A 144,179-nucleotide genomic window follows, 5' to 3' on the forward strand; every position below is an offset into this window, starting at 1 on the left:
GGGAATTGTTAATGGTATGTCGTGATGGTGAATGGAAGAAATGTTGGCAGCTGTATTTGGGGCAGGTGGCGTTAGATGCGGTTTGCTTGTTAAGTCTTTGAAGACAGTGGTATTATGAAATTAGTCCTGGGTTTGGAGATTGTTAAAGGACCTTAAAAAAAGAAAGTTTCTGATATCACATAATATTTATCAATAGATGACTATTTCTCACTGTCTCATGATAATTTTACGACAACATTCGATTCTTTAAAAAACTTTATCATAAAAATCGATGTTCCAAGCACTCGCAGCTTCAATAAAATATCACCAACACAAAAATGAATGACAGAATATCTCAGAAGTGACACAAAAAAAATTGCACCACATTGAAAAAGGATGGTCCAAAAACGATAAAAATTCAAGCGATGCGCAGTCGTGCATTAATCAAAATGTGGATCGCAAAAAAATGTTGTGTCGTGTGGGCGAACTTCGATGTGCCCGAAAAAGGTTAATTGTGAAATTTTTATTCCGAAGGGTTCCGTATAGTAACTTTTTGTAATTTTATACAGGTATTTTAAATATCTTGGCAGGGTAGGTATAGGCAATATTATATCAAAATAAATATTTTGCTATCATATTATAACAACTTTTAAATTAAGTTACCTAAGTACCTACATAATGAGGGATGACAAGCAGAAATATAAAAATAAGCTCAAACCATGAGATCGTGATTAAATAACGACATATTATCCTGAATTCTAGAAAATCTAACAGTTAAAATTCTAAACGTTTAGGTATCTATTAAAGTATGTAAAAAGTTAACGCATGTTGCAAAACCAATAATGCAGGAATATGTATTTATTCTAATGGAACCCTAAAATAAACTTTTTTATTCTGTTATTTTTTCATCTGCAACGTCCGTTGCCCGCATTTTTTTATCATATTACTTTGAATTGGGACAACAATAAAATATAGAGCAAAATATTAGTTTCATAAATAATGGTGCCTTTTGGAGCCATATTGTCTATGGTTGTTTTTGAGAATTCTTTGCAATAAAATAAAAACATACTTCAGGTAAGGTCCAAAGGTGAATAGTGAAATATGGTTTTGGGTTGAGATGGGAAAAATAATGTTAATTGTTATTAGATATACCTAGCTAGACTGTTAAACTATCAAATAATATTAGGTAGCAATAATATTAAGTATCTAAGGTTAATCATTACATTGTTCAACAATTTTTTATTTGCTCAAAATCATCCTACAGGCCTATGTCGCTGAATTCTTTTGAAGTTTTAAATATTATCCATGTGTTAAACAATTTTGCATTAAAAATTAAAGCTACAGCTGTTATAGTAATTACTTGTTTACTGAAAGAAAACATATTGACAACCTATTTAATTCTTATTGAACTAACGGTAGCAAGTCCTACCTTAGAATAGCCGCACACTGCAAACTTTTAGTCGGCCGATAGTTTGTGTAAATGAGTATTACAAAGATCAGGTATTTAGACTGTATCAGACCGACTGAAAACTTTCGACTGCAATCACGATTTTCTATAAAATCATTTTTTTGCCGACCATCAAGTCAACTATCGGCCGTCTGTTTAGTCGGCGGTCTGTCGGTACTTTTAATTAGTCTTACACTTGAAACCCGCTAGCTATTAAACTACTTTGTCCATGATCCCTAGCGACACAGCAATAACATCACATTGTTTATAATCCTCTATCCAGATCGCAAGCGCATATGTAAACAAAGAAAGTTTACGACGTTGTAAAGGCACAATAAACATGTAATTATAGCAATATAAACATGATGAGCTTACCGTGTTTACAAGTTACATTAAAACTATGACAAAGTTTGTCGCTTTTCATACTGGGATAACGATGGTTTAAAGAGTAAGCGGTTGGGACTTTTCGCGTTAGAGTTGAGGGCTTATTTCATGTTCTATGGCGGTAGGGTAAGAATATCTACAGTTTTCGTCAAATTTTCCCGTTTAAAGTCTGCGGCTTATTGACTGTAATATAATCAACATTTACCTACGAACAAAACAATAAACTACAGAATTTACATTAATAGGTATTTGTACTTACAAGTTAGAAAGAGTTTTGCAGATTTGTTTTTGCTTTTGGTTTTATTTTCGGAATTCAATTTACCCCTATTACTCTTCCAAGTTCATAATGATATAAAATAATATTTATAGCTCTAAGTCCAGAAAGTTTATTGTAAAAGTAGATCAATAAGATACCGAATTGAACATTTTTGTTACCTACCTATGTCAACACTTATTTTGCTCTCGTCAGCACATAACTTGAACAGTTGCATATTAATCCTTACAGATGTAATAGCAGTAAGTCGCAGTTTTATATGCGCGTGGGCAGAAATAGTGCAGTTAAAATTATCTCTATATAAAACTGAGGATGTTTTCGCAATAATTACTTTTATGTTTTGCTTCCTTGAAACACTTTTATGGGGTTTTACATGCCTAGATGTGAGCAGAAACTTTTTATTTGATAGGTTTAAAGGTAAAGATGAAGTTATGTTAACGAACTTGTTTTTAAGAGACTAATAAAGGTGCTCGTGGCAAAGTGACAGCCGTAAGGTTGATAGAACAGAGCTAAAACTAGAAATGCACGTTCAATTATTCTCTGCAGTCATTTATGTATCTCCATCAATGGTTACGATCAGTTAGAACTGTTAGAAGCTTGAAAGTCAAAAAATCTAAAATAGAACAAGCTATTCAAACTATGGAGTTCAGTCCCTAGCCATTTTATATAAAGTAAAAAAATACTATAGCTACCCAAAATCTCAACTTGAAAAGGTGGTGTACCCGAAACACGATTGTAGCAATGAAACGTGACTACTAACGCCATCTATCGTCAAGCGGTTGAACCACGTCGACAGCGTGCAAGCTTGAGTGACAAGTTGACGTGCGTGCGCGCATCCCAACTAGAATTTCGTTGAGTACCTAATTAATTGTTGCTATTGTTTCGTAATATTTACTGTGGTTTATCTTTGATTTCATTTGATATTTTATAATGGCATGTAGATTACCTAGTATGGTTCATAAAATTTTCGTTTCCATTAGGAACCAAAGTGTACTAACTAGAAACGGCTTTTAATCGAAATATTTTTCTCTTTATAATTTTTTGTCACGTCCTAATTAGAAAACTTATTTGATAAAGTCTCAATCAATATTAATAAATAAAGACCAAACTATCAAGTTTATTAAGATACTACGTACTTAAATATAAGTATATTATGAATATTATTACATCTATGGGAAGAAGATTTATTATGATAATACTTTTTAATGGGTTGATTACTTAAAACACTCTTGAACCAATAAATAACAAACGCGTGATTATACAAAATCGTATTTTATGAATTAAGATAAAGCGTATAGAGATTTGAATTGGAAATCTTAATTATTCTTATCGGAATGTTAAAATAACCGTAAAATAACGTAACACTGATTAGAATATCAACGTTTGAATTAAATAAGCTTGTGAACCAAATAGTAAGCAAAAACGTTTACTTTAACGAAGGCATATATTTATTTGAATAAAATTGTGGGAATAACTATAGCTTCAAATAAGTTCATGGAAATTGTAACAGGCTAGTATAATCGAAATATTTTTCTGATGACGTACCTAATGGTACGTGGCATTTCATGTACCACTAAATAAATTGATAATCAGTTGAATTCATACTAAAAACAATTAAAAATAACAAAATCCCGCTATATCAAAAGTTCGATTTTAAAACTTCCTGCCTCCCAAACTGGGTTTGCGACAAAAAAAACGCGAGTCGTCGGCAATTTGTTGCAAGCGGCCGGCCCAACGATAAACCCTTAAATGTTCTTGGCGACAGATTGCCTACCATGTTTGAAATGCGATTATAAAGTAGCGTCCTTTGTGTGGCGTGGCTGCAGGCAAGATTGGATAGATGTTGCCTTTAATTCTAAATGATCATTGGGAAAGATTTTAAAGTTAGGATCGGTTTTGCGTGTGTTGTGTGGTGTTTTGATTACTTAGGATTGTGGTCAGTTAGTTTAGATATGTTGGTATTTATTATAAGAAAAAAATTAGGGATAGTGTATTTAACTTAAGTATTTCATAGTCAAGTATGTCTTATGCCCAGCTGATAAAATATAAAACCTAAAGTTCATAATTTCTTCCTGCAGAATCTGCAAGCTGACAAAATGACCGTGATGGCAGCTTATTCAGAAACAATCAAGTGGAGACCTAGTTATATCAAACGTGAGCGTGAACGTTCAGAAATGCACTGTAATGAGACAATCAGGTGAGTAGTCGATTTTTTCAGCATCTTTTTAATCTGGATGGACTATTTTATCTAGTACCTATATGTATATGTAAATTGAAAGTAGCTAGCGTTTAGCTCAAGTCATCTGTCGAGCCTCTTCAGATGCTGCTGACTTTCTGACCTCCTCAACCTTTGGCAACTCATAAACCCCGTACTAGACTCTACCGCAGTAAGACTGATTGTCAGAATTTTTGGTCTCTTGACTATTCGTAATTATTCCCAAAGCAATACAATATCAAAGTACAAGTGTAGCTGAAAATAGTATTAGATTGTGTTACCAATGTCAACTAGATGATATGACACCCACAACGTAGAAAAACAGACCATCTGGCCAAGGTCGTCGGGAATCGGTGGGTTGCTAAAGATCGAGCAAAGTGGCGAAAATTAGGGGAGGCTTTTGTCCAGCAATCGAAGCCTTTCAGTTGAAACGACGAATATCAAAATTCCAACTAATTTCGTTTCTGCTATTCGAGTTAGACATTATCTCATTCCAGTAAGAATATACAACTTGTAATGTTTTTATAATAAGCAACATTCAAACTGCAATTGCGTTTGAATTCCTTTACCAATAAAATTATACCTATTTGAAACTTCTTATTAGAATCTTCTTCTGTATGTACTTGCGTTAAGTAGTTTACTATTTTATGCACCTGCATATGGAAGATATCATTTTGTGTCAACTAGAATTGCTAGAGGGGCTGCACTTATCGATAAATGTGCGTATCGATACTTACTTAGGCTTGAGCAAGTTTTATCTTTGATATTGATTGTATCTTTGGGCAAAGGCAGAAAATAATTCAAGCATTGTTGCATTGTTATTGGTAACATTTTCAAGTTTTCCGTTTTAATTGGATCTCTTGTATAACTTTTACGGTCTGTCCTCAATGGTTACAGTATCGTAGTAAATGATTTAATGCCTACGTCTTTACAAAATTATGGATTGATTATAGCAATCCCATATAAGAACCACACCCAATAACAGTTGAAACAGCAATTACAAAACTACATTTACGGCACTTTGATGTGCCATAAAATCTAAGGCAATTGTTCTTCCTCAATCCAGCGCTTAGCACCTCTAAATATCAGGTTACATCAACGCATTACCTAACTAAATGCTATGTGAGATGGTCATTGGACATAAAACCTAGAGTGTGCGACCTCTGACATACATTGAGGCAACGGAGCACTAAAATCCAGCGCGAATGCCATTAGGCCTGTTTAAAAACATGCTGTAGAATGTTAGTAACTCTGTGACCTTTTGAGATGGCGAGTGTTGAAATTGAAGTGAAATTTTTATAGGTTTTAGTTTTGTGGTGATTTTGAGTGTGAGTGTAAAATCTGCTTAGTTTATTGAAAAGTTATGGTTTAGGTTTGTATTTAAATTGATTGCTGGGCTGTAAAGAAAAAATCGTTTCTTTTGTTTAGTAACAATTGTATACTGATAGCAATTTGTAGTGTCACCTAAGTGTCGGTAATATTATTACTTCCGTGAAATATTAATAGGTACCCATTTAAGCTATGATACGTATATTTAACGTATTCCCTATTTCTGAGCTAGTCTTTTTATGTGTGAAGTGCAGTTTAGAGACCAGTGCACCCGGGAAGGAAAAAATAATTCCAAGTCCAGTTCAAAAATCTATTTTAATATAATTTCAAGAGTTCTTAGTAGTTTACTCTGACCATTATTGTGATTCGATTAGACAAAATTGAAAGTGAAGTCACCTAGATGACTTTTATGTCTCTGTAGGTAGTAGGTACCTAACACCTTTTTTGTACACTTCGTTTAGCCTGCAATAAACCAGTATTTAGACATGAAATGAAGATGAATAGCAACTTCAGTACAAGTTTCCTTCTCACTAAGTGATATCGAGTATCAACTAGAACCCAGTAATGTATTCGGTTTCAAAATACTTGACGGAGAAATGTTAATCGTATGCATATGTTTGTGATTTGTCTTGTCTAGATGTTATAAAGGCTACCTATGGTAATGTAGTGGGCCCTTTTGCTATCTATACATTCCTGGGCAGTTTGTTCCACCATTTCTTCTTCCTAGCTAAAACCCATAGGAAGTGGTGTCTTTTGTAAACCTAAAAAGTGCTAATTTTCACTGCACTTTGACTTTTATTATTATTTATCTTTTTTTCTAATGCCATAAACCTATGAAGATTGAAAAGTGTTTGTATGACTTAGGAAGTCAGATTCATGCTTATGTTCATAATAACATTATGTCTAGTAAATTCAACTAGACATTTTAGTGGATTGTTGTAACCATCCATTTATGCAAAAGATGTGATATCTAAGAGGTCAAGAGTTCACAACCTGCTAATTACAAAAGTGACTCGACCAAACTGTATTTGCATTGTCGTGTTTATGCGACTATAATAATACTCTGCCAGTATTTAAACACCGATTTATATGCCCACGTTTTGTGTTTTCAGAATATTCAACTCTTGACGGAACGAACGGTCATTTCAATCAATATTTGCTCGAACTAATTAGTATGTACATCGGTACATGTCGTTCATAGACAAAGTAAATAACCGAATCGTATTTACCGCTAACGGTAACCGCGACACGTTTCCCTTGTGATACATTTGCTAAAATCACATCAAGTTCTGTTCAATTACTTTATGTAGGTCACGACAGATCCACGTTATATGTAAATATATTAACGACGCATTATGAAAGGGCCGTGAACAGTTTTAATTAACCGGCGCATGGCATATGTCACAAGTCTCCACCAATTACGCGATGATCCACAAATCCCCACTTTTAGGGGGGCAGTCATTGCCCCCCTATAACGGTACAGGCGGGGCCTGCGCGGGACACGCCAATCGGCGCAAATGCGGCGCGCGCGCACGCCGATGATCTAAGCGAATGATCTAGCGTGCTTGTCATTTCGCGAGCACCGGATTGGTCCGTGATAAAATATTTCGTTACGCGATCACGATTCGGCGCGATCTAGTTTCGCTCGCGTGTTATCTTGTTTTTTATTGATCGTTAATGTCTTGTGGCAATTGACATTTTTGCGATATAAATAAACTTTGACCTACTTAATTTCGTTCAAGAAAAAGTCATAAATATAACGAAACAAGGGAGACTGTGTATTAATGTGTGATATAAATCATGATTACAAAAGAACGGCGCATAAATAAATTGAGGGTGCAGCACCTGTGCATGCGCAGCAAACAAATAAATTAGCCGAGCAGCGACGAGACGACAAAATAGCTGCTCACACTGCCATACGGTACGTGTTTTATGGTCGTACAGCATAGAGAAAGTAACGGTACAGGGAGCACGGCCTTCCCACCCGATGTCCGACCGCTAACTGACTGATGGGCGAAGCTTAACCTCTGATAATAAGAAAGCGGGACGGCAATAGAGTGTGCGCGCGCGCGGGAGCAGGACGCGCGATGTATCTTCTTCGGTGATCGTGAAGTGCAAGATGAGTACACAGTCACACAGTCACATACGGACCACATCCGAGTGAGGCCCGGCTTCGGTTTTTAAAAAACGAAACGCGCGATCCGCGGTGCGCGTACGCACGGACGCGCGAACTAATTTCGGATTCGCGAATTTTATGAAAAACTTTTTTTTAATATGACGTTTTGAACTGTAACAAGTGATTTTGTTGTGAATATTTTTGTGTAGTTTTGGAGTGTAAATATGAGAAGCAAAAATTAGGATTTGAGGAGAACTTACTGTAATATTTTTCGCAAAAATTGAGGAAGTTACGTTGTCAGCTGTGGGAAGAAACAGGTGCCAAGGTAAGGAGTTTTACAGTAGTTTTATACTTGAATCTTTATTGATTTTTTATATGTTTACAATATCATTTAGCGCCCATTTTCAAAGAAGTTAATAATGTATTTAATCGATACGAATTTTTATTTTTTATTTGAAAATATATTTTATGACGGTAAGTTACAAGTTTTCTTTTCATATTTTATGATTACGTTTTTTAAACGTTAGACTTTTACGATTATTAGCCACTATTTGACATAACTTTTACATTTTATAGTTTTGTAAAAACTTTGCATTTTAATTTAACAATTTAAAAATATATAGTTTGATAATTTGTTAGATAATTCTTGAGATTTTTGCGATATGAAAAAATAGTACATAGGTATAAGATTAATTTCCAAAAGTTATTTTAAGTACTTTCCAAGCAAAGTGCAAGGTAAGTACCCAATACGAATAGGTAGATGCAATAAATTGGCTTTAAGTAAGGGGTATAGGTATTAGTATAATAAATAATGGCTGGAGCTGAAAAATAATCTTTTAAACTTAGTGTAAATAACTTATTGCGGGCTTAGCGGTGTTGATGTGCTAAAATATTATACTAAAATAAAATAAAACTTACTGCGTTCTTTTTTTTAAATGTGAGCGTATCAGTCTTAATTTCAGACAGTGAAACATTTGTAAAGATCCTCTGTACTATAAATATTAAACAAACATGAAAACTGGGAAGAAACATCTGAAGTAACTGTTTCGGATCAAACATTTCCATATCAATAATATTGACGGGGTATAATTTTATTAAATTAGTATTTTTTTATTATTCAATTAGCAGCTGACAGCGGCATACTAAAACTAAAAAAGTTTTGAGTTGAATGCAACTCTAGCTACAGGTGAACATTGCATCAAAATCCACACAATCATTTTTGAGTTTATTACGAAGTAGCTGTGTTCCCGCGGTCTCACCCGCGTCCCGTAGGGAACTACTACCCGTAGTTACCGGAATCAAATAACGCCTTTACTTGCAGTTTAGGAGCTTTTTAGTGGTGAAAGAATTTGGTAAATCGGTCCATTAGTCTTTTAGTTTATTGTAATACAAACAATACTAATTTTTCCTGTTTATAATATTGCGAATGCAAAATGAGGCAAATACCATTCTAACAATTTTCTACCCACCCATAAAACCGAGACCCAGTTCACACCATCCAACTAGTGATGTTCTAACCAACACAGTCGATCACATCGATAAAACAATTGATTGGCGCCAAATATTTCCGTGAAGCCGTCATTAATCTTCCTCAAGTGCTCGGCATTCCGATCGAGATATCGATAGGAGATCAAAGTTCACACCTAGCCCATGCTTATTGTTTTTACTTGTGTGAACAAGTGGGAAAATAAATATGTGTTGTTTTTGTGTTGGCTTTTTGGGTTTTGTGTTGTGGTTTTCCGTGTTGGTTTTTAAAAGAAAGAATTACCTATGGGGATGTTCTTTTAATGAAATAGTATCATAAAATAAGTTAGTTCGTTGAACGTGCTAATGGACGTGAACGTACTCAAAAATTATAGGACAGATTTGTTCAGTAGCAATTGAAGAAGTAGTTAAGGGGTGATTTCCGTGCCGGTAGGTATAGATGTTTTGGTAAAAAACTGAAAAGTTGGTTGGGTTGAATGAGCTGATCTTAGGACGTATTGATCAGATATGAAAATATATCGCCCTGTTAAATAGTACAGTATCAATTAAATTTTAATAAAATTATAGGCCAATAATCAAGAAGTATTAATCAACACGTTAATTAAAGGTTTAATACCGCGGAAATAATGCAATTGATAGAAACAATAATGATAGACATAAAAGCCCTTATATTTGTTTTAACATCCAAAATTCATTTCCGTGTACAATGTTTACATTGATTGGAGTGTAAAATTACTGATGATGCTATTAAAATGCTGAATTGACAATACAAAATTAACACTACTCATAATTATTTAGTGGTTAGCTGCTGTAAAACCTTTATTTACTCGATATTTCTTCAGTTTCGAACGTAATTAACAAACACAGTAAAGTTTTAATTGTTTATATCAACGATTGTATCAGTAATTAAGTTTCAGGTGTTTCATTAAGTGCTAACATAAAAGGCATTAAGTTCAGCCGTATTTTCAATGTTTATTTTGTAGTCGGTTCATAAATATAATACTTTTATGACAACGTACTTCTGGTCGGCTGGGTTCAATGCGTAGCTATATCTACCTATCATAAAAATACTTAAACTATGCAAAACCAGAAAGTAATATTCTTGATTTTTCTACAAAATGCTCATCTGCCTTTTAAAAAACGGTGGAACTCATCATAATAATTTGGTCCATTTATCTATGAACCTACCGCAACAAGCGTAGGTACTTAAACATTATAGACAGGACAATATCAGGAACTCTCAAAAAAAAGCACCAAGAGACAGTTAACTCACAATATTTTCCAAACACATAAAAACAAGTGACAGCACGTTCATAAGCTAGTAACTTTCATTCAGTTTTTATCGCCCTATTAACGACAGAGTAGGATATCGGAGTAATATCCAGGCAATATTCAATTATGTGTTCAGATAATATGCTTGATAAAAAGCTATAATATGAGCCATTTGTGATACCCCGTTTATTATACTAGAAGTCATTTCTTGTGACCGCTTGGAAAAACTGGATGCCGCGTCTATAGAACTTTATGCTACATAGTATCCCAGGGTGGTTTTATCTTCTTATCGAGTGAGCTGCAGGTTTAATCACCTAACAAGTCCTAGTGACAGAGTTTTCTCAAATCCACCTGACGACCTCTGACGTGGAATTGTAACAAGGACTGCTACTGTGTAACAGACGGGGCGCCGGCTTTACCTACGTGCTTTCGTAGGGTTGCTTTGTGAAAGCTTCTAAATAAAAATAGTTTGAATACATCTTAAGGGAAACAGATTTTTTGAAGAATTTTTATGATAATTGGGGGATAATATAATGGAGACTGCTACCACTTCTAATCTCTGTTGTAACTTGATGGTTTCAATTTATCATACAGCTTACGGTCGCTTTAAAACTGCTTCTCATTATATTTTTCATTATTCTTTAAAAGTACAACCTAAGCTTAACATTACATCAACATCTCATACTTAAAGTAACTCCGTAAGTACTCGTCATGAATTTACTCAAGTATGTACAATAAATAACTCAAGGTCCAAAACATCTTGATTATTAAAACGATCGTGTGAGTATCTTGTACTATTAAGACCGCGCACACACTACAAAGATTTAGTCGGCCGATAGTCAATTTTTGCTCATATATCAGTATGAAGATGAATGGAGGTACACACGTAACAACGATTAGGTATTTGTTCGGTATCAGACCGACTAAAATTTTTGAATTCAATTTTTTTTCCCTACCGAGGGCCGACTAAACAGTTTGCAGTGTGCACGCAGGCTATCATGAGTGAGTATGTATATCTAGGTGTGTGAGTGTGTACATGTAAGTGTGTGTGTGTGTTAGGTAATCAATCATAAATTGTGATACATCTGACACATGTTAGAGATCACATTCATGTTTTCTTGTCACGGATGTTTGTATGTTTTTGTTCTTGCATTTTAGAGTTCAGTAGGTTATACGTAGTTCTATTTTATTAGTTGATCAAGTATTAAAAGTATATACCTGCAACGTAGGTAAAAGACATCAAGTCGCCTCCTACCGATAAAAATGAGTTATGACATTTATATAGAAAATTATATTAATATTTGAATATATTATACACAGTTTAAAAATGTGGTGGCTATAAATTTGTGGTATATGAAGTGAGTTCAGAAAAAAATGTAACACGTTTCATATGACTCATCAACCGATATAACTTTGTATTATGGAATCCACCTGTTTTACCTACGACTAGTCCATTTTACTTATTAATAATTCATATTATATTTGTACTTGTTGAAGTTCAAACATAGTTTCCAATTTACTAAAGGCAACAATTTAAGTTACATTTACTTCTAAGTTTTCCATAAAGTTCAGTTTTCACTACTTATCTTTGTAGGTTTAGTTTAATTCCTAGATTTTAAGAAAGTCTGTTTCTTATCATCACGTGCTCCTCGTAAGTAAGACTTTTAAACTAAGTACAGTAGTAGTAGGGAGTTTTGATAGTCTACAATGTAGATCCAAAGATCTACATTGTAGACTATGAAAACTCCCTAACACCATTACACAATTCTCTTTTGAGAGAATTGTTATATGGTTTGTTATATGGTTTGTATTATTATATTTAAGTATACCTAGTTCCAGTCAAATTACTTTACTCTTCCGAAGTTAGCTATTAGCCGCCGCGCGCATGCGTAAGAGTTTAATTCACTGTCACTCGCAGCCAATTTCATACAAGCAAAAGCTACTCGCCAAAAACTAACAGTCACATTTTTGTCACTATTCTAATTACTATATTTTATCTCTCTCTCTTATGTTTAATGTAAATTATTTCGCAAAAATACTTCTCTGCTTAACCCCACAACCGTAAGCAACAGTAACATAAAACCCTATGAACAACAAAACTATAATTAGATGTCAACAGTACACGCTGGTCTTTCAGACCGCACAGAGTTTTATGTCAAAGTGGACGCGGTACAAGTCATAAGCTTATAGCGATTTCACATTTTCATAAATCTTTTTGATAAAAAACTCAACTATTGGTATTTATAGCCACATTTTACATTTATCATATATTTGTAAAAAAAATCCGCCTGATACTCTTAGGTATAGCTTAAATCTTCATTTGATTGTAAAAAACACAAACTGTAAAAAAACGATATTATAATATTTTGTGAGAGTATTAATGGTGAGAGACGTGTACATAATTATGTGTAGTGTAGAAATGCAAACATAATAAGAAAATCATTCTATATTTGGAAATAGCTGGTCAAAAGACACAAGTAAAAGTGAACCATTTAATGGCTCATTAACTCAAAACTAAGTTCACTCATGGTTCACTCCAAAACGCAACAAAACATGTCACCATGACGTTCCAAATTTGAAAACCATAACAGTTTGCCAACAAGCCAGAAAGACGCATCGTCATGACAATTTAAAAATAAATTTGACGATTAAAATCAATGAGTTTGTTTCGCAATTCTTTTGAGCGTAAAAACGATTTTTCTTGTTACTAAAGTTATTTAATTTGCATTGAATGTGAAGTACATTACATGCGCAAACTGGGTTATTACTTATTAGTATTTATCGATTTATTCTTTGTTGCTAGACTGATTTGTTCGTGTTCACAAAAACTTTGATGGGCTCTTCAGATTAATTGACGCTCTATAATGGATTGACTGAACATGTAGACAGGTTTAACGTTCAAATAAAGAATTTTGAGTAAAGAGTTCAACTATTTTAAACTATCGGATCCAATATTGTAAAATATAAATCGATTTTTGTACAAATAAAAAGCAAAACGTTTGTAATAAATGGCCAACATCAAAAGTACCACAAGAAATAATTTTCAACTTAAAATAAACCATTTCACATAAAGTTACTATTGTTTCCGTTAGTTATTTTAAAGTTTAATTTTGTTCACTCCTGCCGTTGCATTCTACATTACCACCAAAAAGTAAAAGTACACTCCTTTCTCAAATCGCTGTCAACTTATGACTTAAAACTCATCTTCGAATAAAGTAGAAAGTTAGGAAACGAGTATGGTTTTTACAGCGGGGTGTGTCTGCGGTCATCTAGACAACCGATGGTATTTTCACCTCTGCTGATTTAATGGCAGCCTGTCTTGCAATTGTCTGGTTAACTTCTGCTTGCGTGTATGCACTTGCGAATGCAACGGGGTTTAGTGCAGTTGCGTTGATGTAGCTTAGATTTTGGTTTGGTTTGTTGGCGTTTTGGATAAAGTATAAATTATGAATTACTTTTTAAATTTAGTTTTAAATACAAATGACTTTTCTTCGTTCATCATGAATAAAAATATATACTTAAGTTGCTTTCGGTGTTACCGATGCCCCGAGGGAATTTCTTAGAATTTCTAGAATATAATTTAGTCCGAGTGTTATACTGATCAGCTATATTGATGTAAAAATTCATCTAAATCCGTACTTCGAAGGAATAGTGTCGGAGAAAGAATGAAACATTTAAAAATATACTTTATTTAGGTAGTAATAAAGAGTGATTTATCTCACGCATTTATAAATAAACACAAATCACATTTGGTACCTCCACAATACAGATAGCAGGTGTTAATAGTACAGCACCGAATAACACTGCACCAATTATACTGTCGCCTTATCAATACTAAGATATACAACCTTAAAAAAACTTTCGTTAAAAAGTCTTGGTCCTTTTATCCGAACACACGTTCAAGTGGATATATCCGACTTCTGTCATCTCTGTAACGGTCCGTTTTACGTACAGATAAATTTATTTCGTAAGCTAAAGTATATGGGTTCACCGTATTCAAGATTTCATCGTACTGTACTGCCGATGTCAACACATCGCGTGATTAATAGATTTTGAGGTTAGAATTAAAATGAGATGGGACCGTATCGGCTTTTTAGGGACCTTTCACATTTGTGTAATTTTTTTATGTTTTTTAGATTTTTTTTACTTTTATGGAGGTATAAATTAAATGGTGAGATCTTGTTTTCTTATCAATTAAGTTGCGTGTTTATTTTCAACACTAATAGGAGGTAATGAACTTGACCAGTAACAGCGGATATTATATCAATTCCGATCATTGCTATCACCTTAAAATTCCATTTGAAATAATAAATACGTAATGGCTTCCTAAAATATAACTCGATCACAATTTTTGCATATTTTTGCAATTAAAAGTATTTAAAAATAATGAATGACCGTCACACTTAATTTGAAATAGGAACAAGTGTTCAGCTAATTGGTTATCGAACAGTAAAAAAAGGTCTGATTGATTCAATCAGATTCTCCGATTGACATTTGAAGGTGAGAAAAATAAAACAAAACGATAACAAGTAGAACAAGCTACTAAAATACAAATTAATAAAAATCGATTTTACTTTTGCACTTAATTAAGCTTAAAGACCATGTTATTCAATCAATGTCGTTATGCGTCAACCATTCTAGATATGGCTTTTAATTATCAAATCGTTAAGTTTTACTTTCTTGTTTTTTATTATCAATTCAAATAAACAGAGCAACATTCAACATGAAACGTTTTAATGATCGTACGTAATTTAATTCACAGATTATATTTTGTACGATTACTTAATTTAAATTTCGTAAAAATAAAAAAAAAATCTTAAAAAAAGATAAAAATAGCTTCTAATGTGCATTCCCTCTAAGTGACCGGTAAAGTACAAGGAATGCGCCATCTGCCTCGGCCGGTTAATGAGTGCCCAGTTAAGATTTATTTAACCTTATTCTTTTACTTTTTACTGCTTATCTTAAGTGAAAGCTTCATTTAATGTGTTATAGTTAAAACATTACTGTGTTGTATTAGTACTATTTTATCGATCTTTCTAATTATATTTTTGAATAGTCAAAATCAAATTAAAAACACATTCAAAACTTGAAAAAATATAAAAAAAATATTTTATAGCTAAACAAAAAACAATAAAATTGCACATCGCAGTCGTAAAAGCACATTCCAGTAATTAAAAAAGAAAAAAGTGTTTTATTTCTCACGCTGTTCAATGCATTAAGATTAAACATACGACTCATTATATATACATAATCGATTTAACTAAACTGTCGATAGTTCATTAAAAATCGTGGGAATGCTCTTAATTTCTTTAGCTGTTACATTTTTACTGATAAACGGTAATTTTTCACCATAATTCTGCTATTAATCTTCACTTTCTCACTAATATTAATAACGCGTAAGTTAGTTTGTACGTTACGCAATTACAGCAGAACCGATTATGATGAAATTTGTCACAGTGACTAACACACAGTCTGCCTAACCTTTTCCTAACTATCATATGGTGGGGTTGGCTTTCAGTCTAACTGGATGCAGCTGTGTACTAGTGTTTTACAAGGAGAGACTGCCTATTTGACCACTTTAACCCAGTTACCCGGTCAACCCAATACCCCTTGCTAAGACTGGGGTGTAAGACTTTCTGGTCTCTGACTACCCGTGACACCAACACATATCTGGTGAAGGGAGTAATTTCCCCGGCACGCGGGTGAATCCGCGGGCGCAAGTTAGGAACAAATAAACGAAAACTAGATTAAACAGTAATTAACAGCCTTTATAAGGAATTTTATGTACCTATATGAAACACTAAAATGTTTTATTTCCGTATAAATATATAAAGTAATAGCCGTAGTTTAATTAAAGTTATTTGCTATTAAAGCGTTGGCTATTATTTAGTAAGTTAGTTAAAGTTTAGAGTTGGACTTAAGTGTCATATTTATTATCTAATATGGATTGATAGATTGTTATGGTCTTTATAATTTCGATGTATCGAAACATTATTGAAAGATAAAAGCTTATAAGGAAATTGTAAAAGATATATTAGGGAAGCTTGCCCAATTAGGTTGACGCTAGTACACATTTTGTTTAAAAAAAATATTCAGCCCATCGCGATGCATCAATGGTAAAAAAAAAATTCATCAAAGGACATTGGGCAGATTGGTATACCCCACCAATAGCGATGTCATACATATCATTGGATAGGCCTTTTTATGTAGAACAACATTTACTATGACAGCTTTGCTGAAATGTTTGTCCGTTCTGAGATATAGATCAAAAACTGTGCATAAGTTAAACTAAAGTTAACTTAATAATCTATTGATGTCTGAAGTTTTTAGAGGAAAAACTAAGTTCCACTAAGTGTAAGTCTCCTGAGTCCTAGCTGCTGTGCCCGTTAGGGTCCATAATTGTTACTATTATTTAGCATTTCAACCTTATACTGTACCAACTGGATATTGAGCATAATGTTAAACCCCACCAATAACAAAGTCATACATATCGATGGATAGGTCTTTTTAACTGGAACAACATTTACTATGACAGCTTTGTGCTAATGTTTGTCCGTTCTGAGATATAGATAAAATACAAACTTAAAATTAATGCAGATTAAGTGTTTAAAGGAAAATCTATGTGTCTTCGATGTACTAAGTACCTAAACAACCTATCCATCGACTCGATGACTTTGTTATTGGTGGGGTTTAGCATTATGCCCAATATCCAGTTGGTACAGTATAAGGTTGAAATGCTAAATAATAGTAACAATTATGGACCCTAACGGGCACAGCAGGTAGGACTCAGGAGACTTACACTTAGTGGAACTTAGTTTTTCCTCTAAGAACTTGAGATATCAATAGATTATTAAGTTAACTTTAGTTTAACTTTTGCACAGTTTTTGATCTATATCTCAGAACGGACAAACATTTCAGCAAAGCTGTCATAGTAAATGTTGTTCTACATAAAAAGGCCTATCCAATGATATGTATGACATCGCTATTGGTGGGGTATACCAGGTCCCATATATTTGTGCCCATTGTCCTTTCCTACAAAATTATCAATATCCTAAATGTCTTTGAGATTTCATTATATAAGTGCTGATATATTTTGCTAATCTATCTTGATAAAAAACTATGTACCTCCCTCTACAGACAATTTTATATCCAAATTAGTTTATAATGAAAGTATAACACAAACAGACAGACAAGCTTACTTAATATTAGTGCAAATTACATAAGCCGAGGACCACAGTCTACATTTCGCACGTTGTTTGAGCATGCTCTATAAAAGCCAGCAGTAGCGCACATTGCCTGCGCTCTAGACGCATTCTGTGTCGGAGCCTCGTTTAGTGTTGGGATAGTAACTTGCTTTAGTACTAGCGTGAGAAATTTTTCACTGTAATAGCTCCATTCGAAGTTATAGCTAGGAAACAGTAGCATGGGTGATTTTATTTTTGGATTTGATGGAAGGTGTAAATATTTATTCAAAATGTATGACGTACTCTCGTAAAAATCGAAGTACGATGTAAAATCATCATTAGGTTTCCTTGTTTATTCAGAGCATTAAAAAAACCTCATTCAATAGTAAATATTAACACACCCACGTTCAGAAGCTTAAAAACCATATTAAAAAATAATTAACATAAGCCGTAAAAATTAATGAGTTTGATCTATAAATTCTTTCGTTTATAATTACCAAAACTGGACAGTGTCCATTGTGAATCATAATATTTTATTTCGCATATTTTATTATGTAATATTAAATAGAGCTACAAAATAACCCCACACACTGTAATAATCATAAAATCATAATTAAGACGACATATTTTTATGCTAGCAACGGATTATTAATTACCATTATGATTCCATAAAGGCTTTCACGCGTCAGTAATAAAAATAACATGTCTTCAGACGCCTTCACTGCGTCACATAACAAACTCATTATACCTACTATTTATATCTTCCAGTACGAGCATTCGTATAAAAACACCATCAAATGTAGGTGCAAAATAAATACGCACAAATTATATGAGATCATTCAAAAACCACAAACTTACGTGTTGAGCATTCTGATCGCGTTTTTTACACAAACGTCATTGAACAAAATACACATAACGGGGAACCCCATATTACGTATAAATCTACGCAATTTATTATATCTATGTTAACATATAAAAAAAAAACTGTTTATTTTAACAGAATTGATATTTGCTGAGACAAACGTAAAACCATATTAAAAAGCTTACATTATATGACTATAAGTTTGTTTACACGCAGGCAATATGCTTTCAAATACTGGTCGAGTAATAACAGCGAGTGGTTCAAACGCAGCACGATGGGCCCAGTTTTGTAATTACGTCCAGTGAATAGTGTTAACTAACCTAATACGCAACTGTCTTCTAGGAACACATACTGTTTGCAGAGCAAAACTTACTTGTCTTGATTATCTGCAGTTTTCCTTTAAAGAAAGATCGCCTCATTTGCGTAGTAATTACTGAATCAAGCGTTCGATTACTTTACTCGGACTGATTACTGGTAAAGTACCGGTAATGTAAGCGCTATTTCTTTTATAGTGATTCGAAGGGCTTGTTCCCATTTACTCCAAACCTATTGTTTTCTTTTCGCAAATTTTTCGTACATTTCTACCACTTGGGTCCAAAATTTTGTTGAGCAAAATAAAATATACCTTCAAATTCATTCCACATGGCTCCAAAAAATTTGTGAATCGTCAGAAAATTATCAAAATTTCGTCTTTGTACTTAAAATGTTTTGGAGCTCGGGGGACAAATTGTATTATTTTTAAAGAATCGTTTTATTCGCTTGGGTACAAAGCGAATAAAACGATTCTTTAAAAATTTTGAATTGGGAAGGAATTTGTGGTGCAAGTGGGAACAAGCTATTCGATGGCTGATCTTAACAAACATATTGATTGGAGTTCTGAGAAGAATCCTGTTTGTTTTATAATGTTGTTTGGTCTTGTTTTAACTATTGCAATGGTTTTAAGCTTAATGCTTAAAATACTTGTGTTCAAGTATTACAATACAATAGTAAAAACAATAGTTTTTGTTGATTTAGCAGGTTATTTACATAAAGGTTTAACTATGATTTAGTAATAGCATTTAAAAGAGAAATTAAAATTGATGATAGAATGCCCGGAGCTATAAACTTTTCTCAAATTTGTTTTTTCGAAATTGGGGTAGAAATTCAATCGGCAATAAAAATAAAACAAAAATACATTTTAATGCCTACTAATTAGGTATTAAAATTAAAACATTTAATTATTCACGCATAAAATCACTTTTTACGATATAACACGAACAATCACTCTAATCGAAATCCTTATGAGCTAAAAACCGAAAGAATTAAACACGCTACCGATTCAAAAGTCACGTTTGAATCGTAAAACCGAATATAAAACCGAATTAGAATCGGTTTTATTGGATTATTCTGGGTCACTGGTGTAAATAATTTAAAAAATATTGATATTATAATTTTAATTATTACCAGAAAATTATACATTAAAACATTTAATTTTAATCTATACCTAGATTTATACTATCTATACTAGTATGATAAATAAAGAGGAAACATTTTGTTTGTTTGTACCCGAATGGCTCAAAAACTATTGAAACGATTTGTAAAAATCTTTCACTGTTGGAAAGGGACACTTTTCCTGAGTAACATAGGCTATATTTTGTCCGGGTACAGGTAGAAGGACGCAAGCAAAACCGCGTAGTAAACACCTAGTAATGGATACACTAGATGAAAATGCGTTATGTTATTCTAGTATCGATATTAAGGCCTATATCTATTTACGGCCATCGTTATAACTATGTCGCTAATCGATTTAAAGACGAAAGCCTCTTAAAAACAGGTTTCGACTCAAGAAGAAAACACGTGTTGTTTTCCTATATTGTGACTCATTGCTATCCCAGAAGTTTCTAGGCCACTGAGTAATGTAATGTAGGTAAAGTCAGAGAGTTAAATACCTATTTTGCGAAGTAATTTTAGGTACTTTTTGTAAATGAGTATCTCTGTCTGTCTACCTCAGATTTTAGAAAGAAATATTTTATTCATCATATTTTACTTTGGATATATGTGAATAGCAGTAACTTTAAAATGAATAGACATAGTGAAATTTCGATGCGTAAATATGTGAATTGTACCGTCTTAAAAAAAATTGCATAGTATTTTTAAAGTGGGTTTCAAAGCTTGGCAAAGCGTTTCCCTCTCATGAAAACCTATTTTCTTAAATAGTTAGAGAAACGCTCTTTCACTGTGTTTTTGAATCACCCTTAAAAAATCTAAAAAAAAAACTATTCAAAAAATCAACCAAGAACCTAAATAACATTACTGGAGTGCCAGCTAGAATCATCAAAATCATTACTCAAGACTTTTGAACTGATTAACAGTAAGTCAAACAATCGGTCACGCTCACGCTTGACGTGACGATGACGTGATCGGCAAAGGTCGGGATGTATCGTGACTGTTCGTGACGCATCGGGCGCGCGGTGCACGAGGAGGTAGCGGGTATGCGTATGAGCGGAGCGATTTTGTGGGGTGTAAGTTGTGAGCGGGTAGCGTTTGGTTTTGTGATGTTGGAAAAAGTTATCACTTTTAAATTGGGTACTGTCAATTTTTATGCATGAGTAAGTTGTGATGAAAGTTTATTGAAATACTATTCAAAGCATTAATTAGTTAAGTATTTTATCTAAATTACGTATAAATTCGTCTAGAGTAGCGTATCTTGAGGTCTTAAACAGGTAGGTAGCCATAGATTCATTGCTCTTACAAATCACTTGATACAAATTGATAGGATTGTACAAAAATATATACTTCACCAGAATATAAATTGAACAACCTACTTATTTTGCCATGTATCTTGGATATTGCACCACAGTAAATTTTACAGAAATCAAGACGAAATGAAATAAACAAATTACACGCTAATTCCGTATCTAATTTTTGCATGCAATGATAATTGCACTACCATCACTCAACGTCACTCCTATTTTTACGATTTCAAAATATTCGAATAGCTCTTAAATATTCCTACATAAAATTAATATGACCACAACCTTTGAACGATTTATTTTTTATCACGAAAGTAATTAAAGCATTATGTTTTAAATGTTTATTTGTAACAATTTATCCGATGACAACATTGCAAAATTATTTATTTACGATTTAAATCGAGACTGAATCATTAGTCAGTGTTAAGATTTATTAGCAAACCGGAACTATTGTTGTGATCGAGAATCGATAAAAATATATCGATAATCGTTTGTCTGTGTAATAAAATCGAATTGATTGTGATATTGTAAATGTATTGTGGTATTGTTTAATTTGATTTGATTTGGATATGTGGTACAGTTATAAGCTTTGATATGTACCGATTTGATCGACTGCTGTTTTCATTAATGAACTAACAGAGCGTGGGAATGAAAGATATTCAATAACAATTATTACAGTTTAATTCTGAATCAATTTTTACTTCCGAGATCATTTGGATTTTTTGCGTATCTCAGCAAATAAATTCACTTTTTCCTCAATTAGAGTTTAAACATTATCTATTATTAATACTGTAGGTATTAATAATAGATAATGTTTCATTTAAATTGTAAAAAAAAAACTTTTGAAAAACTAATATGGCGGCTGTTTAAATCACGTTAAGAATCGTGATCCAATTTAAATTGTGTTCCATTGTGACGTGCGATCTTAACGAGCGATCGTTTCGGCTGTCATCTTCGGCTGCGCGCGGGCAAGTTGACACCGCACGTCAAAATCAACGAAGTAGTGACAGACGAGTTAATTTGAACCCAACACTTTAACTTTAATGTGATGGGTAGGGTTCCGTAGAGTAGGGAGTAGTTTAAACTGCAGTAAAATAAGGTTAAACAATTACATTTGATTTGAACAGTTTGAACTATAAAACAGATTTCATAGACGTTTGTTTTGTTTATAAGCAGAAACAATTGAAAATTTCAAACGTGTAGGTATTCTATGCGTATGTTAAAGAGTGAATGTGTCACCTTCAAAAAAGCACTTTACTTATGCGGTAGGTAGGTAAGCACCGCATTTCAAATATTGGAATGTACGATACAAGTATGTCGAAGCTTAGCACAAGTATAAAAGTAATCCACGGAACCACAATATTGACTCACCAAATTAACCAAACCAGTGCTATCCAGATTATGAAAGGTTTATTTTTTGGGTACCTTTTTGGGCATTGTCAGCCATAATAATGAGTTCCAAGTCATGTTTACAAAATAAATTTGGACGAAGAGATGCGCGTGGCGAGATGACAGCTTCTTGACAAACCTTTGTCTGTGTGTATGCTCTCACCTACATTGAAGGTTCCTTCTAAGAAAACGTAAGGAATAACATGGAAATCAGTAGTATAAATATGTAGTTCCGTTCATTCATGAGAGCTTACGTCGTGACCAAGAATGTTAAAGGTACAACTGAAGGTTGTGCTCTGAAGAGGTACTTGACGCAAAATGAATGTGTGACTCATTATAATTTAGATTAAATTAACAATTTTATGTGTGTGGGTTAGGTAAGTAATCATTACCGGGAACGTTTTTACCGGGGAGTCCCACATACCCCTCTCCCGTCCCCCGACGGGAAGGGGATGCGTAATAGCATTTTTAGCCCAGCGACAACAAAAAAAAAAAAGGTAAGTAATCATGAATTCGATGTCACAAAATCATCAACATTTTCATACTTCACTTATATCAAGTACACTTAATACATAGTACATTGAGTAGGTTCTACGTAGGTTGGTCTCCAGTTTTGCTACAAACTTCTTGGTCGTGACTAAGAAACTTGACTTTGTAGAAACTACGTATCAAAGGTATGATGATGATATGATTATTGCTCACCTCAGTGTGATGTCATCAGTAACAGCAGATCCTGATTCTCACGCACTTGAAAAATAAAGGAATCCAGTTTAATTGAGTCATATTTCAACCAATAGGTACGTAAGGATTATCAGTCAATGTAGACGTTTTGTTAGGATGTTTGACGGTCATTCTGATGATGGCCAGTCTGGTCCACAGTCGGCCGATATTTGACCGACAGTTTAATTTTACGGAAAATATATAAAATACAATCGTGGACGATTTTTGACTTTTTCGTCGGCCGTTTTCTTACCGTTGTAATGAGCTCTTAATCGGCCCACTAAAACTTTGCATCTACGCAAAGAATTAGGTACAACTTCAACAGTATTTTGTCTTACGCAACATTGTTTTACAAACACACATCTTAATACCAATCAGACAGCTACATTTACACACTACAAAATCAACAACTACCCGAGTATTTCATCAATGGGAGGCTTGCAGTTCTGAGCGTCATTTACGAAACGCCATAAACTGGAGAAATGGATTTCTTTGGTATTTACAAACATTGGACCATTTGTATGTAATTGTGAAGTCGCGTATGACTGTGACATTTTGCGTTTGGTATATGCGTTGAAGATTTTAAGTGTAAATGCAGTTTAGTCTAGGTTTGTTTACGTACCTACTTATATCTACATATGCCTACCAAAGTATTGAAGATAAGATTGGTTTGGAAAAGTTTTATATTTTCATCTAGCCGTTGGTTTTGGTTCATAAATAATGACGTAAATATCTAAGAGATATGGTTTATCTATAGATAAAGCTTTTACGCTGAGATTGATGATTGTTTTCGAGTATAAGGTGTCCAACTTTGTTTTTCATGAAGAACTAAATCATTACTTCCGCGAGTCTTTTAAAACAAAAGCTAAAACAGTATCTATTTTTAAAAGAGCTGCAGAATATTGAACTCTTTCTTTACTCCGAAAGATAAACTGAATTATATCATCCATTACACTGACATTTTACAGCACTTTACACTGTTTTAACACTTCCATTCCCGAAACGACTGTCACCGAAAATACGCGTTACAACGCCCATAATGTACTACTTTATCTCTGTGTTCCGCTGATAATTTTCAAAAATTGACAGTGTACACTTTTCACCTCAGATGTCAACCAGTGACCTACATATGGGTCAAAGTGATTTCCTTTAAGCCCACCCAAGAAGTGACCTCTAAACTCCAAGCTGCTGATGATGGGAGCAAGCGAAAAAAGCAGTTACTGCGGGTGGCATTTTAATGTCCGCGGTTCGGTTCTCGGCTGTAGCTTTTTTCGAGTTAATCTGGTTTTTATTAAATTGATTTTTCGCGGATTCCGGTGTGCGAAGAAAATTGTGGTGGCTGCTACTTTTTTAGTTGGGTTCTGGGAATGAGTTAATGTTAATTTTAGAGTTGCTTGAGGTTATAATTTAATCAATATTGACATAATAAGATTAGATTTGCCTTCTATTTAAATGATAATCGATGCTAAAACTCTTTGTATTTCTGAAGGGATCCTAAAAATATGTCACCATTAAAGGTGAATGACCTGATGTGCACTTCATGGAGAAACTTACCCATCGCACAGGTCATTGACACCGGACTAAATAAATCCACATTTTTGTACGAAACTGTATTCATCGATTGGATCAAGACGAAAGGTCAGGGTTCGAGTATTTTGAGGTATAAATTCTAGATTTTGTTTTTAAAATTTATGGTTCCATGGAAAGAAAGTGAAGCGTAGATTAACATTTTTGATATTATTCTCGTATTTTAGGTCACATATAGGTCTCTCTAACGTTTAACATACTGGTCTCTCAAACGTTTATTTAGTTAAATAAACATCGCGTTTAACATCCACGCCCTTAAAAAAATATAGAACTACCTTTTACTTTGTTTACAAAAATAAATGGTTGCAACACCATTTCTGAAACGTCCACAATGTAACTACAATACGACACAGGTACATCATTAAAACCATTTAAATTATGAACAGAATGCTATAGTGATGCTTACTAAAACGATGCGTTTTCTATAAAAATACTGAGCTTATTTCCATAGAGTTTCAGCTGCTATGATAGTCATCTAAACGACAGTTTAACTAAACTGCTCATAATGGTTAAGTCTAAGCAGGTGTTGTAGTTATTGCATTATTTTGTAATGTTTGAGCTTTGGTCATACCGAAAGCGAAAGCTGGTCCATTTAAAATGGTGAAAATGCACTTGCAAGCTGAATCGACTTAATAAGTTAAGATTTTCACATTTTAAAGCAAAAATAAGTACTAGGTAAGTACTCGTAGTGGTCAGTATTTTGGAGTTTTTTGACGAACATCGTTTAGCAAGTTATTTCAGACAAAAAAATTTAAGGAAGTTTAGCAGCGGAAATAATCGACTTTACCTAAAAAGGTTTCAAAGGTTTCATTTTGGATAATAGCGCAATACCAACCCACTGCTAGGTAATCCCGCTCTCTGTAGGAGCTCGCTTTACGTAATACTTAAACGTTTACGGTCTTACGCTATTTCATTACTTTCGTCTGTATTCCAATTGCTTGAAATTCTCAAATCGTAAAAGTTAGTGCGAGCAAAATGCATAATCATAACATTTTATTTCTTCAGTGAATGATCTATATTTATTATTTACCTTCATCTATACGTAGGTATTTTTTCGCGCACATATCAATTTATTATAAGTTATAGGTATGACTTCAATTAAATTGATAAAAACAAGGACGAAAATAGGCCCAAGTTCAGCGACAATTTAAACCTCAGTTTTCTTAAAACCACTGTTTACCATGTTTTTTTTAAGTAGATAGTTTTTTTAAGAAAACACATGGTTATGTTGTCGGTGATAATTGGCCCTAGTTAACATGAATTTAGTTTTCTTTCTAAAATTATCACCCAAATCCAAACAGCAATTTTGAAGACTTACATTAATCAATGAACTTAAAAACTTTATAAATTAGATAATAAGTGTATATAATTTTAATATTTTTAAAAGTGATGTAAATATTTCACTTACAATGACAACAGGAACTTACAAACTACAGTCAACAAAACTTATAGTTCTGCACAATATCATAACAAATCCATACTTTATTTCCGTGTTCCAACATAAACAGTAAAAGGCAAAGATGTCTCAATAGAAACCGAGCGTTGAACAGTACTTTTCCTAAGTTTTATGTCGAAGGAAAGTTGGTGGTTTGCTATAACTGAGAAATGCTATTGTTGTAGTTTCCCTACGTACAGTCTTTACTTACAATGTATGTTATGACTGTAGGTAGGAAAGTTTGTGTCACATTTGTGTGTGCTGTGGAGAACAAATGAGTAGCGGAGATGTCATAACGCAAAATCTTCTAAGATAGTAGCGTGCCAAAATTCGGGTGTACGGGGACGAAGACCACTACTAGTACCACCCTTAAACGTTTTCTATGGAAAATCCTAATATTTTCAAAATAAAATCACTAATCAATCAAGACCAATCTTTGAATTGGTTTTGTTCGACCTAAAAGAAAACGCCTGACCTATCTTCTTTTGGGCATCACTGCTATGCTTTCTTCCTACGTGGTGTCTCCTACGTATGTCTTTATGTTGCACTAACTTGGCCCCATGGTTTTACCCGCGTAAACTACTACTACTATATCCTACATCCGGTAAAATTAGCTGCGTGAAAAAGAAATAAACATTCATAGCATGATGTGAAAAGTGTGATTACTTTGTATTTTTTTTATTACTTACTTGCACATTCCAAAAATACGAATTATTTACTTATTAAATACTCTCAAAAGTAGATTTAGATATCTTGAATATAATAAAATAATACATAAATAATAATACATAAAATGTAATAAAGTAGTTCACATTAGTATCAGCGCAGACACATTATCTGGTCTCTGTAACTCATAACGGAAATTAAACCTCATAATTGTCACATAATAAATTACTCAGAAAGTGAGGTAGCTGCGCCAATTACTAGCTTCACATTAATTATTGACACTGCGACGTTTTATCTATATTTGATATTAAAAAGCTGGTCAATTTGTTTTGATGGATGCACTAATTTCTGGAACTACTCTGAAACTACTAACCCAATTTGAAAAATTCTTCAATTATAAAGGGCTGCTGTAAAAGGTGAAATATTTTTAAATTAGGATTTTTGAATAGTTTAATAGTAATAATTTGAATGATTTTTTTATTTACAGGTAAGGAAAAGGTTGATGTGTTTTTGGAATCTTGTCGAGTTTCAAGCGGTGAGTTATTTTTATTTCATTTGGAAAAAAAATATTTTTGTTTTCTTTTTTTAGGTAGGTTTTTATGAATGAATATGTCATCTTAAACCTACTTGCAATGTTTAGGTATAAAATTTTTAACAGCTATTGTAGATAAATTTGTTTTAAGTCCTAAGGGAAAACTACATTTAAAATTATGACACCTTTAGGTTTCTCCTGCAATAATGATTATGGACAATATCCTGTGATATAGTTTAATTTAATCAATTTTAATCCAAAGATTTATAACCGACCTATTTTAATCAGCGTTAACCAACCAATCATTAATTACAGTAATAATAATTAAGAGCGTAATTTCTAATAATTATCATAAAATTGTAACAGTAACCATTAAATTAGATGAACTTTGGTGATTCTGACTCTATATTAATCTAGTTCATTATAATAGTGAGAGTTAATGTTAAGTTAACGAAATCACATGGAGACGTTTTATGTTATGGTGTAACGGTAAAATGAAACATTTTGAAATTGACACCCGTACACGTATTTCGAGAAACTAATCTAATAGAGTGTTAAAAAAAAACTAGCTCTCGTCAAACATAAAACAAGGAGGAATTCATCATAACAAAATGATCACCCATCCATAGATCTATCTCGCCTAGCGTTGCTTAGCCTCATTATCAACTAGAGAGGCTATTATTTCGCCATATACTCGCAACAGTGAAAAATATACTAAAAATATGTGCTACAAAAAATTTAACTTTTTTCTTAGAATATTCTTACGTCAAATAGTTAACTTTGCTACAGCAATTTAGTCGCAACCTATACTTTCCCACTCAAATTGGCAACACCTAAAACCATAAGCATTGTACTACAAATTGTCTAATATTTTTCAATATTCCATAAAACGAATAAGCTTCTGTATATTCAATTGAGTTAAACATTTACGCCTGCGCACATCACATTCTAACAATATCGTAAAATGCTAACTTTACATTTACAGTATAAAACAATAATGGAAACATCAAATTGTTTACACAGATTCAATAATGCACGAACAGACTTTCATGTCCCTGTTAGTAACTAGGTGTTTCCTATGACTGCGCTCCTATTCTGCGTTTTATTGTTTTTTTCTACCAATGTAATGTTAAAATAAATATATGAATTCACTCACAATATACATAGCTCATACCTGTAAGTTTCTTAAATAAATAAATAAAACTTATATGTATAAATACATAAGCTTATACATTACTAGCTGGTGCCCGCGACTTCGTCTGCGCAGGTTTAGTATTTCGAACAATATGTTTACAAATTGTAGCCTATGTGTTATTCTGATGTATAAGCTATATTATTGTAAAGTTTCATTAAAATCCATTCAGTAGTTTTTGCGTGAAAGAGTAACAAACATCCATTCATCCATACATACAAACTTTCGCGTTTATAATATTAGTAGGATACATAAAACATAATCACTGTGTAAGCAATTAAACTTAACAAATAATTAAGTTAAGCCTAGCCAATATAAAGGAAAAAAAAATGACACACAGAAACTTTTGCAATGCTATTCATTTTTATCTGTGGATAGTAACAAAGTTTTATATAATCGAAATAGGCCCACAAATGCTGGTTTTACCCTACGTTTGAACAGATTTAAGGTGTGGACACATTATAATATTACTGTTTAGTATTAACTGTTAGAAAAACCACACCTTGTTTTACGTCACTTTACAAGATACGTTACCTGATAAATGTGGTACTATGGTACTGGATTACACATCATTATAATTTAATCTTCCACTTTATATGCGTTTTTGCTGAAACAATTAATAACTAAGATCAAGATAAGATTTTGAGGATATCAAACCTTAGAAAAAGTTATAATATAACGCTTTTATTTATTTTCATCAGTCATTCTTTCAAATCGCGGCTGAAATCATAGGATAAAGTTATAAATAGTTTACAATAGTTAAGCAAAATACGAAATATAACAAATACAGACTTTTGAGAGTATTTATTAAAATAAGTCGCAAGAAGTTTGGAACAGATTTTGATGAATCTTTACTTTGCATCCCTGTGTGCAAACTAGTTTCCTCGGAAGTTGGCTGAAGCCACGGGATAATACTAGTCTATCTTACATTCTGCACTCCACCTTACGCGTTGCATCAGGTGCATAGTGTCGTGTGAAATGAAACTGGTTCGCGCAGATAATTGTATTTCTAGTGATTGCATTAATTCAACAAGCAAATATAATTACTAATGTATTAAGTGCTAGCTTTTACATGCGATGCTTGATTTCGATATAAAGTTGTAGTTGTTCTAATAAAAATATTGCAAACTTTTAAATTGCTGAGGAGCTAGAACTTTATTGCTCCCAAAAATACTACACTAGATGTTTCACACGAAGTTTTATTCGTGTCTATTTTCCGTTACGGGATAAAATACAGCCTACGCTACACGGGAACAGCTTTCCAACGGTGAAAGATTTTTTCAAAACATTTCAGTAATTTTCGAGACTTTAGGATTTAAAAAAAAGGTTTCCTTTTTATTAAAGTTGTTAGAAGATAAATGATTAACTTTTTGATTACTTACTACACTTTGGTCATATTGCTCAAATTATTAACAAGAAAGGATCAATAATCAAATCAATAAAATAAATATTTATTAATACACACTTACACTTAACTCCTTATTTAGTAACAAAACTGGGTCATAAATGAAGCTGTGTAAAATAATAGCCATCACCTTGACTCCTAACCTCACTCAACCGTGGGCGTGGCTCATGGCTTATCGGTAAGGATCTGCGCATAAATAACACCTGGTATTGAAAGTTGAAGAATAATGGCTAATGGCTAATTACTACACGGGGGCTAATGAAGATCCTCGTCTGACCTTCTGTTGATCGCTTTCTAAGTTAAGATTAAGTTGTAGTTAAGTTTTGTTGGTATTCTACAGTTCATATTTTGTGATTCAATAAATTATGTTGGGCTAGATTTTGCCCGTGAATTCGTCCGTGTCCTGAGGCTACCTTTGCCTCCAGGGTACCAATTTATCTTCATGTCAAACATATACATATTTCAAAGCTCATTTTTGGCTTTCCATGGCTCTACCGTTTAAGCGTGAAAGCGTAACAAACATACATACAAAATTACTTTCGCAATAATAATATTAGGTAACTATGGACGGGGATGAAGTAAAGCTTCGTAATTAAATATTAAAAAAAAACTAAGCTTCGGACCTACGTACTCTAATATTTATTTACATAAATATTTTTTTTTCAACCAATGTAAATGTAAATACTGTCAGATCTAGGAGTTTTATTGTCTTTTAATTGCAGCAGAACCACAGAGTCCATTCAAGTAGCCATTGTCAAATTAAATTAAATATTTATCGAGGTCATTGTCATGGCTACCAAAATCGTAAAATACAGCTACATTTTAGTGCCCATTCATTGCAGTAATGTTTCGTAATACTAGGGGGTCCAATAAAACATGATTATCATAGAAATTGAGCATTTTGTATCGTAATATTTGTAATCTTTTGAGATATGCAACCGACATCGTAAAAGATATTTTCGAATTAGGAATGTCTACTGCTTTACGTGTAAATTTTTAGAGTACAGTAAAGTCATATAAAACACCTTTTAATTTTAAATTGCACATGGACTCTAGGTACATACACATTTTAAGGGCTGAAGTAAAGAAATACCTTTTATTTAAATGTTTTATAAAATAAGTAATTCTGTATAGTGTTTAATATATTTACTAACCACAGTGTTCCCATTATTGCGGTCAAAAATGGTTACTCAGTTTAAAATTCCTACGGACCCTTTTATCAATTTACTTAACTGGTATTTACTGTACCTATTGTAATAAAATCAGTTAATTGAAATGCAACTTTGTTAAAACATAGAGAGATATTAAAAACTCGTTTTGCATTTAAAAACCATAGAATTTTTATTTTTTGTTATAAACGGAATATTTTTATTAAGATTCATTCACTTAACTTTTATAACTTAATTTTATTCTAAATTGGAGCAGTGTGTAGGTTTTTAAGAGCTGAGTTAAACTTTTTTAATTCGAATGGCAGTAAAAAAAATATAGCATTTTATATGTTGTATGTAAAAAGTAGATAAAATAAAATCTCAATAGAGATATTTAAAATTTTACTACTACCTTATAGTCGAGATTTGATTAGGCGTCAACGCGTGCGCACTTTGCACGTCATATCGACAGATTTGGAGCAATTTGATTGTTAATCATCACGATATTGATCCGTGATTTTAATTATGTGTTTCTTAATTGTGCATAATTTTAGAGAGTCTTAATTTATTTTTTATAGGTCTTAATTTCAAATATATAAATAATACTAAGAAGAAAATTCCATGGATGTCTAGTTGAAGAACTTTAATTTTGAAAATTCTAACCAGTTTTATTTCTTCTTCTTTTATTATAACTAAGACGTCAGTGATTTTATTGACATGTTCACTATAAACGGTATTTTCTTACAAATAAATTAAATAAAACATTGCATACTAGTATTCGAAACCTGATACTATTTTCCAAGATTTTACAACTCTCGTGATGTGACAAAATCAACAGAATTTTATGACGCTGTCATAAAAACACGCAAATCAGACATTTCTTCACAATTTAGTGTTGCCATATAAAAAATACTGGTACTATTCAAAACCATAATGTCTTATTTTAGTGTTTATCTTATTAAAAGATCTAGTGGACCCTAGTATAGTACCAATGAAGTATTAATGGCTTAATATACGTTTTTATTAAGAGTTTCAATAAAAACGGAACCTAGAGTAGTAAAGATTTTAAGATAATTGACTCATTTTATATATTTCGTGTCTAGTTTCAAATGATGGTTGAAAGTTAATGTAAAATGTAAAGTTTTAATGTATTTAAACTTCTTAAAGACATCATTAAGTCTTTATAGTTAACCCCTTGTGTGTTAAAGTTTCAATTATTACTACTTGTCGGCCTACTGGCCTATAAACCAATTTGAATTTGGAGTACTTAAAAAGAATGAAATATAAAAAAAAGTGGTTGTCTGTGTTGTGTCATGTCATTGTGCTTTCATGAAAATGTATTTATAATTTTCTCCTAAATAAATATTATTGTGAATTCCATTGTGCGTTATTCTCTGGGGTGGGAAGAAGCTCCCACTAACAGGTTATGGCCCAGACGACGTTTACATCGAAAATTGAGAATTTGAATGGCACAAATTATGAAACCTGGAAGGTTCAAGTGCAGGCGTTGCTCACGATAAATCAGGTATGGAAATACGTAAATGGAACTATACCTAAGCCGGACTCAGCAGTGGAGTCGTGCGCATGGTCTGATAAAGACGATATGGCAAAGGCTGATTTGATAATGGCAATGTGTCCAAGTGAGCTTAAACTCATAAGAGGGTGTGAAACGTCGCACGAGATATGGAGAAAATTGGAGAAAACGTATGCATCTAAAGGTCCCGTAAGAAAGGCAAGTCTGTTAAAGAAGTTAACGTTGAGCCGCATGAAGGAAGGAGATGACGTACAGAGTCATCTGAATAATTTCTTCGAAGCTGCGAATATGTTAAGTGATATGGGTGTAGAAATACACGAAGACTTGATGTCTATCTTATTACTGTATAGCTTGCCAGAGAGTTACGAAAATTTTAGATGTTCTATGGAGAGCAGAGACGAACTACCAAACATAGAGGTACTAAAGATTAAGATCTTGGAGAAGGCAAATAGCTCGACTTGTACCGAAATGAGAAGTATTGAAGGAGCCATGTATGCGAAGAATAAAGGATTTAAAAAGAACTCGAACCGTAAAAATACAAAGACTAAATTTATATTTAAATGTTATAAGTGTCATGGAGTTGGACATAAATATTCAGAATGTAAAATGAATAAAAAGAATGATGACGCGAGATGTGCAACAGAATACAACAAGGAGGACAGTATTTTTGATATTCTTTTTAATTGTACAAACTTTTCTAATAATTTACAAATTAAAAGGAATGACTGGATCCTTGACAGTGGCTGTACATCGCATTTATGTAACGATTTATATAAATTTACAGATAATTTTTGTATTTTACAGGATAAACTGAACTTAGCATCAAATCTGTCGACGGATGTAAAGGGCAAAGGTGACGTAAGGTTGTCAGCATCAGGCAGGAGGCTTATTTTGAAGAATACCTTGTATGTACCAGATCTTCGTAGTAATTTATTATCTGTAGCGAGGATTGCAGACAATGGGTATGAAGTTCAATTTCATAAAGATAGGGCCTGTATTAATTCGTCAAACGGAAATACTGTAATGACAGCCGAACGTGTAGGAAATCTTTACGTTTTTAAGAGATTGGATGAACAAGCATATTTTATTGCTGATCCAATCGACATAGTAGAGTGGCATAGTCGCATAGGTCACTTAAATGGTAAAGATCTCTTAAAGTTGTTGAACCATTGCGGATATAATACTAAGGAGGCAGATTTACGTAAAATATCGAATTGTGATGTTTGTGCTAAGGGAAAAATGAGTTCGTTACCTTTTTCGAGATCGGGTGGTCCATGTAATGAATTATTACGTATTGTTCATTCCGATATAGTAGGTCCTTTAAAAACACAGTCAATTGGCGGAGCGAAATATTTTGTAACTTTTATTGACGACAGTACCCGTTGGTGTGAAGTATATTTACTTGGAAAGAAAAGTGCAGTGTTTAGCGCATTTAAGCTATACAAAAGTCATGCTGAAAGACTCACAGGAAAGAAAATTAAATTCCTTCAATCTGACAACGGCGGGGAATACTGCAGTCGTGAATTTGATGAATTTTTAAATCAAGAAGGCATTCAAAGAAGGTTGAGTATTTCGCGATCACCTCAAATGAACGGAGTCAGTGAACGAATGAACAGAACTTTACTTGAAATGGCTAGATGCATGTTATTATCTTCTGGTTTGTCCGTAGGATTTTGGGCGGATGCTGTTGTGACTGCGTGCTACATACGCAATCGTTGTCCAACGAGTAGTCTAAATGGTGGTATTCCATTTGAAAAATGGACTGGAACTAAAGTCGATTTATCCAACATAAGAAGTTTTGGAGCAAAAGCCTATATTTTAGACAAGACACCAAAGAAAGACAAATTCGATGCTCGTGCTAAGGAGGGAGTTTTTGTCGGGTATCCGAGATGTACGAAAGGATACCGAATTTGGATACCAGGTGAACATAAAGTCGTTGAAGCTCGTGATGTTATATTTGTTCCCAAAGAGGAACCAAAACAGTTTCATCAGAAGGTTGAACTGGAAGTTGAAGATACACATTCAAATGCGAAAAGTCCAGTTACTACTGAATTCTATACTTATTTACCTGCCACGCATGAGACATTGACAGGCGCTGGTGATCAATCCAATGAAAGAATTCATACGGATGTTGCACGTTGTGCCCCTGAGATTGATTGTCACGGGAATGGAGATAGTTGTCCTGGTGATGTACATTCAGAGGTCGAGCCAGCTAATGAGGGAAATAATACGCAACAAGTTATCCTGAAAAGAGCCGCTGGAAGACCGAAACTTGTAAAGGGAGAACGTGGTCGCCCAAGAAAAGTATATAATATGGTAGAAGTTCAAGAACAAGAAACTGAACAGCATGAAGAAATGCACCCGGACTCAATAGAACCTGTAGAAGGTATACAGGGTGATATTAATCAAAATGTAGATGATGAAGAGTTTTTCTCAGCGATGGCTGAAATATCACTTGAACAGGCTTTATCAAGCGATGAAAGTGAAAAATGGCAAGAAGCTCCCACTAACAGAGGGCTCAGAAATTGGAAAGCGTGCTAATAAAATGTTAGTGGATCTTCAAGCTGGAGGAGATGCCTGTCTCTTAAAGCGTTCATTGTATGGTTTAAAGCAAGCGGGACGACAGTGGTATATTAGATTAGATGAAACACTTCGTCGAATGAATCTGAAACCAAGCAAAAATGAACCGTGTCTATATTATCAGCGGAGGAAGGATGGAACAGTTTTGATAGTTGTTATATATGTAGATGACATTTTAGTTGCTTGTGATGATCTTACTTTGATACAAGAATTTAAGAAGAAATTAGCTGATGATTTTGAGTTAAAGGATTTTGGACCAGCCAAATATTGTTTGGGTATAGAGATAGTGAAGGAAGACGGTGTAATAAGTCTATCACAGCGTAAATATATCCAAGACGCATTAAAGAAGTTCGGAATGACGGACTGCAAAACCGTATCGACGCCTTTTGAGGTGGGACTAAATTTTGCAGCTCCAAAGCGTCACGAAGAATACAAGGAAAAGGAACCGTGGCCATATCGCGAACTCATAGGAACATTGATGTATTTGAGTGTTGCCACAAGGCCTGACATTGCTAATACAGTTTCAAAGTTAGCTCAATTTGCAACTTGTCCAAATCATACTCATTGGATTTCCGCTAAACGCGTTCTTCGATATCTAAGGAAGACTATTGACTACCGATTAACATTTAGAAAAACAGGAAAGTCGTTAACGGGTTACTCAGACGCTGATTGGGGTAACTCATTAATTGATCGGAAATCATACTCTGGTTACGCTTTTATATTAGGAGGAGCTATAATTTCCTGGCGATCGCAAAAGCAAAGATCAGTGGCTACATCCTCAACCGAGGCTGAGTATATAAGTCTTAGCGAAGCTATGAAAGAGGCTCTTTACCTCAGTAGTTTGTTGAAAGAAATAGGTCTGTTAAACTTATCAAAAACTACGATGTATGCTGACAACCAGGGGGCGATATATATTTCAAACGATACCGGCTACCATGCCCGTAGCAAACATATAGATATAAGGTATCATTTTATTAGGGATGTATTGAAGGGTGATGTTGTAGAGTTGAAGCATCTGCCGACAGATTTGATGTTAGCCGATGTATTAACTAAAGCTTTACCCGCGATTAAACACTATAAGTGTACTTCAGGCTTGGGGCTAGTATAGTAAAATTGAGGGGGCGTGTTAAAGTTTCAATTATTACTACTTGTCGGCCTACTGGCCTATAAACCAATTTGAATTTGGAGTACTTAAAAAGAATGAAATATAAAAAAAAGTGGTTGTCTGTGTTGTGTCATGTCATTGTGCTTTCATGAAAATGTATTTATAATTTTCTCCTAAATAAATATTATTGTGAATTCCATTGTGCGTTATTCTCTGGGGTGGGAAGAAGCTCCCACTAACATTGTGGTGTTATGATTCATTAGGAAAAGGGATTTAAGATATTCATCTATCTTTTAATGTTTAATTTCAATTAATCGTTTTTTATGTAAGCTTGAGGCTTATTTGAATCTCAACTTAAGATTCTCAAGGCTTATAAATACATAGCCAAAAATATAGAATTCGATACAGCGATTCTTCAAAATATAGAATCATATTGTGGTCACAATTCATTTGGGCAATAATGTGATTTTAGTATTCATCTCTGTATCAGTTTTTAGTTTGCCCAAAATACATATCATATCTAAACCAAAAATAAGTCATTCAGAAATAATTTAGCTACAAACCAGCAAAAAACAAAACTTAATTATTCAATTAAGGCAGAAGAATTAACAAAACGTCAAGCAGACTAATCAAAACATATTTAGTATGGAAATTATTGACAGTCATACACATTTACGAGTCGAGGCATCATAAACGTACCAACATTCCATTTTACAACAGAAAACTAAAGCTAATATACATACTGACAGAAAAGACGTTTCATAAAAGGCTAAGTCGTAAATAGATATAAAATTAACATGGAATTACAATTTGTAAGTGAACGCAGGCGACTAACGAACGATCGCAGTCGACTGCGACAAAAATGTCGGGAATGTGTGCTATGGTACTCATTGAGTTCAGTGAAATAATGTAATGTTCTGTTCTTGAATAGAAATGGCTGGTTTATGTTGTACCGTTTATCTGTTAATTAGTTTTATTTCTTATGATAAGGAAAATTGATGAGAAATTTGATCCGAGTGAAAGTTCGCTGGCTAATTTGTAACAGAAAGTTTTGTGAACAAAAACATCGTAATTAAGACAGTATAAAAGAAATAGAAGCTATTTATCAAAATAACAATAACATACTAAACCTATATATAAAATTAATTAAAATAAAAGATAGTTCCCTACTTTCGACTTTGCGACAATTCGCAATCGCAAACGCACGGATGACTCACCATCACAAATCAGTATTCTATTATTCAAATATCGAATTTTCATTCCGATCTTCTATAATCGGATTTGTAAAAGTCGTGACAATTTAAATCCGATCCCAATAATTTCTCAATCAATTTTGAACCTTATTGCTTGGGCCATAAGGTACGTAATTATTAAATTGGTTTTTGATTTAGTTACGTCTACTAATCACGTTTTAAGGCAGATATTTAGCGTTCATTATGGATTCGTGTTGTTTGAATCATGTTAGACGACTTATTTGGCGCAAGTTTGTACTTCGCTCGTTTGATTAATCAGCGAAGAACTGTATTTTGATTGGTGTGGAAGATAGTTTTCTCTTTATTAATAGGTTTACTGATAATTTGGTTGTGATCTGCGCTAGGTTTTGCACCTGTGTCTTCGTCATTATTATTTACTTGATACAATTAATTATCTCATTGATATGTAAACATTTCTTTCTCTTATTTTTGCTCATATTTATTTGGGTCTATTTTTTCTTGTCATATTCTCGATTGAATCTCATTAAATGCATGAAACCCACAGTCTCATCAATAGGTACTAATTACCTATAATCATCATTTAACATCAAAACATCATCATCATCATCAGCCAAATTTGCATCAAAACATAACACTGATAAATATAAACTGATATGAGGTCTTATAAGTATTAGAATCTGAATATCACATTTTACGTATATTTGACAGCGAATTAAGCATAATGACTAAATATTAATTAGATCATTTCCTTCGGCACTTCGCCGGACTTTTATCGTTAGTTATTATATTATAAGCTTTGGATTATTATCTTCTAAATGTGTTATCTGATGTTCTAGTTCTGTGTATATCTTGTTTTGTTTATCTTACAAATTAGTGTTGTTTACCGTTTTTTTGTATTATGCAGATCAGATTGTGTCTGAATTTGGTAAGATTGACGCAAGACTTTGGATTCTAAAATAATTAATGGATTCTTTAAATTTTGGTTTTAGATGTCTTTAATATATCTAGTAAGTGTATGAAACTTAATACTCAAGTATTTAACAAAATAAGTGGTATCATCGCCTGAACAAAATAAGTGTACTCCCCAAAAAAAAAAACGTGATTTTTTTTTATTCGATTTTTTTGAGTATTAGGTACTTATACTTCTAAATATCAATTAATTGATCTAGTTATCATCGAAGAATTTCTAAATTCGGATGTCGGGTCGGTAGTCATTAAGATATTAGGTTACTCACCTAATAGAGAGTAATATGGTGTTTTATTTCGTCATTAATTTGATCTCCGCCTTAAGATACCGTAATATGGAGGTTTTAATTTCCTAAACGCTTTCGTATTTATAGACTTATTAATAGACGGTATAGATCAGATTTTAATGTTGTTCGATAGAAAGGAAAAAATGGTAGCAGAACCCGAGTATGTACTTACTAAATAGGTACTTACTATAGGTTAGAAAATAATTTAAGTTACTTAATACTTATTCATAAAATTGACACCTTATTGGTTTATTTTCATGTCAGTTTATGAGTATTATTTTACATTAAATTTTTTCAAAAAAGTTTCATTACAAAATCGAAAGCATGACACGCTTTTAATCCAAAAATGGCAGATGACACAAACACGGCACTTCAAAAGTCGGAACCTAATCATCTCAACAAGCCGTTACGAATGTACGTCATATGCCAATCAATAGTTTGATATTGTACAAATTCACATAATGGTGAAATAGGATGAAAAATATCAACAATGGACCTGTCATGACATGTCAAAATTCACTTATTGGACATTTGGACACGCGGTTTTGATATTTAAAGAAATTTGTGAATTATGACAGTGAATTAAATGTGTGTGTCAAAAGTTGTGTTTGTCATTATGGTAGGTAGGTACTTATGCTTGGAGTTTATATGTGACTAGCTTTTTCCCGCGGCTTCGCTCGCGTTAAGAAGTACTATTATTAATTGATAGGTTCAAACTTATACATTTTACATCCTTCATCATCCCTTATTTTATCACCCGTGGGGGTTGAATGGGGGTTGAATTAATCAAAATCGTATTTAAGCGAACGTCATCATAAAATTCTGATTCGTCATCATTCTTCATAAAATCTAAGAAGATGTATACAAACTTTCATCCCCTATTTTATCCCCTTAGGGATGGAATTTATCAAAATCCTTTCTTAAGGGTAGCCTACGCCATAGTAGCTTTATGCATGCAAAGTCTCAGTCCGATCGGTTTAAAATTGACAAAGTTTCATACAAACTTTCATCCCCTATTTTATCCCCTTGGGGGTAGAATTGATCAAAATCCTTTCTTAGCGGATGCCTATGTCATAACATCTACCTGCATGCCAAATTTCAGCCCGATCCGTCCAGTGGTTTCAGCTGTGCGTTGATAGATCACTATGTCAGTCAGTCAGTCAGTCAGTCAGTCACCTTTGAGTTTTATATATTTTTTTAGATAGTGTATTGAAGTGACTGAAATGAGATCATGGTAGATTTGTGGTTGACACCGTAAACGTAGTACGTGCTATTTCTCCTTCACTTTTCAATTTTGTATGCAACCAGATATAAAACTTAAACTGCTAAATTCTAGGTAAAAAATGAGAATGGATATTTGACATTTTATATTGATAAAAATCAATAATTATTGGAAACGAAACTCGATCCTAATACTTAAATAGATTAGAAAATAGTGGCAAAAATTATGTTAACAATTTGCTGCAGTCGTGTTTAGAAATCGATTATTTATAATATATGAACATTATTCCTAAATCGCTATTATTTCGTGAATTATAACAGAAATCTGGGTGTTCCTTTATTTAATAATAATGCAAATTGACATTTGGACAGTATTTTAACTATTTAATTAATTGAAATTATATTTTATATCAAAATTATTCAGATTTATACGTAGAAGATAATCTTTCTAAGTTTATCATTAAGATCTGTGTTAATTGTTATCATTTAAAATAATTTTCAATTTATCGGATTATTGCTTTAATGTGATATTAATACATTTTATGGAATAACAGTAAAATATTAATTAAAAATGAAACGTATTTTTCAAAAGTAAGCATTAGAAATATTAATCGAATGTTCTAAAAAAAATGGCGAAGTCTATGAATATGGAGAGCAGTATTAAAAAACTAGTCCATCACTTCAAATCCCCTTGTTTATTAAAACTGCTTTTTAATACAATGCCGACCAAAACATCGACATTCATAATAAAAAAAAATCTTTCCCATATCAATGACATTAAAATACGTCATAAATCAAAAGTATTGTCTCAAAAATAATTTATTACATGGCACCAAGTTTTTTGAACCAGTTACACAATATTGACTTCTGGTATGTATCTCATTGTTCCATAAGTGGCATAATATTATAATAATAGACTTAATTTTTTGAAAAAAAAGTACTTAACCCTCCAATGGTGATGTTTGTATGGAAACCGGTTAAGTGTCACATTGGGTCATGTAAGCATTGTAGAGTTAATTGTATGAATGTAGATCAAAAGATATGCAGAAACATTTTAGGGTGATGACTGTATTAAAATTGTTGGTTTGTATGAGGGGGATAAAAATCAGAGCGGTTTTTGGAATAATTTTTGTTACCACGGAAACTGAAGGGCACTTTCCTACTACATTTTGAAAGAGATGAGTCTTACACGATAGGAAAAAGATAATCAAAACCTCCTTATTTTTGGAAAGTCGGTTACAAAGAACTACAGAACAGCATGAGTCGAAAATTGATAAAAAAACAACAATAATAAACACTTTTACAAAGTCACTTTCCTTCGCACTCCATTTATGCGTATCCAAACACGATCTAATAAAAATGGCGTTTGTTATAATAACATGAATATTCACACATTAACCCAATTAGCAATTTTTTTAAACAGTTTTACACAAAATTATGTAAATGCTCTTTAATTTAAATCAATAAAGTTGCGTGATCAAATTCTTTTGTTTTACTCTAATGTTTTAAAACAAGATAAGATCAGCCATTAACATTGAATATTTTATAATCTATGAATATGTTGGTAAAAAACGACGATTATAATTAGTCTTAATAATAAAAGAATCATCATCATCCACCTATCTTTGAAACTAGAATGGAATCTTCTTCTAGGCTAGCCGTATGCAGCTGATTACCAGTGTTTTACATGAAACGACTGCCCATCTGACCTCCACCTGGACAATATTCACCAGGCTTTCTGGCTGTTGACTAGTCGTTAAAACTACCAAAGGTTTTATAAGCCAAGACCCTCAATTAAACGTGCCTTACAAAACACAAATTAAAAGAGTAGCATCAAATAGTTTCCTTCACAGTTTTAAAAAATACATTTGGAATGCACCTACTATCAAAATTCCTCAACATTGAAAGTCGAAAATGCCTTCTTCATCTATTCCAAAACTAAAAACTGCACTTACCAATACGTGTTCGTTTCTCAAAATTTTATCACGTCCAAGAGTTTTGTGGTTCGCTCTGTAAGTGAAATCTTGACCTGTTGTGGTAATGACATTATAATAGTCCAGTGCGATGATGGGATCTAATGAGGCGCTCAGTTTTGGACCCATTGCCGTAATGATATGCTTTAGGCGTGATCTGTTATGCTGGTCAATTTTATTACGGTTTTTTACCACCACTTACGAAGCGGTGAAGTGCTAAGTTTTTGTGCAGATGATTATTTAAATGGGGTATCGAATTTTTGATTATGGTAACACTTTGATAAAGCCAGCAAATAAAACTGATAAAACAAAAGAACATGATGATACTGAACTATGAAATGAAGATGATTTTGATAAATCCTAAATAGATACAACCCAAACAGCTATAGTTTTGAATGAAAATTCCCCCTTACCACATGCCACAATATCGCTCAAATCTCGTCGCACCGATAAAAAAGATGTAACCATCAATCCTTTGGCCGAATTTATTTGAGAAACCCAACATAATGGGGTCGGTTGTTCGTAACAATTTATTATTTTACCCAACAATGGTTCACAATACTATTGTTAGAAGTTTACCAACATGTCGCGTGATTAATACAGTAACTGTAGTACGGGTAAGTGCTCCCTTTAAAGTTGGTCTTGAAGCCATGAATAGGGGTTTCGTTATCGCTATTGTTGATGTTTCAAGTGTTTAAATATTTAAGGGCTTGAAATTATTGAGTTGAAACAAACAACAATTAATTAAATAGAACAGCATAAAAAAATAATACGTGGAGTAAATAGGATCTTTCACATCTATTACGAAGTTAGGCACTGAAACTTTGGTACTTGAAGAAGAAATTTTACATCAGATATATTCACCATTAATATATAAGGAAATATCACGACAGCCGATGAAAAGTAAAAGTTGGTAATAAGATTAAATAACGTGATATAAACACAGCAATTTAAATGAATCAAAAACGAAATTGAGTCATTATGCCTGTTTATCTTGTAAGTGTAACACCTCAAACTACGCATAGACACACGCACACATTTCACTGACCATTGCAACATATCAACCGTTTTTTAGCTCCACTTATTCTTCACAAAGAAATAATCATAAATAAACATTACCAACGGTACACTTTAGATTGAGTTATATCTCATTGTAACTATTGAATTGATCGTGACTGATTCAAATCTGATACAATTCATTGATTTTATAAAGCGAGTCGACGAAGAAGATGTGATTAATGCTACACTGTTCAATATGGAAGGTACGTTCAAGTCTAATGAAATAGTTTTTGTAATGGACTTCTTGAATTCGTTTAGGTTGGTTTGATTGATTTTATGTCAATGAGCGTAAACGCAACATCTGGTTAACATGAAATATGGGTTTAGTTTCATCAAATTAGATAAACGATAAATTCGCTCTGAAAATCTATTACATCATTAACCAAAGCTTAAACATAATCCGTATATCATGTATATATGCTTTACTTACAAAAAATATTTTGATACCATTAAATCTAATTTTATTATACTCATGTTACGAATTTCCTAAAGACGATTAAAGGTTTGCTTAAGCCCCCGTCAAAAATCTGCATCATTAGTCACTCAAAGAATTTAAACGTCAATTGAACAAAAACAGACGAAGCAAACAAATTGAATATTCCCACATGTGAAGGTGAAAATCCAAGGGCAAATATGGGATCGAATATTATAATAAATGATGTTAGTAAAACTCAAGTTAAAATAGATCTTAACGTTGAAGTTATAGAAGCTAAAATAGAATGGGTAGTAGCAACTATCGTTAGTGAAGACGGTGTTAAAGTTTACAATCAGAACAAAGTTTTGTGTGATACAGTAAAAAGGCTATATCCACATGTGTTCTTCGTGATTAATGATCTAACTACCAAACTATTATCACTAGTGAAGGAAGCGGGACAATTGTCAAAGTAAGATCAGGACAAAAACCATTGCCAAAAGCACGAACCTGATGGGACTTTAGAATGCTTGTTAAAATGACCTTTATTGCGATGTACTTAAGTTTGTTTTGCATCAGCTAGGCTTACGTGCACTGTATATTCTGTAAGGAAGCGGGTTCTAATAAAAAAGTTAACTAATGATTCTGGTTTGGGATCAAATATTCATGCATTTTTTTCAGCGATCTGACTTGTTTTGTTCCACTTAACGCTTTTTATAGTGAGCATCTGTTGATGACATTAATTTTTTATCATGTTTGTGTTTACCGTTGATATCCTTTGTGAAGTTTGTCAGGAAGTTTTGGATTCTTTCCTTTCAATGAAGTGTGCTAGTATCAACTGCTATTATTTTTGAGTGCCTCTCCTTTTATATTTTGTCTTCTACTACTAGAGTCATATATTTGATCAAACTTTCATATATTTTCCCATTCACGTCCACAAGAAAAATAGCCCAATACAAATAAGTATGTATCAAATCATTACTATGTATTAGAAGCCCAGTTACCACGATCCCAGATTTACTGCCACCGGTTCTAGGATCACATTTGTATGATATTTATCGGTGCACTTTTGCACCTACGGGTGCACTAACGAACCAGTTGATATCTTACGTAAATAACGCTAGTTTGTATGTCTTTCTTGTGGATAATCAGATGGGATGGATGGAACTTGCTTGCCTTGATAAGTTATGTAGGACGCAAAGGTTGCGAAGAGCTTGTCGTTAATGTTTGAATCCTAGCGAAGATGATTCGAGAAATGTTGTTTAGAATTTTTCGATGCTTCGTTGACTTAGAATTTTTATGAGATAGGAGATACATTTTTAAAGTTATTTAATTATAACTGGGCGATTGGGATTTTTTTTATTGAAGGCTTGTTGTATTAAGAACGACTAGAGCTATCATTATGAATTATTTTTGTAGAGGAATTTTTGGATGAAGAAATAATTATAAGTTAATAAAACATTAAGTTGTAACACAAGTAATAATGCTGCTTGTCTTGCAATGAAACCCTTATTAAAATGACAGAAAACAACTAACATTTAAAACATTTGCTAAAATAGACAACCATACAAATAAAGCCAACAACAACACTTACTCCTAATAAGCAAAAATCAGTATCAACAAATCTTTTACATTATTATTTTCCCACAGAAATCTCGAGAAAAGTACCAGGTGCTCATAACCACCTAGAAGGTGTAAGAAAGCGCGAATAAGTGAGTTTATTATCAAAGCGTACGATATTCTATCGTGCTCTGAATTCGAATTAGGAATTTTATTACGATTGCCACATCCATACTAATCTAATCTCGCTTCCCACACGGCTGTTTGTAGACAGCGAGTCAGGGATTACGATTATATACGAATTTAGATGCAGTAGTAGGAAAGTTTCATCAATGGAATGTGTTTCATATATTTTTGAACGCGACTTTCCGTGTTGGATTATATTGAAAGTTCAGAATACAAAATAAAAGTAATTTCAAAATCATTTCCATACTAAATGTAAAGTAATCTAGGAATCCGTTTTAGATTATCATACCGCTTTGGACTTTGGTAATCACTGCTCGAGATTTTCCACAAAAGGCAAAAAATACTACAGTATCTAAAAAAAACTGTCTGAAAAGCAGCATTTTGAAACTAAAATTCTGAATGTCAAACCCAGTTTTTGCCGACTCTAAAATTGAACCAGTAAAATATTCCATCTAATAATCCACCCGACATTACAAGAAACACAGTACCGTCCCAAACACTACCGTTCGATATCACGAGCGCAATATTTACGAGCAGTCGCCGCGTGTAATTGCCCCCTTCTCATTATACTCACATTCGAATTGATGCATGGCTTTCCGTGTGGATACTTCTTGTGGATACAGAAGGCTTGGTTGATAAAGTTGAGAGAAATATAAGTATTTGATTGAAAAATATTTTTAAAGGAAACTTTGCATTTGAATTATCTGAGTTTTGCATATACCTATTCAAGAATAAAAAGGCTTCAAAAATCCTCTTCGTCGCCTTTTGCCACCTATAATGAAAGTGAGTACTAGAGAGCGACTGCAACTGACCAACCTAAATAACCCGATATCCCTTGGTAATCTGATCTTTTGATTTTCTGACTTTTGACTACTTAAAATTTGATTTCAAGACTTAAACGTCACGTTAAAGTCCAGGAATCTGAAAGTTTCGTTCAGATGTTTCGTTCTTTAGTTTACCTTCTGCCTTATTTTTTTATGTTAACACTGTCGAAACTAAAAGTTACTTAAGCAACATTTGAATATCTTAACCAGCTAACGAATAGGCTAAAGGTGCACTTTAATAAATTCAAAGAAAGTTTTCGAGATAACACTTTGTTTGTTTATGTGTTACGTCTGAACTGATGTAGGTTTGGTAGAACTTTGACATAGAAATCGAAAGATATCATATTTTTAACCGACACACATGATGTGATAGACGTCACAATATGTAGTGAATAAAAGTGATGAACAAAACAGTTCTGCTTGTGAGTGAGGTGTTAAATTGCTAACTTCAGAGACGAAAAGTTATTTGGTGAGAACTATATTTCAAGTCAGATGGTTTCCTTTGTAAATCCGAATATTTATTAAGATAAGCATTATAAAGCCTACTACTAGACCGCAATATTATTATTCTGCAATGACGAGAGAACCTAACAAGGCTCAATAGATACCAAAAAGATGGGTAAAAATACAATGGAAAAATAAAAATAAGTTCAAGTGATTCAAAATAAATAAAATAATTGATTCCCAACAATATATAAAATAACACCCACTTAAAACAAAATATTTATTATTATAAAATAACAGAGTTAAATAACTATGAATATGGATTTTATAGTAGTTTAACGACTTCGTGCACTATAATGTCGGTTAACGGGGTGTTTCTATGAAATCCTTGACTTTATGACTTTTGGAATTATTTTAGCTTTACCACTAGAAATGTGGAGTGAGAAATTTCATGGTGGTCGCCTAATTGAAGGTTATAAGTTCCTATTAAATATTTATTTAAGACATACTTTTACTGAAGAACTCGAAAAAGGGATTATGGAATGAAACTAAATGTTTTTCCTGAAAGTATCTGATGTCGTGACACAAAACACTGTGTAAAAGTTAGTCTAAAAAGTATGTAATACATCGTGTAACCCAGCATTTTTTTAAATTCTATTTATCAGTCAATTTCTTCTTAACTTAAAAAAAACATCTATGTAGGTAAATGATAAGTATTTTACTAGGCCACATAAACTTTCAATCGTCAACCTAAATTTAAATAAATTCCCAGTTCTTACAACATTTCCCATACACGTTTTACCAAACATAAAGGACCAATAAAACAAAACGATTTCACAGCTTTGGTCCTTATTGTCAATAACATTTTATATTTGTAGAGTAAAATTATCTGAAGGGTACTCGATACCTATTACGAAGATCTTGCGATATAAAGTCAAATTGCGTTTATGATATCATAAAATTTATAGTATGTGGCTATAGTTTTTACCTAGGTCCTTGGATGGTTTCTGTAGGCAAATAAATGCCTTATTTAGCGAGGTATGAAGAGGATTTTATTGATTTTTGAACTGTAAAACCTATTGCTGTGTGTGATTTGTTAGTTGTTGTGTTTGTTGGTGTCATTTGTGCTGTGTTGTGAGAAATTCTGTTTAGTCTTGTACCTATGTGTGTTATCTGTTGCCAACATTTAAAGTTAAACAATTGTTTTGGTCAATTTAAAAAAGTATGTAATCTTATTGAAATATTTACATTATTAGGTAAACATAGTTAATATTATTACATTTATAAATTAAAAACGAAATTTTTGATCCTTCTACAGTGGTCTTCATGGACACGTTAAACGCGTTAATTAGAAACATGCTTTGAAAAATGAAATGATAATTAGATTTAAAGAAAATTGATAACCATAACTTTCTTATAATTTTCTTCCAACCTTTCTTTAAAATATTGCATTAATAAAAAATATCTAAAGCCGAAACGGAAACATATATTTTTAATCAGCAGTATTCCCAAGCGATATGCTTTAGCGTGTCAAATCACATCATTTATCAAACCTCAGCTCCCGGCCTAAGTTTCAACTGCCACACACGCTGAGTAAAACACACAATAATGCTATTTTAAACCTTAAATCATCAGCAACAAAGTTCAAATTCCCGTGAACGTGAAACAGATTTTTGTTAAATACACATCACGGCTATTTTGAACCCTAAATTCCTATAAATAAAGTTGAAATTCCCGTGGAGTTAAAACTTTTTTTTTCATAAACTATCACGGTTTGCACAAGTATTGTTTATTGTAAAATTGTCACATACAGACAGATGCATCGTAAATACTTATTAATGATTTTGTTGAAGCTTAAGTGGATGTGAAAAATCGTTTTGCGAAGCGAGAAGTGCTGTGTCATTGTGGGTTTTTGTAGTTAATTTTTACTAAGGAGTCCTTTTGTACAAGACTTGGTACGACGACGACGACGACTTGATAAGACGAATGAATTTAGAGATTTTTGGAATATTTTAACAAATAAAAGGGATTTTACTAAAATTAGACTTCTGGGTCTTAATCTGTTAAAATCTCAGAGGAAAAGTAAAAAAAATGTGTTTGGGACATGGGCGTAGCCAGCTTTGGGCTCAGGGTGGGGCAGCAGTCAACCTATCCCCGGGGGAGGGCGGGGGCCCTTTGATTATTTGTATCTTGAGGCGTTAATTTCCTAATTTGAGAGGTTTATATTTTCAGGTACAGAAAATAAACATTCACACACAGGACAAAAGCCAAAAGTAAGGGCATGTAGTTTCTGAATACGCGAGCGAAGCGAGCAAAATTTTTATCGGACTTAAACCAAATATTACGTAAAATTTAGCCCAAACGTACTTAACTTTTTGTTTGTTGAGAAATGCAAAAATAAGGACATATTTTTTGAATACGCGAGCGAAGCGAGCGCGAAATTTTTATCGGACTTAAACCAAATATTACGTAAAGTTTAGCCCAAACGTACTTAACTTTTTGTTTATTGGTAAATGCAAAAATAAGGTCATATAGTTTCTGAATACGCGAGCGAAGCGAGCGCGACATTTTTATCGGACTTAAACCAAATATTACGTAAAATTTAGCCCAAACGTACTTAACTTTTTGTTTGTTGACAAATGCAAAAATGAGGGCATATAGTTTCTGAATACGCGAGCGGAGCGAGCGTGAAATTTTTATCGGACTTAAATAATATATTACGTAAAATTTAGCCCAAACGTACTTAACTTTTTGTTTCTTGACAAACACAAAAATAACACAGTTTCTGAAAACGCGAGCGAAGCGAGCGCGAAATTTTTATCGGACTTAAACCAAAAACTACGTAAAATGTCGCCCAAATATACATTTTCATGAATGGGGAGACTAGGTACGACACACCCAATTTACGTCCATACGAAAACCCCCTCGCTCGAGTTAGTAAAAAAAACATTGTTTAATCAGACACCATAGAGGTCAGAGCCAGGGCCCAGGGTGGGGCAAGTGCCCCAGCTTGCCCCAGTGTGGCTACGCCCATGGTTTGGGAATAATTCGTTCGAGTTATGAGTTATGCTACTACTTTGGGAAACCTCAAATTATGGCAAAAAATATGTAGAGGTATGTTACAATTTTAGTAGAAAAATAATAATTTTCCATTACTAAACAGGAAGTTGGTAACATTTAAGTATATATATAAACTTAGATACTGTCAATAAAACAAGTAACGATATAAACTCAAATATAATTGCAATTTAATACATTTAAATATTAAATCTGCAATAACCTTAAGTTATAAGACTAGATAATGTCTGATCTAGAAACAAATTATCTTTACAATATCAATAAAATATAATTAATACAAATAAATTGAGATCATAGGACGCGCATTGCTGTTTGTCAAGATCATTGAATATAAAGTGCGATGTTATAAACACTAAAAATAACTTAGATTATAAAGTTAATTTATATACATGTAGTAGAATTACACTTTTATACCTAAAAGCTTGTTTTACGGTTTTGCACTGGATTCTCAAGTTGATGGCCGGTCAAGTGCGAATTGGAGCGTGGTGCGTGTTCCGTAGGTTTTAAATAAACATTTTGTTCAAAGAATAAATAAACAAATATCGTACAAAAAATAAATAAATTTTAAGTATCAATTTGAAATTAGTCTTATTATAAATGCCTCCGTACTTGCTGCTGCAAAACAGACACATTATACATGGAATTGAAACCATTTTTATAAGTTACTTGCAGAGGCTCTCTAACAAGTTATCTTATTAGCAACACTCTTTTAAATGTTAGTAGAAACTCAACAATTCATCCAATATTTTACTATTTCAAAAACTTTAACCTTTTAATTTTGCACTCACCAACAATGACCACCACTATTACTTCTATAGACTACAGAACCCCAAATCCTAGCGACCACCTAAGCGTTGACCCAATTGGCCAGCGCACACGACGGATTAGACGCTCGTAAAACGCTCAGAGGACGCGGCAAGCTTTTAATTCGGCCTTTTGTCACACCGTTCCGTATCATTCTGTTATTTAAATTCATAATAAACTCGTTTTCAACTGGTTTGTATGTAGTATCATTTGTAATTCAAGTGCTTATGGGTTGTAAAGTTTGTGTATTACAGATTTAAGCTTGTTGTTGATTTGAAGATGTTTAGAAATTCTTGTGTTATCTAAACTGTTATCATTATTGTGTTGAGGGGAGATTGTGTTTACCTATATAACGAATAAAATAAATATTTTTGGCATTTGGCTATATTTTTACGAGACAATTGCTGATTTTTTTAGATAAACATAATATTTAAGGTTATAACGTACCTAATTATTTTCAGCTTATTTTATTAAAATAATGTATGTTTTGGAAAATTACGCCACGGTGTAAATGACGGCCTTAGTAGGCAGATAAAAAAAACAGAAATAAAATTTAATTTTATGCTGTTATCCGGATTCAGAATTACCGGACTGCTACATTTTTATAGTAGGACAAATTGACACAATTACAACCGTGGTTAAATTGTAAAATAAATAATTGAAGCCACTAAAATTAGAGTGAATTCAATTAATTGAATTTGTTTGAATTCAATTAGTCGGGTTTTTGATTTGTAATTTATTGGCGGTTGTGGGAAGCGGATGTAGAAGTTGGTTTTTCATTTGTATTGACTAAATACGCGGCTTCTTTGCATGATGAGCGTGGAGAAATTTTTTGTTTATTTTCTACAGTATTTTAGGGGCTTGTTCAGCAAATTAAGGTTTTTCAGACTTTCTGACTTCTGGGAGCACAGTCAAACGTACCTTTTTTAAAGTCAGAAAATATTCACCCATCCACGGTCTGACCACGTCAAGCATTTTTTTACCTGATTTACTTAGCCTCAAAAATTTCCCATCACCATAAATACATTCAGAATTTTTCCTTCAACATCCTTCCAACAACCTTATGATTTTTTCTTTCCCTACCAATGGAAAACTACACACATCAAAGCCCTCATTTTGACCGTCAACAACTCAACTTACTTCGTACTATTTAACATGTAATACAAGCAAAGTGAGCGCTAACTAGCGCTATCACTTTAAGTTAGTACTAAGTGATAAGTAGCTGTTATTTACACCGTTTGAGTAGTTAATGGAGAGGCGAAAGTCTGTCATTTGTATGAAAACAGACAAGTTTACACATACAGAGGAACTTGTATTTACTACGAGCTATTTAAACCTATGATAATGATTATCTATTAAAAATCTAGGTATCTCCGTACCAAATTCCATTTTAACAGAGTCAGCTTTCCTGTTAATTTTAATAGATAAACTCACTTTGTTTTTATACAAAGCGCAATCTTAAATGCACAATATGTGTACATAGTAAGATTTATTTACTAAGCCGTGTAAGAATAATTGTTAGGTGTATGCACTAAGGTAATGAAGAAAATACCCATAGCTCAAAGAAAAAGAACATCACATTCAAATGTCTCCAAAAATCGATACCTAGCAAACAGCACCGATTAAAATCGATTCAACACTTAAACGCTGTATGCATTATTCATAATCACCGATTTCGGTGCCGGTGATAAATGACTCGTAATTGTATCCGAGTATCGGTGTTTTAAGAAATATCGCCGAGTCATACAATCAGCATGAGCTTGGACTATCGATACTGCGATCGGTTTTACGTGTATCGATTTGTAAAAGATCGGTTTGTAATTAGAGCATTTTTTGGGGTTGGAATATGGTAATGAAGGAAATGGAAAGTTGATAGGTGTAAAAAGTAAACATATAATACTATAATTATACTATGTTATACTATATTGTGTTTAAAATAGTAAACTACAGACTAGCCACATACCTATGTTGAACAGTTCGTGTTTTTGACATAGATTTTAAAATAAGAGACACAGCTGTGATAAACACACAGTGAAAACTTCAGCAGTTACGAAAAATGCCATTTTTAGTTATTTTTTCTATTTTTTTACAATTTTAGTACCTATTTTTTCAGAATTTCAGTTGAAGGTATAAACAAAATTGTATCAAAAATGAAACGCGGAAGCTATCTACTTCTTTCAATGAACTGAGATTTAACCTTTTTTTCAGATTTAAAAACTACAATAAAGTTCCTGGTTGCAATGAAATGATTCCTATAATACAGATCAACATGTATTAATTACCGATATGGACAAAAGGCGCCATAAGAATAACGGGCGCGCCAAACCCATTTACCAATGTCTACCGATATTAAAATCGATTTTCCTGAATCGATCCGACGAGTAATTGTCGGTAATAATCCGAAATACCGAGCGAAGGTGTCGATGTAACGAGATATAGGGTCCGTTACTTGCAATATGCAGGTGGTCGGTGTTGCATCGATATTTTTGAACCGATACGCACTGAATCGATGATTCTGCACAATTTGATCGATCGCGATCGCTTTTTCGGTTGTGTCACGCTGTGTTTCTTTTGCTTTTGTTTTTATTCCTTTTTTGAATTGAGCGATGATGTTTAATGTATGAATTTGGTTTTCGAATAATGTTATCGGACAGTGCTCTTGCAACATTTGTTTCACAAAAAAGTCTTATTTGAAAAGAGTATGAATAACCAATATGTATCTCAACACATTTTAAGTACCTATCTAGTTAGAATTTCCATTCTCATATCCTGGGCGTGAAAGAAAACTCATTCCATTTCAGCGAGTCTATTAGCATAAATATCGTAAAACTACGGTTCAACTTACACTAGTTTCCCAATCCCTATTTGTTCTACCATTATAAGTTGACACTTCTATAAAGGTACAATACACTGGTAGATTTCTCTGGCAACTAATACTAAAACTTGTGTTTGTAGAGCAAATTGCGTATCGGCAAATTTACTGAGACGAAGCTGACTGTATGTATGGTATGGCTGAATGGCCGTTATGTTATGTTGGCTTTTCACACAAGCGCAGTTCGGGCCGAGCTTTGAACTGGACAGACGGGCGGTTGGAAAACGCTTTCAAGAATTTGTAGAACAAAATAGTAAAAATTATCTAAAATTATGGTTATTTTGCTTACTTGCTGGTTATGTTGTTTCTTGTAGGAACTTTATATTTATTTATCATATTTTTGGTAGAACAATATTTATTTCGATGCTAATTATTCAAAAAAAATAAGCGAAAGGAAATAAAGTCACATGGTTAAGATTTCTGCAAACAAATGAATTATAGACGGTCTATTTCTAAAATATCAAAACACAACTGTTCGAAATTCAAACAGCGAAAACAGCCAGTCTGTCCGCAAACAATTTGAATAAAGAACGCGCCTCAACAAACATTGCTTATTGCTGCCTTCGTGTTGACGAACTACAAGCTTCAAGCCCAACATAACTAGACCTGCGATGACCACTTCACACACCTATTTTAGTACCAAAAATTTCCAGTGAAAGGGACGAGAGGGGTCTTCTAACACTGGCCGTTAACTTTACATGTGTTAGCTTTTTAGAAATGGGATCGTAAGGTTGCGTCCATTGTTTGACATGCTATTACGAACGTTTGAAATTAGAATAATAAATGTTTCTTTGGACTTTCAATATTTTTATGGCAGACTCTGAATTGGTTTGTTTTCGCGCTTAATTTGACTCGCGGTATGAATAGAATTCCAATAGGTCATTGAATATTCTTACCGTTACGAGTTGTTGTTAAAATGGAAGTTAAGATTTTATGGGTTTGTCAAACTAAATATCTTATTAGGTCTCCTTAATTTATGGTATACTTTAGGAATTAGTCAAATTAGAAAATTGGTTTTATTGGGTTCCTTATATGAGGCTTATCTACTTCTAAAGAAGAAACCACTTTTCTATCAACTCAACCATAAAAGGGCTCATAATTTGGGAATAAATATGTTAATATCAAAATAATTTCAGCACACAGACTACATCAACCCATTTACACAAAATAAAACTCACTCAAGTGTTTTTAAAAAGATGTCGCAACAGTCCCTTAATTAACGTTAAAATCGCCTTAATAATCAGCTTATTGTTAACAAAACCTCCAAACGCATCGCAACATACATTTACATAATTCTAGTAAAGGTTGCTTAAAAATATGAACAAACATACACACAGTAAAGTTCAAAAGATCAAATGTCATTATCTAACATTATAATTTAATTAAGCTTGTAATTGACAGGTCTAAATTAATCTATGACCCTCTAAATTGGTGGAGCGAACTAAGCTATGTAATGTGCGAGCTTATATAATTATAATTAACAGTTAATTTTGTATAGAAGTTGAAACTAAAGCCGTTAATGTACTTAAGATAGATTAACTTACTATTCACAAAAATTATTCCCATCCCATTCAAACCCCACCAGCTAAACTGAAACTTTCAGAACACCTCCCATTTGAAACGCTTTTAAGTTATTTGACCAAGAATGGCCAAAGAATCATTATAAGAATCTTATAGAATTGAAAAAAAAAAACAGATGACTGTTAATTAGAACCTATTCAAATACTTGGTTCATAAGATGAAGATGACACAGATGAATGATTAAAGGTTCCATTACAAAGTCCAGTAGTAAACCATCCTAAAGTTCCCAGTTCAAAGGCCAGGAAATTCCCAGCTGAAATTCCAAATTATTTCTACACCTGCTTCAACGGATTGTCAGACTATCGTTCTCAAGTATTATAATTGACGGGCCCAATAATTATTTCATGACTCAGCAAGATTGCTTGAACGAATTGTTGCAAATATAATTGCTCTTTCATCATCAGTTCACTTATCATTATTTGTTATTTTATTATGTACTGGTTCATCTTCATCATCGTTAATGTAGGATTTTGTTTTTTCTCTGATTTTGTTATTATGGGTTGTTGCTAGAATATGTGTTTCAGCTGTTGAGTTAGGCATGGTTATGGTTGTCAATGGTATTGTATTTTGCTCTTCTCTTTCATTGATTTCAACTATATCTTCATATACTTCTTATTTCTGGTCTTATTTTTTTTCAACTATTAGTATATTATTCTTCTCTGGGAATTACAGGAAATATGAATTTCAGCAGTGTCTTCAGAATTGCAATATGAGTGGCAGTCAGTTTAAGTATTATGATTATAGCCATCAACGTCATCCTTCTGCCCTTATCCTAGCTTTATACGGCTGAATTATGTTTTCAAGTTGTCGTCAAAATTAAAATTATTTGTTTATACTGTAAAGTTTATTGTTAAATAAATTCTACATTATTCTCTACAATAATTAATACTTAAATTTCATTATTCATTATGTCTCACGGTATTTACAATAAGTTATAGCTCTGCATACGGAATATCTCTTTAGTACTTAGAACTGTGCGAAGACTTGTGTTTAAGATTATGTTGTAATTTATTATCTTGCAAAGTATTAGTTTCTTAGTTTAAAACAAAACTTTTAAATTAGAAGCTGATTAATTTAATACAGACTGAAAAATAACTTGTTCAATTTCTACCATTTGGTAGAAGTTTTTCTTCCACCAGAATATGTTCAGAAAACAGAGCTCGTCAACAAAATGTTTCCTGATACAACAGGTTTCCAATTTTATGCTTAATGACCCCACATCGCAACCTCACTTTAAACTATACCGCCCAACACGTTTACCCCTCAGGGGAGACCTACGAATCGAATGATTTAATATCGATTAGTCAAGAATCGAGTACTCGGTTAATTAATAATTATGTCGTTGATATGATATAGGGCCTTTTGAATATCAATTACGACTTCTGTAACAAGCAATATGTCATAACGATGTCTCCTTATGCCTGAAGCGTTCACCGTTGACAGCTAATGTACTGTAATGATCTACCCGCTAGATTGGGCAAACGACATTACGAAATAAAGGAATTTAAACCCAATCACAAGGTTATAAAGTTAATAATAGAACTGAGTAATTTTGACAGGTGGATAACCAAGACGAATCTCATAATATACCGACGTACATTATTAATTAATTTTCAATAACATCTATAAATTAAAAAGGGCGACTTTCGCTTATTAATTGTTTTCGTTCGTGACCAATCGGGCGGGTTCGTGAAACATCGGGTGTTTCCGCCGGCGTTCGTCTTCCCTCGGGCGCTGCCATGGGATTTGATTAATGGAGTTCCGTATCCAAAATTTGGGCTGTTTTCTTTTTAATCTTAACCCTGGAGGTCCATGAACTCTTTTTAGGGTAGCCGTTGGTAATTAGTGGTTATTGAATATAAAATTTTGACAGGTTTCTGAAGGGTTAATTGCATTGTTTCTTTTGATGTCGAGTTAATCTATTTTCTTGTTTATGTCCAGCGTTTGAGTGTTAAGTTTGAGGTGAGTGTGGTGAGAAATTTTAGTTTTTGACTGCCTCATTTTCATTGGTATTTTGCTTGTTGTCTTTCATAAAAAATGCGTTATATCTGATAATTATTCTAGTAATATGGATCTACTGATGTTTATATATTCCATAAACAAACAATAATTTGTTTTTTATTTGTTTTGATGAAACAAGAATAATTAACGGTAGATAATCTAGAATTTAATTTACAAAGCTAATGAGTAACACTGCTCAGGCTCTATAACATTTAACACTTACACAATATGGTTCAAAATCATAACATAGAACAGCAAAATAACTTTGTAAGGACAAGACAATATTTCACAAAACTGGTGCATAAAATCCGACTCAACTGATTGGGCGTTGACCTCAGATTTTACCGGTCCCAATATTGTCTAAGAAAAGAATTCCTTATCAGTAAATGTTTTTGTTAATTTCAGCGTATATTTTTGTGTTTCTAAACAATACGTTACGCTATGTGTGAATGGTTCGCGTCAAAATTCAGAGCGTGTAAATTACTGGCTCTTATTCTTTGCAATGCGGTGTAACCGTGGAAAACTGTAACGGACGCCGGTGTCTTTCAAATATTTTGACGTTTCGTGTGTTTTGACTTTAAGGTCAGTGACATTGCTGTCAATGAAACTTCTATTTACACTTTTTTTGGAGTAGCCCAAGTAAATGTGGAGATTCTAGTATATATTTAGAAGCGATAAGCCATCTTCCATCATTTAAAATTATATCTACTGTGAACCATACACTATACCAACCAATTTCGGTACATCGGAACATTACAATTGCGGCCAAAAAAAAGCACCAGCATAAATTCTGCACATCAACATTTCCAATTAAAACTGTCTCGCGCCCTTCAGCCGTACACTGCAAGTCCGGCAAACTGACGCACAAAATTAATTTAAATATTAAACAAACACAGTTAGTTCTTTACAGGTAACAAGCTTGTAATACCTCATTGATTCCTTTAAGAAAAAAATCTTTTTATTCACTTGTAATACGGTATGTAATTACGTTTTGATAGGTCTCTGGTTTCGAGGCGTGGTAATATTTAGCTGTCAGCACTTTCCCTTCGACTTCGGGTATATTCGGGTTGCCTCGTGAAGTATTCGTTAATTTGGATAAAGGTTTTTTTTTTGTTTGCAATTGTTTTTACTGTTGCCTGGCAACAGGATTGGCGTTTTCGGAACAATTATTTGTAATTACATTTTAAAGTGTTGTGTTGTAATTTGTTTTCTGTTTACAATGTGGAGCTTTGTTGATTTATAGTGCAATGTTTATTTAATTGGGATGGAAAGAAAGTTTCGGCTGGTGTTTTTCTGTGCCAGTAACGTACTGTGTCCTCAAATACTAGTGTATATTATCTGATTTATTTTTATCTCAGTTATTTTTATATTCTTTTATTTTCGGAACTGATGTCATCCTTTAATAAATTAGAATACTATGTAATTTAAAATGCTATGAAGACTATTTTAGTGCTAGCATTTAATTATACTGTTACTATGATTTGTTTGATAATTAAGTATATGTCGATAAACATGTATATTTTCTTTAAGAATGTAATCCAAATAAATGTATTAATTATGTATTTTGTGATAGCTGATATTTTGTAGAATCAAGTATAACTTACCTAATTTGTGAGCTTATAAATTTAAAACATCGACATAACCTAAAAAGATAATTTTCTCATATTTATTACTGAACATAAATTTATGGTTTCTATCGAATATTTTAGTAGTTCGAGATATTCCAGATTGAGAATAGGTTTTATTTGGTCTAAATGTCAAAACTCATTAATTATGCTTAATAGATTGGTCAGAAGCACGTATTTAAATGATTTAGTACGACTGAGGATTATTTAAAGATTTATTAAATAGTCGTTGATCTAGTTTCGAAATATCAAATTAAAAACTTGAATAAAATAAATATTGATTTTATAAGTAATAGTATAAACAATTGTTAAGAATATTATTGTTTGAATAATAGTAATAGTAAATAAGGTTTAAAAACTGCACCTACTAGTAGAAGTTTAATATACATACAATAACTTTCACTAAGAATAATCCTCAAAATAATACAAAATTAATTACATTTTCAAATCGCCCATTAAAATTGTCCTCCAGTGTAAAACCACTCAATTACTGATAACAATCGTTATTACACGATTTAATTTATTTCACTTGAAAATTATGGTAACGAGTTTATAAAACATCCATTTATGACGAAAAACAAGAAGAAATTCATTAAAAAACTTCATGAAAATTGGTTTAATTGGTGGCAAGTTATTTATTTTACGTAAAACTGCTTGATTGAGATGTCGCCGCCATGTTTTTTTATTAAAAATACATCAAGACATCGCATAAATTACACTATTAATTGTTACGTAGAGTAAGGTGTAGTCAAAAGATAATAATAAATTATTAACATGAGAATTCTCCGTTTATGGACATTTCAGAAAAATATTATTTATTAAAATGTAGAAGGAAGTGGGTGATATTTTATGCACTCATGTGTATGTCGTTGCTAGGTCATGATCAACTATGACACTTTGCAGTTAATATTTAAATTACATTATAATAAAAACTTACACAGTAGTAGTACACAGTCCAATGTAGATACTATGTCTTAGAAATGTAACAAAGAAGCAAGAATTTGCATCAAGAACTATTCACTTAAGAAAACAATTTATACCTTTCATCTTACCCGCTCATAAAATTAGCTTCTAACAAAAACAGCCCTAAGTTTTCCTAGTACAACATTAATTAGTATTTACTAAGGCATTTTACCTTTTTAGGGATCCGTAGCAAAGTAATTTATGCTTCCCGTCAACATCTAGACATATTGTCCTACAGGTAGATTGATTGATGACGATTGGTGGTTCTGTAGGTTTTTTCTTTGCTTGTCGGAAAAACTTGATCGGTAGTGATATGATTGTGTGAGTTAAGATTAGGCGCGCATTATGCGATTGGTTGTCTCATTAATTTGTCATGTCGCTTGTTTATTAGTTGGCTCTCGTGGTATTTCGTGATAGCGTAATTTTTAAAACAAAAATGAAGTAAAACTATATTAAAATGATGTTCATACAAATCGACCTTACTTTTATTTAAAATAGAATTTTCTCTTAGATATTTACACCAATAGAATTTTATTATCAATTGACAATGTTCGTTGCATTATTCACACATTTCTGAACAACGATCTAAATGTTTAACCATTCAATAAAGCAAGTTAGATTACGACATTAATACATTTTCGACGTACCATTAAACTGTCGATGCACATACGACACGACATTATCTGTCAACTTCTTCATCTGTACAAAACACGCAGTTAACATAACTTTGCAAACTCATTTCTTTCTATATCCATAAAACATCTCATCAATTATGAAATCAGAAGTGATCAAGTCGTAAGACTAACGATAGTGCGCGCCTAACCTTACTGGTGTAATATAATCGGTTTTTAATCGTTGCTTTAAGTTGGATGTAAGGAACTCTAGAACGCCTTTTTTGGAAGGATGTGGGTGCAAAAAACTATGGTACAGTAGGCCCACTTTTCACTCGAGGGTGAATAAAGTAAGTACGTCAGTGTGCTGTTAAAAACGCTGTATGAAGTAAGACAGATTGGATGATCTTTCTTAATCTGTCTGTGACTTGAAAGCGACACTAGATTTGTAAGATGATCGTGACTTTTTCTACTTATACTTTTTGAATACATGGTTAAACTCGGTCATGAAAAGTTTTTGCTTGCTAAGATTACAGGCACTAGGACCGTTATCCACGAGAGGTAGAGACTGAATAAAATATAAGTGGACTCTTGAGATAAAATCTGTGAGTCTTAAATCTTGTTTTCATGTAGGGTAAGGAATGAAAAGCAGTATGGAAAATAATCAAATGAACCCTTCTTCAAAGAGAAGAGCAAAGCGATCTTTATCAGTTTTTTTACCATAACCAGAAAGAGTCATATTAAGACTCAAATCAAAGCAGGTGAAATAAAATCGTTCATCCACACCTTCTGCTAACATTTTCTCATTGTCACCGCGCATCTCCTTTTACATCGTGATACAGATCGCTTTTATTTCATCTCATTTGTTTCAATATTTCAAATTAATGCACATAATACAGTCTATAATAAAACGACTTTATAATGTATCTTGCTCCAGAAATGGGGTGAGCAGAACGTGAAGTGACAGGTCCTGTGGCATTTTCAGCCTATATACAGTGGAAATGTAATTAATATTATGTTGTAAGAAGTGTATCTATAACAGCTGATTTTTTCTTTAAGTTCGGTTAACTATAGTAAAAATTCCTAGTTCAAGAAAACTCAAAATGTGGTGCATCTAGATAAATATTTTCCTGAAAAAGCTCTTAAGCTTCAGCGTATAAGAGAGAGAACTATTTAGTTACACTCTTTCCCTAACGTCTTAAACACCTTTTGAGAAAAATCCAAAAGTAACTCATCTACCCGATTCATACCCTGAATTTACTCTACTCAAAAACATCCAAAGAACAGGCAATAAATCAAAGAAATTCGTTTAACACTATCTAGAAATCGCATTCGATTCTTAATTATTGAGCGCGGAGTGCAGAGCTTACCAAATACGCACGAATATGCGCGAAGTTGCGTATCGACACGCCTTTGGGCATAATAAATATATTATAGCAAGGGAATCGAATTTAGTTCTGTTCGCGACAGGTGGTGAAGTATTTCGTGATCTACTTTAATTTGTATCAATAAATGGTAGTGGGCTTGATGATCTAGTTTTTGTAGTGAACTTTAAGATTTTTGATGAGGATAGAAAATATTGAGAAAAATAGACAAACTATCTAATATCATACTGCAATCTTTGATTAACTTGTAATAAAACTTAAAGGGAGAGAACTGTAGATGTTCTCAAGACTCAAGACCTTTCAGAAGCTAACCAAACCCTAAAAGCAACACAACTATTCAAGTAAACAAACAAAAAACTGGTCACACACTTAAGTAAACTGCGAACAGACCCGACACCAATAAATCTCAATTCAGGCCTTACTTAGCAAAGAAAAATCGCCTTCGATCGATGTAGAAAACACCCCATTGAATAGAAAGTCCGTCCGTATCACACAAACGTGCGTGCGACAATTTCCTTAGGCGTTTTTGATGGTCACCAATTGTAAATCCAGATGGTGTATGCAAAATAGATAGGTTCGACACCAAGTATAGGCAGAGAGCCTTAAATGGGGGTGAACACCTTTCCTGCAATGATGTGCTTTGGTTTAAGAGGCCAATACGTAGCTGTTTTTGTCGCTCGTGTGAATGTATGGTCGAAGTTCTAAGTGGAGAGAGTGTGAGTGATAGCTACTGAATTTGTAAATGTTTAGGTGTTGATGTTGTTACTATGTGCGAAGATTGGGGAAATCTGACAAATATATTTGTATTCTATCCAGCAGTTACATCTACGGGCCTGTATTTGAATAACGCATTCTATATTCAACACTTTTTTGGATTTCATAAATACTCCAAGATGTAAATATCTACTACTCAGTCAAACACCTACCAAGCAGATCATCTATTAAATTATGACCAAGTTTAATAAAAAAAACCTCACTATTTACAACATTAAGCCTACTTATGTCTTGTTTTTAAATTCAGTAGCTTCATAGACATCATCAAAAGCATACTACCAAGAGATACCTAATACTGGATCTACACCTAAAGCAAAAATCGCTTTAGAACAATTCCTTGCACCATTCCCCGACATGCTTTACAGCGCAACGTCGGCGCTACATCTCGGCTCGTTGTAAATTGTATACAGTTTTCGTCAATCAGTGTTCCGATTAGCCCCAAGCGACTGCTTAACGACTTCTGGTGTTCGGACCATCTTTAATACGTGATCGTATTGTTTTGTAGAAAATGGACCTTGATACTGTGGGGTTAGGTTACATTTTGATTGGTGTAAGTGGGTAGGTGTCAAAGATTTGCATTGTTTTAGAGTAGTGAATTGTAGGGTCAAGTCTGAAGAGGGTATTTGGTAAAGATAGCAAAAAAGCAAGGATTAAACAAGCAGATGAAAGTAAATTATTAGCTAGAGCAAAATACTTATGTGAAGATATAGTTGCAGTAGCAACAAGAATCGATGACATTAAAGATGAATTGGAAGAAAAAAATGATTATGTAAAAGTCATGACTGCTCAAAGCGTGAGAATAATGAGTCATAAATTACAGATCGAAATCAATATCAATCTCAATTTTCATAATTGCATATTCACACATCTCGTACTCAAGCTTATACTTTAAAATCGACGAGTCAAGTTGTACATTCACCGGCAATCGGTTACATCCATATTAAAAAAACATTTTGACATCGAAGATATTTCTCAAGACAAAGATTACGGTATTACACGCGTATGATAAATCGCAACAATTTGTATTTATACCCAAAATGGTGGATAAGTAAGGAAAAGAAACGATAAAAATCAACAATGTTCAAACTTTGCAAGAATTACTTAATTAAACCGTAATTTTAAAGGATCTGATAAAATTGTTGAGATTGCAACCCAAATATCGGACTTTGATATATCATTCATTTGGCGATTCCGGTGATTCCGAATGATAGTATCTCGGTGATTTATAAAAAACCCGTGGCGTGGTAAATTGATCCTCGTACAAATTAAGCAAAGAAATATGGTATGAAATTAATATTGCATCCAAATAAAAAGAACAACCGATCAGAATAATTTTCAAAAAATATTCATCGTAGTACTTAAGTTCCCTCATAAACTTAAGTAACAAACGAGAAACTGAGTTTTCGTAATAAAGCTAAACGAGCCACTTGTGCTCTGTAGTCCAAAATCCTTTCGTTGATTACTTTGATTAAGCATGTACTTACTCTGAAAATATTACGCTCAACCTTTCATTTATCAGCCTTTATTACCAGTAATACTTATAAAAATATCGAAATCAGACCAACCAATTCATTCCCGTCAGGGCCTGATGGAGTATCTTCACCCGAAAACATCAAAGATTATTCATAAGAGTTGAATCCATTACTTCGGACCCCTTGTCTTACAGACGTGCCCAATCCTTCATCGCTCGTTCGCGAAGCCCAAAAAAGGCACAAAAAAAATAACATTTCGGATATGTTAACAGTGCCCAGTCACGCCAACTTGTTAGCACAGGCCCAAAACATGTTATTATACAACATTTATTTAATTTTTTTTAAACATGCGTCCGTTTGTTACGAGAACGACGGAATCGGTTTAACAAAATACACAATTGCGCACGCGATGCCACGAAAGTGATTTTTTGGGAAATTCAAGCTGTCGTGTTCTGTCAAGTTGGTTCAAAAGTGGTGTGTCATTTTGTGTGTTTATTTGGCATTTCAGGATGATTTTGAAATTTTCGTCACTACTATAAAAAATATATTAAAATCTTAAAATAATATCGTCAGAATAGATTTTTTGCTAAATTGACGAACTTCATCATCAACTATGACATTATCGTTCTTCATTGATTCACGTCCAAAACTCCTCTCTTCAACAACTTTACCTCTTCTATCAACCAAATCAACCAAATCAGAATCACTTACACCGAAATTTACACCTTTCTTTACCTCTGACTCAATAGCAACCACACAAAGTCCAAACATTTCAACCACTTGGTCTGACCTTCTCAACGACTCTTCACGTTGTGACCACACTATTTATTCAGTAGGAGTTGGACACCCAATTTTTTAGCTCATCAAACCTCTTGATAGTCATAACACTTGAATCGTTTTCGGTAAATGAAGTTTTTGCTTTTGATTTTGAAGGCTGCTACTTGTGTGATTTAGTTCCTGTTGTCAGGTATTTCTTTTAGTATTAGTGAATATGGTTATTTTTTTTTTGTATGATAGCTATTTATTGTGTTTTTCACTCTAGCTACAGTCAATTCAAGTCTATCAACAGTTAAAGAACTGTTGATGTCTATCATACGACCTAGGTCAATTCAAGTAGTTTAGTATAATTTTTTCCTTCTTCAAACTAATGAGCTTTTTATCAGGAATAGTCCAAAGCTGATGATATTCTGACCGTTTTAACCGTTACTGTGTTTTTTTATATATTTAGTAGCTTTTACAGGGTTTTAACGCTTAGTTGTATTTATCTAATAAATTAAGAGATTTGAATCAACTGACAAACACCTGCTAACCCAGTGCCAATTGAAACACGTTAAAATAACAATGAGTAACAGTTGAGTACACATTAGTATTACGATACTTAGAACCACTTTTTGCGGTTTAACTAATAAAGATGCTTCCAAAGTTATCATAACAACTACTTTGAAGATCAGAAATCGTGAACATTATTATTTGACATTTTATCCTTCCTCATATCTTTTATGAAATCGAAAGTATTGTGGTTTCTATTTGACAAAAGCTAGAAAGACGACTTCCAAAAACACAGAAAGTACTACCGTATTTTGCAATAATACGTCACATAATAATGCATCCAAACTTCCAAACTAATATTATAAATGCGAAAGTAACTCTGTCTGTCTGTCTGTCTGTCTGTCTGTCTGTCTTTCTGTCTGTCTGTCTGTCTGTCTTTTCTTCACGCCTAAACTACTGAACCGATTTGTGTGAAATTTGGTACAGACATAGTTTGAAACTTGAGAAAGGACATAGGATAGTTTTTATTACAAAAAAAAAATAAAAATAAAATTATTCCGGACATATAGCGCCATCTATTGGTCAAATAAAAAATCTGCTGGTAGTCACTATTCCACGCGAACGAAGTTGCGGGCAAAAGCTAGTCATAATATAAAACGTGGTATTAAAGAGGTTTTAGTAGTAAGTTCAGCCATAGTTCTGAAAAGTAAATAGTTAAGACTGTATTTTTAAAGACCAATAAGGTGGCTAGACACTTACGATGTCAATATTTAGTAATTTCCTTAACTCTTTTAAAATCTACTTTATAACCAATAACATCGACTTTATAGGGTCCAGTAGGCTGTATAAATTACCACATTGCTTCCTTGTTACAAAAGAAAAAACAATCAACAAGAAAGAATGTTGTTAATTGATGTAAACGGGAAATGTCTTCTTAATAATTGACCATTGCTGGTTTTGTATGACATAACTTTCGATGTCTAGATGAAAACCAGCAATGGATGTTAAACATTAAAAGCAGAAAATTGTATAATTTTCGATTCTTTATGCAGTGGGCTATTAAAATAGTTTTTAGTAATTATGAAACAATGCAAGCTTACATGAAGATGAGTTAATTCACAAAGTAACAACGAGTGATATATTACTTTTAGTCAGTTAATTGTTTAAAGGAACATAAGGTGTTAATTAATTTAATTTGTGAGACTGGCTGTGAATTTATTGCTGCAACAAAGTGGTAATAGGATTGCAAATAAATGTGTTTCTTGAGACTTTGAAAACTATGTCTAGTTGGTGTGAAAAATGTCACCCGGCTATATTTAGATACGTTGGAAATATTTGTGAATTGTCTTACGATAAATTGAATTAGTATTAATTGAAATATACCGTATAATAATTTCTGTAGGTACTGAATGTTAGGATGGTATGTTTCTGTATAAGATCATGTTAACCATGTCGTGTCTGGTGGATTTTTGGCAGTTTTCTGAAAAATATTAAGTAGAATCATCTTTCGTATACATTCATATACATTCATAGATGTTTTAGTGTACTTTAAGTTTGACATTTTGAGTCGGGCTATTTGAGTTGAATTTATAAGTTTAGTTTTAAATCACTACTTTATTGTTCAAACATCCTATAACTACAACGTATCGTTAATAAACAAATAAGTTATTCTACTTGACTATATTTTATGTTAATTATTTGCTAAAAACATACCTTTTCTTGTTACAGATGAATCAACAATGTAAAGTGTGCGGCGAGCCGGCAGCGGGCTTCCATTTTGGCGCGTTCACCTGTGAGGGATGCAAGGTAATTAAACGCGTATTAATTAATGATTAATGACTTATTAGGCATTTAGCTGTTTATGTACGTGAGTGGTTGATTAATGATCGTACTGTTTACTTAGTTGTAGTAGTAAATTGTAGAGTGAGTACCGGAAAATATTAGGTATGGCTGTACGGTATTGATGAAAATGCAGGTGTATCTATTTATAAGTACATGCTTTTATAGTATGTATGATGATTTTATCAACCTCTCTTTTTCCGTGCTTCTTGTATGCCATAATAACTTAACGTTTCAGCAAAAATGGGTTTTGCTTTGCGTCATTTCAAGTCAATTAGCGCTTGCTAAAACTTTGATTAAATATCTACCTATCAATTTGAAATATTTTCTCGTTTTTTCAAGAAAATGATTCATCAGTCTGTTGTTTTAATTAAATAATCGTTTTTCGATTAGCATATTGCAATTAATTTGTTTTGACACATTTATTGGCTTCCTGAAGATCTTATCACTTGATGTCTTTATTAACTAAAACTAAACTTAATTGAATAAAATATCAATTAAAATACATATTATAGTTGAGTATAGAATTCATAAACAAGCTGTTTCCTGCGATTTTATACACGTGCAAAGGACCTTAGAATTACTACAATATTCATACTATTTATTTGAGAAAATATTTTATCGTGAATTAGCCTCAATCGCTCGTCCGCAGCTACATCCAGTCAGACTGGGAACATAGTTGCGTTTCATACCAACTGATCATTGCAAGCTGCGCTTTTCCATACCTCTCCGTACGATGAAACTGTAGGCCGACTAAAAGTTTGCAGTGTACTTTTAGAACTAATCTTAGAAGCGTCACCATCTTATTTCCACATGCCTTTTTCCTACGGCCGTGCCTTCACAGGCATCTAAAACTGCATGGTTTACGACATGCACCATATACAATGAAGCAGACCGACGTGTTCAGTCTGTCTCATAACTTCCTAATTCTTGGCCGTTGTTATTTCTGCACTTCCATTCATACACATAGGTCCTGATTTATAAACCCGAACAATCTATCGGCAGGCTAAAAGTTTGCAGTATGCTGGGTACCCTTATGGTAAGTCCGCACGATACCTATAGACTTTATGTTTGTACAAATATCTATACGAACTATGAGCAAAAATTTTGAAGTCTGAGTCGAAATATGATGACAAAATGTTTGTGCAGACTTGTAGCCCCAGACTAAATTCTATAAAAGTCTGTGTGAAATTAGTATCGTGTGCACCCAGCATTAGGTAGCGTCACCCATCTTATTTCCACATACCTTTTTACTACAACCATGCCTTCACAGGCATCTAAAACTGCATGGTTTACGACATGCACCATATACAATGAAGCAGATTGACGCGTGAATGCTGGATGCTGGGCCGGTGGTCCCTCGTAGAATAAATCACGACGGCAAAATCGCCTGATTGTTCAGTTCCAATGTATTGGTTATGGAGAGATGTTTAGATGGATGGCGGATGTCACTGGTTTGTTTAGAATGTTTTAGTTTATTTAGGTATGTTTTTGTCCATAAAACAAGAATGTAGTAAAAAATATTTAGAAATTAGGTAAATGATTCTCAAGTGAGAGATCCCTGAACCAAGTTTTTGTTGCGGTATTTTGACTTTCAAGTGAAATAAGTTGCAAAACTTCTCTAAACGATTTATTTTTTGTATAGAGCGTTAGGTCCCTAAATACAAAAATAAAGCTGATTACAGTCAAGCTATTTTTTTATCTGAAGTACTTTGATAGAACTGCCTAGGAAGTCAAACCTAAGACGTTGATGCCAATAGGCTAAAAATAGGCACTCCGTCCACAAAATTGAACTACATAAAGAAACTGCAACTGCCACATACCACCTCTGTCCACCCCACTTGTACAAAACAGCGTAAACATAACCCGACTTTAATATCATTGCTATCGGTCACATGTTATGTCAAATGATTAATGACAGCCACCGCCGTATTACGTGTCAACCTTCATAGCAATGACGTACTTGCTATTGTTAATTATTGTTTCATATAGGTCATGGAAATGTTCTCATTGTTCTGTTTTTCGAAGTTCATTACCTTGGTTTATTGTTTGTAGTTACCGGTGGTATGGTTTGTGATGTCATGTTTTCAGAGTAGCTTTTAAGGTCCATCAGAATGTGATAAGAGAGAAGTTACGTTTAGTAATGGGACATGCATAAAAGCATGTCTTTATTTCTATCTAATGAAACAGTTCCTGAATGTTGTCTATTCAGTCAATTTCCTGTCGTCTACTGAATGGATTTTGGCAGTAATACAGCGTGCATTTAACAGAATCACATAATACTTAGGCTTCTTTTTATTCAGTTGCTCGGACCGCGCGTGAAACCGCGAGCAAAAGCTAAGCTCCATCGTAAATGTTACTTAAATTTTGTAATTCATCAACATCTATCACTCAAGGCACCAAAGACTTCACAACAGCATCATGCGACTAACAACCTCAAAATCCGTAACACATGATAGCCATTACATATTCCCACACGACACGTAATACGACACTACACCAGCCAATCACAAATTGTCGCGCCCGTCGTCCGTCGCAATTTGCTACTCCGAATCAATTTGCGACGTTTTTGTCGCACGTAATGTCGCTCGATTCAATTTTCTGTTAAGTGCGTACGCTGTTTTGTTGCCAACTGAATTATGGACGTGAAGAAACTTATTCTGATTTCGTAATTGCATTTCGTATTATGAAAGCGGTTTAGCTGTTACCCGGTTTCGGTTTGGTGTGTGAATTTTGATTTTTTTGGGGGGTAATGAAAAATTACCTGGATTATGTTAATTTACTTTTCTTGTAACCAACTAAGATGGCTGATTAGCTATGTAATGTTGACAGTGTTCTGGACCTAGCGTACTCCAATAGTGCATTAGGCAAATTCACTTCAGCGTCAAATATGATCCATGAAAATATCAATTACTCATTGGTAACAAAATTATTCGGCAAAGATAAAGAGCTCGATGCCCATTACTATAAAACAATAACGACCAAAAAAGCCTATCAATAAATTCATCTTATTAAAATCGAAGATCACACCTACCCACGCGCTCACGAGTGAGTTTTTAAAATTCATAATTTGGCCTCAAAATAAGGCCCCGCCCAGACTTCGTAGTAGAAACGTTGCGATCAATTACAGACCACCCGCTATTAAGGCAAAGCGAATATGTCACCGGCTTAAAGCCTCGTTCATTATTAAGCTATAATATATTATTATCTTTGGCATAGTATTTTTTACTTTATTGGAAAGAATTTATGACGTGGATGATTTTTTTTTCTGATAGCCAACGGCCTCCTATTCGATCATCGATATAATTATGAAAGACAGTTGTTTTTTTAGACATGTCACTGTCTCAAAAAAAACTGTTTCGAATTATTTTATCCACTGCTGGTCTTTCCTATATTTTTATAAAGATTTCCTACCGATTATGAAAATTTTTGACTTTTAAATACGGCGCCATGACTCTAAAATAAAACACGGCTTAGATCTAAGAGAAAGAATTAGATACATCGACATGCAAAATACGTAAAAACTCATAATACGCAATGACTATGAGATATTACGTATCATTGGGAGGAGGTTCGACCTACAAGTAATTACATATCTTCAGACTACTCCGACGTATATGGTAACAAATTGACCAATTTATCAGTATTTAACAATTGCTTATTGATAGGGAAAAGCCGACGATAGTTCGGTACAGTCGCGAGCTGTTTTTTCTTGCGAAATATTGTTATTACGTTCGGGAGTAATTTATTGGTGTATGTGAGTAATTACGTGTATTATCGAGTCGGGAACAATAAAATTTTTATTAAAAAATATCTGTCGAACCCATATGTGTCCAATAAAATACAGAATTGTCTATGTCCGCGACATTTTTTTTTTACTTTTGTAGTTTCATCATGACAGCCATACTTGATACGTTCGATACAATTTTCGGAAAAAAGTGGATATTCATTCGAATTACCTAATTAAATAATACAATCTTCAAACCACGAAAGCAACAAACCATTGCTATGAGAACGAAGACTTGTGAAAGATAATTACAAATTCTAAGCCATAAATCAATATACAAATTCATTAATTGTTAGGGAAATAACACAGTCGTAACTTGAGATAAACGGTTACTGATGTTGTTTCATAATTGCTGTCCAGATCTATCATTATCTTTTGTGTTAGTGTGAATAATATTCATTAAATCCTATTAATATTATAAAGGCGAAAGTTTCGATAGAATAGAATAGAATAATTTATTCGCCATAAACATGTGTATACATACAGATGGATGTTTCTTCCTCATTCACACAAAATGCTTGATGATTTTTGATAACTCTAACCAGTAGGTAATATAACTTATACATCAGAATAACATACGGGACATTTTTTCCCTCGGGAAGCGGGAGAAACCGCTGTCGGGAACTAGGTTTTGAAGCACACAGGATCGATGGATTTATTAAATACTTTGGTCTCAAACACGCTGACTTTCTATAAACGTAATAATCATACCTTACGTTTCCCATACTTATTCAACTTACCATCTTGCTATGTAAGGGTTCATAAATAACATACTGAAACTTTCGACCCAAACAGTTACAAAACATTGATTTGTTATAATAATAGGTACAAGTCATCCCGTATCAGCCATCGATATATTATAATCAGATACGTATTAAACATGATAAATGTCACCAAGTTCGACATAAAACAAATATTGTTTTCACTATAATCTAAGATTATGTTTAGCATAATTATTAACTGTTTATTAGAATGACAGAATAAAACAAGGAGTGGGCGATGAAAACTGATTCAGTATGCTAATTTAACCCTTATAACTGTAACATTAAGGGTCAAAATACGTTGTGACGGTTTGTTTATTTTGTTAATCTTGTGTTTAATTGGTCGTGGGTGTTTGTTTGTTTTTCCTATCGTTAGTATGCAATTTATGTTTGGTTTATAAATAAGTTTTTTTCTTTTAATACCCATGAATTTACTAGCATCGTTTTGTTTTGGAGACAAAGTTATATACTTTTGAAATTCATGCTTAGTGGCTGCTTGAATAGGTACTGAAATTATGGAAAATAACTGAAGTTGAATTAGAAGATGATTCATAAAATATTCCATACTTCTGTAAATACGTTTATTATGTAACATTTCATATTATATTTAGATATTTAGATACCGTAAGCTTAACAAACGCGTGCCATCATAATATTTGTACGTCTGACGACATACCAAACGGTACACTACCTATTTTATTATTCCGCAACTCCCGTTCAATCTAGCATCAAAGCTAAACCTATTTCATAATATACCAAAGGTTTAATACCCAAAGGCATTTGCTTTGACATTTACTTTATTAATACGCTTTTTGTAAGAAATATTTACACAAGTCAAATTTAATTTACTTAATGTCTAATGCTGGTATTAAATCCGCTAAGTAGCTTGGTTATAGGCTTTTTATTGGAACCTTGAATTCAAGCAAATGAAAGGGAATTAGGGTTCAAATATTATTGCAGAAACATGCAGGTACTTGGATGACACCAAAAGTTTATTATGAAGATTTTACTCTTTGAACTGTAGCTAAGTAGTACTGCGAACTGCGGTCTCGTAAAAGTCACGATGGGCTTTCTAGATACTACGTTTTATGACTAAAAGAGTTTGCTATTCCAATAAATATTCATATTTTGAATGATAAAAACAAAAGAATTAATTTGTCCGTAAGGTACATTCTAAAACTCGAACGAACTTGATAATTTCTGATATTGTTTATTAAAAAAGACTTGCTGAACATTTGTACACTCAAAGTCGGTATAAATAATAAAAGAACCTAACCCGCTAAATGATATCAAATGAATATGATTAAATCATAAATATATCGGTGTACACTTGACGCATGAAAAACTGGGACATTATAAATTATAAAGAGTTTTGTACATGGCGTCGGGGTCAGTAATTCGGGCGGCCATTACAGCCGAATATTATCGATGACCCTATAATTTGCACACTTTTCAATAATCGACATCGTACACCATACTGATGGTACCGAGGGAAATTAAATTTCAAAACTGGTTGTGCAAAATGTTGGACGTTGCGCTTGATTATTGTTTATGAGTTCAGTGTTTGACGGTTGATGGAGCAGAAAAATGTTGGTTGTGTTTTTCGTTTTTTGGTCAACTTTTGTGTTCCTGAGTTTTTTCTTTTCTTTTTGCATTTCAATTCATTTGCCATTGGCTTATTTATTAGATCTCCAATTACACAGAAAAAGATTACTGCGTCATATTGATATTTTATAAAAATAGGAAAATTTAACACGGCTTGAACTGTAGGTACTTAATTAGGTATGCCTGCAAAAGAGAATAATGTTACAGAAGAAAAGAATTAAGCATATATAATTATACGTAAACTATACGTAATACGAAATTCTACATTTACGAAAATCCACAAAATGAATTATCCGAAAAATTAAATTATATTTAAAGTGCTGAACATTTTTTCTGACCGTACCTGTAATGTACCGTAACACGAACACACCGTATCGTTGGTTACGTATTTACGATCGCTTATGTATAAATTGAATTATTACCGACAGGCCATCTTCAATTCTACCGACACTCGGTAAAAAATGTACGACCAATTTAAATTGTACCATTTTTGGGAGTACTATATTTTGCAAGCAAAGTATTTTTCGATCAAAGTTCAAGAACGATTTTAATGTTGTACATTTTTTTATGTTTAAAATGAATTACAATTGTATTTTGAGATTACCTTGAAGGATAAAATGTATTTAAATAAAATATCTATGGTACAAATGTTTAACAAAAAATTTCAAAAATTAATAAAATCTTCAGACCAAGGCAGTATTTTACTGAAATCATTTTTTACTTAAAAATCATTTTAGAACCATAATAAGGTACATTAACTCGATTTTGCATTAATATTCAGAAAAAGTCCTTTTTAAAATCAAAAGTAACAAGAAATTGAAATTTAAAGACGCGGCGCGTCGGCGTCGCTTGCGCAGATATCGTAATGACTTATAATGCGCGTACGCACCATGAATAATTCATCGACATTTTGGTACATGTATGTATAGTATATGCAAATATATCGAATAAATATACGTACCTAAACTGGTCGGAGAAATTTTAAGCGAATTGTTTGAATAGTAAATGTACGCGGACAAATAAAGATCATTTTAAAATAAATACTTTATGTGGACTGGTATTTAGACTGAATTCTTTATGAGATTGCTTTTTATTTTCTCAGACATTATCTAAGGTTATGCTCCTAGGTATTTGAAAGCGATTGTTGAGTTTGTTAATTAACCGTGGAGGCAAACATCCTCTTTGGTTTCAATAATTAAAAATATTAAGACGCTCATTTTAAATTGCGAACATGACATTGCAGATTTATTTCAAGTAAAGCATAGCAAAAAATAAAAATACATACTTTCCGACCAAAATATACTTTATTATACCGTAATAAAAATATTTATTTTCTCGTTTACCTGTACTTTATAAAAGAGTAATGTAAGTGTATTGTCGAACCAGCGATCATGTGGCATTAAGGTTAACCATTTCCTTAAGTAAAAGAGAGTTTGTTCGTGAGAAATATGAGTAACACAATATAAGTTGACGGACCCGTATGTTTGGAAGATATTTTAATGCATAAACATTAAAGGAATACCTAAATGTTTTTTTTTAAGTTATATCAACCAATAAACTTGAAAAATAAATAATTAAATGATCACAAAAAACCATCATCTAATTGATATCGATTTTCGACACTTTGAAATCGATTTCCGTAGCAACTGATTCCGATTAATGACTACCTTTGAAGTTTGCTGACTTGAAGCTTATGTAATATGGAAAACTATAAAGTACACATAAAAATATATAGCTTAAAACAAACTTCAAATCAACAAACACCAAAAACAACAAAGTATTTCACCTCAATTGAACCCTAAATCCGAAGTGTTAATATAAAACGTAATGAACCAGTCAATTGCTCTGATTATGGCTCGAGACTTGTTAAACCGTTGGTTGTCGGTTTGCGCCTATTAATTATAGAACCATCCGTTTTCCGCTTACCAACCGTCGGTATTATTGACAATGAATGTCAGACTGATAAAAAGTATTTTTATGATCGAGATTGCAATTCGGACTTGTTTTCAAGGTTATATAATAGGTGTGTACGAGTATAAGAGGGATACAAATATATTTTCAAGAATATACCTAGTCAAATACCTATATTATATGTAATAGGGGTACCGAATTTTTTGTGACTGGCTGACAGCAATTGTCAACAACTAAAGAACGGTTAGACCATGGGTACATAATTTTGAGTAAAATTGTCACGACACATGGCAACATCACAAAACATTGTTAAAAAATGACATTGACAGCTCGAAATGTCAAATCACAAATCGCGCAAAGAGAAAGCAGGAAGGTTGACATAAAAGAGAATTCGCTACAGAATAACTGTTACTATTGGTAACATCTATCGCATAAACCAAATTTATACATCGTTAGCAGACTTAACACTTTCTTTTCTATTGTAAAACCGTCTTTGCACTGGACAAGGCGTCACTATGTCGATCATTGTATCGATACTGAATCGAGCGTGATTATAATCGATTCTATCGGTTACGAATATTGAATCGGTAACGGTAGTGCGTTTTGTGATTTTTTGACTTGATTGGGTCTATTGTTGGATTTTTGTGGTATCGAATTGAATGCTCATTAAAAGTTCACTCGGGATGTTTTGTGGTTGGTCCGAACAAAATGTAAGAAGCTTAGTGAACTAGCTATGATAACAAGATGTGTTAATAAAGTCTAGACGAATGCGGTAGTCGATTCAAAATCTGACATTTGACCGTAACACTCAATTAACGTCGGGTAACGTATTTTTGATCTATTCACGATAAGTATTTCTTGATCTAAGGCACCTATTTAAAGTTGAACATTTCGTAACGTAACTTTTATTTATTTTTGACATGTGACTCTTTGAAAATTAAACGTGTTTCAACAGTCGATATTTATTTTTTGAATAATGATTAATAAATGTAATTGTGCTATGATGACGTTGCAATTTTAAATGTTCATTTAATCCTGCTAAAAAATGCATAAAATTGCATTCAAGCGCATTTAAAATTAATAGATTTTAATACCTATGACAAAAAATCATCGATAATCTTTTTGCCAAATCGATATTTATTGTATCTTTATAAATCTGATTGGCGCTTATTTATTGACGCGTGCATCGTAAACGTCAACAGTAAAATATTAAAACGTATTTAAATTGATTCTACTGAAGATTTTTGGTCAATTTGTTGGCATTTAAAATGCAAAATCAACGTTTAATATTATTTGAATTGCCCCAGTTTTTTAATGACATTCAAATCTATATGTGACGTAGTATTACGTGTCTAAGCTTGAGGCATTGTGTTTTAAAATCTGTTTTCTAATAGATTTTGAATGATTGTTTCTTGAATTTACTTTGCTCTGTAAATACGGATTATCTCACACCAAACCTGATCAAAATCAAGAAATACAGTTAGGTAAAGGCAAGAAAATTATGAAAATGTCAGCTTAATAAAAACTTGTTTATAATTAACCTACCAAGAATTGAACTGTACATCTTTAATTCTTTGCCCTTTAACTTTTCCCGGTAAATTATTCCACCGAGCTTATTATAGGAAACGGTCATCATATAAGTACGAATTACGCACTTCAGTTTCAATCAGGCAACACTTATGACAGTAATGATCGTCAATAAAATTATTGCCAGCCCAAAAAAAGGCTCCCGATCCCGATGCCCCATAATAAAATCGATTTTCGTAGAAAACCTCCGTATATCCGAATGTAATTGGCGAATTGGAATCGATATCAAATTGTGTGCAATCAAAGTTTTGTTTATGTGCCGAAATGTTTGGTTTCTCGGTCGGTGGTCCGACTTATCACTCAGTTATTCGATTCTTGCAGTTCAACGGATCGATTCGATCACGCCCCCTACATGTAATGAAATCGATTGCTCTCATTCGTTGCACGTTTTTAAACATACTATTATAGTGTTGTGTATGTTAAAATATTTATGGTGTATTAATACTCGGATGGGTATAATTAAGATCTATTAAAGGTCAGGTCAGAGCAACAGTTTAGAAGCACATCACTCAAAACTGTCGGAAGGTTTGTAATAAACTTTTTCTTGGTTTAAACGCTTATCTTTTTAAATCGATCTGATAATTATATCGTGTAAAAATTAATTGACGAATTATTATCGAAATATTCCTTGGGGCTTTGTGCTACTGGGTTTGTGTGAACTCACTAACTTTGACTCGACTGATCTTTCACGATTTCGTTAGCTAAATTATCACCTTCCGTCTAAAAATCTTGTGTTACATATTCTTTTACAGCCCTCATCAGTAAATGACAAAACAGCATTAGCACATTATAAATCTTATTTTAATGCAAATATCGAACATAAATCACCACTTAACATTATAATATAAATTAAATCAATACCAGCTTTTGTGGAAACATGGAACCCAAAATCTATTTACATCTTTACTTATACAAGAAACTGTTCATATTTCATAGAATTGACGGGGAATGACAACTGTATAATTTCTGGTGGTATTTTCTCATTAAAAACAGGTTTCATTAATGAGATCAGAATTTAATGGGAATCGAATAGTGTCGCGCGTGATCGAGATATCGAATAAAACTAAAACTAAATCAGTTCTCGATTTTTGATTAAGATACCAAAAGTTCACTGTTATTTATTGTATGCTAATGGCTTTTAAAAGCGTGGATTAATTAATATTATTTTTAATCTATTTTAAAACACTCTATCACAGGTGGAAATGTATCTAAAGAACACGAATGACATCATTGATAATAATAAATCTATCTAAGTGCCTCCAGAAAGTCTAGAAAAAATAAGTCCATAAAACATTTTTTTTTTTCAAACAATGAGAATATACGATTTCAATAGCGATAACCTAAACTACGAGTATGAATACAAAACAGAAAAAAACTAAAACTAAAAAAAAAACTTTTAGTACAAATAAATTGGCGAACGTAAAATATTAACCTAGATCATGCAAATAGATGACACAGCTCACCTGACCTTTTGAGAGGCGCAGACGCATGCAGAAAAACATTATTAAAATTCTAAACGCACATTTTGTACGTTACAAAACTGTGCTTTATGTGAATAGGTTTTTGTGTTTTGAAAGCTATGTTCTGCTATGATTTCTGCTATTTTTATAAGCAAATTTTTTTATTATTTTCAACGTATGTAATTAAATATTTCAGATGTACACTTATGGGTTTAGAACCTAGTGTAAAGTTTGTCCTTTGCGTCTTGAGAAAGAATAGAATCCTTTTTTTGTTGAGTTGATTGTAGGTCTATACTTATCATGCATATGTATGCGGTTAGTTTAAGTTTTCAAAAGACCTTAAGGTTCATACTTTCAATTATGCAATATAAATTCAGCACCGTAAAGTTTCAGACTAAACTGCAAGGTAACCAATATCGTTTCTAATCTGCTCATTATTAAACCTAGAATTTTATCGCCTAGCATCGCTGCCACAGGACGTCCACCTGAAACTTTTACGGTCATAATATTCAAATTTACTCTTTAACCTCTGAACTGACGCAACGAGGCGAAATGCGATGTTTTCCGGTTTAAAATTGCAATATTACGTATTTCAATATATTCATAATTATACCACTTTATCATAGGCTTTATGATCTCGTTTTAAACGATCTGGAACTTCAAGAATGGTGGTTTTTAAATGTCGCGTAGAAGCGAGTTTTGTGATGTATCTTTGAGTAATTAGTGCGTTATCTTATTTTGTATAATTTGTGCAGTATTATTTTCTGTTAACTTTTTTGTTTTAATTTCTTGAGTTCGTGTTCGTGAAAATCAGCGGCTTCAGAAATATACCTAATAGCTTTCTTAAGATAGAAAAGATATTATAAATCTGAAAGTAAGTTATTATATTATGCTAAAACAGCTGAACTTATTTAGATAAATAATACATATAATCAGACGAAAAGAGGGAGTAAACTGGTAGCGTAGATAGGTTATTTTTTTTTTCGATTTAGTATGTAGTTTCCTAATAGGGATGCAAAGTCGGGAGATATCTATCCTGGAACATACGTAAGCCAGTTTTCCATATCCATGCTCTACACTAATTTTAATCAAAAGAAATGCCTCGATCGAGCGACTTTTCAATATTTACACGTCACAGCGGGTGCGTGAGCGCAGAAGCCTGCCGCGTATGCGTGGTAGGCGTCCATCCGCATTGATGATTCAGTTCTGCAAGAATTCCTTACATTATTAAATGGAACTTTTTTGAGAGAAAATTCTGGTCTGAAAGTTGTAATGAAAAGGGTTTTCAATTTAGTTTAGTTTTACGCAGTTGGTGGTCAGTCTGGCTTTAAGATTGTATTAATAAGGAAAGTGGAAATTGTTTGTATTAGGTAAACACTTAAATATTTTATTTACATTGAGACTAATTTTAACTAGACTAGATAGAATAATTACAATAATTCTAACTTGATAGAGTCTTAACCCTTACTATAACAGCTAGCCACGTCGCGTGAGAAATACTTCACGCTCTAGTAGTTCCTGAGATAAGCGCGATTAATAACAAAAAAAAAATATTCAGTTTTGTAATACTACTATAGATATTAATTACTTAACAAATTACACATAATAAAAACAACAAACCACTCACTTTCAAAACAAGTGTATGTATAACATAATTACACAGATCTCTATCATAATGCGAGTCAGTGTAGCGTGTAAGCTGCGCACGCGTCGATGCACACGACACAATGTTGTTACTTTAGTAGTAATGTGTCAAGATTCATTAATAACAATTAAAATAGATAGATAGCTATAATATTATTTTTTCTAAGTACACCAAAAAACAATTAAATTAGGTAGGTGGATAGAATATTCCTTTTTTAGGGTTCCGTAGTCAAAATGGCAAAAACGGAACCCTTATAGTTTCGTCATGTCCGTCTGTCCGTCTGTCCGTCTGTCACAGCCGATTTACTCGGAAACTATAAGTACTACAGTGATGAAATTTGATGGGAATATGTGTTGTATGAACCGCTACAAAAATATGACACTAAATAGTAAAAAAAAGAATTGGGGGTGGGGCCCCCCATACATGTAACTGAGGGATGAATTTTTGTTTTTCGATGTACATACCCGTGTGGGGTATCAATGGAAAGGTCTTTTAAAATGATACAAAGTTTTCTAAAAAACATTTTTCTTAAAGTGAACGGTTTTTGAGATATCAGCTCTCAAAGTCGTAAAAAGTATGTCCCCCCCCCTCTATTTTTATAACTACGGGGTATAAAATTCTAAAAAAAATAGAGGTGATGCATGCTAATTAACTCTTTCAACGATTTTTGGTTTGATCAAAGTATCTCTTATAGTTTTTGAGATAGGTTGATTTAACTGTAATTTACGGAACCCTTCGTGCACGAGTCCGACTCGCACTTGGCCGGTTTTTTTTTAGGTACACGAATAGGACAAACATGGTAGGACGTAACAAACAAAATAATATGCGTGATTACAAAAGGCGGTCTTATCGCTAAGAGCATTTTTTTACAGGGATATACCTTGTGAAATATCTAAAAAATATTATGTAAAATTATTGTTAATACATAAAAATGATAATATTAATTTTACCCACATCCCGAGGCATTAAAACTATAGCCTATTATTATTCTGAAGCTATAATTTAATTAGATTGGTCAGGATTGTGAAAAGTTTATAGGTAACAATATTTTCAAATAGTCAATTTATTTATATTCAAACGATAAACATTAGTGAGGATGAATCCGTCTAACGAATATAAACAGGAACTATTTTTTTGGCACCTATCTACACAATATTTTAACACATAAAAACGATGCTTAATTTACCTGTCCATACCTCTAAACTGTCAAAATGATTGACAATCATAACTAATGGTGATTGATAAATCTTCACCAATAATTAAAAAGGATATTTAATTTCTCAAATAATATTTGAAATGTTAAAAAAGTTTGTTCTAAAAATAAGCAAAATGATAAATAAGTTCGTGCACAAACAATTAATATTTTGTTGTAAGTTACAATTTCACGGTTCGATCCAAGGTGATTGAATTTAATCAATCAGTTTGTCAATCGGAAAAATATAATGTATGGTAATCAAAATAATTTGTACCTTCGTTAGTTTATGATTGGGTATCTCAAGGGTTAGTTAATTTATTAGTAGATTAACCTTCCAATAACCTTGGTTACCCTAGAGCCCGAGATTAAAAGTTACTTATTAGGTCGGTAATACATAAAGATTTTCGAATCTTTTCAAATCTGACTACTCTGAAGGATCAGTCATCTTTATGCGAAATAGAAAAAATGAAAATGTCAAAGGTTTTTAACAACATTTAACACCTCCAAAACACATGATACATATATCTATCGATAACTTGCCCATATCGGCCTTTTTCATAGCCCGGAGAATACCATGAATAAATCATGTAAACCCAATCCAATAAAATAACACTAACGAGCTGAACTTAACACCGATACCAATAAATATTCAAAAAATATCGACGAACAACACACTACATCACTATTATGAAATACCAGAAACATTATAACCGTATCGAAATAATGAAAGATTTAGGAAACCCTATCAGAGGTAACAATAAACATCCAAAATCAAATTCAACAAATCACGAGCCATAAGCTTGAGTTCACACGGGTGGTCCTATTAAAATGAGTCGACTGCCACACTTGACCATGCCTCGTTTACATATCCCACTAGACTCGCGCATAAATTGTCATTACGGTAATCATTCGATACATTCTATCGATAACTACGCTCGCCTAAATCGTTTAGTCGATTTCAATCCCCGGTTGGACGCCTCGAAACGATTGACCAGAAATCTATTTGTAATGTACCCTTTTTTCACAGTTCAAAGTGTATGTGACGCTGTATACCTATTTTATCTTTAAGTTTATTGAGGTTTATCGGTTTACAGTCGTAAATAAGGCTGGAATGATATGGAGTGCGCCCAAGTGCAATGCTCGCTCAAATCGAACACGCATAGTCGATTATTTTGATATCGTTGATGACAATTTATTTTTAATGCCAGCAATTGACGGGTTTGATTAATCTAATATTGAAATGAGGATGATTATGGTCGATTCTGGTTTATGTTTTGAGTTTTTTTCTTAAATAGTTTTGGTGAGATAAAATTAGGATATTTGAATTCGATTTTACATAGTTTATGATGACAAAATCACATTTTGTTAAGATTTTAATCAGCCATAGGCGAATAAAAAAGACGATATCTATTACATATTATGCCTATTTGAAATAATCACTGAAACAACGTTGAGTATCTATTATTTAGTCTCAATAAATCTAGAACTATTTCACACTGAGATGTTTAATAACAAAACTACATATTTCGATTTGTTTCAATGACGATTTGCAAAAAAAAAACATTTGGTTAAATTACACATTCATGTGATGAACCAAATAAACATTCGATTCAAAAAGCACCAACAAATTCGATTTTAGAATCGATTCAGCCGTAGTTTCCAGAAACAGTCCCCGTTTATGGAAACATTACTGTAGACATCATCGTTAGTAACCACAACAAATATCCTTAGTCAGACGCAAAACACTATCGGTTGGAACACGAGTATCGATATGCAAAGCGATTCGATTATAATCGGTAACGCCTTGTTCATACTGAGCGAGTAAAGACTGGTATGTAAACAAATTAGCAGCAAAACTAGATGGAAGCAAGTTCTCTTATTAGGTTTTAAATTTCAACTTAATTGAAAAATATACATGTTTATCCTTGATTACTTATCTAGTTTAGCATTTGCATTTTGTACAATGGGAAAAATGCAAACGTATTAAAGAAATATTAAAAAAAAAACATAAATAACTTTATTAATATATAATTTTTCGCTTTGAATAAATAGGTTAGTAAAAAATTCTTATCTATTTAATAAATTCGTTTCAATTGTATTTTAAAGAATTTGCAAAATATGCTGGCAGAAAAATTATTTTAAGACCTTTAGATTTTTTAATTCAATTTCTTATCAAGTAAGACCTTCATAGCATTCAAGAGTGCCATTTTAATATGGAAACAAAAAGACTGACCAAGCAACATACGCATTTATGTAATAAGATTACACTAGAACGAGATTTCAGATAATAATCTTTGTTAGAGCTATTAATTTATTCCTTGAACCCGCAAGTAATGCTACCCCTTCCTTATTTAACGCATAACCATGTTTACTCATGTCTCCTGAGTACAATTTAAATACTTATCTTTAAATCTAAGTACTAACTTCTCAGCATTACTGCGGTGAACACTGAACCTTTTATTTATAGTAGTTTTAGATCCTACATCTTAGCCTTTATAAAAAACAGCTCGCAGTTTAACTGCCGAGAATTAAAGCCAATACATACCTTATGGTTCTTTCTCAAATACTATGGAAACTTGTACAGCATTCTTACGAAGATTACAGGCGCATTCTTCTAGATTATCAAGTAAACATTACAATGTATCCGGCAATCGATAGTTTGAAAACCAACCTAGCAAGTCAACTTCACGCCAACGGCCGTCAAGAAAAACATAGCCTGTGTCATGTATATAAATGATCAAATGATCACGACAAATACCGAAGTTTGTTTACAAAAAATAAAAAAAAAACCTTATTCCACATTCGTGTTGCTAAACATTTACATTTAGATCTGTTCGCTTCGACTTAATACTCTTACTACGTTCCGAGTGAACGCATTGATGATTCAACTGGCAAATCCGTATAAACGCCACCATTTAAATGTATATTTCCAACTCGATACTAAAACAGCTTAACGTCACTCTATACTCAACAAAAAACAACTCTTTGATGACTGTAATAAAGTAGGAATTCCAGTAGCAGATGACGAAGGTGTGATAATTAAAGACAACGATGACGGCAGAATGCGCGCTTCAAATAAATAAATCGACACTTATTATGCCCCATGCGACTATGTTATGTAAGTAGTTTAACTAGATTAATAGGTCAATACACTTGGTGCCCAGTTTTTGTAATGCCGGGTACAGACTGTAGGTACCATTGCCCAAACGTTACATCTGACCACGCCATTATCTTTGGTTTACGTCAATCATTCTTGTTTGAAATAATTCTTGTATCGTCGATGTGTTTGTTACCTAATTCAAGTACTTGACCTATAGTTAACATTTTGTGGTTGTAAGTGGTGTTTAGTGGCACTTGAGTTTAACTGCTAGATGGTTGTTATATAATTGTTGTATGTATTAAGTTGTTAAATGGGTACCAACAGTTGCTACTGATCATTTTTAATTTTTCAAATATTTTGAGCATTGCATTTGAGCAACTTGACTTTTATCAGTATATAGCATTCCAAGTTATGGTTTAAAATGATGATCTCGGTTTTTAGAAGTATTTAAAAGCTTTTAGACTTTTGTCCGTAGGCTTTATTTATTTAGCCAAAATAATAAATCGCAATTTAATAAGGTTTATGATGCGAGTAATAAAAAGAAAACATTTCATTGGCATTGATCTCAATACTAACAAAGGGAAAATTCCGAATCGTCGCTGCACATCTCGATGCAATTTCGTATGTATCGATTTGCAATCAGAGTGTATCGATTAGGAATCTGACCACACGCTATTGTTTCGATAGCTTTTATAAATGTACTATCTTCAGTTTTACGGTGCTACCGATTGCGTAAGGGTGTTAAAGTTCAGCTAGTGGTAATTAAATTACGTTTTAATTTAGTTTTAGTATTTTTAGAAAGATGCTACATAATTAAAAGTAGCTGTTAAGAAAATCTTGGTTCCAATCTAAGTTTTCATTAGTTCTGATACTGGCCAAATACCAGATCGTTGTAATTTTCGCCCATCTATTCATCTCCATACTGAATAATGAGCCTGCACAATCTGTTGGCCGACTAAAAGTTTGCAGTGTGCGGGTACTGTAAAAGTTATTTCGATCTTTAACTCTTATTAACACATTTCGTAAGCGTTTAGCGAGATAGTGATAATGCTTTATATGAAAAAATCGGGTTAAAAGAGTTATTTTTACGGTAAACTAAGTTCAAGACGCATTATAATGTTGAAATTGCAATATTATTGTGTAAAAGTATTTATCGATACTGGGATAATACGAGTGTTCGTGTGAATATGAATAACCAAAAGCATCTTAAATAATTTACATTTTATCTCTCTACACGAAAAGGCTTTTCAAGAATAGAGAGGCGGTATTGGCTTCTGACTGCCTAAGACGTTCAACCAAAAGCCATGAACCGAATTTAACGTGTCTTCCGAAACAAGGAGGAACTCTTCATTCCATAAACAGGTCTACCAAGCAAACTGCTTGACCGTATGATCAATCGGTCCTTACCGCTGTTACTTAGCCCCTAATGCCCATTTTCACCAACAATCTCTTAATCTAAGTGCCACTTAGAATAAGGGCTCTCCCAATTTTGACATAAATAACTATGGATAAGGGATACCTAAACTTTGGTGAAAACGAAATTCTTATTAAGTGTTCCGTAAATGCTCTTAGGGGATCCCTTAATTTAGGTATTTGTTGGTGAAAATGGGCATAAATCTTCGGAGGCCGTTTGACCCAAATGGTCAATAAGAACAAGAAGGTTATCATTACAGTTAAGTTCTGCAACCTACCCTAATATAAAAAAACACCCCACCCTGACAGACTCACAATCCTAATACTAAATAAACATGTGCATCTTTCACCGCACACATTATAAATCGTTGGCACAGTCCACAATAGCAATAGTCGATACACATCGATATAGACTAGATTGATCCTCGTTGGCTCGCTTCGGGAAAGCGCGGACGCCGCTTACAAATTGCTGCGTGAGCGCACGCGCGGATCTAGGGCTGACGCGTAACATGTTTCTTGAAACAAAAAATAACTTAAAAACAAAGAAAAATAAATTGAGCCAGGGTGAGCGAAATGTAGCAAAAAAATAATGAATAATTCCTTTACTGATAAGGAGCAAATATAATGGATAAAGTAAGCTAAAATTCTAAAAAGTATTATGACTTTTGATTTTGAAATTTAAAGAATAGGTACTTAAGTATACAATTGAAGCAAATAAAACAACAATTTCAGAAAGTTGTAGTCACAATTAAAAAAAAAACATGTATATAAAAAATGGCCTTATGAAAAAAGATCTAACTTACAAAACAAAACCATTTAAACTCAGCATAATTACATGATACCATCTTAGTTAAACAATATAAGTACTCAGGAAACCTCAGCCGTTTACTTGCACATAACCTATAAATCTTACAGATAACCTCACATTCTTATGCGCGAAACCAACAAATAATATGCGCGAATCCAACAAATAATATGCGCGAATCTAATAAATAATTATTCGCGAACATAATATTCATGGAATAAACTACTTGTGGGTATCTAATGGCGTATCTGTGAGCGATGGGTGTGTTTTGTGTCGTCTTGAATGTTAGTATTTAGTCGTACTTGTGTATGGTAATAGTGTATGCTTTAGTTAAGTATGTAGCTGCTAATGAGTTGAAACTAAATTAGTTTGTAGTGTAAATGCTACCAATACCAATAAAAGTTCTGCAAAATGAAATTGTAGAAACATGAAAGACAGTTATTAAAGAAAATACAAAAGATAGAAAGGACAGTTCATAAGCTTAAATAGTCAAAACAGCAATAGGACACAAACTGGAACAAAAAACAGGTGAATCTTCAAAGTAAGTAAACACAGGTGGTCACTAAACGGACCACACAAAAAATCTTGTACAACTACTTAGATTTCCGCGTACACCATAAAAGAAAACGACCTTCATTCACATTACATATGCCACAAATTAAGCCAATCAACATAATTAAGGCCTAGTTGCTACATTTTATTTATTTCGGTTCCCAATAACGCCATAAACTTTCACTGTTTTATGACGGCTCTAACACATACATACCAATAAGTAACTCTATACAAGCAATTTGAAGTTTGAAGACAAATAGAATTAATTTTATTCGTTTGACCCACACTTTGGCCTTTACGGGAGATTAATACTAATCATGTTGAGTGTTAGGTATATCCTGAGACAAGAATTATCATTAATATTCGAGAGATATCTAATGGTACCTTGACAAATAATGCTGGCAATAATGTAAAAGCAGAATATGAATCTGCTCTTAATGAAATGTAAACCATTGATGTAACAAATGATCCTAGCAACGAAGAAATAAAAAAGGACACATAAGCTGCAAAAGTTTTAGATGTAGTGTCTTGTGTGCACTTTGATCTCTCAGCTGTAAAAACGAAAACTAAAAGCACTTTGATACCTGAAATGAAACGCAATGCTATAAAGATTGTCCAACCAATGAAACTGAAGACAATGACAAAAAAATCTACCAAAGTCAGACTTTACGAACAACTGAAAGCAGATTATAATAACTTTGAAAGTGAAACATGATAGACGGACCATAATAGATGATCATCATCACAATAATAACATTAGTTTGCGGTTAAAGCAAGAGCCAAAGGTCAAAGGTCAAAACATCTAATTAGAATGCAGAAAAACACAATCAGAATTAATTCAATACTTTCGACCTTTACTCGAAGATCTTGATACTGTAATGAGGAATAATAAGTGATAATTATATTGAAGGTATTTGGTTTTGTGGTGTGGGTTGAATTTCTAGTGCCTTTTCATTCTAAGAAGATTACGTTAAGTCCTAATATCATTGGACTTAATCGTAATTTTATTTAGAAATAGCTACCACTTGATGATGATGAATTACTTGATAACGCATATATTTTTACCGGCCCCTGCCTTTTGAGGAAAAGACTAGAGTTTCGCAATTCGAACGCTATTATCATCATCATCTTAATCATTCTCCTGCCCTCATGCAATTATATTTTTATTCATATTAAAAAGTCAACAGTCAAAAAATGCAGAATTAATCAGACAATAATGAATTATTAAGCTTTACAAATAGATCATTCAAACCCTTCATCATAAATAAACAATACTTAATATTGTGTCGTTTTCGCCAGCCCTAATCCCTACATTGAAGGATATATCGTCGTCCACTAGCTTTCAACTTCGCCGACGTCACACATTCAACTATACGAAGGCAGCATTGTATTTTAATTTCTGCCGTGTTAGGAATTTTCAAATAAGCACTTCTTTTACAAACACCACGCAATTCTGAACTCTAACCCGTTGTAATAAAGGTGACAAGTTTCAAGGTAAGAAGAGTTATCGCTAGGGATGGTCGTGAATTACCATTGCGACATTTAGTATAAATTTAGACGAATCGAATGTTTAAATCGAGTGATTTAGAGTTTTATGGCGTATTAATATCGGATGACTTGAGATTATAAAGATAATGTTTTGAAACAAAGACGTACTAATAATCAGTTGATCAAAGATCAATGAACGTGCTTTGACTGAAAAACAGGGAATTCATTGATTCCAAGTACGTATTTAGGTGCATGATAAACTACGCGACATCAGTTTTATAATGGTAAATAAGACCGCATAAAATAGTAACCTTAGAGTTATCAAAAAGGGCCTCAGCAAAAAAAAACACAAATATTCTTTGCTGTAACATTGAAAAAATATCTTTTCCCAAGAAAAAGCGGCCCAAAGATCTCCCGCAGGCTACAGACTTTTTTGTCGTCCAACTGTCTAGTAACACCACATTTACACGGTTTGCAATTAATGAAAATTGCTTTGCTACCGGACGATTTTTTCTAGTTCAGCTGCGCGACAAAAAAAAAATCTTATTGTCTTGTCTGAGGGTGATGGGGACATAGGTTTTTATATTTTTTGTACAGAGTACTAGCTTTACACGGTTTCTTTGGTGTTACTCCGGGTAATTATATTTTTTATAGGTCCTGAAGTCCCGACTGAACCAGAAAGAATCGATGCCATTTTTAAATAGTAGATACTGTTACTTAGAACTTAGAATGGAGGAGTTTTTTTACCACTTCAATTCATATAATCTTTTAAGAATAATTCCTCCTGGGTCTAAAATGACACAAATTCACTGTCTTCATAGTAATACAAATTGGCGTTTTGACATAATACAAATCATCAAAATCCACACAAAGCCCCACATTTTCAAGGGCAGCACCATCTTCACTCCATACAGCTCCCGTATACAAATTCACCCTGTTCAAAGTACATCTATAAACAAAATCTACACGGCAGTACTGCGCAACACTTGTACAGTCACAGAAAAAGTGCACACGAGCCGGTACAGTCGAGCAAAAAGCTGTAACTATCTGATTTCGCATTTCACGAGCGTCACCCGTGTATCGTAACTACGATGGGAATTGTCTGGAGTTGTTAAATGGACCGTTTGGCTAAATATTTTGTAAGTCTTGCCATCTTTGTCATCCTTCTGCCCTTATCACAATTTTATTTGTGGTCGGCGCAGCTTTTCTTCTTCCATACTCTTCTATCTGCTGCTATCTAATAAGTAACATTTGCCCTAGGGTTTATTTTTTCAGTAAGATGGAATTAAAAATAAGTGAAGGAAAAATTATTTGTATCTTAACTCTCTCAAAAATCAATTCCTTCATGCTTTAATCCTTGTGTTGTAGAATGAGCAAATAGATGCAATTCCTTTATAGATCGAAGTAATTTTAGAAATGCTTAATTATAACATATTTTTTGTATCGGTATCATCAACTCTATAAGCATCGATACATCGAACCGTAATCAAATCACTCGGTACTTGAATCGCCGGCAACTTAACATTAAATTTGTCAAGACCAACGACTATATAATTGATACAATCTAATATACACTCTAAGCTTATATTACCAAAGTTCATTTTAGCACATCAAGGGTATCTTATTAAGTTTTTTCTCGAATTTGCAAGGTGATAAATGAGGGGTTATTAATTTAGTTCGTATTGAAGGCCGAACATTAAATTCATCATTAGGCCTAAAGATTTTGAAATATTTTACAAGTTAATAGCTGACATTCAAAGGTAATTTGCTTGAAACGTTATTTCCCTTATAAGCTACTTGGTATCAGTATTGACACTTAATATTGCTTAATACGGCGATCAACGTAAATAACCGACAGACATCTAATTTTCAATAAGGATTAAAATTGTTTTATAGCTTGGTATAAATTGTAAAACTGTCTGTCCATTACACTTCACTTATGCTAATTTTAATAATTTACAAAAGTAACAGAATGGATATACCTATTATTATACCTAGTGACATCTTTACATACGTCATAACTAGAAGCATTCTCCTTGAAAGTTTATACAACAATATGAATTATTTTATTATTTATTCATTTCTTTTAGGGAGGGTTGAATAAAACGAGTGAATGCTCATTCCTTCAGAACTTTTAAAATTAATTAAGAAATGCCTTTACAATATAATACTCTAATTCTTAGGTCTTATTTAAGCACTCCCTTAACTATATTGCTACTAACCTCTCTGAAATTTTCCTCAAAAGAAAATTTTCCCCAACCGAGCACATGACACCAAACCGCAACTCAAACTACCAATAACTTCTCCAACCAGTCATTAGCTAAACAAACAGACAAACAGACGAACAGAAATGTTAACTATCTGATAAATAGTGTGTATATCCATCTGTGCATACAGCACTTTAGTTCCGTTAACTTACCAATGGTAATCTCTCAATTGAGGTTTTCTCTGATTGGATAAGTAAACTAAAGTTCCTGTATTTTTTTGGGTTCTGTTTGCTGATGGTAGTTTAGTAGGCTTATTATCAGCTATGAATATACTGACAGATCGATAGCATCTACTTATATGACAATAATTTTGAAAATTAAACATGTAATAAGCATACACACCACAGAACGGTCTATCTTTGAACTTTACAGCTGTAATTATTTTTCTTGTCCGGATAAGTATTATACTAAGTTATCTCGAAATGTGTGTGGAACAGTGGAATATAGCCACTATAAAATAGAGCTGCCTCCAGGTTTATTTATAGGTATGTCTCTTAAAATCGTCGACATCGATTCCGCCACTCGTTTTATTAAAATACTTCTTAGGATAATAAGATTTGAAATTACAACTGAAATTAGGCGTAATAAAACTTGGTGTGATTATCAATATTATTTTATATTAGGTTCGATTACCTATATAAATATTTCGGCGCAATTAGTAATTGGTTGCTATAAACACGAGCGCGAATTAATTGCATAGTGTTAATTACATATCAAAAACTAAGCTAATTATTAGATATTTTCAATGCAAAACATTTCGATTTAAATAGATAATTTTTTGATAATTTGAACTACAAAATCATGATACACAAATTATACTCCAATCATAAGTAATTAAATAAAAATGCAAATTTAGTTCAAGCATAATTTCATTTAAATAACGCGTTACAAGGCAACCGGGAATTGAACCTGCGACCTTTTAAAGGTAAATATTTGACGATACACAAATACTCGATGATCGATGATCGCAATAGTTTTGTCAATGATCCAGAATGTCAGATCAATCAATAATTCGTCACGGTCTGATCAAGTCTGGTCAACAGTTCATTTAATTTCCACATTATATTATATGATGGATGGGTTTTTTACAGAAATTGAAACAATCATAGCATTTCTTAATGTCGGAATTACAATATGTTATATTACGAAATTAAATGTTAGGTTATAAATAGAAATTATCGATCATCTTCAACTTCAGACGGATATAGCACCTTCGACCGCAAATTAAACGCAATCATTGAATAAGATAGATTGATATCTGACGTCAGAATTAGCCAAAGTATCATGATTTCTGAATAGTTTTTACGTATAGATTTATGTAAAAAATAATATTCGGCATGCATTTTACGCCATGGAATAACATGCCAAGACAGTGTGTGAGATTATCATCATCATCAATTACTTACAATGAAAATTATATTAGGGGTTATAACCATCTCGTGTCGTATGGTTTTCATAACCTTTTATGTTAATTATCTCAACATTAATGAAAATAATTAGCAATAAGTACTTAATTAATTTATACAATCCGATTAACTTTCTCTTACGTGCAAAATTGATACCAATGCTCAAATTGCACCAATTAAATAATTATCTACAACATTCATACACCACAAATAATAGTGAACGGGTTTTAAATAATTATAACCCTCTATTATATTATCTATAAAATAACTGTTTAACACGCAACTAATAACTACTATAACTATCACTAATGAATAGATTGGTAAACACACTAAGATTTAATAACCTTGTTTAAAAACTTAAAATTTATATCATAAAACAAAAAAACTGCATTTAATAACTGAAATTAACTGTGCTGTATGCTCGTTTGTAATCAATTAGAATAAATAAAAAGGATAACACAACATCCGGTTAAAAATGATCTGGAAATACTTTCATGTTACCGACTCTTTAAAATATAACACTAACAACTTAATCGAGATAATTACTTTACAATTAAAATAATTATTTCGCGTAGTCAATTATGATTTATAACGTTAATTAATATTTTTAATATTAATCAATATAATATGTTAACATAATATTGTGTAGTTAATTCTTAAGTATGATTAGACGAAAGTTAGCGGTCAGATCAAAGGTGGTAACTGGATTGGTTGGACTGTAGAATGATATCATGTTTAGTTGAGGATCACTCGTGGATTAAGTCAGATTAAGATAAAGAACTCTTTAAGAGATTCAAATAAAAGGCTTGATATATAAAAAGTCCTGAATAGTTGCATTCCTGTCAAAAAACTGTCTAAGTAAAGGTTTATTAATAACTTATCATTTTTTCTGAGACAGCTATATTCATAATTCAGAGGTAAACACACTTTTCCTTCTTTTCCTTCTACTATACATATATTAATAGGAAAGATAAATTATTTATTATCGAAATACTGTTACTGTTACAGCCTTTTTTATCGTCCCACTGCTGGGCACAGGCCTCCTCTCACATGGAGAAGGATTGAGCATTAATCACCACGCTTGCTCAATGCGGGTTGGTGATTTCAGACTTTATAGTCCAGGTTTCCTCAAGATGTTTTCCTTCACCTTTTTATCAGCCATTGGTGTCTAAGTTTACTTAGAAAGTACATACAAACTTAGAAAAGTTGCATTGGTACTTGCCTGACCCTGGAATCGAACCCACACCCTCATACTCGAAAGGTTGGTTCTTTACCCACTAGGCCACCACGACTTATTTTTATCGAAATACCTATTTCGATTTTAGGAAACATAATGAGTATTTACTCTAAATAATCTCGGAAAAACGCCCAGTTTCGAAAATAAATATAAACCTTATGTAATCAAAAGGATGCAATAAGTATGTCTTGTGCACTATGCCTTACCTAGAAAGCTAATTATTTGACCTCTGACATTATCAAACAATCTCTGCTAATCGTTTTGTGTTACTAATCTAAAACAAAGTAATATTTAAAACCACAAAACGATTATTAAAATGCACTAACCTAGATATCGTGTTACAACAAATGTTAAAATTAATATACACTAATTTGTGTTCCATCTGAATCTTAGGTACATTCATTTATTGGTTTTATTAGTGATAAAAATATTAATAGTGTAACCTGGTTCTTAGAAAAAAAAAACTATAGAATAGGTTTATAGGAAAAAATAAAATGCAACTTTATTTCTTTGCTCCTAATTTTTTTGCATGATATAACGTCAAAACATTTGCATTTTTATCCATAACTATCGAATAAAAACGTATTTAATATCTGCAAATGCTTTACATAAAAATAAAATCGAACATCAAACGAACTTTTTTCAATATTTTCGCCATTACAACGCGAAATTAATAACAATGTCGGCCATAAACAATAATATACGTCAAATATTATTGTGGCCGAATGTGTTATCAAAAATTTCATACCGTTACCTCTTCGGAAATAATATAACTAACCGAATCGCCGGTCGGGCGGGCTCCCACGACCTCAGAGCTACATTTCGCTGTGCTCTATCCAATCTTACTTCCTAGTACGAACTAATACGAACCCTAATTTCACCTAAATAGAGCTCAAAACTATACCAGCAATAACTGTATCCATTCAAAAGCGATGTCTCGTGCACACATGCGCAGCCAACACCTTTAGTTTCCATGTGTGCGTTTAGAATCATATTGAATGAAAATTCGATGCGTTTGAATTTGAATTCTGTGTTTGAATTTATACGGTTGATAATGTGAATGGTTTGGTGTGTTAGTGTGAGTGTATTGACCAATATTAATAACGTACTGGCTGGTTGGGAGGTCGCGGTCGAGTCGACAGGTGATGTGTTGCGATACTCGGTCGATTGTACGCATGTGTGAGTGGAATGTCAGAGTTTAGCTTAGATTGTTGCTACACTGGGGATTTTTATTGTTTTTATTGCTTTGCATTTAATTAGTGGTGAAGTCCGCTATTTCACTCTTGTCTACATCACGTCGGAAAATTGGCGTTTTTATTGCACGTCAATCGACAGCTTAGATTTATTTGGATCAGATTTTAATTGAATAATTATGCAAAACATTAGTATTGTGCTGGTTTTATTGTTGTTGTAAAAAACAATGTAAATCTTTTATGGCTTTTTTGGTTAATTTTACAATGTCGATATAAAAATAGTTTAAAATATGTATGTAAAATTTTCCGCCCAGTGTGTCCACGGCCGAACATGTGACAGTGCGCACGAGTGGATCGCTGCAGGTGAACCTATCGATGTGTGCGTGAGGTCACCGCGTACGTACACAATAATCGCGCATATGTGTGCACTATAAGGGAAGACGATCTCTTCTAAAGCTAGATTCTGACTGATACCAATTATTTGAAATGCAATATTTAGAATAATTTTAGATTAAAATTATAATTTACATTAGTGTTGTAATTGGTTGGTATCAAGTTATAATTATTTCAATGCGTGTGTTTATTTTAAAAAAGTTAAGTAAAATTGAATAAGTATCTGATTAGATACTGTTTCTCGTTTGTAGAAATCCTAATTCGGTGTCATTTTATTATGTCAAGCAACCGGAGCTTATTAAGTATTGCTTGGTGGTATTTCTTGGACTTAACCCTTAGTTGGCTTAATTAAATATTTATTACAATAATAAATGCAGTAATAAATGAAATAATTATTTTATATAGTTTGAATGTGGTAGGTCATGTTTCATAAATATTAATTATCATGTTGCAATTAAACTATAACTTAATGTTCTCATGTTTTTCCTTAACAAACTATTTTATTATTTGAATTTAATTCAAATGACTAGTATTTTATGATCTTATAATTATTATCTAGGGAAGATTACAGGTATGACCTAATTGTATTTTAAGATACATAATTATTAATAGATGATTATGAAACGATATATTTTTTATATTGACGTAAATTCTAGTTTTCAAAATAGAAAATTTCAACCAAATAACGCAGCACATTTTAAATCTAAAGCATCAAAAAAATTAATCTATAAAAAAGTCCAAAATTATTTTCCAAAAAATAACCCTAAAATGCATCAACCGAAAAACTTCACAAAACTTGTGCCCTTTGCCCACTGGGTATGTAATGTTTACGCAACACGCCACATTGTTCTGTCCTCACCTTTACGAAGCGACAGCTTGTCTGATTACTGCGCAGGCGCACATGATCTGTGATTGCTTACGGATATTATGTTATTACGTGCTGAATGTTTTTTTGGAGATCTTTAAGAGATTGCTCTTTTTTCTTTATTGGTAACAACAACTTAACTTTGAAAATATGATGTAAAAATAGGTATTTAGTTTCTTCTTCTATAAAATAATTTCATTTAAATAAAACTTTTTTTACGGATTTTGTCGCGGTTATATTTTGTTAATTAAATAATATTATATAACGGAGACAAACTCCGTAAAGGTAGTTGAATGTCTAATATTCGCGTAAGTGTCAGATATCAAAATAATTTCACTTAATTAATCTACCTTAGATCAATCAAATAAAGCATTTACAGTACGACTTCTATCAAAATAATTTCCACATCTACAGACACTTCTTTCAATTCCGACCATTATGCCAATTCAACAACGAACCATAATAAATTGTACCACTAAAAACATCAGACAGTCTTCTTCAAACTGACCATATAAAAATAACAATAAAATATCTTTTATCTACGGAACCCGACACCCACAATACAGCACGGGTTTTTTATTGCACACATCGGCAATCGTAATCGTAATACTAAAATAGTTAGCACTTTCACTCCATAGTTCTCACGATCCAAATCATTATTCCGTTTTTTGTATGCACATTATTAATGTGCATTAGATTTTATATTTATTTTGTTTACCGGTAAATTATTGGGATTGTCTAGACTTTTAAAGAGGTTGTGTTTATTTGAGTTTGTCTGTAGTATTTTTATAACTGGGGCAAATTAGTAATTTGCAAATTGTTCTTGGTAAATCCCGGAGCGTTGTGGTTTTCATGATAATATATTCTACATCTTACCTACTCGTTATAACTTTAAAATCTGCCTTTGAAAGCTAACATTGAATTCCATTCGTAACTAATATACCTAATAGGCTACACTTAAGTAAGGTTGATACACTTTCACAAAGTATTAGGCAGATTAAGAAAAAATAGAGATAATTTCATGACTTGCAGAAATGGGCACATCTGAAGTGCTTTAATTTGGAACCGAGTAAAACCACATATTATTATGATAAAGCAAATACATCCATACCTGTTAATATAATAAAGAGGATTATTTTTTTTGTTAAGTATATTCTGCTTAGGTACGGGAAGAAGTTAAGTAAGTTAAGAACGCATAACCCGGCTATCGCTGAAGGCAAAATCTAGTTACAATAATAAAAGTAGGTGTGATAGGTCAGCACTTTAAGTGTTGGTACCTAATTATATTTGTCGGCGAGATAGTTAAAGTTATTATACTTAGCTCATAGGCTTGTTAATATCGAATAACGTTATATTCCGCGAATTAACACCCATATACTTCGACCTTTAATTGTAAGTAACGTAAGTGCCGCAGTAATAATAACATGGAATTGACAATTAAATCCGAAATTGTAAAATAGTAAATAATGTTTCTTTTTAAAGAGGAAACTACTGAACAGATTTAAAAAAATCTTTCACTTTTGGAAAGCTACACCCTTCCCGAGTGACATAAGCCTATATTTTATCCCGATACGGGCAGCAGTACTCACAGGATACGGTTAAAACCGGAAAAACAGCTAGTTTATTATATGTACCAAGTATTGGTTTAACTTACAAGTAAATCAAATTAATTGAACATTAAAATGTACGTTCAATAAATCGTTCACGTTTCACTAAAAGCCGCATTACCAAACAACTAGTACGCCACGAAAAAGAAACAAGTATTTAATTAGACCAAACACTATAATAAAATCGATCGGTTCACATGTCGATCAAAGTTTGAAGTAACGATAGCTCAATTAGTTACTACACGGAGTATGGATTGATGAGCGGAGATGCCATAATGCAGGTAGGTCACGCGCCTTCTTCTAGGCTACGTACGGTGGGGTCGACCAAAGGTAACAGTAACTAGAGAATTAACGAGGTGTTTGGGTTCTTTGAGACATTGTCAACGATTTTTGGTGTTATAACAAATTATCAGGTCCACAGAAGGCGTATAAGGGCGAAGACACTAACGTTCTTCGTCTTCCACATGCCCACATTTTGGCGCGCTACTTTCTTAGGATATTTTCCGTTATGGCACCTCCGCTAGTCATTTCGGTCTCCTGGGTCTCATATTAAACTAAATTATAGTAACACAGTAATGAACGTGTAATAATTATTCACTATTATATGCCTTCCAACCGACAATTATATTCTCGGTAGAATACCGTCGGTAAAATATATTTTATACTGTTACTTTTTTGGAGAAAATTGACCGTGCGCTTTTTAGGGTTAATGTTTTTTTGATCGGCCTGTATATGGTTTTAATGGTTCATGTTAGTTTGCTTTTGGATGATTATGGATTAATAACTCATGGTATGGGAAACTTGAGGCAGCTTGGATTTATTTGGCCTCAGTATTACTAGCTTTAGTTTGCTCGCATGGATGGATATGTTCCTATATTTGTCAGGATATTTGGTTTTGTTTCAGATAATTATTTCTGAGTTTTGCCAGTATACCGTCGACAGGAATGTCCAGAAGATTTTAGAGAATCTTTGTAGTTGGATAAACTAGTCAATACAAATTCGAAAGATAAACCCAAAATACTTAGGTTAACATAACTATATAGGTACTAATACCACCAAATCAATTCAATGAAAGACTCGAATCATAAAACTTCCATTCACAATGATAGAAAAAAACTAATAACACATCGTGAAATGATTAACACTGCAGATGATAATAATTATCATTAAGTTGAAATGAGATGGCTATCATTATAATGAATAAGTGATACGGTTTGCGATGTAAAGCCAGTGATAGACGATACGGTGAAAGAATTAGAGAAAGAAAAATATTATTTATTAGATTCAGTGAATTTGGTGGCAGAATTATGAGTATCAAAGGATTAAGCAAGAAAGAAAGAAAACATAAATTGACAGAGCACAAGACAAAGAAAACAGTTGAGCAGATCATTAAAGGAAAATAGAGAAAAAACTAGTTAAAGAGCTGTAGTCAAAATAATATCGCTTGAGAAAAATAACAAAATAACCACCTTAAGAAGAGCCAAACTTTACAAACAGGAAAGATCTAACACACTTAATCCCAAAGAGAAAACGAACACAAAACAAAATCCCATCCATCGATAGTATCGATGCAAAAACTATCTCGTGTACCCACCACTAACTGTCGATACTTAACAATTTATCATTCTTGTATCTCATGTGATTACGATCTTAGTATTTTAATAACGTATAGAAGCCGCTACTGGTTAGCGCCTCAAGCAATCGCTTCTCGTTTTTTCTCTCAATAGACCATCGCCTTTATTGTTATTGATTGTTAGTCGATAAAGTGACGTCACTATCTTTTTACTGATCAGCCTGTGAGAATGCGGCTTAAATAACTGACCTAAGTTTTTTTTTTTACTTTAAAATTTTCGAATTCAAAATTATTAGAAACCGATTTTTTATTTTTATCATTAAGTTCGGATTCCAATTCGACACTGCAAGTCAGGGCATCATCATCAATCGTTATTTCATGTCTCGATTTTTCTACTTCAAAAATTTCACATTCATCTCGAGAATTCCTTCTATCGATTGCAACACCTACTTAATATAATTATAAAGTATCAAGATTTTATCTAAGCTAGACAGTTCTTCTGAGTATTGCTTTCATATTAAGACATAAACCATCGCCTTTGGCGGCCTCGTAATTATAATTCCTATTACTTTTCTCTGTCATTCGTAGTTTACGACTTACGCAGAAAATTGCAGATTCAATTTACGGCATTATCTACAATTTCACAAGAATGTCCTTTAATTTGAAAATAGTTGAATCGAGTAAAGTTGATGTTTGATAGAATTCGAAAGAGACTAGTGTAAGCGTGGTCTATATTTATTATCAGATTATTTAGAGCACGTCAGTAGTCTTAAAACCATCAGTCTCTAAAATACCAAATTCTTCATCAACAATTGAATTCTATTGTTCATTGTTTTTATCAAGATGATTTGCATCTCTCATTGGTACCTTATTAACGACCATACAATCAGTTTCAAATTTTCAATATCTATAATACAGTGGCCGTCTATCTCGTCAGCATCATTAAAAAATAATAACACTAATCAAAAATAGATGAAACCATATATCACTCGTTACAAATTCAATATCCATACTTAGGTACCTAATATAAAAAGTTAATTTATATACATATGTTCATAATTATTTCTATGACGGCTGTGATATTATCCAATTAAAGATGAGACACGCTCGCATTTCAATAGACAGACTGACAAGCCGAAAATTATAATAAATGTTTTATTTTTTAATACGCGGTGGAAACAATTACTTGTAAGAGAATTTGTGGTGCAAGAGAGGAATGGGTAGCGAGAATATATCTATAATATATATAGCGAGCGGGGTATATGGAACACAGGATGAATTAGATTGAGACATGGAAATTATTTCCCAGAAAAAAGTATTTTTAAAGTCTAGCTTTGCTTTTACATGATTCCAAACAATGCAAAGAAAATATAAAAAAAAAATATTTATTTATTCGTTCCACTTTTGGCAAATTACTTATGAGACATGGTAAAATTTTCTAAACGCTCTTTACAACTCGCTTCAGCTTATGCCTTGAACAGCAAAAATGTACCCAGTGGCTCTTTTTGTGTACCAGAAGGTGTGATTGATATTGAATTCGTAACGAATTGAAAAGTGATTTTGACGTCTCTTATAGCTAGGAAGAGTTATTGTTGGAAAATTTCGATCACTTTGTGTATCCTTTAGTTGGTACTAAAGTTTTATCGTTCTTTAATAGGTCTAGATGTTATAGTTTAGTCTGTGAATTGTTATTTTATTATTTATGTTTTGTACTAGTTTTACATAATTCAACTATTTTGTTCTTCTTCCTGCTCTGTTCCCAAGTAATTTTTGATTGGCGCGATATGTCCACTTCCATTTCTTTCCGTCAGTCTTCTATTTTGGTTGATAGAAATTAATATTCAATTAAGGTTATGTAAAATAAACAGTTGATCGAGCCCAATTATTGCGACTAAGATTAAAAACCCGATAAAAACCATAAAATTAATTCATATGTTAATGAACGAACTTATCTATATGCGACAAAATTTCAACAAATTACCGCTTATCTCTCGAAGCCCATGTCCCACTATCATCACATTAAAATCAGGCAAACTAAAGCAAAATCAGGTAAAATTTAACAAGAGAAAACTCGAAGAAGACCTTAACTTATCTAATTAAACATCTGGTCGGAAACAGGCGATGGCCGTTATCTGGGCTCGAATATCGGACATTAACTTGTGAGACGGCGCACTGCAACGGTCAAAGGTAACGAGTGAGCGCTTAGAAGAGCGGAGCGATAAGCTTTAGCGGGTTGATGGAATTTTTGGGTTTTTGCAAAAAAGAAATTATATAGAATTGCAATAAAGCGCCATCATCAACTAAAAGAGTGGTCCTACGGAGTTCATAAATGCATTTTTTTTATCATGAAGTCAACGATTGCGGCAGATATCACCAAATATCAGACCACTTCATTAGGAGACATTCTACTACGTATATAATCATCGTTCTGACTTATTTTCATGACGTACATAGTATGCTACTATTCTGATTACAAAGCAATTCATTGGTAACTCAACTTTATGCAGACACAATTGCCACAGGACCTTTTTCATCTCTTTGCAGTGTACCACCAAAATCGCTCCCGCTATTTCTACCAACAAATCCTACACCTAATCACGGCCGCCAAGCTTAACATTAAGATAACACCTTACTTATGGTATGCTTATGGCTCTGATTACCCATCGCTGGGCCCTAAGCATGTTTATAGCCATAATGTCTAGTTGGCTTTTTGTGTTCACCTTGTAACGATTGCGAGGAAAAGAATGGTATTCTGATGGTTAGCGAAAATGTTCGTGTAAACTGTTTTAAGTGTCTTTGTATGTTACTAGTAGTGTGTAATATACACTCTTTTGCAAAAAAAGCGGGCACCTATGCGTAATCTTGGTTTTATGGACTTTAGGTATATTCCAAATGGTTTTAATGATTGGCATATGTTGCTAGCATCAAAAGGGGGTAGCCAAGCATGCGTAAGAGTGTATTCTAAATTTGAATATCGGAGAATTGCTAAGAATGTGATAAACCTTGTTTTAGACTAATTCTTAGCAGAAAGTTTGTTGATGTTTTGAAAAGTTTTTGTTGTGATTTTCAGAAAACTGATAATGCAGTTTTAATAAGTGATTGTTATACCCTTCTGTTACATCAAAATGTTTTTGAAAAACTATGCACATTTGGTAAAACTTTCGCCCATACCAAATGGTCCATACTGATGATTGATGGCAATGTTACGAGTTTCGATATTTTTGAATAAACCGTTTTACTGTATTGATATTGTACTCAAGTGTTTTAAAATATCCCTTTCTTATTACTAAACATGATTTACAGATGTATCAGTACTTTGGACTGCGAAAAATCTAATTCTAAGTTTGGAGTACCGATCACAACTCGTCTCCTATTAGACTTCGACTTTTAAAAAATACCAAATTTGGTCATAAATGCAAAAATAACAATATGAAAAATAATGAGAAGGGTTAAAGCTATTCAAAAAGTTAAATTATTGCCACGTAGAAGCTCTCGATAACTCCATAGGTGTCGATTCATTAAACGATCATTTTGCTGAAAGGGAGTCATACATTCAAAATTAGTAGTCATACGTATGTTTCTTCAGAAATTATCAGGTAGTACAATATTGTTATGATTTAAGCTGGACAGTGCTGTAAATACCAGAAAACCTCAATGCAGATAGGTTTATTTAATAAAATGTAGGTGGAATGAAAACCCGCTATTTGAACGTTCAGTCTCATAGAAGTTCAGAGGTCTACGGAGTTTCCCAAGAGTCGACCTTGGATAAAAATTAGTGATTATGAAACCTAAAAGTCTCGTGTTCATAGTCTATGCAATAATTTCTGTATTTTGCATTCTGTAAAGATTTTTTCAATATGTCAAAGTCTGATAGGAGACGAGTTGTGATCGGTACTCCCAACTTAAAATTGGTTTTGTCGCAGCCCAAAGCACTGATACACCTCTAAATCATGTTTATCTATAAGAAAGGGATATTTTAAAACACTCGAGTACAATATCAAAACAGTAAAACGTTTTACTCAAAAATATCGAAACTCGTAACATTGCCATCAATCATCAGTATGGACCATTTGGTATGGGCGAAAATTTTACCAAATGGGCATAGTTTTTCAAAAACATTTTGATGTAACAGAAGGGTATAACAATCACTTATTAAAACTGCATTATCAGTTTTCTGAAAATCACATCAAAAACTTTTCAAAACATTAACAAACTTTCTGCTAAGAATTAGTCTAAAACAAGGTTTATCACATTCTTAGCAATTCTCCGATATTCAAATTTAGAATACACTCTTACGCATGCTTGGCTACCCCCTTTTGATGCTAGCAACATATGCCAATCATTAAAACCATTTGAAATATACCTAAAGTCCATAAAACCAAGATTACGCATAGGTGCCCGCTTTTTTTGCAAAAGAGTTTATTTGGTAGCTTAGGCTTAAGATTTTGTATGAAACAATCTGCAGATGGAATGGGTTTAGAAGATACCTAATCATTCTGTTTTTTTTTGCAAAATTCGTAAGATTGTTAACTGATTCAGTAGCCAGTTAAATGGCGGTTGCTAAAATCAATTAAGCCTTAATTGAGGATTCCCAAAAAAATCGAATTCCAAAATGTTACTGCTTGCGGCTTCCAAGTTACCATGTCTAATAATTGTTAATTGTTTTGGCTAAAAAAAACTAGCAGCATTCATTCAACATCACGTAATTCATCAGGTTTAAAACACAAAACTGCTATCTGACCTCCACTGAACTCGAGAAAACCAAAATTTTCGCAGCATAGTGTTAAAATTCTGACCGATCCATTCAAAAATATTCTCCTTTCATTCATTAGAGTTAAAACAGGTTTTTATTTTATATGTTTGACGAAATCTATGTGTTTATGATAGACACGTTCGTTAGAATAAACAGCTATAAATAAAATGAATGTTCGTTTGTATGGCCGCTGAGTGTGTGGGCGGGTACGGGTGAAGTTACAGGTGTCAAATGTAATTAAATGTTTTTTGGGATGCTACTTAAAAGTAGAAGAAATTTTTGGTTTAATGTGAAGTACCTAGTGGATGGTGGTATCTACATGTTTTTTTTTGTGTAAACCTGACATTCTTGAACATTATGAAAAGGAAATGGGTGCAATTTCTTAATTCTCTGTCTAAGTTTTTAAGCTAATCTACTTGTTTTGTAAGTAACGTCGATTACTTACAACCTTAAAATTATCTATAATCCCACTAAGTACTTTAAAGTTGTCTTTTTGTAAGAAATCAGTGTTTAAACTAGATCTTTATCTACGTTAACATCAAACTCTAACTATTCAAAGGAATTCAATATGTTCAAATCTAATTTGGATGACTTCATTCACTTGTGTCATTCAAAATGTCATTCACTCACAAAGAATTTGTCGTCCGCCGGTGAAATTCTACGTCAGTAACATCAAAACTCTGTTAATTAATTCAGCTCCTTTATACCTCTAGCGTTTATATTTATATGCTTTTTTATCACCCGTGCGCACGAGTCGATAAAATACCTGTTAGATTGTGGTACTTGGCATGAGCGGAGCGTTTTTGGTTAAGCCCTTTTTAGGTGAAATAGCTATGCGTTGTTTTGTGTCATTTTGTAAAGGTTTCTGTAAGCTATAATACTGATAAATATTATTGCAACTGTTTAATTGTATTTCTAAGAGTGCGTAAGTGCATAAACCAAAATGAGACTAAATAAAGTGACGGTCAGAATATCTAAAATAAAATATCTTAAGGTTTCGGTATTGCAATCCGAAGAATAATAATTGATATAAAATTTAAAAATTTAAAGCTTACAAGTACATACAGTTTCTTGTCCATGGTCTGTGATGCAACAGACTTTTTTTCAAAAATCGCTGTATTTTTACAACTTGGCCCCTTCCTAAAATTTCGTAACCATCACTTGGTGGTCATTTTTTATTGTTAGATAGGTTTGGTGCCGTATTGTAGAGATTTAGTACCGGGGTGAAGCTCGGTGATATATTTATTGGACCTTATCACAAACTATGGAATGTTTGTGCACTAAAAACTTAATAGGTGCGGCTCGGGTCAATGACACTTTGACGTTTCGGAGATTTCTTAATGAAGTCGATATTAATGTTTTGTGTTCAACACGTTAACTGTCGTGGTTGTCACAGATACAATGTTTTGTTTTAATTGACTAATAAATTATTTTTTGTCTAATATTTTAATTTAAGTGAGAGTGTATATGTTATGGACCATGTGATTAATTCGGGCATTATTTATAATGCCCGAGCATTATGAATAATGCCTAGCTTTATCGGGCCAAATGATTAATAACTATCTTAACTTCATTATTTATCACATTGCACGGGCATTATTATATTGCTACAGGACAGTTGGGCAATTTGATAATAAAGCTATATTTTACGCGGTGCGAGGGCGGGGAGGGAAGTACGCATGTTTTAAATTATATGTTCTATTTTCATTTGACTTTTATTAAGAGAAGATGTTAATTATGCCAAATAATGTGTCTGATTGCTTAAAATTTAGTTTATTTTGTTTTATAATAATAAGTCATTTCTATAAAACAAAGATATGTTGTAAAAATTTTGTTTAATTATATTTTATGTTATATTTTTGATATAACTTTTCTTAACTTTTAAATGCAAAAAACTTTTTACAAAAAAATAAAACTGACTCCCAAAAAATACTGAAAAGCAAAAAAAAAACTATTATTAGGTGCATATATTACTTTGCCCAAAAGGTCACGGGCAATATGTATAGTGCCCGGTCAATTTGATTATTTGAATGATTATTATCAAATTGCATTCTCATATTGGGCATTTTTCATAATGACCGGGCATTATGTATAGTGCCCAATTTATCACTTGGTCCATAACATATATTCTCAATATAATTTATTCTATTGAAATAAAACATAACAGTAACGATTTGAAATTGTATATAAAAGTTTTAATCTTACTATTGTTATAACTACACCATAAAATTTGCAAATATCAATCTGTTTAGTCAGATTGTTTGGGAGTAAACGTTTAGAAAATAAAATAATTTTCAGCCGTGATCACTGGACTTTCATGTTTTACGTATAAAAGAATGGCCCAGACAAATTAATCAATTATACAACATTTTACATTTTGCATACAAATATGCGCTCTTTGATAATTACTGTTTATTAAAAATGTGAAAGATAAAATTTTATTTATAGAAACATCTGTTTAACGTAAATCGTTTACAAATTACATGATTATCTAAAAAAATAAATATTAATTTTGTGATTGATAACAAAAGTCGCAGACTAAATAATGAGGGAGTCTAGACTAAATGAACTAAATACCTTATAAATTAATTATAAACAGTTATGATCGAATCTGTGTGGGTTTTATACATAATTTATATTTATCGATCTTTAAATCGTGTTCTCGATACATTTCATATTTAATAATAATTACTAATATTTCATCATCTCTGTCTGTACGTCTGTTTTTAATTATGAATTCTTAGCAAAAATCTTTAATCTCTAATTTTAAAGTTTCCTAAATTAGTCTTGTGAACTCAGGGCAAGGATTTCTATTTCCGTAAGCACTAATTCTGCATGGCCTACAGATGTCAAAGGTAATAAATAAGTCATGATTATTAAAATATATATAAATAATATTATGATTTAATGTGTCGACCACTAATCCATTTAAATAATTAATAAATGTCACACTTAGGTGTGCTGTATTTTTAAGATATAATTTGTCATTTTATGAAAATAAAAATGTCGATAAATCTCAGAATTCTAAACCAGTAGATTTGTTCTATTAGACAGAAAATAAAAAAGGTAAGTAGGCAGGCAAAGTTAGAATATAATATTAGTATTAAAACATTTCAATTAAAGCGCGCTTCGGAACAGTTGTTTTTTTTTTATAACAAGATATAAAACCATAAGCTTCTATAGTTGCCTAAAACATCTTTTAATATTGAGAACTGATCTATCATAAATTAATAAAATGTTATAAGGATGACGCATCTATCTATTATTAGTGTTTGAAACTCGTGTATTTTACTTTTGAGGTAAAATAGTTAAGATTGCGGTTAAAAGGTCGTCATAATAATACCTCTTTTGATCGCTCTTAATATTTATATTTAAAGCTATGAGTGAGCACTTTTTTACTTCAACAATGATATCGTTTTTGGGGTGTCTTACCCAAAGGGAAAAACGGCAAGTTATTGTTGCTAATAACATAAACCGAAAACTAGAATAAAATAAATATTTATGGGTCCCATTGCGTTTCTTGGAAACCCGTGGATAAAAACTGGACTAATATACATTGAAATCGCCTATCCAATCCAATATCCATCTCGAGCATGATATATAAATGTTTTTTAGTATGAGCAAAAATCAGGTGACGATAACTACAAAAAATGTCATACAAGTCTATATAAAATATTGTGCACATCAAATTCTAGTAACTTTATCTACATTCCAATACACTGACCACAAATTAGCACTTAACTTAGCCCACTTAAGATTACTCAGCATCAATAAATAGTAACACTTTTCAAGGAAACATCTGACATCTGATCTCATCTCAAGTGATTTCTTGGAGAGTTAACTAACAGGACACGCCATTGCCGAGCCTTTTATCTGCTAAAAGCTCGATGGTATGAATCAAGTTCATGCTTGCGTCATATGTATGTGTGATGTTATGATCAAATGCGTATGAGTGAACTTTCTCTATTTGTTGCTTTATCTCTTTTATCATTTACGAGTAGCTAGCCTTTTCACATGTATGTCGGGGTCGGCTTCCTACCTAAATGGATGTAGTTCAGTACCAGTGTTTCACATCGAGCGACTGCCTATCCGACCTCCTCAACCCAGTTTCCTGAGCGTTGGCTCAAACCCCGCGCGCAAATTGGCAAATTTGCTACTCGGCTCTTTTGCGTGGAGATTTGATTTGATATTGCAGTTCCAGTTGATTAAATGTTCTTAGAATCTCTTAAGGAAAATAAATAATAAAATAGACATTCTGCATCGTAGTTTTTACAAATGTAGATCATGATTTTCTTAGTGAAATGAGTCAGTTTTAAGAAATACTTTTTAGTAGTGTTATCATATCCTTGATGATGCAATCATGGATCACGATTTTTGCGTTTTTCTGATGATATACTTACCTACTAATTTTGCGGTTACAAGTGTTATAGTTTGAAAAAGTTTATGGTATTAAAAAAAAGGATTTCACCTTTGATTAGATTTTTTTAGAGTCAAAAATAAAGGTACCAATATATCATCATATACCTCGCCTACCTTTTCGTTACTACGTTGGACTCGGCTTTTAGTCTAACTGGATGCAGCTGACCAGTATTTTCCTAATTAAATGATGCTTATTGTAGAAAAGTTTTAAAAATTCTACTGAATTATTTTACTGTTGAAATATTTTCGCATAATTTTGCAAACAAAATACGAGTAGAATTATGTATTATCAAAATAGGACTCGCAAATATATGCATATATTAGAATTAACAGATGTCATATATCATGACACATACTCTTGAATATGCCTACTTTCTTTGCGAGATTTCATCAATGAATATCATTTCGAAATAATGCGTAATATACAAACTAGTTTCTATGTTTTTCTCGGAAAAGGAAAGTGTATCGTGAACACGAAGGCTTGGTGACTAATTTCAACATAATAGGCAATATTTTACTAGATAACAACTTGTTATGTATAAATTGTATATAGGCAGATTACGGAACAAAGCGATCCATTTGTTTTATAAGCAGTTTTATGTATGTCCATGTAGATACTACTATTACTAACAGCTAGTATAAATACGAAAGTTTATTGTTATTCTTTTACGCTTAAACAACTGGATCAATTATGATGAAAAGAAGCGATAAAGCACATTTAACTTTGCTCCTCATACAAAAGTTTTGTGTATTACCTATGGAGTCTCAAAATCAAAATCACCCAAAAGCAAAACCTAGTTCGCAGCCGCTATCACAAAATCAGTAGCGTTTAATTTCCATTAATAAAAGCAACACCAACATACACTACGTACCTACTTCTTATCACCAGCATTTTATCACTGAAAGCCCAAACACCATTAATATGCCTACCACAGCTTACATCACGTGATTTGCATACCTCCGGTCAAATGCGTAGGCGCAGGTCACAGATTTTTTACTCAAAAACATCGATACACATTTGGTAGCGTGGGCGAAACCTTTCCGATTGTTTATAGATCAATATATTATTCAAAATGTGTGAATATTTCTTTTCGATCAGCATAAGAACGCGCACACTACAAACTTTTAGTCGGACGATAGTTGGTTCGGGCTCATCTATACTGATATTATAAAGAGGAAAACTTTGTTCGTTTGTTTGTAATGGATAAACTCAAAAAATACTTGATCGATTTTAAAAATTCTTTCACCATTAGAAAGCTTCATTATCTGCACGTAACATATGCTATATTTTATCCCTGTGCAAGCAGTAGTTCCCACGGGACGCGGGTGGAACCACGGGAAAACGGCTAGTAATCAGTATGAAGATGAATGGTAGTACACACGTTACAACGATCAGGTAATTAGCCGGTGTGAGTTCGACTGAAAATTTTGATTGGAGTAAAGAGCCATAAAAAAAATCTTTACCTAACTTTAGGCCAACAGTCGACCGACTGTTTGATCTGCAGTCTGTGGGTAATATAAGAAGTGATGGAATTATGTTGGATAGGTGATAAGCGAATCAATTTGTGTGATGTAGAAAGCTGACGTTGAATTAGAATAATGCCAGTTTATTGTTGATTTTATGGAGCGAATGTCTTAACAGTTTGTATATTACGTGGGAAAATGGGCTGGGTAACATTTGGTAGGCTGATATCTTGTGATAGGTATACTTTGTTGGTAGGTATATGCAGCTTCTGGTTTTTGATCACACATGACTAGTAAGTAATGTGTATGATATACAAAGAAAGCTATTGTATAAAAAGATATAGAGCATATTGTGTGAAAGGAAATTTTGACAGCACCTATTACAGGCAGTAGTAAAGGGCTTATTACACTTGACTAAATTCAGTCGTCTAAATGATTCAGTCACAAAATTCAAACAAATGTAATCGCATTTAGGAAGGTAGATTTCATTAATTTATTTAGAAACCTAATTAGGCTACTGAGTTAAGTCAAGTGTAATAATATTAAACGAACCATTAGTTGTTCTAAAAATAAAAGTCCACTAATAATATATCAAGTTCTGTAACAACAATCAAGGAAGAATAACAAACTAATCTACCAAACCCATAACAAGGATTATAAACCACAACATCCTCAGTAATTTAAACCCTAACTTCCCTAATTATAAATTATCGCGCATTACAAACTCAAGTTACAGCGAATAACTTAAAAATATATAAATTCCATATCTTTATGTGTATCTTTAAGTTATGCAAGTGTGTAATAAGTTTCAGTTGTAATCGTGGACAGAAATCGTTGGTTATACATCAGGACGCTCCTTGGTTGCGCAACCCGACACTGCTGGGGTCGCCGGTTGATCTGGGTTGTTTTATTATATATATTATATATAGGTGTGGGTATATTGGTGTGTTATAGGTGTAGGTTTTAGTTAGGTTTGTTTAATTACTACTGTTTTAGTAAGGCTATTATTAGAAAATATTGATTTAGCTAAGGTTGCGATTCTTCAAGGAATTTGGTAAGCCTGACCTGAAATCACGACATCAAACATCAAACTAAAATTCTAAGTAAGCAATTACAAATGCCATATTCAAATCCAGTACCTCCTCCTTTTGAAAGTCGGTTCAGAAAAGTTTTTCTCATTATCATTGATAAGGCGCATATTGCAGCCTTCGTAACATTTAGCATTTATTATTTAGTCAGCCTATTCTGACTTCTGACTGTAAACACCCAACCTACATATTACCTCTATATACATCCATATTTACCTAACATTATACAACGAAAAAGCCTTCAATACAAAATAGAGCCAATAATTACATAATCCGTATAATTTGCTCTGTATATAGGTCGCGGCGATCAGATGCGCCGTCGCTACCAAATGCACGCACCGCCGCGGGCGCAGGTCGCTTTGTGTGAGGTGCGTGATGAGCGGGGCGGGAGCGAGTTTAGTAATAAAGCGAATTATTGTAATAGAATATGGAGATATAGCGATTTATTTAGTTACAATTAGACTGTTATATTTTTTTTTTGGGTGAATTTTACCATTTCAATGGCTGAAATGCTTGAAAGAGATCGACTAGACACATATCGTAGGAAAATAACCACCTACCTACTTATTTAGTTATATTTCGGCATATAAAAAGGTTGTCGTACAGACTGTAAGGATTAACGAGAAAGCAAATAATTTTGACGTAGACTCGTCTATTAAAAATATTTAATCTAAACCCCTAAACTTGTTGCTTAAAAAATGATAAAATCGCTGCCCGCTCAACCCTTCACCGCGACCCAGGTCTAACCGACCGCCACTATGCCGTGAGAACACAAGTGACCATGGCACTTGCCACCGATCGGTCATTATCTATCGTGAACTATTGTTTGCGGTCGTTCAAACTCAAATCGCCTCTAAAAATATATAACCCAAGATTTATTACTAACACCATTTTTGTTCTGCAAAATTGATAACATTTTGTGTCGAATCGTGTCGAAATTATTGCCAGATGGTGGCGTTTCGTCATTAATTTCGTCTGATAAAAATGAGGCGGGTCCGCGTTTGGTAGGTTGTGTTGTGGGAGACAATGGGTCTTGTGATCTAGATATGGATTAGTCTAGCATTTGGTTGTATTAATCAAATGTTGGTTGCGATAATGTGTAAGGATCATCGTTACTTAAATAGTGAAGTAATTTGTGGGTGGAGGCGAATTATTTAGAGATAAATCGCTAATACCAATTTTAGTTTATAAATAAGACATAATATTGTAAGCAATAATATATCAAACTAGCAGACCCGGCGAACTCCGTTTCGCCACCGATATCTTTCATGAATTTGAAATGATTGAGATATCGCTTTTCTTTATACAAAGGAGTTATAGCGTCGACGGGAGATTGGAATACTCTTGTAAGTTATGCCGTCCTGGTACATGGTGAGTAGTTGCATCGAAATTCCGCGATCCCGATGGATTTGGTTCATGTATTTTATTATGCTGTCCTAGTACATGAGGTGAGGTGGGCAATAGCGTCGATACTTGAGAACTGGTAACTAAGCTAAGCTCTTGTAACTTATGCTATCCTGGTACTTGGTGCGCAGATGTATCAGAGATGGCGCTGTATGTGAAAAACGATTTACCCACTTTTCTGTTGAATTATTCCTGATTATTCCTGAATTTTCTTTACTATAAACCTCACGGAGCCCGAGACCTTTCCAACGAATGCAAAACCGTGGAAATCGGTTCGTGCGTTCTGGAGTTATAGCGTCAGGGAGGAAAACCGGACTTATTTTTATATAGTAGATATCCTTTTTACCACACCTAAAACAGTCATAGCCGTCACAAAAACCCCAATTTGTCAGTAACAAATATCTTAATATTATACGTTATACGCAGAACCGCTAGGGTACAAACATGAATCACAATTTAAAACCACAGGTTACACAATTTTTGGGTCAGAAACTCGTCATTTTGTAACACAATACTTGGTGAGACCGCACGAGCATTGTAGGGTTAAATGCGCAAAATATGTTCACCGAATGTAATATTGTGGTGTATGTTATGGATATTTGGAAAATGACAGTGTTATTATGCTGTAAGTAGGTTTTCAAGAAACGTAGGAATGTAATTGCTTTCCAATTGTGTGATGTAGTGTTCATCATAATTTGCGTTTTAATGGTAATAACAAACTAAAGTGTGTTTAACCAGGTTTTGCACGGCCCCTAAGTCATCATTTAGTTAGCCCCACAATCTCGGATTTGCTTCAAATCTGTCAGATGCAAGTATTTACTTAGAGATACTATCCAACTTGTTCAACCCAGTTACCATGGTAACCTGATACTCCTTAGCAACACGGGTATACCTCACAAAAAAAAACACATTCATTATTCGTCGATAACCAACTAATTCATCTCAAAAACCTATGAAACAAAACACCTGGCTACCAACAAAAAAAATCTTCAACCAATGATTAACGGCACTTTGTAATAGCTGTACAGACTTCGAAATAAATCTTTGAAAATATTATAATTCCTCCATCTATAAATCTCATCTAATCTCAATAAAACTTCGACTCAACATTGTCGTAGTATGAAAGTTTATATATATATGTATATAAAGGTATATAAGTATTCATAGGCCGTGAGAACTTGAGACCCACCCACGTAAGAATCAAAATTCTTAGTACATTTGTCATTGTGAGATTTGCATGGTGATATATTGAGTTTATGCGTTTCTTTCCCAGTGGTTTAGATAAACACTTGTTTAGCTTGAAGTAAGGATTGGAAAGCTAGGAAATAGCAATATTTTTTCCTAGTCCTATTAAAGTTTACTATCATTTACTTCTTAGTTAATCTTGACATAATGATCAGCTTTGAGAATAAGCCCTAAATTAGTCTCGGCAACTCTTTACAATTCGATTTTAGACCTCTCCAATTTATAATGGTAATACGAACTCTAAGTCTCTAACCTCACATTTCTGCAGTACGTAAATTTTGTCATCCACAATAAATACCAATCTTATCCCTCTCATTAGCCGCTAAGACTAATTACCTCAAAATAAAATGAAGATTTTCATCTCATCTCATTAAAGTAGAAACATTGAGCCTATAAACAATTATATTCAAAGAACGAGCAATTTGTTCCAGTCTGTGAGCCATACACCTCATCGATTAAACCAGATATGGTTCAAATACACTATCGTAAATAAGGGACTAACTAGGATCTTATTAAAATTAACCTCACAATTATATCAGAAGTCCCACTATTTCACAATGTAATTAGGTAACCAGTGCATATGATTCAATGTATTTAAAAGAAAAACTGTTCTAATAATTATAATTTTGTTTATTATTTTTATGAAAATAATATGCTGGAGCGGAGTTTTTTTATTATTAAGCACCTCTTTTACATACCTACCTCTTTCTCTGTAGCACATAATTACAGGAGCACCTGAAAACTACCTATTTGATAAAAAACTAAGTATATCTTAGCTTATATTAAAAGCTGAAAACTTAATTTTTATAAGACTGGCAGTCTCAGGATTCTAAGATCGATCAAAAAAATAACTTTTTATTCTCAGTAGTTACTTACTTACACGGAGTACGGAAAACCACAGGGGAAGGTAATTCCTATATTTAGATTACAAACTGGCACTTCTGTAATATACTTTGTAATGCACATAATGTATTCAGTCTTGTCTATTGAGGAACGTTTTTAATTAGACATGCACAAGTGTTTATCGGTAAGCATCGTGTAAGCTTTATGGAGCTCATACTTTTTATTAATACGTGCTATTAAATAGGTGTTGGACATGTTTATCTTAACTAGTGTATATTGTGCCAGTCAAAGGACGGATGTGACAACCTTTTTTTTAAACGGACATAATTTATGATTTATCTCCTTAACCCTATTTCTCCTGAATTTTATTTTGTACTAGGTTTTTTCCCGCTTATACATTCACATAGTAACATAGGCTACATATTATCAGTACCCGGATAATATGTAGCCTATGTTACACGGGGATAATGTAGCTACTGCGAAGGATTTTTTCAAATCTTTAGTAGTTTTGGAGCATGCAAACAAAAAAAAGTTTCCTCTTTATTATATTTTAGTATAGACATGTGAATAGATTTTTCAATGAATTTGATACAAAAGTATTTTACAACCAGGAAATGCAACTTGAAATAAGGGAAGTAGAAACATAATGATGCACAAAATAAATGTCATACAAAATTCATGTCTAAAATAAATTAAATGGGCGCCCGTCATACTGCCCACAAATACAACTCTTGAACTCCTAGTAATCGCGTATAAATCATAAAGATTACTCAATTTGGTGGTTTTACTACCAATTAGCATACTGGTCAGTTAATTTGTGCATCTCGACGGGTGTGTGGTCAACCGTAAATTATTCGAAAGAGAAATAAATGTCAATCAAATTGGAGTTCGATGCAGCTATCTTGGATTTATCCAAGTTTTATTGTTCTGCATAGGTTAAATGTCGTGTTTAGAATTAATTAGTGTTTTTGGTTTTTTATTTTGAATTTGTTTTGTTGATAATTATTGTGGTATATCCGCCTTGATAACAGCTAATATAGATATCTAGTCTAAGATTAAAAGCTGACAAATTATTTTACCGAATGACTTCTGTAAATTTTCTAACCACTTAAACGTCCTATGGGATTTTTTTTGTGAGAAATATAAAATAATTTATTTTGCTTCCTCTATTAACTTCACTATGCATCTAAACTTTATCTAGACTTAGAAACTTAGAAAAGAATGATTAATATGGTCAGTGACTAATTTTTGAATTTAGTCATCACGATCAATATCGAAAACCAATGAAGGAATGACATCTATTAATTTAATTATAGCCATTATTGAATTCTCAAAACTCAATGAGCATCAAGCGCGTCAGTGTCAATAACTCAGAAAGAACCTAGATTTGTTTCTACAACTGTTCAAAACAGGTAATACACATCATGCCTAGCCTTTTAAGTTTAATTACTTCTAGTCTTACTGAATGCAAATGCTCATCTGACTTCTTCAACCCAAGTTGTCTAGGCAACCCAGTACTCTTTGCCAAAACTGGTTGTCAAACCTTCTGGCTTCCAACTACCCCGTAACGTCTGCCAACAATGCTCACATACTATCGGGGACCCACAATTCAGGCGCCTTCCGATACACGAAAGAATCTCACTCCTTATGACATAGATGGTCGCCAATCCACAGACCGACCGCGCCAAGCATTCAAAACACTTAATCTTAACGCTACATTCCCTTAGGGGCTTCGCAGGCTGTGTGGTCACTCTGACCAATCGATGACATTGCTTTACGATATTATGTAAATCGCTTTAGTAGCTCACGATTAATGTGACAGATGGCGCCACTGGCACTTATGATCTTTTCGAATTTGTTATCTGTGTGTGGGTTTGAAATGGAAAATTGGTTCGAAATTTTAGCTACTTATTGAACGATTTTTGCCTTAGAAATGCGTAAATTCAATGTTATTGAAAAATACTTAAACTAGTAATTGACTCACAAAGAGTGACGTTTAGGTACTTTTAAAGTAGTTACAATTTCCACTTTAAAAAGAGGTTTGCAGTTACGCCAAAAGGATACTAAAACCATCATACGCAACATAACAAACTCCAATTATTTTATGAAAAATGGACAATGGCCATTATTACAAGATTATTTCGCATAATAACTAAAGAGAATCGCGTCACGTACGCCGAGGCTCAATTAGAGAGCACAATCTGTAACGCGGCTCGCCCATAAGGAAGACGGACTTATCTGAAATTTCTAATCTAGTGACTCACATACATGAGTTCGCGAAATTACCTCAATTTACTTGCTTCCCTCCCGGTCAAAAAGGGCACAGTGCATATCCGTGACTAACAATGCTACTTGTTACGATACTATTTGCGAACGTCGAGTACGTGTCTGCCCAAATTTTTTCGTTTATCTGTCATACCGGTCCCGCTAGTAAATGGTTATCTGGGTGACGAAAATGTCTCGTTACAGTTTCTATGACATCTTGATTATTGTAATTTGTGATGACCTTGGCGTTTATCAAGAACATTTGAATTCCTCGTTACATCTCTCGGGTTAATCCAGGTGAAATGATGAGAAAAAAATTGCCGCAGGTTTTAATTAAAAGTCATAATTTTAGCTGAGCCTAATTAGAAAGTTCAATTTGAATATTAAAATTCAAATTCTCACAAGCGAGCATAATGCAAACAATATGTGTACCAATAATCGCATATTGCATTCCAAAATATTGTTATAATCCAAAATAATGAGGCACATCGTTATTTACGGCTGAAAGTGCCCCGACCAAACGGCGGTGCACAGTGAAACTGTAGCACAATCACATATTTTACGCTTTTGTACGAGTTTAATTGAGTAAGAAGAGACCCGAGACCGCTCGCAGCGGGGTAACTTCCAAATTTATTTACGAAAAATTCGCAAAAGACCCCCATTACTTATGTCGCGAGACGCAACAGTACCCGTAGCGAAGCTCACTTCTGTAATATTAAGTGTGAGATACGACCTTATTCGTGTTGACCCAGATTTTAATACGCCTCGCACTGCTCTTTATGATGACTTTTTGAAAAATGTAATTTTTAATTCCGTGCAGGGACGGACCGAATTGAATGGGCCCACGGATGATTCGTTTTAACTGTATCGCTTATAAATTGTTGTTTCTTATGCGATGCCGACGGAAGTCTGTCGATATTTTAAACTAAATTAATGCGGCCGTGTACGCCAAAATTGGCGTTGTCGTTTTCTCGAGAAAATCGAATGCCCTTTTTAATTTCCATTTTTGGCATATATATCATATTCTCTTATATCACTATCAACATGATCTTGATGAGCTCTTTTAATTAAAATTATGTTTTCTTTGTTGCAGTCGTTCTTCGGGCGGACGTACAACAACCTGTCCTCGATATCGGAGTGCAAGAACAACGGGGAGTGTGTGATCAATAAGAAGAATAGGACTGCTTGCAAAGCGTGCAGGCTACGAAAATGTCTCCTAGTCGGCATGTCGAAGTCAGGCTCCAGGTATGGGAGACGGTCGAACTGGTTCAAGATCCACTGCTTACTCCAAGAGCAGCAGCAACAACACATACAGCATATGCAGACCAGTAAATCACCGCCCACTTTCAATTCATCCATGAATCCATCATACCTGCCAGCGAACTTACTCCCAGCGGCAGCGTTAGCAGAATACTACAAAAACTCAGAAAAAACTCAATTCACAGAAGAAGTGACGCGGCAAAGTGTGTCACCATCAGACTCAGGAGCCTCGTCAGCAGATCCTGAAGACGACAATAGTTCTAGAAGTACAAGTGGACTTAGCATCTTTAGACCTGCGTCTTCCCCTTGCAGCGACAAAGATGTACGGTTACAAGCTATTAGAAATCAAGGAAAAGATAGAAAACGGAAGCCTACGATGCCACCGTCTCCATTTGGCTCAGTATCTGCGCCACCAAGCTTTTCTCCGAGGAGTGCGCCGTACCTACCAGCTCAACTACAGTCTATGAGAGCAGCTCCACCTGGCCTCACCACTTGGCAGAACCGAAATGGCGGAGACCTGCTTCTCCATTCACCAGCTGTTGCAGGAGTAGCAATAGACCAAGACCAACCTATAGACCTATCTATAAAGTCCACTGCCATGATATTTAGAAGTCCGAAGAATGATGAAGTTAGTGATTCAGAGCCTGAGCTTTCGATCGATTTGAGCGAAGAAAGCACTAAAGAAATTATGAAAAATCCTTTAGATCTCTCGAAACGAACGGAAGAGGTGCCAATGACTGGATGAAATTTTAGTATTTTCTGTACAACAGTACAGCCATGGTTTTCTATTTATGTGTAAATAAATATTTTAGTATTCTTGTTAATACTCTTTCACGCCATACAGTATTTAGCTGATAACATTCCTTTCTTCTTGATTACCTGATCTTATTTACCATAACTAGTGTTTATTTAGTTTGTAATTCAAGTCATGGACTTATAGTTTGTAAGTAGTAAAGCAAAGTACAGTAGAAGAAATTTTATGAGAAATGACATTATGGTATTTATTGAGTAGGTAGAGTAAAATTAATGTTATTTCTTTATCGTGTTCTGGACATAGCTGAAATGAAAATAAATACAGAGTAGGTGCACACAGATTTTTTTTTAAATACTTACTGACAAAAAAACGTTTTAATTACATAATTAATAGGTAATACGTAATCGGAACTTCTTTTATTGAGAGTCATTTATTTTATGATTAAACTCTATTTCACCACCTTGTAAAATAAAGATTTGTGCAGCTATGTCTAAACGCATCAAACTATAGAATGTGCCAGTGTATGTTTTACCATTTTAGTTAATATCTTATGGGATTAAAGGCCAGTTAAAATGAAGCTCAAAATTTTAATGTACAAATTAAGAGTCTTGTAAAAAATAGTTTTTTGTTTTGTGTACTTACTTAACATTAAGTATTTATTTCCTTAGTTTTTAGGCCAGTTTTGTATTGAGTCATTTTTTTATTTTTGTAAGCTTTTCTAAGGTTTTAGTTTTTAATTTTAGGGTAATTTTTTATTTTGATATGCTTGTGTTATTATTTTGTTATCTTTTTTATTTTGTTGAAGATTTTTTAAAGACAATGAAACATTCCAATGCTCATTTTATTCCAGTACTTAATATATTGTATTATTTGAGGTGCCAGTGTAATCTAATGCAACTGTTTTTTTTTTTTTCCAAAAAAATACATATCGAAATCCAGTGCACATATATTTTTTAATACCTTAATATTATTTGGTGCCATTAAATCGAAGTCCTATGTCTGAATTTCTGTAAATTAGTTAATAACGAAGAGAACAAATTAAGTGCCAAGGTAAACTTAAAAATAAGTAAAAAAATACATCGAACAAAATATTTTTTTAAATTTTACATCACATGTTTTACTCAAAAATACTTTCATATATCAAAAAAAAAAAATAAGGAGTCCACAATATATTTTTTAAATATTGTGATTTGGGTGTATAAATGTAATTAGTAAACGTTGTTCAATTAAGTACAAGTAGCAGGCTTACTTAGATATTGTGAATACTTAGTAGCTTAGTAAAAGGAAACAAGTTGAAAAAAATATTTCCAACGTCTGTAAATTTACTCAAAGAAAATATACATATCCTAGCATTTTTACCCGATTGATCCAGAAGGAGGTTAATGATTTTTTTACTAAGTAAGCCTGCAGTACTGACTAAGTTATCAATATTGAAACATAATTTTGTTGTTATCAGTGTGATACGATATTTTTTAATCTATGTGTTTACATTTTTTTTACGTTTTAAGTAAATTTTAATATATTTGAAAGAAAAAAATAATAAAAAGCGAGTGCCTTTATATGTTTTGCAGTTTTATTTTTATTTCCTATAATATTAATATTACAAAGTAGTTGGTATTACTATGATTTGAAATATAGTACATTTTTATTAAGAATAGACTGACTTACCCCCAAAGTGCTGTAATCATGAATACATGAAATAAAAACATTGAAAGAAGCAGAATTACATTTCTAAAATCTGACAAGGAGCTTTCTAATAAATGTTTAAAAAATAAACTTAATACCAATAACCCAATATTAAACAAATTCATGCTAAAAATAAACTATTTAACATACACAATAAACAAGAAAGCACAAACAGGGAAATAAAAAGTCAACCATATTTAAATTTCACAACACTTCATACACATACAGTACAAACTGTGTTTACAAGCAAACAGACATGCTAAATATTAATATTCATTACGAACAAGACTCGAGTATTTCTTGAAAAATTATTTCCCATGAATTTTTTCCATAATTATTCATGAGTTGACTCACTGGGCTAATTTCATTTCAAGATCATTCTAATTTCATCCTTATCCCTTTAAGAATATGGTGCATTTTAAGTTGATAGGTGTTCTTGGATGTGAATATTTAGATGTGCTACTGTGAACTACTGTTTCCTTTGATATTAGTCAAATGAGTTCACAAGTTCTAAGAAAATGTACTTCTCATTACACTGTGTATTTGAAGAGGTTATGTTTAATTTGTATGTGATTAAGATTGTGTGTTCTGCGCCTTAAAAAAGGTGTAAACATCACGTTAGTGGTAGATTTTCCTTTTTCGGTTGAATTCTAATTGAAGACTGTAGGTTCAGGACAATCTGTTTCTTTTTTGACATAGGGAAAGCAAAAATGAAAAACATAAATATTGTGTCAAAAATATTTTTAATTGACCAAAATATTTGAATATAATTACCATCACAAAAACGCTTTACAAACTTCATTAAATCACGCATTATAATAACCAAGCCCATAAACCTATAATCCAGTTACCATTTAAGAACAATAAATACAAAACAACGTTAATTTGTAAACATAACAGTACAATCGCTCACAAAAAGCTTTAACAGAATAACGCCTTAACTGATATAATTGATATTATTAAGTCTTTTCGTTCCCATTGTCACACCAACCTTTTACATCCAAAAAATACAAAAACCAACCTTATGTAGTATACAATAGGGTGCATAAATATTTGAGAAGTTGCAAGCAATTTTGACATGATTTTTGTCACTCAATTTAATTGATGTCATGTCGGTCGGAGTAACAAATCAAATTTTTTCGCAATGGCCGGCCATTTCCCGATATAGTCGGGTGTTTACGCGGCTACAAAGACATGCCTCGTTAGTTGGGTAATGACAGTTTTGTTACTGAACTGTACTGGTGGATACAGAGGTGATTTAATTTTGGTGAGGTGGTGACAATCTGGACCAAGTTTGAAACTTAAATAAAGGTACGAACACAAATTGTAAAATCTGATCATACTGCGTGATCAGAAATCACCATGATATTGATTGGTATTTAAAAAGTCCTGCCGTTTTTTTAGTCAAATATACAATCTCCTTTATATTGGAAATTAGTAACTGGCACCTTACTGTGACTTAAGATACAAAAAAGAAAACTAAACGCAAAAATTCAAACCGTACTAAAACAAATGAAAGCCACATTCAAGCATCAATTTACAAGCGTTATCCGCACATAATCGCACAAAAATGCGCAAAACGGCATCAGAAAACGCCCTTAAGAAATTCCGTGGAAAAAAATTCACACACAAATCAGGTACGAAGTGGGGAACAACTGTATTCACCTGTACTTCTGTCACTTGCCGATTTTAACGAGGAAACACATGAACACATGTTGCTAATTGAGATTGCACCAGCGAGTCTCAAAAAATCGCGTCATTATAGCCAAAGATGGCGGTGATTTATTTGCGCGTCAACAGAATAGACGTCGCGAAATGAGAGCGAACACTTTTTTGTGTGATTGTACTGCCGATTGCCGAATCTTCGGGAGGTTGATTGGTTGTTGTTTTTTTTTGTTGTGATTTAAATAACTAGAGTATTTTTTTGGTAAAATTTGATACAATTATTTTGTGAAGAGACGTTATATAAAACGCTTTTATTTCATAATATATTTGGCGGTGGAAAAGCTTAGGAACTGGCCAACAGTCATAGATCGTACTAGTCATTCTATGAACTAGAGACAATGGTAGATGATATTATAATACCATTATTCCATGCATTGAAGAAAGTCAAATAAAAAAACTGAATAATTTTATCCTAATTATCAAATTCTCACAGCAACATTGTATGATTGTGGTCATCATGAATATTACGATTTTATAGTCTGTCCGTAAGTAAAAATATTTAATCGTCATTATATTCGCGGCACTTGTAAAATGACACGTGAGACAGCTATCATAAAATCTAATATTTAGGATTTTTATTTCTTTGGTTGTTGCCGAAATGAAAAAGAGTTTCTGCAAGGTATTGTGGCCAGGAATTTTTCATTTAATCTCTTCAACTATGAAAATAATAATGACCAAACTGAATGAATAAAGTAATCTATCTTATCATTTGTCTAGCCTTATGCTAACTATGTTAGGGTCGGCTTCCAGTACTACCCAAATACTAGATAGCTAAAAGTACCTACCAGTATTCTAAAGGAGCGACTACCTATTTCAGGCCAGTTACCCGGGTAACACAATAAATAGGTACCTGTTATACTTGTAAGTTTCACCTACCTAGTACAAATTGTCGAAAAAAACAGTTATCCTTGACTAATCAAGCACTTTACTATTTATTACCTTTGTCTTTTATAGAAAAGCAATAATGTAGGTACGTTGAAGTGTTGATCCATTTCCCATGAGATTTATAATTACGATTATCGCGTTCATGATCGACTGAAACTGTACTGTTCTTAACATTAACTTTAATATAACAATATAATAAAACATGGCAATTTTAACTGTAATTCAAAATGTACTTGTATGTTTTAAAACAGTTTACTTTTAGTCAAAATCATATGTTAATATTATCTTTAATAGGTATAAAAAAAAAACTTTTTACGATTTTATTAAATACATTACCTATAATTTGTAAATATTGGCAGGTATTGTAAAACTAGAGGCGGCAAAATAAAAACAAGATAATATAATAATTTCTAGGTTAACCAGTGGTATAATGTCCCCATAAAATCAAAAATATAATTCAAATTCAAATAATTAAATATTTTAGCCCCAAAAAAATAACAATATAACTATTAAATGAGATTTTTATCACGTTTATTTTTTTAGGATATGACCCAATAAAATATTTTATAGCTTTTTAATAGTCATTCGTGATCTAAAATATACAGGAACATTATTTTATTCTCTTTTATCTTAACCCGCGGTAATAAAAATTAAAACACACATTGAGTCATTTAGCTCGATTTGGGGACAAAATTATTGCACATTATAATCGATATAACACAAAGTTCAATCGATGCATAAAAAACAGATATCGATTCGAACAATCGTTATATTTGGCGCGCATAATTTTAGCATAATTTAAAGAAATGTCATAATATTATCTACGGGGGGCGTTAGTTAATCTATAAACAAATTGCTTTATATACCTAGACAAATTACAATCGACCGATAAAGTTATTAAATTTTAATATAAAAATGGAGGATATTAAGTAGGTTGATCGTTTTTCGAATAGATTAATGCCAAAGTGTTGGTATGCAATGTCACCGATTACCTCAAAGGTCAATGAAATACGAAAACAATTAATAAAATTCACGTCACCCGTTTGTTGTAAATTAAAGAATTTATATCACACCCATGGTTTCGATTGAAATCTGACTAAAGGGGTTTTATGTTATTCTAATTTTAAGAAGCTACTTTTAATTTTAAAACCGTTAAGTTGTGAATTAATTATATAAATTTTGTTGTGCTTTATATGTATCGATATTTAATTTGTGAATGGTTTAAGTAACGGAGTTTCTTCAAATTATCTTCCCTGCGGTGACGCTGTGTGATAGGCGATAATTTTTTAATCGATTTATTAAGTTAGTTTTTATTGCAGTTCGTATTTTATTTTGTCTGAGAAGCTTGAGCAATAGCACCACTGGGTGCCCTATAAAATCTTTGTTCAATTTTTTGAATGTTATTTTTATTTGAAATGAACGATTTGAGCTTATTGACTTATTAAAAGTTGGTAGTTTTTAGTTAAACTATACGTGAATTATAGTAGGTACTCATTATTTGAATGACTATTTTATTACACATTATTTTCATTAGTATGTGACATTATTTCCTCAGAATAAAGAATATCAGCATCATTTTATCGAGTGCAAGAGCAGCAAGTATAAACATCCAAAAATCCCTAGTGGTAGAGTTTTCTCAAATCCGCCTGATGACATCTGATGCATTATAAAAACGTATACTATATTGGTAAAAAGTGCAAATCTAGTCAGTACTTAATTTCAATGGAATGTTTTTGACTTTGGTTTCCAGATTTGTGACGAATTTCCACCAAGGTAATCGCTATGAGTACCTACTTTTCTACATCACTCGAAGCAAGAATTACTTCAACAGAAAATAGAACCATTCCATCTGCATACAAGACACAAATTATTACAATTTCACCCACACAACTTAATTCCATATAACTTGGTGCCAAAGAATGCCGAACAAAACTATCTAAGATTTGATCTAAGTTGGCGAAGTACAGGAATTTAGGGAATCCTATGGTGACCACAAATATATGGGATCTGACACTATGGTAGATAAAGGAACAATGCAGTATCGCTCTTAGCATTTTAAATAGGAAATAGTTTAGTTTGGTATGAGGTATGAAGGAAGTTGGACTTGTGTGTCTGATATGAAAAGTTATCAGAATAGTAGATATTTAAAGGAGAGCGTACTTTGATACTAGGAAATGTGTTTAGTTTGATTAATTTTGTATGTTACTTGAAAATAATGAAAATAACACTGAAATGTGTCTTTAATTAAATAGTACCTACATTATTTACATTGGGAGCTTCTTGTATTTATTTAATATTTCTCGCCACTAAATCTTAACAGGGACATCACAGGTTTCAGCGTAATAAATAATGAATAAGAAAGTTTAGACGCAGGAGTCTCTACGTCAAAAGAATCTTCAAAAATAATTTAATTTAGTTGACTCAATTTTATACCCGTCTAGTGCACGCATTTACCAACAAAATAAAACTACCAAAACATCCACAAACAATCTACACCCCACACTATATTTCCATAGACAACGAACCTATAAAGAGCAATCGCCCACCGATCAGATAGCGCTGAGATGCGCAGACGCAGCTAAACGCGCCTATCGCGATCCTAGCGCCACCTAGCGCAGAGTTATCGCTAAGATTTATTCGGCGCACACGCTTAGGTGTTTTGTTGCGTCTAATTTTGGTTCTGTAGATCTAGAGATGTCCTTTTGGTTTGGAAGTTATTATTTATTGTGTTACGCAAGTTACTTATACATATTTGCAGAGTGACTGTGTGGCCATAAATAACGTACATACCTGCGTAAATGACGACATAATTTATTTATTAACGTTCCACAGTTACGGGGAATCAACAACACGTTACATGAAGTCTCAAAGAGAAGAAGTGATTTTTTTTTTCAAAATATTGTTATTCCCCCAATGGTCTGAAATTATTTTTAATCTCCTAGTGCTAATTTTAATGTCCATTTTTCATAGTATGGTGTTAGAATTTTCTACACCACGGTCATACCTTTGGCAGAAGCTGGTGTAGACCTTCAAATCTGACCTCTCAATTCACATGTCAGCGACAATAAACAGTTCAAATCTTTTACCATTGATCTTCAAACGCAGAAACAATCGCGCCAATCAGATCACTATTACAACACGCCATAATGTCAGGCGAACAAAAAACAAATGAACCGAGGATTCCCTTCTAAACCAAATATCAGATGTTCTAGATATTTGTGACCTTTGCTAGTACATCCGTAATGGTATCTGTGAAGGACTCTTTTGTTTTATGTTGGTTAAATTTTTGATTGTATAGTGGAATTAAACCACTTAGGTCTAAATTTTTTTGAAGATTTTATCACTGTTCAAATTGTCTTAAATCACAGCTTATAATTTTGGTGTAAAAAAAATCAGTTTCCAGTGATAGGTGATGTTGTACCATTACAGGTTTTTAGAGGGAATGGTCAAATCATTTAATTATGTAATGGTATCCAAGCCAATTTCCGGCCGTTCTTGGAGCTTGCTCTCTAATCCCTCTTTGAGCTCAACAGGACCGGAATCCGACACGCACAGGGACAACAGCTGAATGTTTTATCAATAAATATTAGCAAACAAGTATCAAAACTCGGTAGAATATAGTCACAAAATTACTCTATCATCATAATCCGAGCCTTTTTCCCAAATATGTTGGGGTCGGCTTCCAGTCTAACCGGATGTAGCTGGGTACCAGTGCTTTACAAGGTGCGACTGCCCTATCTGATCCCCTCAACCCAGTTACCCGGGCAACCCAATACCCCTTGGTTAGACTGGTGTCAGACTTACTGGCTTCTGCCTACCCGTAACGACTGCCAAGGATGTTCTATACCTATAACAGCCGGCACAAAATTACTCTAATTAAACTTAATTTATTAATCTAAGCTAACATCTAAACATCTACATAATTCAAATTAATTTAGTCACCTAAATTCAACATAACATTTCCTTCGATTAAAATCACCTGATAATCCAAAGCATGTTAATTAAGTCAAACCGGACATAAAATAGATCAGTAAACAAACGGATCTGTATCGAAATGTTGAGGACAACGATGGCAGATAAGACTTCTCTAATGAAATCCTTATATAGAAGAATGAGTTTGTCTGTTGAATATGCATGCTTTTATCTGAGTTTTGTTAAACAATCGGGTTTTGTAACGTTTTCTTTGGTGTGAGGTGAATTTGTTTTTGTTTAGATTTAGATTGGCTATTGGTGAAAGTGTATTACTTACTGTGTTTCAGTTAAATAGAGTTAAAATAAGTATGTATTGAGATGAGATGATTGAGATATATGACAATTTTTTTTTCACATAAGTATACGTTCAATGCCTTACTCCTGAATACCAGACCCCCCCACTTGAATATAAATATGTAAATGTAACCCAAATATACTTGGAAGTGTGCAAGTCCAAGTACTGATCATAATACCAACGAGGAAGACAATTCAAAACTGCTCCGCTAGAACTAAACGCCTTATGATTATAACAAAAAGTTCACACACACCTTAGAAAGTCAAACCGCATGATAAAGAGATTAACAACTTCAACTGTCAAAGACTAAACACTATTCATCATATCGCACATATTATGCCTACATACAATCGAAAGTGTAAAAAGAATTACAATAATTAATCATTCATCGGCACAGCTTTCAAAGCATTTTTTGCCTATTTCATCAATACAAATAAATCCCTTAATAGATAGGAATGCGATTATTCAACAAACTTGCCTAAACAAGCAGTTTTCTCCAGCTTACGTAGCCGACAAAGTGGTTAAAAATTACAATTATTATTAATAGCGAACATTACAAATTAGCTTTTTTCTTATGCGAAAACAAAATGCCTTTATTAGAAACCGGTCAATCGGTGTGGCTTAGTAAGGCACGTTTCATGGGTCCGTACAAATTTTACTATAGACAACCATAGAATTTTACCATAAATTAAAAAGTGTCTTACAAAAAATGACGTGACCAATTTTTATAAGAAAAAGGGTCCAGTGTGCATTCTATTAGCTGAGAAGGTGACATCTAAGAAGGCCTCATACATATATTTTTTTCAATGGGTCCAGAAATTTTTGGGTTCGCCATTTGCCTGTTTTTTTTGGTTTATTTTTTTCATGTTGTCTTCCTGTCGTGTCATCTTGCTACAAGGTGTAAGTATACTAATACTAAACTTCTATCTTACTATCTCGGTAATTTGCTCTTAAAATTAGTTCACACTTTCTCAAATGGTTTTAAAATGAAGCCTAGAGAACTCTAAAGACCACTCTGAATATAGATGTAACTGTGTGTTCTGTCATTTATTTAAGTGTATGTAATCAATAACGTTGATTATTATGTATGTATGTATGGTTCATTATACATGTATGTGTTTTGGTAATGCCCATTCTAATGTTTTGGTTGTGCGGGACTGTTATAGTAAAGTGAACACAGAAGAACCAGATGGTTTCATCACAAAAAATATAATATGCTGTTTTTGATTTAAAAGTAAATAATTTTACAAAACAAACATGTTTCAAAAGTTGATCACAATCACAAAAGGCTTTTGTCTTTTTTCAAATGCCAACCTTATCTGCCTAGCTTGCAGTCTGCACGGGATGCAGCTAAATACTAGTATTTTCACAGAGCATCTGGCTATCTGACCTCCACAAGACAGTTATCAGGGCAACACAATATTCCTTGATTAAACAAATAATATTCAGTGTCGAAAATTTTAAAGATATTAGATCAGATTTTTAATACTTTTGATATTGAATCAACAATTATTAAGCTTATTTTTTTTGCAATAGTTGAACTAAAATATCTAGCTCACCTGTTTAAAATTTTCACCTTCAATCCCAGTGTAAAATATTCACCGCCCAACCTTAACCTCAAACCAGTTTGATCGCGGAAGAGTCCGTCATAGATTAATTACTTCATATCAAAGATAAGTTAGGTCGCACACTAAGGTCGAGTTATGTCCATAATGACCGTGTCACAGGTCATGGAGCGTTGAAATATTGGTAAATTTAAATATATTAATTTATACATAGGTATTTATAGAACTAGAAATAATTACAATAAAAATTAAAAGTATCCTAGAAGAAACTAATACTAAAAAGCGTCAAAAAATTCGTCCCCGATCGCTGTCGACTGGGAGTGTGGGGACGCTACCATTTATAAAAAATGCGTTTAAATAAGTTAATATTATTTATGTTTTCTGATTTTGGAATACTTATTCAGTTGGCCCTTCAATATGGTATGTATTAGGTGTTCTTTATAACATGTACCTATCTTAAAGATGTCTACATGGGAGTTTTTCTATGATGCTCGTAATTTTAATACAAAAATTAATGACAAATGTCCAGACCTAGCAGTTGACAGAAATTGGCAGACCAAGTACCAAGTATAGGCGATGCTACAGGAAAAGTCTAGCTAAAAACAAATAGCGACATTAAAGGCTCTAAGTTAGATTGATATGATTCACTAAAGACTTAAGTTAAAGTTTATGTTAGTATTGATTTTTTTAGAAAGGTGAGGAATGTATAATCGGATTATTCTGTTATGATACAACTGTAATCGATGAGTGATCGATTTACAATGATCGGCAATATTTTTTAGATTTTTTAAAGTAGATGCTTAGTTTATAGAGAAATGCGTGTTTGGCAGTGTTTAATGTTTTCAATTGTGTTGGTATGATAGGCTTTTTAATGTAGCTATTTATCAGTTTTATCAACTTTTCTTAAGTTTCTATTCAACCATGTGATTTCCTAATTTTGGGTATATAAAATCATTTGTTTATAGAGACTGGTGAAATTAACAGCTACAAAAAGAATTTTGGTGATAAAGCTCTTGCTATAGCGTCCTCATAGAGGCAATAGCATATTAGGTACAAAATAAAACTCTGCATAACATAGTTAATCTTTAGTGAACCAATCAAATCTATCTAAAGCTAAAGAAAGGACTTAATTACCTTATTGTCATCGCTTACGTCTTCATTATAGATATTGAGTGATGGTACCCTTGCTAGTTATTATAACTGTTAAAGCTGCACACGCGATTATCGACCTTAAGGTTATGAAATAAAGGTGTTAATTGTATGAGGATTAATGTTACAGTACCTTAATCTAGTGTTATGAAGTATCACAGTAAGAATGAAGTTTCTTTTACGCGTTTATTATTGTTTGTCGCTTAATTGGAGTAGATTTTAATATGAGATGATTCATTAATATAGAGTCCTACGAAAGCAATTTTAGACAAAGTAATAAAATTATTTTATTTATTAATCAACGTTTTATAACCTCTGATTCGACTTATCGATTTAAAAACGATTTTTGCTATTATTAAGTCCATCGATCATAAGACAATGTTATCCTGACGAGATCCTCGATTTTTTGGAAGGAACGTTAAATTGCTGGGTCCTGGCTGTCATTTTCATATGTTATCAAAATTTACTATGAAGTATGGGTTGCCCGAATAACTGGGTTGAGGAAGTCAGGCAGGCAGTCACGTCTAAACAGTGATTTACATCTGCATCCGGTGAGACTGGAAGCTGACCCCAACATAGGTAGTTGGGAAAAGGTTATTCAGATAACGATCACGATGATAGAAATGAACATTTCATAAGAGCTGATTTCTCGCGTAAATCAAATCACATCTTTACAATGCTTAAGGAAAACTTAAGTTCCGGGAATCTTTGAATGGACAGACATCATTGCAGGTCGATTTTCTACGGCATATGCCTTTTCAAACACCATCATTATATGAGTCACTCGAGAAATTACTGCACAACGGGAATCGTAATCGAATTCATTTGAGGTAATATGAAATTCATTTATCGATTATCGGATTCGAATTATCGATTAGCTATGGTGAACTTAGAATACAAATAATTATTATTCTGAATGGGGAGAGTTGTAATTTGCTAGTGCTAATTGATATCAATGAGAAAGTTTCTTCATTATAAACATAGTCTGCGGAGTTGTATTAATTAGAGTTTATTTCGTGGAGGTAATTAAGAGGTGAGTATCTATTACCTTTTAATCAAGGATCTCTCTTCTTTGAGAACTATACTGTATCCGGGTTGATGTCGCTACAAAGTTCAAGTGACAATTAAAAAGTGGACTCCTTTTTTTGATAAAATTGTGTTTTAAGCTTCCCATGCCTTTTATACTAGAAATGCCTTCTCTAAACTAATTGATGAAAACTAAGCAGATGGTTAAAATAATAGTACTTTTTGTAAAATAACTGGCAATTTTTTATCTTCTCATTAAGTGGGTCATAGTCAATATGTTGAAGATTATGGTAAGATCTGATTACATAAAATTATGAACATTCATAAAACCCAGTATTTACCTTACTCAATTAAGCCCTCTTTAGTACTATCATAGTAACTTGTCAACTGCGGAGGTCACTTCATGTTGTATCTTTTGACCCTTCTGTTGTAATATTGTGACTTATTACTACTGGATATGTGTGTTAGACCACTGTCCTATGATTATATAATTTAGCTGGTTCTGCAAATCTGTGTTTCGGATGGCACGTTAAATTGTGGGCCTGAGAATAATGTCTAATATAAACGACTTAGAAGTAGCAGTCATTAGAAAATAACAGAAAAAATAAAAATATGACATGTTTGAACAAGATCATCATCATCATCTTCCCAGTTATGTTGGGCTCAGCTCTAACCGGATGCAGCTGAGTACCAGTATTTTACAAGGAGCGAATGTTTCAGCAAGATAGATGTCATAAATTCTTCAAAGATTTTTTATACGATTCCCTCTGTCACCACTGACAAAATCCGCCTTATAAAGAAACTTGGTTCTTCAAACTTTTTGTCAGGTTAAAAAAAATATAATTTATGAAATAATTACATAAGAGTATTGCAATAGTGATAAAAACAATAAACAAGAAGTAAAAACACAGGTTGTGTGGAGTCAAGTCGTGCTCGCTCCGTGCCCTTTGTTGATCGCCGCTCCTGTGCTACGGAGACAGGGGGGCTAAACATTTTGTTACTATAGAAATAATATTGAATTTAAACATAGTGAATTGGCTCTATTGTTTCGTCTATTTAAAACAAAACATATTATATTATTTTCATTGATTGCAGCAACTTCCAGCGTTGCTAGGATCTTGGGAAAAAAGTTCATTTCAAATTAATTTATTAGTTTTAATAGTCTGATATTTTTTGAAACAATGCCATATTAATCTCGTTCGAAGCAATGAAATTTTGTTAATAAATAATAATAAAGAATTACAACATTTAATTTTGTATTCTACTCAGAAACTATCAATTTTATAGAACAGAATCTTTTTTAGTCAGTCAAAATGTTGCCAACCCCCGCAGCGCCCGCGCACGCTCGCTGCAGACTTAATTTTCACCGGCGCGGGCGCAGCGCAAGCGATATTGATGCAAGCACGCAACGCCACAACACCATACTATCTTTAGTTTAATGCTCAGCAAGAAATAATAGGAATATTAATAAAATATGATGTCATAGTAAATAGTAGGTAAAATACATTTACAGTTATACTGATGCATGGCTTGGTTTTTTGAGATTACGGAGTAGACACTCTGTATGCAGATTTGGTTGCATATTTTTTTACTTGCAGCTGAGCCAAAGTTCAAGAACAAAAAGAAACTAGGCATCATTTCCTATGAGTTCGTAAATGCGCAATCAAACTGATCAAAACAGTTTTGGGCAACACACCACTGGTCCCCACCAGCTTAAGGATGGCCAATCTTAATCCTTGTTTTATATCCTCTACTTTTCACTTCCTTATCCTTTAGGCCCCAACAGAAAGTATCTCCAAAATCATCCACATTTCTGCACAAACCGCACTCCCGTTTCTAAGCCTCACCCAATGACGTCAGCGGTGATATCACACGCGCACATCAGCTACTGCTTGTTAGTACTATCTGATGGAAGAGGCTCATCAATTTCGGTCATGATTTGCAACCAAAAAATTGTATTGTGAGTGAGCAGGGACGGACTTTTTTTTTGATGGTTTGTGCTTTTTTTTGGGTAAGGATTAAGGCTAAGGAAAGTTTCAGAAAGGAGGAATGAGGTAAAGTGTTGGTGAAAAAACTACAGATCCATGTTTTGGTAATGGATGAGAAAATAATATATTCTATCATAAAGGGATTTGAAATTAATATCGGAATGGATTTCTTCAACCTGCTCCCAACCGGGTGTCGTTCTTTTGTAATTTGATTTTGTTATCAGCACGAGCTATTTTCGTGAATTTAAATTTTGTATAGACCTAAACATGGTTATGATCTTGGTGAAATTACTATAGGCACAAAAAATAGACGCTGAATTTATTTTCAACCATTATCCTCATATAGGTAGGTATGTAGGTCTCAGGATATCTGACTGTAGTGTCAAGTTTTTATATACCATCCAAAGTTTGACAGACCTTAAATGTCCCTTCAAAAATATTAATAAGGCCTACTGTCTTACACAGATAGTATATTAATTATCGTAAAATCAATGACGGCTCTGTCATCGTCCGTACAGAAGATGACTGATTGCAATCGATACGGGTTTCCGAAGATATTTGGGCACAGGGCAGATGAATGATAAAATACTTTTATGATTCGGCAGATTTTCGAACTCACTGATTAAGGCCGGTTCGGATGCCAAAATGATTGTCATCGTTTTTGTAATTTCGAAATTGACTGTCTGGATGTTTATTGTTTGGTAAATGAAGAATTACCGTTATCGATAAGCGTCGACATCTGTACTACAGGGTTTTTTTTTCATTTTTTGTTTTGACTGTATGTTTTGGCATAACAGGATTAGCCATAATGTATTTCCCAGTTACTGTTTTCAGAGTTCAAACAAAGCTGTCCGAATCATACACCATGGACTATCAAAAATAAAAGATTTTTCTAAAGACATGTTGTAGTTCAACCTCGATACATTGTTCTAGAAAAGAGAAACAAATATACTAAAAGAACACAACAAATCTATAGAAATTCACATAAAGAAAATCAAAACTATTCAAAAAACTGTCACTCCAAATACCAGAAATAAGTCCAAAAACGAACTCAAAAGTGGTGTCGGCATTTCCCCCACAAAACACGTTCTTTAGGCACGTACAAATTAATCTTATATGGTATAAAGCGGCCCAACGGTCCAGATTCGTACAAATTGACATAAACGCTACAAAAAGCAAATCATATGGCAATTAGCAGATTAATTGTTTAATTAATTGTGTCCTGTTCGCTCGCATTGTCCGGTTTGCGAGGTTTTTGTGGGCGACACAAGATTTTGTTTTTATTACGTGCCCGTGTTTGCACTGGTTTCGGGCCGAGGTGTTATGAATTATAATCGTTGTCGTCTTCGATAGCTGTACTTTCTGGATCGAAAGGTTTTTGCTGCACTGGTCATAATTATTTAAGGCCAGCTATTTAGGTGGCTTTTCTCGGCTCCTGACTTAACTAATTTTTGAACTTAGTTTTAAATAGTTATCCTAGATTTCTCCCGATGATATTAATCTACATATCTCCGCACTGTTTGTCATCTTCTGCGGCTAAGAAGAAGTAAGACAATTCAACGTCTATATCCTTTATAATAAGAAAGATTTTCCAATAAAATAAAAATCAATGAAACAACCCAAAATTCGCACTTTAAAATGAGAAAAAAATAAAAGAACATCAATCCCTTCAGATTTTTTTATCAAACCCATTTCCCTTCACAAAAATCTACAACAGCAGTTCGCTATGACGAGAGCAAAATACGGCCATAAAATGCCATAAAATAGTACAACAATAAGTCAAGCCAGGTAACCCGCAACACATAAATAGCAGGTTTACTGACATCCTACCTACATTTTCTAGGATTATTCAACTTTATTATATAAATCTAGACCGAACTGAAATACTGTGAGACCGGCGCATGATGTAGGAGAAATCTGTGTAATGTGAAGATTATTTTGTATTAAGAATATGTTTTATGTAATTTGTTTGGAATGTATTACACTGTTACCATTTAAATGATGAATGAACTTTGTATGATTTAAATATTATTTATTCTAGCATTTTCAAAATTAGTGAAACATCTCCTTTTATTCCTCTAAATATTCATGATCCCAGCTATTAAATGAGCGTACAAATGACGGAGTCGTCACCAGGAAGAGTTTAACATAAAAGAATGGACTTTTGCTCACATTCACGATAACGAAAAACTAGTTATACTCACATAATAAAGTCTGCCAAAAATATCCAATTAAAACAAGACAAATTGCTGTCAGGAAAAAATACCTTAAAACCAAAAACGTTGAACCAATGGTTTCTGTTGAAATGCTTATTAATTTTCATGAGGTTTCGTGCTCCAATTTTTTTGTCCGGACGAAACAGGCGGCCCACTGTGCAGTTCGATCCTCGTAAAGTTTTATGGCGCAGTCAGTCAGCGCTAAACGTGCTCGGGAGATATAACTTATAGTTATTCGCACTGTGGTCTACTTTTTTTATAGGGGCAGTTAAAAATGAAATGTTAAGGACTTTGTTCTTGAACACCAAAGATTTAAAAAAAAAAAAAATCAAATTTCAAAGAGATAACAATGTTGAAAGTCAACATAAAAAGTCACAAAAATTGCATAATTATAGTTAGAACACACAAATAATAAACCGCAATGAAATACAAAATAATACCAACTGCACACCGGCACAATACGTGTCAACGTTCGCCAACCGATCCCAAAACCTTACCGGCCCACAACAAATTCAGCCGACATAAAACAAAAAATGAATTATCAATTATAACAAAGTACCGTTACGAAGCGACAAGCGGGACGCGCTAAAAAACCTCGTCGATTTCAATTTCTCATCTTCAGATCCAAATTATATAAAAAACTGGGCATTTTTCCCGAAATTAAGGTGAAACACGGTAACCAGAAGGGAGCCACTGCCATTTTCGGTGGCCGTTCGGGCGGTCGGTATAAATGATTCGAAATTGTTTCCGTAAGCGCTGGAGAGGGCAAAAACCAAGTGTCGAAGCAATAAATCATTCGACGGCGACTCGAGTTTACTCGAATAAATGAACGATTCGATTGCCGATGCGACGATTACATGTTGTGTTTATAGAGAGAGTTGTAAGGAAGAATGTCGTCGGCGACTTTTTGTGGTAAATCGCTTTTGAAAGCTTATTTTTTTTCGTGTTCGTAAAGGGCATGCCGCGTGCTGCGGAAAATTTAACGGACGTTTAAACTATTGGGATGTGAATATTCGCTTTTTTTTCTGGTTAAAATTTTCAGGACCTTTTTGTTTCTAGTCATGTATTTTCATTTATTCGTAACAAACAAATTGCGTCTACGATTAAAACATCAAACAATTTTCCATAGTTTATGATTAATGTGATTAACTATGAATTATTAACCACATGGTTTTAAGAACGCTTAATTTATTTTTTGTATCAAATATTTAAATTAATGTAAAACTAAGTAATTAAGTTTTCAATACGATATTTGTGACTCTTAATATTGGAATGATTTATATCCTTTTCTGTTAGTTAACTTATATAAATTAACTGTGATCGTATATTTAACTACAGTTTAAATTAGGTGGAACTTGGTCAACCGTTGTTACCTTTGGTAATTTATCTCATAAATTTTATCACAATTACCATACTAAAATATGAGATATTTTATATTTACGATAACGTCTAGTAATTATGTATATTATACAAGTATGAATAATAGTCTTGTCATCGATTTTAAGAAATTTCATTTTATGCCTTTTCGTGACAATAAGCCGGCAATTTCTAGAAAATGTTTGTTTTCTAGGCTAAGTCTAATTTATTAACGACTGTGTTAAGTATTAAAAATAGTTAGTTTTGTAAGTTTTTATTATGGCGGTATTTTTGTAGCGTTGGGTCAAATTGGGCATAAAGATATTTTCAATAACAATGTAGAAATTAATGGCCATAAGCTTAAAATATTTCATATACCTAATGACACTTATAAAAATCGATACTTTGTGTCAAATTATTTTGTCGGCATCGTTTTATACTTTTCATTCATAAAAAACATATGGCATAAAACCTAGTTTTTATATTCATTTTTGCATACTGCAATAAATTCTAAAGGCCCGATTTTCAATACCCTAAATACAGCACCAATTGCGATAACCGAAACAAAAAGCGATCATCCCAAAAAGAATATATAAAGAGGTATCGTGCGACATATCACATATCGGACTGTGGACTGTTCTCCATGCTATAAATGGTGACATCCCAAAAAGTACGGCTCGTAAATAACAAATGTATTCGCATAAACGGTCCAAGATGCACCGGTTGTACTAAAAAAAGGTGCGTCTGTAATTAAACTGGAAGTCCCACGGAACACTGGTCCATACTTCGCATATTTCGGTACTCGACAACCGAAATTCACCGCATTGTCCTCTTAACAAAATTGAGCCATAAATATTCTACACATAATTTTCGATTGTGAAATTTTGTCCAGAACATTTGCATATCGGAACACTGGGATGTTTCGCTCGGAGTTTGGACAGTGTGTCATTGAGTGCATTGTGTGTATTGCCGCTGCGTGGTAAAGTGCAATATTTTGCTAACCCATTTTATCGTTTTAAGTGCTACGTAAATATCATTTTGAAAGTAAAACAATTGTTTTACGTAAACATAACATAACTCCACTTCTCTGAGAAGTGTTAAGCAGAGGGTTTATTGCAAGTTGTGTTACAACGACGTGCATATCTATATTTCGTCATGCATTATTGCGTTAAGTCATACTAGCCTCGTCTACATCGTCATGTGTGCACAGAATACTTATTTATGGACATAAAGAATTTCACGGATTACCATCCGAAAAATATATTTTACAAGCTTCAATGCGTCTTCAATAAGTTACTCTTAATAAGTCCGTAGGTAAAATATTGCAAAGTGTCTAAATATCGTTTCTAACCTTAAGGCGATTAGCGGCTCCTTTACATGAACAAGTACCTATATAACAGTTTATAATCTATGATAATTGAGTAAATCTATATATATAAAATGAAACCCGCTTTCCGTTGTCACGACATAATATGAAAACGGCTTGACCGATTTGGCTGAAAATTAGAGGGGAGGTAACTTAGACAAGGGAGAAGGTTTTAGGATAGTTTTATGTCACCATCCGGCTACGGGACGCGGGTGAAACCGCGGGCGAAAGCTAGTATATGATAAATTAATACAACATACCTACTATATTATAATAATTGTCGCCTTTATATATCATTAAGAAAAAATGTTTCACGTAAATCACGTTACGTGACAAATTAGTCAGTGCGATGTGATCGTCATCATTTTATAACATTCAGTCCGAAATCTATAATTTAAACCGCAAAAAAATCTAGTCCAAACTAAAAAACAGTAATTAATTCCCACAAGTAAAAGCCTTGAAACTACTATTAGTATGTAAATATCTCAATTTGAAGCTATCAATTAGCCCGGGGCGCCAACATTGCGCCGTGACTACTGTTCTCGTTTGAACTGCTCGTGGGAATCGGACTACGGTAGCTGAGAAAGTTTTACGATTTGTTGTAGTTAGGCTACTATTGTAGGGTCAAGTTTAGGATTTGCTGTTTAGAAACATTGTAGGATATCAATGGGGTTCACTTCGCAGACAGTCTGAAAGGGTTCAAAAAGTCATGAAAAGTATCAGAGCATGGAATGAATTTTCTTGAGGAGAATTTTGTGGCCTGTCGACGTGTCATTGATTCTATCATTATCAGTCACTATAATGAGGTTGTGATTGCATGCCATTTAGAGGATATTGTGTAGTGGACAGATGAACAGATTTAATGGCATTAAAGGTTTCCTCTAGGACCTTGAACAAACTGGGGCCCGATTCTCCTAATTTTACTTAAGCGCCATTCGATTGACGTTCGACTCGATTCGACTGAGACCCAATCCCGACTCGATTACGATTGAAGCGTATGTGGCATTCCGCTATTTTTTCTTCGAAATAAACGTTTTTATCCTTTTCTGTCATTCAATAATGAATCATTTTGTCTGCAAATGATTTACGATTGCAAAATGATTGTACAGCAAACTACCGTATAGACCAAAAACATCAAAATAGCAGACGAATCGCACACCAATCAAATGTCAATCGAATACGATTGGTCTTTTATTAGTAGCAGAATGCCCGATATGGTTAAAACTGCTATTACGATCATATTGCGATTCGATTTCTATTCGATTTTGACATTATTAACTTAGGAGAATCGGGGCCCTGTAGGATATCACCACTTGCCTATTCTATAGTCGGTCAATGCAGAAGTAAATTAGGGCAAAATATTCCATATTATATTTTTTTCTTCAAATACTTACTGGGTTACAACTATCAACTGTTTACTAACACTTATCTCATAAACAACCTATTTTCAACCCGCAAAGACCAACACATTACATATCACACTCATAATATTTTATCACACCTTCAATCGTGTTCGAAAATAGTTCTAAACACACATGGTACATGAAACCATGGAAGACAAAATGACCCATCGGACCATGGCGTGTCTGAGGGCAATTGCAAAGGCACCAGGGTTAGCTATCAGCTTACACTTAATGGAATATATGTGGGAACTGAATCTACGAAACGAAAGGAAATTATGTCGCGTTGTTAGCTCTAATTTATTTAGTTAGACTATTTTGTTTGAGTATTGAAGAAAATGCTGGGTGTGTAATTTTAATTGGACCTTGAGTGAAAAAAAAAATACTTCTTATCCAGATTGTCAACATCTTAGGCAGTCTTTACGGATAGCCAGAATCTGTAACGGCCAGTCTTACCAGGGATATAGGGTTGCCCAGGTTGAAAAGGTCGGATAGGCAGTCGCTTTATTTAGAATACTGGTTGACTGGAAGCCGACACGAGGTAGTTAATAGCTGAATAAATTATAATTAAATTAATTCGACAAAGATTTATTGCACTATAGGATTATTTTACCAGTTTTACCAGAGAGGTGCCACGTAACGATGTCCCATTTAATTGCTACTACCAACCAGACTTGACTTCTCATGAAAAAACGTTGGCTCCCGGTAATCGAACCTACGACCCCCTACTGTGAACATTACCAAAAGGCAATGTAACCAACGTATAAAATACTTACTAATTGTACTTTTAAAAACATGAAGCCATAAAAACGAACATTAATATTTTTAATTTATGTCACTTGTTTCATTCTTACCTAGCAGTTATTAGGATCATATTACACGTTACATTGTTATATCTACCACCCTGTGAGAACAGCTAAGGAATTCACAAGAAAAAAAAAATTGAATGCAATACAAATATCAAGATTGTACTTTTTTTTATTCTACAATGCCTACATTATCTACCTAGCCTTTTCATGCAGATGCAGCTGAGTACCAGTGTTTTAAAAGAAGCAACTGGCCATCTGATTTCCTCAAACCAGATAGCTGGGCAGTCCAATACCCTAGGTAAGACCGTTCGTTAGACTTACTGGCTTCTGACTACCCGTAAGGACTGCCAAAGATGTTTGAATGACAGCCGGGACCTACAGTTTTTTGTGCCCTCTAAAACAAGGTCATTGATTTTCAAGATATATGTATGTACTTGGAACGTGCATACAAACTTAGAAAAGTTTAATCAAACCCACACTCATACTTGAGAGGTTAGTTCTTTACCCACTGGGCCACCACGACTTCACCACAAAAAAAAAATTCCAATACAAATATCAAGAGCATATTTTTTATTTTACAATGTCCGTGTTCTTGAATAAACTTAATAACATAATAAAATAATAAAAATTGACAGTTGCGGTTCATAAAGCCGTAAATGGCGAAAAGTGTAAAAATAAAATGTAAAATGATGCACATTCGAGGTATAATTTTGGATGAGTTTACGACGTTTTGAGTGTTAATAAAGATAAGGTAATCATGTGACTGTAAAACTAAACGTTTATGATGGATATTGTTTTAAGTATGGCGCGGTCTCGTGTTAAGGGTAGGTTGAATATGTTTGAATTTTTAAGTTACCTTTAATCATAATATTTTTTATAGCATTTTTTAATCATTAGATGGATTTAACTTGGTATGTAAAATGTATTGGTGATGTATGTATTTATATACATAATTGAAAATAAATAAGTACTACCTACAAAATAAGTTGGTCCCACGCAAGGTCTGATTTAAAAGAAATAATAAATAAACATGACAATTTGGATAGATTATGGACATCAAGAAGAGTAGGTTCTTCTAAGACGTTAATTTATTGCCTTGTGTAGTCATGCCTGTAATTATTAAAATAAATATTTTCCCAATAACAACAGTAGCAGCATAAAAACTTGCAAAAACCCGCCTAACCCTTAACAAAAGCTCAGTGTTTACGACATCACATTATGGTTTTCAGTAACTCCGCGATGATAATCACTTAATTCGTATTTTTTTACGATGCCACATCAAAAACGTTCAGAATTCACCTGACCTTTGACAAATAGCGGCTTTTTGACTCCAAGTAAATTGTTATCGGCCCTCCTTTACGATTCAATGGGTTATTATACCCAGTTTATGGGTTTTCGACTTGTCAACAAGACATAAATGTATTGTAGTTGTCGTGAAAGAAAATTGATTTTGGCTGGATAAGCAAAATAAAATGTATTTTTTTTTTGTATTTGTCAACTTCACCTGCTTCGTAAAAAAATTAGGTACACTGACATATCAAATTTTATTTATTTCAGTGGTTTCGGCAGTTAGATTACTATGTTTTCAATACCTCCAAGAACGGTTAGGTAATATCTACTTTTTTCCTTCGGCTTTAAAAAGCATCGCGGAATCTTGGCTTCAGTTACTTTACTGATCTCAATTCCTTTAAAAAGTAATCTTTATTAGATATGCGCATAAAACATTATACCAAGGGATATTATTAATGAAGGAAACGCGACAACTTAAATGCATTCATTAATACAGCCTTAGAGCAATACACTGATGTATTAGAAGTAGATCAAAGCCAAGTAAAGTTACAAGAAAAAAAACTAGATTAAAAAAACATGTCTACAATTACCCTTCCATTAATCCTTTATAATATATGGACCTAAATGCAAAAATAAGAATGTCTGTTTGTCTATTATAAAGTTTCCTAAAGCCTTGCTCGATAAATGGGCTATCTACCACTGAAATGAATTTTCAAATCCATCCAGATAAATGGGCTATCTAACACTGAAGTGATTTTTCAAATCTGTCTACATAAATGGGCTATCTGACACTGAAATATTTTTCAAATCGGTTCAGTATATTCTGAAATTAACGCGTTCAAGACAACGAAATCTTCAACTAGATAAAATAAAAAAAAAAAACATTGAAGAGAAAACACACTTTTTGCCCCAACATGAAGTCATTTCCTCAGAGTACAAGTGAAACCGCGTCAAAACCTAGTATGGCAAATAATGAATAATTCACACAGAATTAATTCGCGCCTTCGTTCGTCATTGACAACGCATCAACTAATTGTGGCAATAAAAAACTAAATTATCCGTAGTTAGTAAAAACCACTTATATACGGCGGAGCCATCAATCTGTGTCTTATTTAAATAAATAACATCGTGTTAGAAATGTAAATGTTCAAGTATGGCACTTACGACATTTTTGTTTGACGTATATGTTGTGTCTAAAGCTACGTATCGTAGCGTTAAACTAATTACATACATGTAGTCGGTTATACATACGTACACACATTTTGAATTCACCTTGAGAATTATTGCTGTTAATATTTTATATGCACACTGTTTGTACTAAGTATTCGCTGTGCAAGTATACGATGTAGGATGTAGTAGTAAGAACGCGTGGTCTGTAAGCAGCTTTAGGATGCGTCCAAACGAAAATAGGACAAGATCATTCTTTTCCAGCCATTTATAAATTCTTTTTCTATCTCAATATTTTAATGAAAAGGTATTACAGTTTTAAACATTCTTATTGTCGATTTTGTTTTGATTCCAGTTTAATTACTACTAGATTTATAATATGGTCTTGTAACTAAAATACAATTTCACTGATAGAAAAACGTAAAAAAGGCTACACAAATCAAGTCATGTGGAAACAGTGACCACAGGATGTTACAAGTCCAACATTTCCCAACATCCTTTCACATTCCCTTATTAAAACTTAATAACGACAAATTACAAACACCTTTCTGTTATAATTAGACTAGGTTTTCCTCGCGACATCGGCTTATCCCTTACAGTTTGATGTGTATAAAAAGTAGCCTATAATACTCTGGTCTATTGCTATACAAAAAATCATCTCGATTGCTCTGTTTCCTGACAGACTTACAACAACAACACATGTTATTTTCCCTGGTTATGCTTGCATAAAGAAGCGTTATTCACATTATATATAAACAATTCTATATCCTTCCGCAAATATCACTTCTTTTTCAAATTCAATATCTTTTTCCATTTCATGAGATAGGCAGAAATGCCCGTCTGCTCTGGGCTCATTTAGCATTATTTTAAGATTCTGTATTTTTTTTATTTGATTCAAAATAATTCTGCCATGGAACGAAATATTGTGTTAAATCGGATCTTCATCATAAGATTTCTCAATTACTTAAAAAAATATGCTCCTAAAATTATACAAACAAACGAACTCCGCTTTTCTGTAACACTATTATAGATTAGTGATGCGCCACGCCTAACGTAGGAATAAGTTACATGTTTCAATTACTCCTATGCTTATGGATCGAGTATGATATAAATGCGAACCATGGCTCCTTAACTGGCTATCGTATTAGCTGTGTTAGAAAAAATACGCGTAGAACCGGCGAGTAGGTGGGTGGCACTTGGGGCTGGGTGATTTGGACCAGTAATGGGTAAAATAATATATCCATTTTAAGATAACAGTTTTTTTTTTGTCTAGAACACAAAAAGGAGATTTTGTTATAAACCAAATTCTTCAAACTAGTAGAAGAATATATCAGAAATCTTTGTCATAGAATGGTCAGTATTTTATACTATCAAAAGATGGTGTAATTTTCACTAAAATAATTTTGAAAAGGGTCTCGTAATACGAATCAAATGTGCCAATTGCTAAAATGTTGAAAACAAAAAGAAGGTTCGTTTTCGAAAATTCCATGTTCCAATTTCAAAACGACATGCGCCAAGTACAAAGGAAAAATAAATCAAAATCGAAAAAGGCTACGTTAAAAAATAATAGTTTAAAAAAAACTAAAAAACACGCTTTTTATAGAAAAACGAACTAAAAAATAGGAAATAAATTTTAATGAATTTAAATTAAGAAAACAGTGTTAAAAATTTCAATTAATATAAATTAATAATAGTGTGAATACAAAAAAAAATATTTAAAAAAAGCGTGGGGTGCATGGTGTCAATAGTTATAAATATTTTATTGACAGATATGAGTACAGTGATTTTCATTTCGATAATATCTTAAAAAGCACCCCACGCTTTTTTTAAATATATATTTTTTGTATTCACACTATTATTAATTTATATTCATTGAAATTTTTAACACTGTTTTCTTAATTTAAATTCATTAAAATTTATTTCCTATTTTTAGTTCGTTTTTCTTAA

General features: G+C 33.1%; 1 protein-coding gene across 1 annotated transcript; it reads left to right on the forward strand.

The window, feature by feature from the left end:
- The first annotated feature begins 7,197 nt into the window (after positions 1-7,197).
- On the forward strand, positions 7,198-119,898 carry LOC110373714 (protein embryonic gonad). The gene is made up of 3 exons (XM_064036965.1): positions 7,198-8,069; positions 66,882-66,959; positions 117,417-119,898. The coding sequence occupies exons 2-3, from the start codon at positions 66,882-66,884 to the stop codon at positions 118,326-118,328; spliced, it is 990 nt and encodes a 329-aa protein (XP_063893035.1). The 5' UTR covers positions 7,198-8,069; the 3' UTR covers positions 118,329-119,898.
- The last annotated feature ends 24,281 nt before the right edge of the window (positions 119,899-144,179 follow it).

The sequence above is a fragment of the Helicoverpa armigera genome, chromosome 11 (assembly GCF_030705265.1).
Source record: "Helicoverpa armigera isolate CAAS_96S chromosome 11, ASM3070526v1, whole genome shotgun sequence".
Lineage (NCBI taxonomy): Eukaryota > Metazoa > Arthropoda > Insecta > Lepidoptera > Noctuidae > Helicoverpa > Helicoverpa armigera.

Coding starts and splice junctions, on each gene's coding strand:
- LOC110373714 (XM_064036965.1), top strand. CDS start 66,882: ATGAATCAACAATGTAAAGTGTGCGGCGAGCCGGCAGCGGGCTTCCAT. Junction 66,960..117,416: donor TCACCTGTGAGGGATGCAAG/GTAATTAAACGC, acceptor TCTTTGTTGCAG/TCGTTCTTCGGGCGGACGTA.